Consider the following 144,179-nt stretch of genomic DNA (forward strand, 5'->3'; position numbering starts at 1 on the left):
TTTTTTTTTTTTTTTAGCTCCTCCCCACATACACTTTTCAAATTTATAAATCCCTAATTATTTTTAATTAATCATCATCATCATCATTATTATTATTATTATTATTATTATTATTTTTGAAAATGTAATGAAAAAGAAATCACTATTTTATTTTCTCTCTCTCCCTTCCTACATTCATTATTTCATTCATATGATGTTCCATACCTAACCTACCGACCCGTTAAGCTTTTAATTAATAGTAATACAAAATAATATAATATATAGTAAAAATTAAAAAAAAATATAGAATGATTCTTTTATATTTTTATTGGCAAGTAATTGTGTGGCTTAGCTTCTTCTTTCTTTCCTCCATCTCTCCCCACAAAATTTGACCATACGACAATTTGATTTAGAAAATTATTGTGATAATTATTTTGCAGGAGCAATAACTAAGCAAAGCCCACCTTTTATTATTCTTATATGTGATAACGAATAAACTTCTTAAAGAAAAAAAATTGTCTACTACCAGTGCACCAAAGTCTCTCATTTTGTAAATGTGAAAAATATTATTGTAAAAGATAAAGTTGGTAAAAGTATATATCAAAATTTTAGGTTTTTTTGATGTTATATTTGAAAATAAGAGCTTATTTTTCTAAGCTTAATTAATTCCAAATAATTGAAGAAGAATCCAAAAAGTAAAAATAAATTCAACAAATGGAATAAACATATTGGGAACTTACCAACATAGTCGGGGAACGCCTCAAAGGAGGCGGCACGGCCGGATCCTGTCCGTCCGATGACCGGCACGATTTTTTGATCCTCAATGAAGCCTGGCGAAGAAGACCTTGACTTCCAGCCCCAGTGATAATGTGTTCCGGCAGCGGCCACAACGCCGACCAACGACACGGCGATCATCCGTGCCTGGTTCACGATTCCTCCACCATTTCCGCCGAGATCTGAACTAAAAATAAAAAAGTACTATTAAACATAAACCCACACAGGAGGGACCAAAAAAAGCATTTCAGCTCAGGTTGGAGAGGTAAAGAAGAAAATTACCGGGGAGCTTCATGTCGGAGAGAAATCTCGGGCGACGGCGACTGTTGGAGTGAAAAGGAAGAAGGATTGGGAGAAGAGAAACTGCAGCGAGGAGATGTGGGGGTCTGAGTAGGAAAAACAGCTAATTTTGATATTTTCAAAGAAATGGACCAAACTGTCGCTTTATATTCATCCTTTGATTTTTTTCTCTATTATGATATTTTTGTTTGTTTTATTACAAAATCTTTGAAATTTCGATTCTTCCGTCTTACATCTTGTCAATGAAAAAGTAAGGATAGTTCTCCTAAAGTAAAACTTGAATTAATTATGAAGAGGGGTGTGGTTTAATTTCCTCCCGGTCTTTTATTGTACTAAAAAGATTAATATTTATTTTAAGGTTTAATTATAAGTTTAGTACTCTTCTTTTTTACTTTTAGAATTGTTTAGTAGGTCATTGGATTTCAAAATTGTAAAGAATATGTTATTTGATATACAATATTATAACATTCCTAAAAACAAATAATAAGACACATAACATAAAGATTTGGTAATCCGATTTGGTACAATAATACCAACTACGTCTAAAGAGCAGTATGTCTAGAAAAGATAATTTCACTAATATATAAAGTCAAATGACTATAAAGTTGAATTTATTTGTAAATAAACGGCTATTACGATAACACACAAAAAGTTAAACTTAATATGAGAATGATCACTTAGACTTCCTCTAAATATGAGATCTCCCAACAATTTTTTAAAACTTTCAAATGAAATCTACTCCACTTGATAAACTTAGACTTTTTCTAAGTTTGAAAATCTTTTCCTACGTAACTATAACAATAATAATAATTAGATTGAGATGATCTAGAGGAACATCTCAGGATGCAGTGCAAAATTTGATGAAGTTGATGAATTTGAAACTTTTTATTGATGTCTTATGGCTATCGTACAGCTATGATAGTCTATAGTTTATTATTTGTGAACACGAGTTATTTGTTAGAAGTAAGGGAGCGTTTATTTAGTTAGAATTATGGTTGCCCTTCGTACAAGATAATTACACGTATTTATGTTCTAGATCTTTAACGATGGACAAGAGTTGGATGAACATTAGAAATAAGTTATCGGTTGAGTATAGAGAGGGAGTTTTCAAATTCTTAGATGTTGCGAAGTATCACATCGATGGGTACGGATGGCTAACGTGTCCATGCAAGAGATGTATGAACTCGAATTGCGACTCATTAGGGGTTGTGGAGAAACATTTATTAACAATTGGAATGTGACATCTCCTACACAGAATGAGTGTATCATGGAGAGCTAGTGAACTTGTATAGAAAGATTTGATGAAGGAACTAACAGTGACCCCTTCCATATTGAAGGAACCATTAATAATCCATTTTCTGAAGATAATGAAATGTTAGAAATGTTGCATAATTTACTAGCTCCGATCGAACACGAAGAAGAAACAATGGAGGAAGGTTTGGAGAATGACATGTTGTTCAATAGTGGTGTAGAAGAGGAGACGACAAATATATTTCAGGAGTTATTAAATCAAGCACGTTGTGAGCTATACACTGGTTGTCCAGAATTTTCATCCCTAAACTTTTTAGTTATGTTAATGCATGTCAAGGTTCTCAAGGGGTGGAGTAACAAGTCCTTCGACATGTTATTAGAACTGTTAAAACGTAGGTTTCCAATGTGTAGTACTATTATCCCTAGTTCTTTCTATGAAATGAAACGAAAACTGCGTGACTTGGGTTTGGGATACAAGATCCTTCATGCATGTAAGTATGATTGTATGTTGAATTGGAAGGAGTTTGTAGATTTGGAACATTGTCCAACTTGTGATGAGTCTCGATACAAGGCTAGTCCTAGTAGGGGAAAACAAATTCCGCACATGGTATTGCGCCACTTACCGTTGATATCGAGATTATAGAGATTGTTTGTATCAGAAGAGGGCTCATCTGAAATAAGATGACATAAGGGTAAACGAGTTGAAACGGAGAAAATGTTGAGACATCCCTGTAGAGAGATGGAAGCATTTTTATTCTAAATTTCTTGAGTTTTCTTTAGATTCATAGAACGTTCATTTGGGATTAGCTTCTGATGGATTCAATCCTTTTGGGCATATGAGTACCCCCTACTAGGGATATTCAAAAAACGGTTAAAAACTGAACCCAATTGCAAACCAAACTGCAATTGAATCAAAACCGAACTGAAACTGAATGCATGTGGTTCGGTTCGATTTCATTTAAATTGAAACCGCTTCTTGTGCGGTTTGATTTAGTTTAAGAAATTAAATCGATTCTAAAATCGAACCGAACCACTTTATTTAAAAAATATTATATATACAAATAATTAAATAGTTATATATATATATATATATATATATATATATATATATAACATAACAAAAAGTAGAAGCTTTCATCCCGATGGCACTTAGTGCCATTAAGGCTCGAGATCCAATAACTAAAGGAGGAATAATATTTATGCACTTTGATTTTGATTATAATATTTATACATAAGTGGTTCGGTTTCAATCCAGTTTTATTTATGTATAAGCGGTTCAATTTCGATTCGGTTTGACACAAGTGAGTGATTTTCGGTGCAGTTTCTGATGAGATTTTTTTCATTTTATAGTTAGGTGCGGTTTTAGCTTCAAACCGAATGGAAACAAACCGTGAACATCTTACCGCCTACAGTATGTGGCCTATGGTGTTAATTTCTTATAATTTTCTACCTTGGAAATGCATAAAAGAGTCCAACTTCTTCATGTCATTGCTAATACCCAGTCCAAGATTTCCTGGTAAGAAAATTGATATTTTACCTTCAACCATTGATTGAGCAACTGAAACAATTATAAAGTTTTAGTGTTCGTACGTATGATTCTCTTACCAGTTAGTTTTTTTAGTTGTACGCAACTTTATTGTGGACTATTAATGACTTTCCAGTGTATGGTGACTTATTCGGATGAAGTACGAAAGAGTATCAAGCATGTCCAATTTGTATGGGAGATAAATCGTCATTCGAGATAAGAGGAAAAATAGCTTTCATAGGACACCGACATTATCTTCCAGATAATCATGTTTGGCATAGAAGTAAGTTACATGATGGAAGTGTAGAGCATAGGCCTCGTCTAGTTGTTCTGAATGGGCCCATGATGTCTTCAAACTAGATTCCCTAGAGTTTTCAGTGATGAGTAAACATTCATCACCGAAAGATTAAAAAAAAAAAAAGAGCTCTGAATTGGACGGAGAGAAGTAGGGGTGAGCATGGTGGACCGAAAAACTAAAACGAACGACTGAAACCGAACGAACCGAAGTCGGGCGGTCGGAGTAATAAGGTTGACGGTCGGTTTTCGGTTCTAGGAACTCAAAAACCGAGAGGTCGGTCGGTCGGTTTGAACAATAAGATCGGTCAGACGGTTTTGAACTGACCCATGTAATTTTTTTTTAAAATAATATATATACTATATTATATAATTATAAGTTTAGGTCTAAAAAGAGAAATAAAATAAAATAATGCAATTCTTAATTTTTAAAATAGTCTATCAAAGAAAATTTTGCTCCAACCATAAACGACATAATATTTGTAAAAGAAAATTCAAAGGACAAAGAAAAAAAGAAATTGAATCTATATATTTCACATTTAAAAAAACAAAGAAAGAAAGAAAGAAAGAAAGGGAGGAAAAGAAAAAAAGAAAAGGAGGAAAAGAAAAGAAAGTTAGAAACATAGGAGGAGGAGAGAAGAAGAAGAAGGAAGGAAGGAGAAAAAAAAGAAAAAAAATCGATCGAACCGACCGACGGTTGGAACGATCGGTTTTCTTGGAACCGGCGGCTGAAGCCGATTTTTCAACTTTCGTGCTGACAAGGTGTTGATTCGGGGACGGTTTGGTTGGAAAATCGACCCCGACTGCCCGATGTTCACCCCTAGAGAGAAGTATCTTTTTCGAACTGTCTTATTGGCTAAGTTTACTAATACGTCATATATTGGATGTAATGCATATTGAAAAGAACTTTTGTGACAACTTGGTTGGTACACTATTGAATATTGAAGGGAAAACAAAGGACATTACGAATGCTTGGTTGGATCTTCAAGATTTGAAAATAAGAAAAGGTTTACTCTTCATAGAAGTTGGTAACAGATTGGTGAAGTCTCATGCAAGTTACACGTTGACTAGCAACGAATGAGTTATGTTTTGTAATTTCCTGAAACCAGTTAAGTTTTTTAATGGATTCATTTCTAATATTTTATGATGTGTGAATGACAAAGATGGAAAGATATCAAGTTTTAAGACCCACAACTGTCAGATTTTGCTTCATCGACTTCTATCTATTGATATTCAAGCACACTTAACGAAAAATGTGTACACCGCTATTACTGAGCTTTATAATTTTTTCTGCGACCTGTGCGGGAGGATGATAAGAGTAAGTGATTTGGATCGATTGCAAGTAGATATCATTATCATACTTTACAAATTGGAAAGAATATTTCTACTTGCCTTTTTCAGCGTAATGGTACATCTTGCTATTCACTTACCATATGAAGCAAAAATCATTGGTCCAATTAATTATAGTTAGATGTATTCCATTGAGAGAAGTCTACGCACACTAAAGCAATGCATCCGAAATAAAGTCCATTTTAAGGAGTCTATTACCGAAGCATATGTCATGAATGAATCAAGTACTTTTTGTCTATGTGGAATTTAAGCTCGATTTTCTCGAGATGAACAAAATGATGATAGCATTCTCGAGGACGAGATAGTTGGTGAGTTGAATTGTTTATGCAAAAGGTATGACCATTAGGCACGACAAGTTCACGATCTCTATCACATGAAGAGAAACGCCAGATCCTTTGGAATATCTTGAACAATGTAGATGAAATTGCAGAGTACCGCAAGTACGTACTTTCAACTCTATATACTTCACTAGCGCTTTATGTTTTGTTAAGTTATAGTCATCACAAACTCACAACTATGAACTTTAGAAAATACTTAAGGTTGATACGTTGTCAGGCAAATAGCGTTGTCGACTTATTCAAGAGACATCAACGGGCATTTCCTAATTGGTGCAGAGATCAGGTATGTACGTGGAGTACATAAATCCATTTAAAATTTCTCTAGACTTATTTCAGACTTATATATTCATTAACAAAACAATTTCAGGTCATCAGAACACATGAGAGGGACAACCTTTTGCATGATTTCTTCTCACTTGTAATGGGACCTTCGCATGACGTTCGATCCTACAATGGATGTATCGTGGTTGGGGTATGATTTCACATGAAAGATCATGATTTCTGACACACAACATAAAATAGTGGAGTCATGGTAGTCGATGAAAGCAGTGCGAGTGGGTGCTACAGCAACAATTTTTACTACGTATTAGATGAAGTTCTTTCCGTTCAATATCCGATGGAACACCGTGTTTGACAATTAAAGTGTAGATGGTTTGACACGAACAAGAACAAAAATCATAGAAAACACGTGGAATTGGGATACAAATCAATCAACGCATCTCGTTTTTAGTTTCCTGAATAACCAGTTATTCTTGCAATCTAGGCACATCAAGTCTTTTACATCGACAACAAAAAAATGGTATCAATTGGAAGATTATTTAGGTGGTCCAAAATAAACATATATGGGACGTACCCGAAGTGGATGATGTTGAGGATCAACAATTGAATATACCCAAAATCGTTGTCAGTCATCATGTCGCTGATCACATTGAGGATGACACCCTGTACAGAATCGACGTTGATCTTATAGTGGTGGAAAAATCGATTATGTGTCATGCCATTGACAACTTTATAAATGATGATGATGAACAATTATTCATTCAAAGCGGATCAAGCAATGATGAATAATAATACCTAACGAATCACGTATTCACATATATTTCATTTTTCTTATATATATATTCAGTTTCAAGTACTCCATATGTTTAAATAATTTTGATTTATATGTTCTCAGGTACTATGTCTAACTTCCCCGTCAGTTTGATGGGAGCAATGATCTTTTGTTATTTTAACGTTGAGGAGTTTAATAACGTAGCGGCACATCATCGGTTGGCGACATACCAGGTTAGTCATCATTACATAAACAATTAATTGCATAAGTCTTTTTATTTTATTTATGTTATTATTCTGTTTTCATAGATGTCACTCAACCTACTGCTCACACTCCTAGGAGACGTGAGCACTCGAGGAACTTGGAGTTGGATAGATATGTTGCACAAAACAAGAAGATCCCCATATCTATCGCTCCAGGACAGGATAAGTCAATCTCGCTACACGTCGTTCGCTTCAACAATACCATCGACGTGTTAATGCAGGATACTTTTCCAGTTCACTTTCTTAAGTGGATTGATGTGACATCAGAGTACATCAAGCTCTTCAAGGGTGGTTTACAGGTAATTTTTTAAATCACTCGTATATAAATGTTACCTATACGTATATATATAGACTCAATCCTAATTCGTGTGTGCTTTTCTTTTATAACAATGGTTCGTGTTGGATTTTACTGATCCAACACTTGCTGGAAGGAGTCAAGGGGCAGAACCACCGCCATTTCAAGAAGTTCGTGATCTTGAACAGGCTCGTGCCAACCTACCCCCAAATTGAGGATGCATGTCCAAGTTTGACACTTCTTATATGACTACTACCTTACTCGACAATTTCAAGTGATTTAGAACTTTTAATGTTCTCAAATGGTACTTCATTTTTTTATGTAACATTTTGATTGTTTGCATGTAGTTGCAATCGTCGATGAACAGGGCTGCTAGAGAGAAGCAGCCCTACAACTACAGCAGCGGCACCAAGTCGTTTCTAAAACAACAGCACGAGCTCGCTGAACAACGGGATCATCTGATCAATCATGTGGAGTTATTCAAAGAAACACACGCTCGGGGTAGCTAGTTCATTTCGTCGACGGCTGCGGATGCACATATAAGTTTCTAAATTGTCCTTTGTCTTATTTCACACAACATTTAATTTATACGTTTTACTTAATTGATAAATTTTTTATTGCAAAATCAAATGTTGGAACTCCAGTCCTAGCTTACTCCAGAGGGTTCTCAATCACTCGCTGAGGACGAGATATGTGAGACAGTTTTAGGTAGACGACCAGACTACTCAAAAGGTCTTTGTTAGGGCACCAGATCGAAGTTCTGACACTCTGCTGGCAGTTCTTCATCTACATCCCTCAAGTGAGAGCTGACACACTCCAAGGAGGTTAACGCACTAAAAGCTCGTCTTGAGATGGTAGAAGAAGAAAATAACCGAAAGCAAGAAGAAAGTGCTTGCATGATGGAAGCACAGACTCGACAAATGGAAGAAATGAGAAAAATAATTAAAGAACTCACTCGGGCTTTGAGAGAAGGTTGATTTCATTGAGGTACGTAATTTTCAGCTTTTACGTTCTTTGATTTCTTATTGTTGGTGATATTTATTTAAATTTAATTTCGTGTCATTATAGGTTCGAAAGCATGGGGGACTTTCTGACCGGTGCTTAGATTATGTTTTTAGTTTTCTATTTTTAGTTTTCATTATTTATGTAACTTTTGAATTACGAACGTGTATTTTTTGTATATTTGAATTAATTTTAATATAAATTTTATTTGGTATTTTATTAAATTTACGTTAATTATTTTTAATATTTGAATGAATTTAAATCGAATTCGATTTCGATAGCAAAATTAATTAATTAATTAATTAAAAAATATTATAAAAAGGTTTTCCCAACGCAACTTATGCGTTGTGAATAGTGTGTCTGTGGATGCCACATTGGTGGTTCATGTACGCCGACGTACTCGACGACGTCGGCAGTACATTACTGTTGACGCATTGTTAAGACATTGGTAATAACCTATTTGCGACGTCCTGACCAAATGTCGACGTGTTGACCATGTCGGAGAATCGTGTGTCGGCATTAACTCTTTACTGATGTCATCTCGTTTTTGCGTCGAAAGTGCCTTTAACAACGCATCACTCACGACACCCTTGCTGATGTCCATTTCTGCATCGGTGTAGCCTCTCCCGACACTATTCTAACTTCTGTTGATGCATCTCTACGTCGGTAGACCCCCTACCTTCTTGTAGTGAATCTTCCCCGAACACATGGAGAATATGGGAGGGAGTGGGGATTATTTGTTTTCCCCTTGACATTTCGGGGCTGGGTGAACGAGGACGTGGACGGAGAGTGACATCCCTATCCCTAACTAGAGCTTAAATAAATTGTTGATTTTTTTCATTTTCAACGTACGTTTTATATCTAATAAATCTTCTGAGCTTGATAAATTCTTAAATATTTAAATTTTATAGCAAAGTCATTGAAATTTGAAAATAAAATATATAATTTATTCTATATCTTTTTAAAATTAATATATCTATAAGAAATTAAAAAGTTTCGTCATGAATAAGATACATGTGATCCACCAATAAATAAATATACATAAAGTGAAATTAAAAAAAAAAAGAAGGAAAAAGAAAGAAACTTATATACATCTGTGAATTGGATTTAATTTCCTAATCCCATTTCACACATTTTGCAAAATATCAAGATTTGTGTGATGGAGCATTTGGTGCATTTATTTATTTGGTGTTGGACTCACATTGTTCTTTATTACGTCTTCTTTTTTCCTTTCTCATATAATTGACAAATATAATGACCTAACATAAAAGGGGGGTGACCACTAGTTTGTGTAGTTCTTCGAGAGTTAATGTATATACTTTGTTTGAAATATGTGTTCCTTTCCTATCTTTCATTTTCATCTTTAAACCTTACGTGACATATATATTTCAAATTTGATATAAATGAAATTTAAGTTGGGTAATTGTGTCAATTTAAAGATTTTATTCCTATGTGTATATATTTTGTTTTTGCTTTTGGTGTTAGAGTTGGTAGTAGGTTGAAGAATGAGAATTCCTCAATTTTATGTTTTTTATATAGTTATATATATATATATATATATATATATATATATATATATATATATATATATATATATATAAATTTCGATTTTTGGGAAGTATAATGATCATCCAATAAGAAGGGTTTCAATTTTTTCAAATGAACGATTTGAAGACCTATTGATTCTAACAACTGATTGCAGAGTTGATCATTCAGACCTTTCAATTCATAGATGTGGATCTCGGATCTCATCAGAATATACCTGATCAGGAGGCGAGAATGAAATTCATCGCTTTCATTCTCAGGAGGGAGGAAGAAAAAAGCCAAATGATAAGAAAAGGGCCAATACAAGGTGATTACACAAAGGCAAGGATAAGAAGCCTTAGCACCATGTCGTGAGCTATTGCGCATTGCATTCCATCGTCTCGTATTGCTTTACTAAGTCGTATCACTTAAAATCCACTTAAAATGATTTATGTACTGTTGTAGACACTGTGATGTAGCACTTTGAAAAGTACAATGTATTTGGATTATATGGATTAGCAGAAACAGAACATTATGTCCAACAATCAGATATAGATTTTTAAAATAATTGTTTTGGAAGTTTTTTTATCCTCACAATATAATATCCTGATCATTAAATTAAAGAACTTACTATGGTTCGATCAAATCATACTTTGTTTGCTATTCGTTGCAAGGATTTGTCTTGTGGTTGGTATTTACCTGCATCGGTCTACAAGAAAAGTGGTATATGGGTGGTTCGTAAATTCACAAATACCCACCAATGTGTTGTTGACATTGTCAAGGATGACCATAGGCAAAAAACATCTTGGATGATTGCTAAGTGTTCAAAAAATCCTTTTTTAAATTGAATGACAAGGTTCCATTTCATCCATGCTCGATGTTTTTAGCTATATGAAAATGCATCGCGATGTGAATGTAAGTTACGACAAGACATCGAGAGACCGTGAGATTGCTTTGGATTCTATTAGGAGTGCTCCTGAGTCATCCTATGCTCTTTGGATTCTATTAGGATTACTTCTAAATCATCCTATGTTCTTTTTTTAGCATTCTCATGTGCATTGATTGAGAAAAAAAACACAGGTATCTTATTTTGGCAAATATAATATAATTTATTTGTGATACATTTTAAATTGATAAGACATTTACTTTTAAATTTATACATGTCAGGAAATATACATTAGAAGAAGTTGACGAAGAAGACATGTTTAAGTTTTTGGGGCTCTTACTACTTCTTTAGTGCTTGGAATTATTGTTCACCTATAATATCAATTGATGGTGTGTCTATGAAGAATAAATACTTATTGTAACACCCAAAATAAAAGGTAATTATCTTGGAGTAATTTTAATTATGTCAAAATTATTTTTGGTGTAAATTGAATATTGGTGAGATTTGTTTGTTTTTGTAGAAAATTAGGATTAATTAAATATTTTTTGAAGAATATTTAATTAGTTTGAAGATTTAGATTTTTTTGATGTAGTAAATCTTTGATTTAAGTTGAATGTTATTGATTGATTTATATTAGTGAGATTATGGGTAATTATATATATGTATATGTATATATAATTAATTAAGTTATTGAAGATGTGTAATTATGGGGAGAAAGAAAAAGAGGATAAAAGGGCTGATGTGATGGGAGTAATTAACGATGAGAGATAATAAAGGTTATTTGATTTTTTTTTCTTTTTTGATAAAAAAGAATAATGTTCTAATTAATAGCAAATGAGGAGAGAGAGAGGGTGTGATAAGATTTATTTGGAAAAAATTGAGAAAAAAAGAAAAAGTAAAAGTAAGAATAATATGGGTTTTTCAAAAAATATAACAAAACGACAAAATATTTACATTATATAAAACAATTTCAAAAATAGAAAAATGCCCACAAGCTCACCGTGGAAAATACAAAAAATACTCCGTCAACCACACTATCAACAACGTGTACATAATATATTTGGTATACGATTGTTTAGATTTGGATATTGTTTGGTTCACGATTGTTTAGATTTTGCTCAAAATTTGGTACATGATCGTTTATATTTGGCTAAACGATTCTTTTTTAATTCTTTTGGTACATGAGTTTAGATTTGTCTACATGATGATTTGTTTTTTTTATACGATCTTTTACTTTTACACGATTGTTTACATTTGGTTACACTAATCTAAATGATTTTTTTTAAAATTCTTTATATACAATCTTTTAGATTTTGCTATTTTTTGTAGACGGTCATTTAGATTTGGTTACTCAAATTTTAAATGACGTAAAAAAAATAAGAGGAAAAGAATATTCTTTATACGTGATCTTTTAGATTTTGGTATTTTTTGTACGCGGTCGTTTAGATTTGGTTACCTAAATTTAAACGACGTAAAAAAAGATAAGGAAAAGAAGAAAGACATAGAAAAAAATTGCAGCAGCAAAAAAAAAAAAAGAAGGAAGACATTGAAAGAAATTGCAGCGAACAAGAAAAAGAATGAGGAAAATGATGAAAGAAATTGCAGCAAGGAGGAGAAGAAAAACGAAAGGGCAAATTTGGGATATTTAAAAAATAGCTAACTTCATGGGCTTTGTTACACAGACTGTAAATAGTTTGGTATTTTGTTACATTTATGAAAATTCCCCAAAATAATGATAATAATATTATTTTTATTTTTATTTAATAACCCATCGGCAAACGTGCAAGCCATTCATCATCATCTTCCTCACACACACAAAACCCTAGCTGCCACCACCGTCACAATCACCGCTTCTGCCACGTCAGTTAGCTTCGTCCCTCCCTCCGATAGGTTGTCAATGTGAGAGTCGTCGCATTCTCCATCGTTCCGTCAAGCTTCGTCGCGCGTAAGGACCCCATTCTCCTTCGTCCCACTCCGTCAACCCTACGCCGCACTTCGTCAATCTCTCCTCTATCGTCCGCCGTCAAGCGTCACCTCGATCTGTTCACATCCATCGCATCGGCCAACCCTCTAGTCGAGCCAAGCTCCTTACAAGCAAAGCTTACCATTGGGTACCCGAGCAGCCACCCCTTCACAAGCCATCGTCCTATCCGAGCCACACGCGAAATACTCCAAGTCGCATGCTCGAGCCAATCCTCTCTTGTAAGTCGTCCAGTCGTTTCTTCTTCACCCGAGCCACCTAGCCAACTTCCTTTCTATTAAAGCCGTTTTTGAGTCGCCAAACTTTTTTTTTTGTCCTTTTTTGGTAAGTTTTTATTTGATTTAGGTATGCCCAAAAAATATTAATTTTCGACTATAAATAATTTAATTTTGAATTTAAGTTGGAATTTCCTTTGAGTTGGATTATATTTTTCACGAAGGCTTGGTTGGATCTAATTGGAAGAACTGAGAGCCTTGATCTTTTCCCAATTAAAGTTGAATTGGAATCAACCTCATAAGTTGAATTAAATTAATTTTGGGTCTTTAAGCAACCATTAAAATTATTATTTTAGTTATTGGGTTCCTTTTCTGTTTAGGACTTGATTGTTTGGGAAGCTTGAATGTTGTTGTTAGGAATATTTTAGTTAATCTCGAGGTAAGAGTTTGTATGTGATTTCTCTATTATGCATTGATGTAGCTAAAATACATAATGCACTGATGACATATATTGATGACTGATAGATATGACTGAGTTATGTTGATGATGATGACTAGTTTATGTTAATATTGATGCATGAAATATTAATCTCATGATTAGAAACGTTATAATTAATATTCATGTCATGTTTATGATGTTATGATGTGCTACATGCTATGGGTTGGGTATTCTGTTAACTTCATCTATTAAAGTCGTAACTGAAGGGATGAAAACCCTTTACAGCGGAAAATATACAGAAACTCAATTTTAATTAGAACCTTAAAAATACCAATACATTGGCAAAAAAATATTGGTTAAACATGCTTTAAAAAATTACAGAGAAGAAAACTTACGCTCGTTGACGACTCTGAATCTGCCAATCACCAAATTTTGGGGCACCACCACTTGAAAACCTTCCTATTCTCTGATTGAGATGGTTTGTGGGAACCAAAATTGGAATAAGGGAATGGAGAGAATTTTTTTTTTAGAGAGAATGGATAGACTTCTTTGCAGAACTCTCTCCCGTTCAAAAAATTTTGTTACGCAAAAAATTCCCTCTTCTTCAGTCGGAAGAAGAGGGAAGTTAGAGAGAATAATTGGGAACGTGGAAAAACCACCCACGTTCCTTATTAATTTAATAAATTAATATAATTAAATTAATATAATTAAATTAATTAATTAATTAATTATATTAATTAAATAAATAATTAAATAATTAAATCATATTTAATTAATATTTCATTTAAATCATATTTAAATGAATATCTCTCACATAACCTATAGTTTTAATTTAATTAATTTAATTAAATCAAATTTAATTAAATCAAATTAAACAAAACTATTAATTAATTCTCCAATTAATTAATTTCTAAATTAAATATCTTATATTTAATTTAATCCATAATTTGAATCATATTCAAATATAAATTTCTCTCATAACTTATAGTTTTAATATGTATCATATACACATTAAATTTTAACTTATAGTTTTAATATGAATCTAATTCACATTAAACTAATATTTGAACTTATTCAAATATTTTATTCTCTCATAATTTAATTTTGAATCATATCCAAAATTAAATTTATATAATAAAGTCTAATTAAAATATAAACTTTATATTATAATGTATCAATATACATTATATTAATTCCCAAAGTAAATTTGAACATTTCAAATTACAACCAATATAAATAAATCTCATTACTCTTTATGAGCTAGGAAGGGGACCTAATGGACCTACAGATCAGAAGCTACAACGATATGAGATTAATTGGCTAAACTCATTAACCACATTAATCAATATTCGTTAACTGTGTGTACACTCCACTAAAGACTCACAGCTGAACTCTTCTCACTGTAGATATATTTCTGTGTCCACGGATATAGACCAATACCAGTAAGTTAGTCCTTCACAAGTGTTCGTAACTCCAGCTGGGTCAAATTACCGTTTTACCCCTGGGTTACCTCTAGTCCTTAAATACCAGTGCTCCTCTAATGAACAACCTGTTTATGGTCCAACCACTAAACAGAAACCCCTCTCGTGCCATTGAGAGGGTAGGGCCCTTTGTTCAAGTCTCGGAGACACCATTGAAGGGAACACTTATCTACTTACTCTAAAGGTGGGAAGGAGTGAATTCCATCTTGTGTGATTATGTTCCCAGCTCTCCACTCGGTCTTGTCCCCAAAATGATAAGAATATTGAGTCGGCAATCTGGCCACTCTCACTCGTATAAATCAAAGGACAATCCCTCGCAAACAGGAGTTCATAATACACTCAGGATTAAGACTAAGTTACCTAGGTCATCCTAATGAAATAGCAATCCAACTAGTTAACGGAGTTACATCTAGTGATTACTATTTCGTGGTCCAGTCTTATGCAAACTCATTGCATAGGATACCCTCACTCGCATGTCACATACATGAACGCATTTGATCAATGTGTCTGTATCAAATACAAAGTGAGCCGTATCCATAATGTTAACAGGATAAGGTACCCAACCTTAACCCTATACTATAGACTCTTTAAGCTGATCTTGAACATTAATCCCTGTATGTCTCTACATACTGTTCAAGACTCATCAAACAGCTTAGGATGTTAGTTTATTGGATTTGGGTTATTAAGACAAAACTAATAAAATAATCAATAACACTTATTGAAATTAAATAATAAAATACTTTATTAATGACGGTCAATTGATTATATTTACTATCTACGAGTTTTAGGACATAAAACCCAACAGTAACCACATGAGTGTCCCTCGGGATCACCACCTTTTTATGACTGTGGTTTGACGGAATCACCAGTCTATCATGAGATGTTATGTACATGAGTGGTCCGACGGAATCATTTGCATCCCGATTGTCTTAAGTATTCTTTCGGGTTCACTGAAGACCAGTTTGTCTTATGTGTTCTTTCGAGTTCATCGAATATTAGTTTTGTCCTAGGTGTTTCTTTGGGTTCACCGAAGATTAGAGATGTTCCTACGGGATCATTAGATTGTGTGTGCTTAGGAACACGCCAGTTTATGAGTACTTCTAATTTACAGACACCTAGTAGGCTGGACTAGTAGTAAGCCTCTCACTAAGTATAAGTTTATATTAACTCTTTCTATGTTTAATTTTTCAAGCAAAGGTAGATGTAGGGATAGAGGGAAGCTAGTAAATGACAAGAAGTTACTCCGACTTACCCTAGGGAAACTTTTTGCTTTCGCTTTTACTTTACAATTATGGTTTCAGTACTTTTAATATTTTTTTTATTATTTCTTTTAAAACTAGATAGGGCTCGAGCTATGATTTTATTTTTAGAGATTTGTTTCTACGTACATTTATTTATTTAAAATTTGAATAAGCATTTGAGGTTTTCAATTAAAGTTAGTTTTATTTTCTCATTTTATTAAGAAAGTTTTGATTTCTTTTAATAGTACCAACCCCAGCTTAGTTCAATGAATCGGGATGTTACAAAATACTTGGATACTTTACTTACTACTTGCACGCTTGATGGTAATTCAAATTTTGTCCCTTCCCCTTTTGCTATCATTAATTTAGATAATGATTTGTCATTGCATTGATATTTTCGCAACCTTAAAGCTGCATTTGAAGAACTTAATGATCTTGTTATTGTGTTTGATACTCATAAGAGTATGGCTAACGGGTTTAATTTTGTATAAGAATCTCAGGAACCACGAGTCATGTCCAATTGAGAATTCATTTCATAGTTATGCTAGAGCATATACTGCCTTCTGACTATAAATATCACATGAGACTTTGACAATATTTCTCCATCTATTAGACATTAGTTATAAGATTGATTAATTTATACTACATATAGTATAGATAATATTTCATACATATGATCTATCTAGCTCTTTTTACATACTAATGTATTCTAATCAAATCTGTCGTAATTACGGTTACAAATAACTAAAATTCAATTATAAGTTAAATACCTAAAATACCAAATACTAAGTAGATAACAAAGTGTAAAAATTATACGTGAAAATAAAGTTTATATGTTTTAATTTTCAAAAATTTGGCAACAATTTTTTATTTTTTATTTTGGTATTTTTATTGTATTTTTCTAATAAAGTTTATATGTTTTAATTTTCAAAAATTTGGCAACAATTTTTTATTTTGAAATTTTGGTATTTTTATTGTATTTTTCCAAGTACAAAATCTTAACTAAATTTCAAAAATAAAAACAAATTCTTAAAAACTAAAAATATGTTTGATGATCATATTGTTTTTCATTTTTTAAAATTTATTTCCACCAGTGACAGGTTTAATTTAAAAGACAAAAACAAAAGAATAAACGATTAACAAAAGCAACAAAAGTATGTTAATTTAAATAAGAAGAAGCCGAACCTTGAGGCAAAGATATAAATAACCAATGAACCAAATATTGAAGTTTATTCTAAAGCGGGCACGCATGCTTTATATTTAAATATAAGTACATTTTATGTCATATTTAATAAAAAACAGTATATGCATGTGTGTACCAATGCAATGTGAGTGGAGCATGTGCCCGCTGCTCCTTCCTAGATCCATCCTTCTTTATGTGTATAATCGTAACAAACTCCATACTCTTAACATTTTTCAACAACTTAATTTAACTCACTAAATATATTCAAGATATCATTAGCTTCATTTCTGTAAATAATTATTACATTTATTTAATAAATTTTTATTAGTCCAAATAAATCACGTAAACATTTTACCAAAATTTTTACTACGATTTCTAAATCATTATAAATATTTTTACCATTTAAAATATTTTCCCATAACTATAATTATATTAATGCTTTTAGAATTAATATCAATTAGTTAATTTAATTATTAACTATATTAAAATTTGAAACTCAAAGTACGACAAACAAAATCCCACCTCAACCTAAAAAATTACACGAAAGTAGTAGAAAATTATAATGCATAGAATAGGACTTTGAAGTAAACTCCATGAACAAAGTATGACTTTGCCTTCTTCGCCCTATACATCATTCTCTCGGACACAGTCACCAGAAAAAACTTTAAAATTGAGAGAGGGATGTGAACTTACCGTTAGTCGTTATGCACTAGATAATTGAAGAGCTGGCGAGAATGAAGCCTGGTCCGAGATCGTTCGGATGAAAGACTCTTTTTATGTTCATCCATACAAACGTTCTCGAACCAGTTTCCATTCTCCTCAACAAAGAAATAAAGAAATTCAAGCATGCCAATTGTTCTTCGTGCAGTTATGTGTACATATATATATCGAGAGATTCAAACTTACAAATTTGAAGGTCAATGATTCAGTTGTGCACTCCAACGGGAGTACTTTTTCCACATCTACCAAATCAAGATCTTCAACTTTTAACTAAAAAGACAATCAAAACAAAACGACAGAAATAGTAAGACCGTGTTTGTTGAAATTGCAAGGGAGAGGCTGGGGTAGTTCAACAAGAAGCTTAGTAGGGTGGGCTAACTTAGATAGCCATAACTGTACAGGAAGATTGTTTAGTAATTAAACGTACCTAGTTATGAACCAAACACGTAAACAAACGTTAGATAAATGCTATGAAAACAGCAAGATAGATATAGTAAAAGAAGAAAGCAAAACACAAGACTTTACGCAGAAAACATGTGGAGCAAAGGAAAAAAAACAGAACTTGTTATAATACAGAAGGGCAGACTGGAAATCATTTATTATAAGTTGAAATTTGCGTACTACTATTTACTAAGAAGTATTTATAATTTGTATGCGTACATATGTAAACTCAGGCCTATGAAATTAATCTCTTCATGCCGCTCATTTCTCATGTCAGGGCATAAAGAATGAATGGAGATTTGTCAATCATAAGAATTTGGGAAAGATATCAGTGGCAATTTGGCTGCATGCAATCAAGACAATACACTTTTGGAAGGCTAAACACCCAAAAAGCCAAGGAATGGAATATTTATATAGGAGAAAACGAGCAACAGTTCAAATACAAACATATGGACGAACAGAAAAGCACAGCCCCAGAAATTTGGGTTTGCTTGATCTATAATTGAATTTTTGAAAAAGAACGAGTAATAAAAAATAAAAAACTTATGTAATGTATTAACATTTGCAGGTTTTGTGGTTTGTAAGTTTAGATCCTTACAATTCTAAACGTCAGGGTGGTAAAAGAGATCTAATCCTGATATTCTTAAATCAAACGCATACACAGCATTAAATCCTGGTGGAAAAGGTTACCTTGAAGTCGTAGCAAATTTTGGCACTGTAGAAGGATGATCATGACAGCTGCATCTTTTTCTTTATGGAGCCCCTCTTCTTTTATTAACTACAGAAACTTTAGCTGTAAGGACAGACATTGAGTTCACAATTCAGATTAATGAGAGTTCTCCACTAGTGGAGAAAAGATAAGCCTTCAACCTATTAATAACACATTTTGAGAGAGATTCAGAAATCTTAATGGTTGTCCAAGATCTTAAGCATATTATACGCTACAGAAGCAAGGGTAAAAGGATTCTCTTTTACCTTAGAAAAGGGAGCCGAGCAACTTGTGAGCTGGTTGCGTCGTCAAAGACAGTTGAGAGTCCAGACGATAGACTAAATGCATTTCTTGGCTGTGGGGAAGAAGACCCGTGAGAACACTTCTAATGTTTGTGTCGAGGTGAGATTAATTCAAGTTTGTTTCATGTTTTGCGTTGTTTCATGTTTTGCATTCCCTGTCAAAATCATTATTAGGAAAGAAAAAAAGCAACAAAGAAGGCAAAAATGTTAAGTATACTTACATGTCAACAATAAGTTCCTTCTTAATCTTGAATTACTCGGAAGTTAACAAATCCAACTCATGCACTAAAACGCCCAATATTTATCAAGTACTTGGCATTTTGAGGATCCAACACCTAAATTTAACACATTTTTTGTTCTAGCCCTTTTAGTTATTCTCTCTTAGTTAGCTGATGCAAAAATATTTTCCAGACAGGAATCAGGACTTCTATGCAATGCACCTTGTTTTGATTCGTCAACCATGCATGTCAATAACTGAAGTCAATAGTCCCCTCTTCTAATAGAAAGCAAAAATTAGATTCACGAACAATGGAAGTCATGTAACATAAAGCAATAAATCCACAGGAACAATATCCACGTTTATTCTCAAATTGAAGTCTAGAGAAACAAGAATGGTCAATGTATAATTTACGTACAAGAGGAAGTAACCAAGGAAACAACAGACCGGACCACATCTTAGTAGATCTCCTTCTCTCTGTTTTCCTTTTTTCCTTTCAGGGGGAGGGCCCTTATAAGATAAATATTTTATCTGGAAGTAAGATGCTTCCGCTTAATCAAACGATATAAATTACAGAAATTTACATTTCATAAATTACAGAAACCACCGCAATGAACTCTTGAAAAATGCTAGATATAGTAAGCATGATAAAAGAGACTTGGAAGTTCGTCACAAACTCAAGACTGGACAGAAATATTCATATTCTTTGGACCATTTACATCAGTAGGAATCACCTCGGAAAAGGCTCCTCCTTGCTTCAGCTTGTTTTCTACAAAGCGAAAGACATCGCTCTGGTCCCCAATAACATTCAATGCAATGATATCTTTGTTGCAACTCTTTGTACCACGACCAGTTCCATTGCCACAACTGACTTTTATCTTGTCTCCATACGATGAATTAACAACATTGTTGCAACTCTTACGTCGGCCAAGTTTAGGTGACTTTGCACGAGTTGGTGGGGGCTGGCAGTCAAACAGAGTATTATTAATGATAACATAAGCAGACAATGAATTCATATATTCCCAATAATATGTTCTCTGTTTGTCAAGATACTGCAGGGGGCACATAAATTTGTAACAAGTACCTTTTTCAGCTCAGCCTTGGGAGGAGGCCCGTCATGGTAGAAGCTTGGCATTGGATTTGCTTTGAATAATAAACTCTTTCTTAGTTGTTTGATAGCTGCCTCAGTCTCTTCCTTAAAATTTTGGAAGATTGATGAAGATGTAAAAGAAGAAAAGATAACAACTTCAAAATTATATTCAGAAAGAAAAGAAAATATTTGAAGAAGAAAAAGAAAATGAGGTAGCAACAAACATCCTCCTCCCCCAGAGCAAGAACATATTTTACCTTGGACCTCGTCTCACACTCGGTCTTCTCAGCCACCAGAGCTTGGAGTTTTTCCTCCAATTTCGAATTAAACTAGATAAATGAGAAAAAAAGGTAGTAAGAATGCAGGATAAAGATTAGTATGGAAATCGTTGTGTACAAAGAACGATAGGATAAACTTGGGGATGGTCATACCTCCTTCCTTTTCTCTGCACGCTCTGTGCATCTAAATGAAGGAGCTGATGCAACAGTAGTTCTGATCTTGATAGCCCGAGATGATGCTGCACTGCTACCAATCAATAAGCAAAAATCAATTTTAGAGAAAATAGAGAAGATTATATCTATTAGCAAATAAAATAGAATAAAGATAAGAAAGATACATGGAAACTACCGAGCAGGAATCTTCCTCATCAGCATGCTTCTTGTTAGTAGGTTGCAGTGGTTTCCTCAGCACCCGGGGTGATGCGGGCTGCAGGAAGTAAAAGAAAATTCTTTGAGCCACATATAGGCGTACAACTAAAAAATCAGTATTTCCTGAGGCACAAGGCACTACACGCTAACTTATACAAACCAAAAAAATTATTTAGGATTATAATTAATCAGCATCCCTTCAAGTGAAGGCAGTTGATAAAGTAAGAAGCTCTTTGTCCACGAGGAGTTGAATTAAACACATCCTTGGAACTGAGTTGAACACTAGTAGAATTATGTTCCATTAGAAGGTACCTGATTTGATTTGGTCTTTGCAGTCCGAACATTGTTTTTGGTAGATTTTTCAGTGGTGATAGCATTGGGAGATCGAGTACCATATGAAGCACGCTTTTCTGTTGCTAAGGCAAATGGCTGTGGAACAGTGTGTCTTGTACGAACATTTCCAGCAGAAGATTTCGATGAGTTCACAGTTAAAAGAGATTTTTCATCATTCTTTCCTTCTTGTAGTACCATCTCCTCCAGTCTCTCTTTCTCATTCTTCGAGCTGACCACATTTTGTTGTTGGTCAGGTTTCTCTGAAAGGTGCAGTTCATGAATCTTGATTGATTTTTCATTTGTGCATTCCTTCACTTCATATTCCTTTGCTTCGCTTCCCTCTTCTGAATTGTTGATATCATGATCCCCATTTATTTCCCCAAACGACTCCATGACATCTTGATGACTGAGGCTGTCTTCACAAGATGAAACATTAGAAACTCCTCCAGTGGAATATGTTATCACACGATCTGGCTCTTTGTCCATGCAAACATCTGTACCATCCATCTCCATAATACTGCAATGACGAAATTTGTGATAATGGATTCTATAGGATCACAATTGGAATTAGTACACAAATCTACAATAAAGTTAAACACATCAATGCACATACCTACTGCATATATGAGAAAATCCAAGGCTGTACTTAACGAAAACAATATTTTGAGAGAGAGAAAGAGAATTGGAGCTACACTAATTTGCCAGTTGTATAAAATGAACTATATGATGTTAAATCACCACTCACCCCAAAAATTTAAATGGTTAGGTACTGATCAATTAACAATATCTTAATACTCTCCCTCACTACTCTAATGGGATTGAAAATTTGTAAAAGACCCAACAACTAGAAATCAATATTGAATAGGGTGGAAATGACATTACCCTCCCGCTCTCCCACACCAATACCATCTTATATCACCATTCAACCCGAAAGCATAAACAGATTCAAACCTATGATCGCAAGTCAAAAGATTATTTTCTATAATAACTATAATTATCAAATATCTCATCATGCCATCAAAATATATTTAGCTTCATAAAATGCACAAACAGGTAGTGGGCATTACCTTAATTAACATTTATCTAACCAATACCGTAACAACATATACAACTTCCCAAACGAAAGCAGTCATTATGAATGAACTAAAATATATATATATATATATATATATATATATATATATATATATATATATATATATATATATATATATATATATATATATATATATATAGATAGATAGATTACGATGATCGACAACACAACCTCTCAATCCCCGTATCAACAAATCATTTTCAAAATTCAGCAGCAGATTAAGCAACAAAATGTAGCGACAAGAAATCAAGAGAACATCAACACATTGTGATAGTAAAATAAATGGATCGAGAGAGAGCAACCAGATCTAACTATTACATCAATAGAAAGAACCATTCTACACAATGTAGAAAGAAGAAGAAGAATGGAAACGATACCTGTGGATTGCTTGGGATTGTACTAAAGCATCAGAGTGAAGTCGCGATTCCAAGAACGGTGTCGAAGTGCGTCCTGTTTCTGTTCCTTGTTTATATAAAACCCATTGCCGCGTCGGTGCCGACTCTCGTTTTTTAACGGCGCCATTACCCGTTTTTTTTCCTTTCTTTTAATTATTTTTTTAACTTATTTAGAAAGAAAAAGGATGAAATTTTAAAAACTTATATTTATTTAAATTAAATTGTAGCTTTTTATATAATGTAATATTATTTCCTTTGTTTTAAAATGGACCCCCCTATATTTGAATCTTATGGGAAATATTAAAAGTGAAACTTTCACTTTACTAACAATGTTCAATTTTGAAAATTAACATTTTAAATTGTTTAAGCGCCCGAAGAAGGCACTATTTGCAGAAAAACTCAACTAATTTCTATATTTTAATCTCAGTTTGATTTCGATTATTTTAAAAAATAGCATAATATAGTAAAATATTATTTATTATTTACTATGAATTTAATTCATATAGACTATAATCGATCTCTTTTTATATCATAAAAGATACCGATAATAATCTATTTTTTATCTAATAAATTGTAATATTTTGGTATATAATAAAATCATTTAAAAAAATATTTTGGTTTAATTTCACTACACTTAAATAAATTATATTGAATTTAAATAAATGTTAAAACGAATGGTTTTCTTTTATCCAATAGAAGACATAATTAAATATGAAATATGCAGTGAATTTTCTAAAATGTTTGTTTGATGTCGTTTAAAGCATAGCTTAATTGGTATTGTATGGATCAAAATGTCAAGTTCAAATGGCCAAACCTCCAAACTTGTACTAAAATGTTTTTTTATTGAATGTAAATCAATTAGTTTATGAAAAATGTGAACACCATCCCAAGATACATGTCAAAAATATGAAAGGTAGGTGCTAAACATAATTTAAATTATTAAATTAAGTCTCCATTTGAGAGACAAGAAATTTAAAGTATTAAGAGAATCGAGCTTTCTAGTTCATTGTCTTGGCGTTGGTAGGCTATTCTTTATGTTTACGATAGTTTGTAATCTTTTAATTTATTAGATTCATTATTGAGGAAGAACCTTGCTACTCAATATGGTATAATTCTTAATTGTCAAAACTATGGTTTAATTTTTAATTGTCAATGTCATATTGTCTAGCAATTTAGTATGATGATTATCTTAGATGTAGATGACTTTTACATTCTAAGATGCTTGCTTTTCTCCTCTAAATGATTATTTGGTTATGGCCCTTTGTCCAGGGAACTCAAAATAACTCTCTAGGTTGGTGTATTATGTGGTGGTAGAGATTGGAAAAGAGACGGTTCTGAAGTCTTTTTTGCCATAGTACCTATCGAACTTCGTATCTTAATAAATCAATGGTATCTTGATTGGGTCGATCTTCTTTCATTTGGAGTTATTATTTCTAGATATTTTATGGTATAGTTGGTAGCATGGACAAGTTACAGGTGCAAAACCACATGTGTCATTGGTATATTGTTGTTATATTGTTTCGTGTTCTCTAAAATAGTGATGACGTCTCGTGACTATTTATTCTTTAAATTTTCTAATTAATCCGATGATATTTAGGAAAAAGTCTCTAGTAGGAAGGATCGTCCCCTTTTGAATTTTTAGCATATCACGGATTCTAACCGAAATTTTGGAGAATGACTTGGCGTGTACGATCACCCATCAATCTTTGTTGGAAGCTATTTTTGTGTTGAAGGTGCTGCTTTAATTTGCAGCCATGTCAAGCTATTTTTCAAGTCAGTGGCTTTGATATGCATTCCACCTGCCCTGATGAGTTCTTTGTGGGTTCTGTCATTGGAATATTGTTTAGTGAATTGTTTTTTTAGTTTGTGTGTTTTTTGTTTGCCTTACTTTAAATAAATAAAAGAAACTAGAATCTTCTATTCTCACTTATACCAAATTTTATTAAATTATTAATTACATTGGAGATAGTGATCAATAATTAATTATTGAGATGTATTGTCAACAATGCATATAAACAACTAGTATGTAAGATTACCTACAAATCACATCATTTTAATTATTTATATGTAAGATCCCTTAACCTTTAGTTTGTATACCAACCAATGAAAGAAAATACTAATGAACACAATATTTTTATATTGGTTATGAACAAAACATGTCATTAAATAAGATATAAAAGGTATCCAAAAACAATATTATTCAATTATTACACCTAAAACGCAATAATATAAATGTACTAATACAACATAATTTAAGTAAAAATATTCCCTAAAGAGAAATTTGGTAGTGAATAATATTTATATAAAATTCTAAATGACGAATATAGTATTAGGAATGAATTTCTAAAAATAATTGAAGGATTAGTTGAATTATGAGTGTGATTTAAATGGAAAAATAAAGAGGGATTAGGGTTAAAGTAGATGAGAAAGGGGCATGTGTGTGTAAAAAGAGGTTCATGTCTTAACTAAAAAGTAAAGAAAGAGAAAGATGTTGCATCTAAATAATTGATTAGGCCCCATATTTGATTATTGCTTCTTAACCCTTTTGATAATGCCTCGTCAACCTCCAAATTAATTAATTTTTCCTCAAACCCACTTCCCTACCTTATACCACACATTTATAATTATCTATTTCTCATTGAAGAGGAAAAAAAAAAAAAATAGAAAGGGAAAAACAAACTATTAAAGTTATGTAACTAATGGTTATATATGTGGAATATATTATATGAGTAATCTCATTGCTTTTCTATTCATTTTCTTTAATGTTGGAAATAAGTTCTTTAATTATGAACAAGAAGGTTTACTTCAATTTATCTAAGCTTTATTTTTTGAAGTCTGTCCTTCAAATCAAAGTTTTTATTTAGATATTCCGTAATGATTTGATTTTTGAAAACTATGCATATTTTTTAATGGTATAGTTTGCAATCTTACAATATTTATTAAATGTAGCAAAATTTCAAATTTTATCAATATAAACCGCGATACACTCAAGAGCAGTTTTATTTAGGGGCACGTGCCCCTTACATTATCGGTTTTTGTATTATAATATTAATTTTGAAGTTTCGAATTAAGATATATATCAAATAATGCTCTATTTTAACTAAATTCAAGTTCTTGTGTATTGGTTGTGTCCTACATTACACCCCTCATGTTAAGAGTTTGATTCCAATAACTTTTTAAAAAGAGGAAAAAAAAATAACTAAGATAAAATAGAATTTTCCTTTCCTTTAATTTCATAGATGGAAGATAATTTCTTAAAAAGAGGAAAAAAACCTAACTAAGATAAAACCATATTTCCTCGCCGTCATTGGTTATTTAACAAATATTTAGAAAAAAATGCAACAAAATTAGGGATCTAAATTTCCACTATCTCAACGATATTCTATGAAAAATGTATTATTTTTTGTTTTTATTTTCTTTTGCAAATCTCAACTTCCACTCTCTCGATAATATTTCACAATTGTTATTTTTTGTATTTTTTTTACATTTGTTATCTAACAAATATTTAGAAAAAAAAATGTAACAAAGTCGGTGATTTAAACTTCCCCTCTCTCAACAATATTTCATGAAAAAATTATTATTTTTTGTTTATTTAAAAAAATGCAACAAAGTCGGTGATCTAAACTTTCACTCTCTCAAAGATATTCCATGAAAAAGGTAATTATTTTTTGTTTTTTCTTTTCTTTTTTGATGCAATTTTTAAATTCACATATTTACATTACAAAAAATCATGCGAAAATTACCGATCTTTTTTTATTGCTACAAATGTAGTGAATTCTATTGGAGCATCAATAAAACGTAGATATATTTTTTTTTAACATTTTTTATAGTATTTATTATATAGTGCTTTGTGACTTCTTTATATAAAATTCTTTAACCCGTCACTAAATACATTTATAGTAAAATTATTCTATATTTATAAATACTTTTAACGATTTTATCATTTAAAATAATTTTTTTAATCAATTCTTTTAATTTTCAAATTTTAGTTTGATTTTTTAAAATTTTAATAAAAGTGGTAGATATCACAACAAAAACCTTAGATGTGGAAGAGGGGTTTACAAATTTACTTCTGAAAAAATTTAAAAAAAATTATCAAATGAGACTTTAAAGTTTACTGCAACCTAAAGACAAAAAAATGTTCGAATTTCAAGAAATTGATTATTGAAAGTTCAAATAAAATTAGTCCTACCCACATTAATAAAAACTAAAAAGAATCCATTTGATTTTCTCTTTCTTTGAAAAAGAATTGTTATGCTCCAATATAATAATAACAATGAAAGCAAATCCAGGAGAGAAAGCAAAATAAAAAAAGTTGGGAATGATAATACCTTATTATATAGAAAATAATATAATGTTTAATTAGGTGACAAGTGACAACAATAAAAAAGCATTGACACATATGATTGAAGTATATAATTTGATGCCAACTCTAATGTCTTATCTTGAATGGGATGCCATATTTAGGAATTAGGATCCGATAACTTAAAGGTTAGAGGAAACATATAATAATTAATTGGTAAAATAAAATAACCAATGTTTGTTATGGAAATTAAAGTTCATATAAATTAAAATAAAGATTAGGAGAGAAGGAGGGTGGAGGCGGCGGACGGTGGCTCAACCGCAAGCGGAAGGTTCAAAGGGAAAAGCCAACCACCGCCCTGCACCGGATTAAAGAGAAGTAAAGAGATATATATATATGTTACAATGATTGAAGGGAAATAGTGAGTTGTCAATGATTTGAGAAGAAGCACATAATTAGTGTACAATGGGAAAGGAAGAAAGAAGTAACGGAAACCAAAAACACGTATATGTCAAGTTTCGTGGAAAAGAACATAGTTCAGTTATCACAAAGTATATTATGTTGGTTTCGAGTTTAAATAAAAGAAAAAGTCTTTAAATTTTAAAATCTACGTTTATGAGTTTTGATTAAAAATAAAAATTCAAACAAAAGATGTTTGAACATTGATTCTTGTTTTATTTTATTTTTCCACAAATCGACATAGAATATATATACGAGATATCTTTAAAAAATATATAATTAAAATTAAAAATTTGACATTTGACATTTAAAAATATAGCATGAAAGTAGAATTATTGAACTTACGAGAGTATTCCAAATTGGTTATTTTTATTATTTTTTTGACTAAAATTTTAAACTGTATAATGTAGGTCTTCTAAATTTTTAATTTTATATCCAATAAATATTAAATTATAAATTGTAACAGTAGTTGAAATTCATGAAGTGTTAGAAGATTTAAGATATAATTAGTGAGGAAATTAAACTTTGTGTTACATAAAAGATGATGCTCTGCTAATTTTATAATGTTGAAGTAGTAAATAGAAACAACAAGAATAATTTAATTGAAAATAATTTAATTATTTATCATGGATGTGATTGGATTGGTCTGGTTTGGTTGAAGGAATGAGTTGAAATAGAGTGGCATTAAAGGCAAAGTGGGCCATTGTGGAACCACACTATTTGATGCTAAAAAGACTCAACAAATGAGTTTCATCCTTCCTTTTCTATTTATTTTGATTTTTATATTCTTATTTCAATATTTAATTGTCTTTAACCATAACTCATATATACCTTTAATAAATTTCAAATTTTAAAATCATTTTTATTTAAACACTTTAATCAAAACCGCTTAAAATATATGTAAAAAACTATTTTGAATGGTCGATAAATATTTAAATTTTTTTAAATTAAACACTCAATACACATCATTATTTTACACTATTTTATTTATTTTTATTTTTTAATATTTCTCAATATAATAAATTGAGTTAACTTATTTACAAATATACTACAATTTCACTTTCTATTTGCGATGAAACCCCAAACAAACATTTATCACTTTAGTGATAGATATTACTAGATGTTTATCGAATCTATCACTGATGTAAAGTAAAATTTTACTATATTTATAAATATTTTAAAACAATTATTTGTAAGTTTTATAGATTTTCTAATAAATGTTAAAATTTTAAATTTACTTAAAAGAATATTTTTCAAATATATGGTAAAATAAATTGAAATAGTTAGGAAATACACAAAAAAAAAAATTTAAATTCTGTTCCCATCTACCGTTATTTATTACTAGACTTTTATTGAAAACCGATTAGCTTTGTTTTTAGAAAAAAAGAGAGAGAAGTATTTTCCCCACGGACGTTTCAATTATGATGATTAAGTGCCTACTATGTGGCTTGTACCTGATCATTTGGATTTATCCATTGGTAATAGCTGGGCTTTTCTTTTCTTTTCTTTTCTTTTCATATATATATATATATTGAAGCCTTGTTTATATTATTATTATTATTATTATTATTATTATTGAGAACTTTGAAGGGTTGTTTGAATTGTTTTAAAATATATTTGTTTTTAATAATTTTGCTTATCCCATTAGGGCACCAAACTCCCTAACCTCCCTTTTTTTAGTTTGAATATGAATTGAGTATATAATTTTGATTTTAGAAATAAAATAAGGTTTGTTATGGGTCTAAAGATTGAATTGTGATTCTTAACTTTTGTGGCTTTGGACCAAAGAACAATAATGGTTCCTCCTAGATGAAGGAATTTTGTTTCTTTCCTTTTTAATGATTTTTTTTAAAAATTATTTCTTAAAAGTTGTGATACGGTGAATATGTTTGAAAGTTTGGAGTATCATGAATAATAATAGATTAAAATAGTTATATATTTTAGTGTGGTGAGGAATAATTTTGGGAGTTTTATTTTAAAAGAAAATGATTTATTTATTTATTTTGAAAATATACCAAATAGAGTTATAATAATAGATTACTAAACTATCCTCCAGTAAATATGTGAAATTCAATGTTTGGAGTACATAATTTTTCTTTAGCAAACAACACAATCAAAAAAATATATAATATAACCTTGAAATATTTGTAAATACAATAAATATTGATTAGTAAACTTGTAAAACTTTTTAAGATTACGAGTTTACTCTTCAATACATGTGTTTAGCTATAAGTGATAGCAATTGATAGCATTAATAGAAATTTCAACTATAAACAATATTAAATAATCAAGCACATGATACAAAAATAACAATGATGATAACAACATTGAGAAACGTAATCAAGGTGAACGGAGTAAAAATTCAAACCAAAGTAAAAATCTCCACTAAAATTACAAGGTGTAAATAATATATATATATATATATATATATATATTTATTTATTTATAGTATATATAATCTTGTCAACAAATGACAACTATATAGAAAGATCTCATTTATAAAGTGGATAAAAACTCTAAAAGAAATCTCCACTTATCAGATTGAAGATCATTGTAACAAGAACATATTAGCTCGATCAAACTACATATTTGACCTACAAAATGTTGAAAAACACCACAGTACGAAATAGGCTAATTTGTTTTAAATTATACACTAGTTGACTGCTTTAGGTTTTTAATAAAAAAAAATAATTAATGGTTGGCCTTTACACATCTTTTATGCAGAGAACTTCAATGTATGGAATGAGAATACGTTTAGCGAACGGTTGGCGATGAAACACATAGATCTTGTAACCTGAGTTTGGATGCCTAAGGTATGCAACCCAAAACTGTAAACAAAAACTTATTTAAAAAAAGGCTAAGTCGTGAATCACATTTTCTTTTCAACATTTTACGGCTATCTCTACTTAGAGTGCAAACAATATTCTGATAATGCCTCTTTGCCTTCGGGACAAAACAATCAAAATTCAATCGGAGCTACAATAACATTAATCAGAATATTGTGTTTGATTTTGCATAACATTAATCTAGTAAAGAAAGAATCCAAAGGCTTTTTTTAAGTTAAAAAAAATATAAAGCCATTACATTTAATAAATTTATAATAATTTAAGGAGTCTATGGTATATGAATAAAGTTAGATATCTTATCCTAAAGCACCACTGTTATGGATATGACCCTCCTTGTAATTATTACAAAAGATTTTATCAAAATCATTCCTTCATTCATGTGTGTGAGAGTATCCAATACAAAAAGTTTGTATAAGACTGGACTACCAAAATATTTAATATTTTTGTAAATTTGTCAATGGGAGATATTTATATCTTTGTAAATTTGTCAATTGAAGATATTTATACTTCACATGATATATTGACCTAGAGATATCCATTTAATCTTATGGGAACCGCCCCGAACGAGGAGTAATGTATTTGAACGTGATTCAATTAAATAATAGTTTAATGTGCATATTTAAACTATATAAAATGTGATTGTTAGTGTATTTAAATGTGATTTAAATATTTAATCATTTAATATAAAATAATCTATTTTTTTTCTCCAAAACTCTAGGTTATTTGAGAATTAATGCTTTTGAATTTGATTCAAATGCTTTAATCATTTTAATGATTAATTTAATTGAATTAGGTTTTAACCTAATTTAGTCCGATAAGGACCTAGAGAGACAAACTCTCATTCTCATTCGTAGAAATGCTACACTTATTTGATTTTCCAAGAAAATACACTACACTTCTCCGATTCATTTGCTTCTACGGAGGAATTCAATCCCTTCAATCGATTTTTGAAATATTCATACAAACAACTAAAATATGCCTATACTAGTAATTAAACGAAGGCGTTAACTAAGAGTCCAAATTAAACAATTTTTTAATCTTGTGATTGAAATTTTATGATTTTGAAACATAGAGATACAGTCGGACAACCGTCTTGTTGTTCAAAATTTATGGACTAAAAGTGTAATTTAGCCTTCTAACTATAAAAACACAGTACTTTGATACTAATTCAATCTTTGCCACCTAGCTTCATTTCTTTTTCTTCCTTTTTTCTTAGTGATGTAAGTTGGGCCTAGAAATTAGTGGCTCATTCTTCTCTAGTTCCATTTTCCCTTTGTTTTGGAAGTATTTTGTTTGATAGTGCAATTTTAAGAATAATAAAGTAAGTATATAACGAAGTTTTTAAGAAGTATAAATACAACAAATAGATTTTGTGATAGATTTATATTATTGATAGATCAATATAATTTTTAAATTTCAGTGATAGACTTTTATCATTGATAGACTTTGAAAAATTGTCTATATTTGCAATTTTTAAAATTGTTATTGTATTAGTTAATATTTTGAATTTAATTGCTATATTTACAACTAACCTTAATTTTTCCCTCTTCAGCCTTAGAGTTCAACTCTAAATGTATAAGGATCATTTTTTAACTTTATGATGAAATCACTCTTTTCAAGACCATAACTCAAGTCCTAATTCATTATAACACTTAAAAAAGAAAAAGCTAAAAGTTTAAATCTCTTTAAAAGAGAGCAATTACAATGTCTAAAATATTGAACATACAATTAAATATTTTTTCCAAATGTAGTAAACTTTATGTCAATGTCTCACATTCTATAATCGGTAGATCACATTTTCAACAGTAGTCTAACAATTATAGAGTGAAGTAGCAATAAAATCAATTTTTTTTAGTTAACATTATAGGGTAGGGGATCAAACTCTAAATCTAAAAGAAGAAGGTCTTGCTAATTACCACTCACCAAACTTCACTTTCACGAGTTTGCACTTATATTAAAATGTTGCTGCTTGCTAATTGCTATTAGCCCTAAAAACGTTACTGGAGGGTAATTACGCTTAAAAAAAAGTGGCATAATTACTTAGGGATATGTCTCAAATTAGATTAGTAATTTGACCTAAAATGAAGATAAATTTTTTTTCATGGCTATCCAAATCAGCCATAAGAGAGGAAAATATAAAACGAATCAAATATGGAAAATCCATTAGCGCGGTTCGATGAGCACTTGTCTTAAACTTCCAAATTTCTCAGCACCGGTGAAGAAGGAGGAGTTTGATTTGCATGAATGAACTCAGGTAACCTTCCGAATTCAACCTCCACATTTCTTCATCTTAACCAGATGCTTTACATTTGCTTCCGTTACTACTTAGAGTGAAGCAATTATGGAAATGGGAAGAGTAGGAAACTTGTTTTGATTAATTTGAGTAGTCCTAGCCTTTGCAAGTGGATGATCGACTTTCAGTTTGTACCAATGATTCTGAAAACGTGATTATTAGGGAAATTGGAAGCTTAAGGATTAGTACAGTCTTTATTTGCGGTAGGTTCTGAATCATTTGTGGTCGAGTGTAATAGTCATTAGAAATATATTCGCGAATTAACTGTGTTTCGAAGATTGTGTTCGTTGAGGAGGTAAAGCAGATAAAAGAAACATAGATTTTTGGTGGTGGATGTGAATTGATTTTCCTTATTGGTTGTCTTGAAGCGTAACCAACTATTTTTGTAATTGTTCCCTCTCCTTAGCTGCAACCAACTTGAGAGTTCTTCTTTTGTAATCTGATTTGGGTTTCAGGTGGAATAGTTCATTACATACTCACCCCATTTTGACAGTGTCAATATGCTTTTTCTCATATCTCATAGGAAGAAAAGAAAATGCATGAAGCTAAGGGTTCTAATGTTGGTGACCACCTATTTAAAATATTAATCAATCAGTTTAATTTCATGGGAATCTTGAAGCGTTATTTGATTGTCTCATAGAACTAGCCATAAAACGTTTGAACAAATACAAACAGAGACAGTTATTTAAAATTTAAAAGCAAAAAAGCTAGGTTATGGCTGTTTAATATTTGTAATCCAGTGCAATTTTTTATATCGGATTTTGAAAGTATATCTACAGCTAGGATGCTGCTTGCTTTACATGGCTATGACTCCCTACTTTCTTGGTATCATGAATGAAAGCGAAGAGCTAGATGAAAGTTATGCTTTCAATTGTTTGTCTGTTTTGTTTTGCTTTGAGTTATGTATTATCTAGTTTTTGTTTTTGTTTTTGTTCTTTTGTTTTGGCTTGAGTTATGTATTATCTAGTTTTTCAAGTTGCAAGTTTTTTCCTACAGGTGCCTGCTATTTTGTGAAATGATATTGGCAAGAAAGTTACCTTTTGAAGTTGGGCAACTGGTAGAATCCCGTTGCTTTCTCATTGGTTATCGGGGTGCTTGGTTCCGATGTAAGGTAGAATTGTATTTTCACTTGAAAAGGCTAATTATTGAAGCTGTTTGTGTTGACTCGACGAGCATTATTTACCTTCAAGATCTCTTTTCATCCATATGTTCAAATACTTTTAGCCTTCAAAATTTCCATTTGCTTTGTATAATTCGTAGCAGTCCGTAGTGATATGCATGGATAAATATTTGATTGTTTTCTGGAAGTTTTCAACACTCTATTGTAGGAACAAATACCTTGGGTCTTGAAGATCGAGAAAGTTAAATAATATCTATGCAACTTAACATCATGTACATGGGGTGTTTGTAAAGTAAAACAAGCACTGAAGATTGGGTTGTTGTATGGTTAAAGTTGTATTTAGTTATACATATTGACAAATTTCTGGATTTTGTTTCTGCATAGTCTGTAAGTCTAGGTTGGATTACTTTCCTAAAGGATTAATGCTTGAGAAAAAGAGTGAACATACCTCTAGGCTTTCACCTATGTATATAAAGATGGTTCTGCTTTCAGTAGTTAATTGGTTTATAGTACTTCATTGTTTCTCTTTCTAATTATTTGCCAATCAATGAAGTATAAAGTCCACTCTCCAGTAACTGATGAGGATGAAATAGATAAAAAAGCTGAAACCTACTTTGTAGTTCCATCAGCTCCGGTATTATTATTATCGCTTTGTAATTAAACGACTGAAAATTTTGTGCTTTACCATAATAAAAAACGAGTCTTATTCCTAGAGGCTTCAGAATTTTCATTGAAAATGCTGATTGACGAACCCCTAGGTCATTGGTTCAAAGTGTCTTGGATCACCTACTCTAGACTAGATTAATTCTTGAAATGTGTGTTATGCAAAACCAGTGGGGAGTCTTTATCTCTTCCCCTGCTCTGTAACTTCAGTAGTAGAGTTTGGGAATCTTGAAAATTTGTACGGCCTTAAGTGGTCTAGACCTTGATGCTTAGATGATTGGCTGGTGAGTCCCTCAATAGTTGGGGGCTTAGAGATACAGCAAGGGTGTTATGGTCAAACATGGCTAAAGCTATTTTATAGTTAATTTGGAAGGAAAACAATGACAGAAACCTTACAATCCTTTTGTTTATGTTCAAACTGATGAAGTGGTTTCCCGTTTCTTATCAACAAAAGAAAAAAAAAGTTTTCAGTACTATAGTATCTTTGAGCATGGTTTCTTGTTTTAAATATCAAGCAAGCATAGAAAGGTTAATAGAAGATTTCTGATAGGCCCTAAAACAAGAAACACATGCTGGTGGTCAATTATGCGAAGAAAGGGGATACAAAGCGAGGAATTTTGAGTGCTTAGTCTCTCCTTAGGCATTAGCACCATATAAATTCATTTTGGGTCTGTTTAATAACGATTTTGCCATTGGTATTCTATTTCTTTTGAAAATTATGCCTAATTCCTCATAAATTTTTTTATATGAATTTCACTTCCTTAAAGAAATATTTTCAATTCTTTTTAAATTCAACAAATAAAAACAACTTAACAAGTTTTTAAATGTAGTTTATCTTTATTATTATTATTATTTTATTAAACTTGGCTAGGATTTTGAAAACATTTTTAGAAAGTATATTCTTGGCTGAACAAAGAACCTCATAAGTGGAAGTTATTTGTGAGCTTAACTTTCAAAAACTAAAAACCAAATAATTAGCAAATGAGCCTTTAAAATTTACATCCTTTTTTTCTACCCTTACCCAAGTTTTAGGTCTATATAGCCATATCAAATCCCCTACATCCGCCAATAGTCTTGGCCAGCAACTATCCAATACCCTCCTCAATCCATCTAAAGTTTTCCCTCTTACAGAATGCATCACAACCTGTATATTGTAGTTCTAGATAGATTTCAATCAATACCTTTTTCTGAAGTTTCAGCTTGTGGCCACAAGATATAAATGAAAGACTGGCATTACTTCATTGATGAATAAAATAATCTTGCATGTAAACTATTTTGTTGCTTAAGGAGTCATACGACAAGCACAATTGGGTTGTGACTCAAGGCAGAGTATGTACAGTTGCAATATCTTGTACTGAATGACCAAAAACAAGAAATAAATCAAGTTTTAATTGCTAGCTAAGATATATTTCTGGTATGAATGCACTATCTTTGTTAACTCTTTGCACATTTTCTACCAGATAAAGGACATTGGCTGGAGAATGGGGAGTCTGTCATATGAATTGGAGTTTGTGGACTTTCCTGACGAAGGTATAACTTATCTTCATTATTTGTCCTAGGTCTTCCTTTTTTTGTCCTTTTCTCTCTCTCTTGTCCTAGGTTTCCCTTTCTTACTCAAGGTCTTCTAGATTTTCATCATGGAGCATGACTATTATTTTTCATTGATTTTACTACTAAGATTAAGTGAATGATATCGCGATGAAAAATCCCTTGATTTTGACTACGCTTGCCAGATTTAAGAATACTGTAGTGATTGATTATAAATGCATTACTAGAACTTTCATTTGTAGTATAGGTGTATTTTAATCTCCAAATGGTGAGATCACAAATAGCTGATGGGAACACATAGTTTTGAAAATTGGAAGCCTGAGATATGTTCTTGGTGTATTGAGATTCATTATAAAGCATTTTAGATCTGTTTTAAGACGAGACTGCCTTTTCTTAGACTAACAATTTGAGTTGATTGGGAACTGCTTTGAGAATTCCATATGTATTTTAGTCGTATGATTACACCCTGGTGACCGGTGGGTTTCTATTCAGTACTTGGTAGTTGAAGACTTGTGGAATATTTACCAGCAGTATGTCAAAATTGGTTTTGAACCCACTTTCTTTTGGTTGAGTGTGAAGGCTTTTGTTAATCAATGCATGTGGCAGAAATTTCTATTATAATAAATATTTTAGCCTGTAGTCATGTAATTATTGAATTCCAGTTTTTAGGACATTACAATATTCACTGTTAGACTTATCTCTTATTTCAGAATTAAAATGGACAAAGCCATTTCAAAAACCACCTGCAGCCTTTGGTATCCCATCAACTGGGCCAAAAGGGCAGTTGATGGTGCGTCCTCAGTTTCCACAAGTTTATCGTGAAAAACAATTATCTGATGTTTGTACCAATTCTCAGCTAGAGGTGACTGTTGTTGTGAATGATGTCTGGAAGGTTGGGGATTTAGTTGATTGGTGGAAGGATAATTGTTATTGGTCTGGCAAAATAATTGCCATATTGGGTGATGAGGAGGTCAAGGTAATTTTATTTACCTACTCGCTTAGACTTAGACTCTCTGTTCATTGCTAACTTATTTCTTATTAACTTAACCATGGTTGATATGGTGCAATTTCTAACCAAACACTCAATTTAGTTGTGACTAGAGATGTCTTTTTTCCCAAAATTTTTGCTGCCCAGTTGTTGAAGATACATATGTTACCTACCTTTTCTATGCTTGCTAGTTGGTATAGAATTATATTTACAGTCTGTTATTAAGACCGACTATTTGATTTGTTTTCACTTTCTTACTATCTGGTATGAATTTTTATTAGTGTTTAACCTCATGTGGTACTTTTAAAGGATGACTGAATATTTTTCCGTTTGTGCTATTCTGTTCTATAGGTAGAGCTGCTCCCGCCACCATTTGGTGAAGGATTGGCTTATCGTGCCTCCTCCAAGGATTTGCGGCCATCCTTAGACTGGTCTCCTGAATCTGGTTGGATGGTCCCTAATATGAAGGTGCCATTCTTTCAACCGTTCTATTTAATATTGATCCTGTTGGTAACTTGAGGCTGTTGTGGGTAGGAATTGGGATTTTTATTTTCTTATTTGTTTATTATTATTTCCTTTTAATCTCAAGGGCTTACTTATGAACCATTGGGTTGAAAACTTTATAAAAGAGAGCTTGTTTTGTCTCTGTAATCTGGGGTAGAGGCATGCTAAATCTCTGGTGGGTTAGTTGGAAGATGGACCTATGATCTGAAGACTAATTTTGGCCAGTATGTCAATTATGTTGCATTTTTTATACGATATTAAAAATGCTGCAACATCTTAAAATCCTACTGAACTGGAATCAGGAACCTTTGGGTATGTGAACCTCTAATTCAACTAAACTCTCCAATTTGATTCAATTTTAACCTTAAATATTAGGGTAGATACTTCCTATTTGACACGTAGAAAGCAATAAAATTACATATAAAAACTATTGGTAAAAATATGAACAAAAATCCAATGACCTTAGAGGTTCTTATCAATTTTAATATGTTTACATTTCTCTCTGACATCATTCAGATATGTTAGACCTCTTTTTGGAGTCGTTCTCTCAGTACTAAGGTACTTGTAATTCCTTTGTGGTTTTAGATGAATGGAAGTACTCAATGTGCTCGGGTGATCAACAATGGAAGTGTAGGTAAGAGCCGCATTAACAATATGAATCACTTCTAAGAATGTATGAATTATTATAATATAAAGTTACTGGCGGATTTTTGTAAATGTAAAAATTGCTTCTTACGAGAGTAATAAGCTATTTTGATATACATATACATGTATATGTTGGATTGTATCAGTATGGTTTCTTTGGTGGTGATTTACAGATTTGGGAGCCCAGAACGTGAGTGTGGGATATGAAAGTGAGCCTCCAGCTGGAAAATCAAGTCCGTCATTAGCATTACAGACTAGTCCAATGCAGCCGTCAAGAGGGTTGAAGCGATCGCTCAGCAACAAGGCATCAAATGAGAAACACGAACACACTGAGTCAAACCGTGTAAATTGTACGTTGGAGAATGACTCGAGTTTTCCAGCTGTAAAGCTAGATGCAGCAACTGAAGTTGGAGGAACAAGAAGTGATGTGGTTGGATGTAATGATGGTCAGTTTGTAGAGACAACGGTGCCCGATGTCAGTTTGAATTCGACGAGCCATGGTTCATTAGAAGATGCTATTTTGGACTTGGAAGAGCTGATAAACAGGATTAAATGGATCAAACAAATTTTAGATGGTGGAATGGGTTTGCCAAATGATTCAGAATCTTCATGGGAATTTGTGGAACACCGATCCTCATCTACACCAAAATGAAGGCATATCCCAAAGCCGGTATTTTTTATTTTATTACATCAGCACTCCGTTGATTGAATGGTTTAAAAAGCTTAGGCTTTAACTCGGAATTGCAACATTATCTTTAGTATATGGTGGAATTTTTATTTGTTTATTTTTATTAATATTTAAATTGAACCAAATTTAACTCACCATAAGAATCCATCTTTCAATTTTTTTTTTCTTTTTTACCGGATTTCGAAATCCTGAAATTTTAGTGATAAGTATAATGCGTCTAAAATAGATCAATTCTTTTCTAGGAAAAAAAAAAATTAATAATGGACCATATAGAAAAATGTACTTCAAGATTTACAGATATAATCGGTAATATTTTGTTATGTTTATAAAATAATGTTTGTAAATATTTTATGTGGTTGTCATATAAAATAAATTGGGATATACCATATAAAATAAATTGGGATATTTTCAAAAAAATATATAATATAAACGGAGAAAGTTTATAGATCTACAACGAAAAATTTCAAAAATATCCTGTCAATTACGTCGTCTACAATATAAGTAATATATTTGTTACACAATAGTTTATATCATTTAGATTTGATTTTATTTTTTCGATCGTTTAGATTTGACTTTATTCTTTCAATAGTTTTTAAAATTTTACAAATGGTTTTTTTTTTTCAATTTTGGTATATGATCATTTAGATATGACTAGATAAATTTTTCAAGATTCTTTGGTACACGATCGTTTAGGTTTGGCTAGACGTTTTTTTTTGTACATGATCATTTAAATTTGTCTACACGATCATTTATTTTTTTACATGATCGGGTTACTCCAATGTAAACATTTTTTAAAAATTCTTTATACACGATCCTTTATATTCTTTATATACGATCCTTTAAATTCTTTATACATAATCCTTTAAATTTTTTATACACGATCCTTTAAATTTGACTATTTTTTGTACAAAGTTTTTTTTTCAAGATTATTTTTACACAATCTAAATCTAAACGATTTTTTTTCAAGTCTACACGATCTGAATAACCAAACAACAGTTTGGAGAAAAAAAAGGAAAAGAAGAAAGAGGATGGGAAAAAATCGCAAGGACAAGAAAGACAGAAGGACAAACATGAAATATTTAAAAAATGGCTACCTTCATTAGTTTTGTTAAATATTTTATTGGTTTGTTATATTTATAAAAATTTTCTAAATAAATTTTAGTTAATAATTTTCTCAATTAAAATTTTCATAAGTGATTCCATTTGAGTCCATTAAATTTCTTATTAAAAAATTGATGATACATAACTTTTGCTTGTAAATGAATCTACATATATTGATTAACGTAGCTTACAAAGAAACGTAAGAATTACATTGATAGTGATGGTTTTTCCTAGGTACTTTTGTAGGATTTTAAGAGAAAGAATGATTTTGATTGAAGTGGATTAGTGTTTATCAATTTGTTTGTCATTGATAAGTTACAAAATTTTACTATATTTTATAAATATTTTGATTTATTTTGCTATATTTGAAAAAAAACATTCTTTTGGTGAGTAAGAATAATTAATATTAGAGTAAATTGTAAAAAGTCATTCTATAATGGTAGTTGCAATTATATTCTTAAACTTTCAAAATTAAAAATTAAGCTCTCAAACTTATTTAAATTTTATACTTGAATCCTCAAACTTGTATAATTGAGTAAGTTATACTTATTTGCATCATTTGGAATTTAATTTTCATAATTTGCAAATCTAATTTTTATGATGGTGTAATTGCTACTATTGAAAGACAGGTATAATTACAATAAATATTTTATGGGTGATTTTTGGAATTTGCCCATAATATTATTAATTATTGAGTAATAGATGGGGCGTTTGCAAAAATAGCAAAAAAGAAAAAAAATTTATGATAATAAGACCCATGTCACTTAATTTCTAAATTGCAAAAGTGCAAATTTAAAAGTGGATATAGCTCTTTGATAGTCGTTTGATATATCTTATTACTTGTTTTATATTTATAATATGAAGAAAAAAGAGGTACCATCTCTAAATTTTGTTGTTATATGATGCAATTATCTTAATAGATTTAGTTTTAGTTTAATAAATAATGTTGAAGTTGGAATTGTGTATATATAAAAACCACAATTGACAACATAAATTTTCTACAAATAAAAAAAGAATGACGCGTTTCTCCCTCCATACACTCACACTCCTCCGCTACACCGCTAGCTTTCAATCGATTTCACATCTTCATCCACTTCACGCTGGTTCTGCTCCTTCTCTACTACTAGACTGACACTCTCCTCCGCCGCAACCACTTCTTCTCTCCCCTTCTTTGTGTAGAAAATCATGTGTATTTTGGAAGAAATATTTTCTACTCGGTACAACAACTTTCTATTTATACAAAGGGTTTCCCTACAATATAGGGAAATAATAAATAAAGAATATATGCACAATTTGTTTTACATTTATAGATGGACCAATATGATTGCTGAGATGGATGACTTGTTGGCAACTTGGTTTTTCCAGTTGCACTACAAGAATTTTGGCCTTTAATGTCGGTTTAAAACCGACATTAAAGGCCTTTAATGTCACTTGGCAACCGACATCTTTGTGAGCGTTATTAAAGGTCTTTAATGTCGGTTGGGCTTTAATGTCGGTTTAAAAACGACATTAAAGGCCTCTTTAATATCGGTTTAAAAACGACATTAAAGGCCTTTAATGTCAGTTTTCAACCGACATCTTTGATGGTGTTATTGAAGCCCTTTAATGTCGGTTGGGCTTTAATGTCGGTTTAAAAACGACATTAAAGCCCTCTTTAATGTCGGTTTGTCAGTTTTCAACCGACATCTTTGATAGTGTTATTGAAGCTCTTTAATGTCGGTTGAACTCTGATATGTCGGTTTAAAACCGACATTAAAGCCTAGTTTTTTTATTCATTTTTACAAATTTATTTTTATTTAATTGTTACATTATTGTCCTATAGACCGACATTGGGTCAATGTAGATAAATATGTTTTTCACACGCCAACAAATCAATGAAATTCATATTATGTTAGAAACTATAACATTTGTCTTTTACATTTGAATACACAAAATAAAATATTAATATTATGTTTATATATACATTCTACAATAGTACATGAAAAAAGATTCTAATACAAGAATTAAATAATTAAAAATCCTAAATGCCTTCTCAGTCTTCAATTTTCAACGGTCGCTTGACCATTTCTACACAATCGCTTAGCTTTCAACCCGATATCACTTCAATTATCTACAAACAATATCCAAATAAACCATTTATATGAATAACAAAGCTGTTTGAAGTACTGAAATTGCAGAAAATGATGAAAAGTTCTTAATATTGCCCACCAAATGAATAATCAACATTTTTTTACATAACATTATTATGAAAACCAATATCAATCTATAAAGAAATAAGCAACATCAACACAATAAGCTGAAAAGTAAAGCTTATTGTAGTCCAACGTAAGCATAAGTAGCGCAAAGAAAAAATGTCCCTTACGTCACCAATGGAATTTCATTCCAAGTAAACATAAACATCATTAAAAATTAACTAAAATAATAAATAATAAACAAAACTAGAGAAAGAGAGGAAGAATCACACAACTTACCAATAATCCCACCACCTGCTGTTTCGCCAGCAAGACTACCATTTCCACTACCACTGCCAAGTTCACAAGGGAGATTAGGATCACCATACGCAACACCTCCATTAATGAAGGTGCCATTATAGTATCCATCACCACCTTTCCCACCATGTCCACCACCTGTACCAAGACCATTTGCAAAAATTCATCCTCTACCCACTCCACCGGTGCAGCCTGCACAACCAAGTACAAAACATGGTGAGTTGCAATAATGGAAAATTTTCCTCTTATGAATAACCAAACTTTCATCAAGAAAAGATGGAGGCAATCACATACAATAACGAAAACCCACAAAGGATGCAAGATAAAACTAAGATACCAATTTAAATGGAAAAAAAAGAAGAAGAAGAAAAACGATACATAGCCGAAGCACAACAGAAAACTTTAATTTATCTACAATAGTGTAATGTAATATGTTCAACCTTCAGTTGAGATGAAGCTACGGTATATTAACAATTTTTCATTAAAACTACTTGAACCTGCCAGGTAAGAACAAAATAATTGGAAGAAAAATGCATACCAAGACCAGAAGCACTAATTGCACCAGATAGGTAAAAATAAAAATACTTACTCGGTTTCGCTCAGATAAGTGGAGAGCTCAATTTTTGAAGCAACAATATTGTGTATAACCCAATAAGTAACTAATGGAATTAGACGAAGAGCAGCAGGTAATTCAGGTCCTATAAAGAAATTTATTTTCTTTAATTTTTTCCTTTTTTTTTTCTTTCCTTCTTTCCCTCTTTTCAATCCTAAAATCCCACAGAAACTGAAATTGTAAGTATAGTCAGGTATGTATATCACTCCTAAACTCATCAGCAATGCACTTCCTTTCTATTTTTCTTCCCGTTCTTTTTTTCCTTCATTGTCTGTCACAGTTCAACTAACGGTTTCCATTGGAAAAGGATTTCATCATTTGAATGAAAGAAGATCAAGATCCCACCAAACCTTTTTAGCGAGCATAGTAAATAATTGTGATGAACAACACCGCGGAAGCAAATCCAGCAACAATGACAACCTGCACATAATGAAAACAAGATGATTGTTGTAAGCACTAGATCGGAGTCTCAGTTTCCTGCATTTCAAGTCAGAAATCAAAGTCGAGTCCTTTAGCATACCCATTTAAACATGTATCCATGATCGTCATTCCAAGTGTAAGGAATGTTCATGCCGAATATTGCACTCACCAAAGAATAGATAGACAAACAAACAGTACCAGAACTTAAAAAGAGCTCCAACTGCAGATCAAGAGAGCCAGCAAAATTTAAGAACTTTTAATAAACAAGAATCTTGCGTTTTTTGTTACCTGGATATTAATATAATCTTCTGTGTCATCAATATATTCTCGCAGCTGCAAATTATTTAAAACAACTAAAAATCATAAATTAGAATAAAACATGACCAAATATGCCCTTGGATTAAAGACAATCGTACTTTGTAAGAGGTTATTAGTCCAACATAGTAATATTTTACTGGAAAATTAGGCCAGTAAGATGTTCTTCATATAGTTTATGGATTAAAAATCCAGATAAAGAGGTAGAGTAAGATGATCGTGAGTGAATAATAAATTTGATAAGCAGAAGTTAAGGGTGTGTTTCAATCTGATCCAACAAAAATTTTAAAAAAATATTAATCTAAAACCCCTTCTCAGCGATGACAAAATTTTTGTTTTTAGCATAAATTAATCCTAAGTCATTAAGAAATCTCTTCCTGTCACACACACTATTAATATAGCAAAGTATTACGGAACTCCTTACATTTTGTTCAAGTAGCTCTTTTCATAAATTAGATAAGCAGGGAACAGGTGAACTTACTGTAGTTAATTTGTTCAATGTACCATCAATTTGCATAAAGTAAGCCTGCAACAAAGAAACTTCCATTATAAACCTTCATGAAAATTGAAAAACCAGAAACTATATGTATTATTACCTCCAGCAGCATTTCAAGTTCCTCGATGTCATCCTCGTCCCCACGTACAGTTGCAACACTTGCTCTGCTTGCTCTCGAGATCTTTGAACCAATGGTAGGAGAGGCGAGAAACCAATTGGCAGGACCAGAACCACTTACAGGAGAAGATGAGCTCATCTTTCTTGACAAGTAAAGGTCTGCCATATCATCGTCGTCGTCCAGTAATTGTTCGAGCTCATCTCTTACCTGTATTGAAAGGAAAGATTGGAGCCACAAATCAAAAAGTTATAATTATGCGTATCATAACAATTGCTGAAAGTGATTATAAATATGATTAGACAAAGAAATCCAATGGGGAGGAAAACTTGAATAATTAAGGGAAAAAGAGATTATGAAAGGGTGTCAAGATATTCTCCATTCTAACCAATTCAATTTTATTCAAGTTCATGATAAAATCATAGGAAATGAGACAAATGATATTCTATAATGCAGCAATCTGCTTTTTCCAAATAGATTGGACAAAAGTTTCTACACCGTGTGATATGTGAAAAGTTGCACGTACCTTTTGAACCCTCGCAGTCAACCTGGTCATTGCACTCTTCAACTTACGAACTCTGTCCAAGTTGCGGGAACTAATCTACAGACTCAAAGAAAAACAAAGCAAAAAGGACGAATAAGGCATGAGGTCATACAGCAAAAACAGAACAAATAGATACGTCGTTTTGTAGTGAAAGGATTATGGTAGAAACTAGGAAGGTCACTTGGGCCATATTAGTCAGTTGCTGGTAAAATTGTTGGAATGTGAGATACGTTTTTTAGTGTCCCCTGGAGTCTTATAAATAGGGAGGGTTAGAAGTGTTCAAGGCAGGCATATTTTGAGATCAACATTACATTCCAGTCCCTAATTTCTTAATTTTCAATCTCATCCTCTTACTCCTAATTAAATAATCCTCTCCCTATTTATTAGTGTTCAATAGTAAACAAACAATCAGAAATGCTTTATAGTATTTAACATAGAAAGCAAAGAACATACAGGAGTATGGTGACTCAAATGAAAGATAATTTACAGTGAAATGTGATTAGATGGTATCCACAAATCGCATAGTCATAGGAATATGTAAATATCAGATGATATAGTTACCAGATGGATTCCATAACTTAACAATATGATCTCATGGAATTATCAGAAAGTTTGTGCATTTCAAAAGTTGTAGCCGAGAGGAAAACCAAAACATAGAAGCTGTAAGAGATACCAAAATGAGATGAGAAAATAATTATTCACCTTGGCAGTAAGCTCATCCAAGGCAGGATAAGCAGCAGTCTCCAGTTCAGTTGTCCGTGCAGCAAGAAAACTACATATAGCTTCCGTATATCTGCATTTTCACAAACATGCGAAGGGCCCCGTATATCTGCCATATCAATGATAGCTCAGTTTTTCACATTTAAAAAAAATGATATATACATCTGTTTATTAACGGAAAAAGAAAAATAATTGACAAACATAACTCAGGCTCTGTAATCCACAATAACCAAGTACCAACCAATCAAAAACAAAGAAAATATGAAATTTTTTAGCCTATTGAAGTAGTAATGGGGACCGAAGAAAAGGATTAAAAACATCAAAATGCCCCAAAAAGTCGTTTTTCAGGCAAGCAACCTTAAAATCATCCACACAGTCTCACTAATACCAAAAAAAGTAAAAAGAAAAAGCGAGCCACAAATACCTGAGCAGCCCTATAAGCCAGCATAGTATCCTCAGCAGCAGTTTTTCTCTCATCTCCAACCTTAAACTCCGCCAAATACCTATGGTAATCCCCTTTCATCTTCAAGTAGAAGACCTTAGACTCACTAGCAGAGGCAGATGGAATAAGATTCGAGTCCAAAAGCTGCAAAATACTCGCGTAGACATCGGAAAGCTCAGACTCAACCTTTGATCTATAATCCTTAACAAGAACAACATGCTCTTCATTCTTACGACTCTCTTCCTTTTGCTCGATGGAAGAAACAATCCGCCAAGCAGCTCGAAGTGAGCCAATCACGTTCTTGTAAGCGACAGAGAGAAGATTTCGCTCCTCAACAGAAAGCTCAGAGCCAGGTGTTGAACCAAGAAATGTTGAACCAAGAAGAGAGGGGAGAAAGTGATGAGATTGAGAAAGGAAGAAAGGGAAGAAATGTTGAGAGAAAACCTTCTTTCGTAGGGTTTGGTAGAGAAGAAAGGAGAAAATAGTAAAGTCTAGGGTTTGGTAGAGAAGAAAGGAGAAAAGAGTAAAGTAAGAGAGATAAAAATTCAACTTTTTACAAAATTAAAAAAATAAAAAATAAAATAAAAAAGACCTTTAATGTCGGTTCTAAAAAACATGATGTTTAATGTCGGTTTTAAACCGACATTAAAGATAAAGCTTTAATGTCGGTTTAAAACCGACATTAAACATCCGCCTTTTAAAAACCGACATTAAAGCTTATTTTTCATTTTTTCCACCCGACATTAAAGACCAGATTTCTTCTAGTGTTGGCTGATGTGTACTGACAACATGACATTTCTTCCTAACACCCCCCTTAGACGAGAAGGTAAATCAAGCAACCCGAGTTCGATGCGTAAACATTGAAATTGAGAATGAGTGAGCGATTTCATTAATCAATAAACTAGTTGATCAAAAGATAGAATATAACGAACTTCAAGTGCACCATGAAGGACTTGGTCTCTAACAAAGTGAATATCGATCTCGATATGTTTGGTTATAACATGAAATACAGGATTTGCTGCAAGAGCCCCAACACTTAAATTGTCACACCACATAGAATTTGTGTAGCATAATTGGAGACATTGAGTTCACAAAGTAGTTGTTTCAGCCAAATTATTTGAGTGGTAGCATGTGCAAGAGCTCTATATTCAGATTCAGTACTCGACCGTGCCACAAGAGTTTGTTTCATCGATGACCAAGAAACCAAATTATTTCCTACAAACACACAATAAGTTACAACATATTTTCAGTCATCAATATTTGAAACCTAGTCAGCATTCGAATTAGCATTAATAGACAGATCAATAGTTGGCTGGAATAAGAGACCAAATTGTTTAGTTCCACTGATATACCAGAGGATTCGTTTGACAGTTTGCCAATGATGATCTGTTGGTTTTTGTAGGAATTGGCTAAGGTGACTAACAGTATACGAAATATCTGGTCTTGTGTTAGTTAAGACATATGAATGGATCTTCTAATGGTGTGCCTTCATTGAAAGATAGATGTTTACCAAGCACACTTGGAGACAGAGTTGGTTTTAAATCGTTGAGTTGAAGTTTATACAGTAAGTCATCAACATATTTGGCTTGATTGATGATAACTCTAGATTCAAGATAATGAACTCGAATTCCAAGAAAATATTGCAAGAAAATTTTTTAAAGCAAATTTTCTGTCCAGAGACTTTATCAGAGTGTCAATCATAGTAGGATTGTTTCCGGTGACGATAACGTCATCGACATAGACCAAAAAGAGCTGGTGTTTTGAAAAATCAACAGAAAGGAGTCTGAAGAGCTTTGAGGGTTGGATAATTTGACAGAATTGTGATAGGTTGAAAATGGGCTATTGGGCAAGTCAATTGGCTAGAGAGTTGTGGACAAGAATTGGGCTGTTGGGTAAGGGAAGAGGATGGAATAAATTGCTTGGAGGGCTGTTGGGTTTGTGAATGTGGTGATGGTTGGTAATATATGTATACAAGGGTTTGGACTAGGGGAAGCCGTGGGCTGGGCATTCGAACGGGTTGAAAAAAATTGATTGGAGTAGAAACTCTTCTTCATTAAATTTTAGGGACGACAAGAAGAATAGTAAAATATAAGGTTTACTTTGGATAAATGTCAATTTTACTTTTAAATTGATAAAATAGCAAAATAGTTAATTTTTAAATAATAAATGGGAGGACTATACCTTAAATGTCCCTACCTAATTGGCAAATTCGATTTCTAAATACAATAGTAATAAAAACCACAAATACTCTATAATTAATACAAACTATGCGCATTCTTGAATATTTTAATTTTCCCCCCAAAAAATAAACCATCTTCTAGAAAACATTACATCTTCTGCATGTAACCACTTCACTTTTCCAAGAAAATCCTAGAATCTTTTTGAACCTTCTCTTTTCCTTCGAAATATAAGATCGCTTTCTCCCTTCCTTTTTGAAACGCTTTCCATCGTCACTAAGATATGTGCAGCCATCTCTATTCTCTCATGTTGCGGTGAATTTTAGGATTGCTTTCCACCAGCCCTTTTAAGATCGCTCTCCACTTAAGATCGCTTTTCACGGCATTCGTTCGTTTGTATTAAATCGACCTTCATCATCTGCTTTTTCAGCCGTATATATACCTAAAAACAGTCAAATAAAACAATTTAGAATTACAATGTGTTTCTAGATTGATCGTGTGTTATTTGTTAAAATACAGAGTATTTGTAGTTTTTATACCTGGGTTGTTTCAGATCAATGCATCCGAAAATGCAGACAACATGACACACGAGTCCTCCGACGTTGTGAATTTGGACAAAGTCTACGTTGGATGCAGTTTATAAATTCTTGAAACGATGATGAAACTGGAACACATACATCAAGGACGCGATAGTTGATATCGGGAGGACTTAATCCATCTACCATTGAATACGGTCTTCACTCTTTGTAAAGCCATCAAAAAAATTCAAAGGGAACACGTTTATTGAGTAGTCCAAAAACTGGTAGATTCTATATAAGAGGGATGTATATTAAATTAAATTATTGTTTCATATATTATATGGACTCCATGGGTTCAATAATGAGTATTTGTTTTTTTTTAATGTAGCTATCACGTTTTAGTTTGATATAGCGGTCAGGTATTAAGAAGATGTGGTAGACTAAAGTAAAGGAAGAAGATGTATATGACATAATCTTATGAATCTAATCTTAGGAAGGCAAAATTAATGATTTTTCATAAATAATTTAGAAAATAAAAATGTTAAAATTTAGAGAATTGTTTCCCATCAAATTTTTTAATTTAGTTTCCCTTAATTCCGGTATTTTTATCCTAGATAATTAATATTTGCATTGTATTTGACATGATTTTACGGAGGGTTGAATTTTGAATTTAAACATAGCTAATTTACCAAAGATAATTATTTGCATTACATTTGCCATGATTTTAGGGAAAGATTGGTATCTACGTGCTAAAAAGTTGAATCTTTTAAATTATTTTTCTTTAATTTCTTAATGTTTATCATAATAATTAATTATTGCATTATCTTTGCCATGATTTTAGAGAGGGATTCAATTTTGAACCTATAATTCCAAAAAGAAAAAAATTGAATATTTGAAATTCTTTTTCGTTAATTTCTTAATTTTTATCCTAATAATTAATTATTGCATTATATAATTTTGAATCTATAATTCAAAAAATAAAAAATTGAATATTTGAAGTTATTTTTCGTTAATTTGTTGATTTTTATCGGAATAATTAGGGGATATTGAAATCAATTGAATATGTTTAGGGATCTCTGAAACAATATAATAATTTTTTGATTTAGTTAATAATTATCATAAGTGGGTGTGTTTACAAATACATTGTATTTGTGATATGTGATATTTTGTTTGATTTTTTGATCTCTATAAATACATTGTATTTGTATATGGATAATTGTAATCTGTTGAGGGGTAATTTCATGAAAAAAAAAAAGGAAAATATTTATGGCAGTTAGTTTTGCCATAAATAAGAAAAAAATACAGTTTGCTATTTTTCTATTTTCTATTCTCATATTTGCTGTTTCTACGGATTCCCCTAAATTTTACATGACGGATATGATAATTTTTTTGGATTGGGTAAGACACTTGAACCCTTTGTGTAATGGGATTGGGCCTAAATATATACATTTTTTCTAAGTGAAATTGGAATTTGTTCGTTTGACACGGTCTTAAGCAGGGAAAACATGCAAACTCTTTTAGATTTGAAAGATTTGGTTTGTGAAGAAATAACAATTCAGTTGGGGATTTACCTTTTAAGACTTAGCTTGCATAGGTAATCCATTAATCAAACATAGTAGTTGTGAGAAAAGCATCCCACCAAAAACTAAGGGGTAGGGTGGCTCAAGCCAATAAAGTGAGGTTGGTTTCTATAGTGTGTCGATGCTTTTTTTCAACATGGCCATTTCAGGCAGATGTATAGGGACAATCCCCATTTCATTGCGAATACGACGAATCTTGATGAATTTGCCACCATTATCAGATTGAAAGGCTTTGATTGTTTTAGTGAACTGTGTTTGCAAATAGGTAACAAAATGTTTGAATGCTTCAAGAGCTACACTTTTTTATTTGAGTGGATAAATCCAACTGTACCTGCTAAAATCATTAACAAAAAGAATGTAATATCGATAGCCATTTGATGATGTAAAAGAAACTGGTCCCCATCAGAGTGGATGAGATCAAAACATTGAGCTGCTCTACTTTGAGAAACATTAAATGGTAAATTGTGTGCTTTACCTAATTGACATGACTCACAAAACATAAAATCTTCATTGTCATTAATAGGCAAGTTACAATCCTTAACTATGAAATTCAAAACTTGCGTTGAGGGGTGACCCAAACGCCTATGCCAAACAGTTTTGGATTCATGACCATTAACTCTTCTAGATAAAAAAATGTTGATGTATTCTTATTTATGTGCTCAAACTGTGGTTTCCTGTCGCAACTTTTCTCCAATTCATCATTGATAGCTACATGCTCGAGGTGATAGAGTCCATCTCTAAAAAGCCCTCTCATTAGAGTTCATTTCATATCCTTTACCATGAAATTCAAGATAGATATTATCATCCAAGGATAACTTAGAAACACTAATTAGATGCTTTGTGATATCACGCACACACAAAATATTTATAAATTTTATGCTATTTTTTCTATTAGTAAAATTTAAATTACTAACATAAGAAATTTCTAACTAATTATTACCATTTCCAACAATAGCATGCTAAATACCTGAGTACTTTGAAGGATTTGACAGGTTCGAGTAGTCGGCTGTCATATGGTTTCTTGCCCCACTTTCAACATAACAGTTAGAATCAATAACAGATTTCGACCTAGCAAAAGGGTTTGCATTATAAGAGGTGACAAAGGCAGCGGGGTTTGAGTTGCCTAGAGTATTATTATTGTGCCTTATGCTCTAGTTCCCAATAAACACCTTATTAAATATGTTATAACATACTAGTGTAAGATGCCCATATTTTCCATATACTTGACCCGTTGGTTTATTTCTTCTTCCTCGACCACGACCATGATTTTCACTGTTATTGAAGCTATTACAACCACGTTGACCATTACCATTTGATCAATTACTATTGTGCGAATATGAGTTCCTAGATCGTTGAGCATCATTATTGGGCATGGTTTTAAACCATATTCACAGTGGCGTTTTGAACAATATTACCTGATTTTTTAGAGTTCTGGTGCTCAAGACATTTCTTAAATAGTAGTAATTCAGACTGCATATCTAACAAAGAGATATTGAGTTTTCCTTGAATAATGGCGATTACTAGGTTGTAGACTTCATCCAACCCCAATAAGACCTGAGAGATTAAGGAACAAAGAGGAATAGGGCTCTCGGCTTGGCCAAGGTTATCCACGTTAGTTTTCATAATTCATAAGTAATCTTCCATCTTAGAATTACCTTTTCTGGTAGTATGAAATGTATGTCGAAAAAAGTCTTTCTCTGCCCTTGATTGCATTCCAAATAATAAGTCTTGTATGGTTTCCCATAGGTCCTTTGTAGTGTTGAACACCATCAGTTGAAGAGTCGTCATTGAGTTGTAAATCTAGCCCAAAAGTAGTAGATCATAGGTAATCCATTGATCAAATTTTGGATTGACCGTTTTTGTTATAGTGGAGCTTGACGATGTTCCACCAGTAGCTTCAACAGCACCTTCAATTTCGGATTGTGATTCACCAGTTGGGTTTATGATAAATTTCAGAGGACAAGGATTTTCTTCTACTAAATGACCTTTGAGTTTATAACTCTTTAGAATGGGAAGGGTAGAGTTTTCCACAACAGATAATTTCCACGATCGAGTTTCACAGAGGGTAGTTGGTTTAATTAGTAATTAGAGGAGGGTTATTGAAATTTGTGGATGAGGATCCGATGAGGGAGATGACGTTGGCCATCACCAAGTAGAAAATCGTGGATTTGCAAACTGGGAGAAATATTTTCTATTCATTGATTTGCGGTGGTATAGTAGCTTTCTATTTATACGTATGGTTTTCCTAAAATATGGGAAATAATAAATAAAGAATGTATGCACAATATGTTTTACATTTACAGATGGACCAATATGATTGGTGGAGAGAGAGATATTTCTTTAACAAGAAGAACCTTCTGGAATTACCAGAGATGGATGACTTGTTGGCAACTTGGTTTTTGTGGTTGGTTGATGTGTACTGACAATATGTTATTTCTCCATAGCACTTTAGTCCTTCCTCACCTTCATCGAACTCTTGTTCTCCTTCATTTGGCTCATGTCCCTGTCCTTTCGATGGTTTCCCATCTCCTACTTTGTCTCGTCGGAGAATCTTCCAGGCGAGGTGGATCTTTCAGGAATCTACATGTTCATTTGCACATCTGATCTTGAAAAAGAGCTCGACGATGGAGGTGAACACGTTTAGACATTTTTGTGTTTGCTAAATTATGTTGGAATATAATTAAGAAGTTGATAAATCTTTAACTATAAAAATGAGTCGCCGTGCAATCCCCAACACATAGGAACTACTTTTCAGTCATTTCAGTTGTTGAAGTATTAGTTACGTGTTCTTAGAACTATATAACTTGTCTATCATATTGTGTTGACCAACTAGTGGAGAACCCTGTAGTGTACTATCAAAGTTCAAAGTTGGCTGTAGGTAACCTTCCTACCCAAATACATGCTGGTAGTTTTAATCGAACTCTAGTTTTTGACATGTAGGTTGTATTGTGTCACAAAAATCTATTTTTATTTAGAAAACCTTTTTTGTGTTATCTAAAATGCAACAAGTTGTTGAAATGAGCATATTATATTGTATTATACAATTCAAATGAATATGAATAATATTAGTCTTTTTTGTCTTGATAAGCTTACTTCTTGATAATTCTGCTATATATGTTATTGTCTTATAGTTTCGGGGGCCGGAGTGAAAAAAGCTAAATAAGTTTATTGTTTTCATTCTCATTTGCAATCCAACTATGAATTACAATTTTCTAATTCTCTAAAAAGAACAATAAATTTAATTTTGTTGATTTTATATATCTCTAGAACTTGTGAGATTTGTTGTTGGTTATACTTTGCCTCTTTTATAATTTGCTAGTGGTAATACGTTTAAACACGGTTAGTAATTGAGTCTTCTTGAGAATGTTGAGTGTGGGTGAAGTTTTTCGCAAATATAAAGTTGAAAGAAGAAAAATGGATAAGGATTTATTATTAACTTTGTATTCAATATCATGCACCTAGATAAGTGGAATGCACTAGGACACAAAGATGCGTTGTTTAAAGGTGAAACTTAGACATATTTCTTGAACTTTCTATGTTGTTTTCAAATTGAAACTTTGTTGATTTGATAAGTTTGCTATGTTATTGTCCTATAGTCTTACTGTTAAAATGTTTATGGTTTACATTGAGTTCTATGTATTTATAGGTTGTTTTGTGTGTTTATTATGCTAATCGTGTGTGCTTGTTAATTTGGATAATGTTACAACATTTTCTATAGGTAAAAAATTACAGTGTAAGAAATCTTCAATGTTGGCTTGTAATTAGCATTCATTTTCGATAGTTTTGCAAGTTTTCCAAGAATCTGTAGAGCATAGAATTATGTCAAAATAGTTATGTTGTTGGTTTTTTTTTTTAAGATATGTGTCATGTATTTCTATGTAATGAATTCTTGTAAAACCTTTACTAAATATTGCATTGACAATGTAATTATTTAACTTTGCACTATCAATATATAGATTAATTTAATTAAAATGTATGACTACTTTGTTTTTTAAATTGTATGAGAAATAACAAGATAAACATATCTCATGACAATTCATAATTATTTTTTTTATAGCAAAAAGTGTAGAATTATTTAATTACATGACTGTAAAAACCATGTTGTGATCTAAAAAATAACGACATTGAAATTTTTTCGATATATAAACAATAATAATACAACAAAATTATTACTAAAAGTCAATCCATAACACAACAAAACTATCATCAACAACAAAAACATGACAAAAATAAACTAATTTGGACCTCAACTATGATAATTTAATTGTGTCAAAATCCAATTAATAGTGATAATTGGTAAATACCAGGAGAAATTGATTATCGACGTTAAATCCATGTCGTTTAAACAATATTAATAATATTTTTTTTGATGTCATTAAATGTTCTATCTTTACTTTGGCTTTGAAAACACAAAATATGTGTCATAAAAACCGTTTATGACACATAATTTGTATTGTTAAATTAATCCCAGTTTTCTAGTGGTGTGGCGTCTTTGATGTAAGAACAAAGTACTTTGAAATACATCTGTACTTACGAGGGACACAAGGTAATCAACCAAGAGGATTTTACACAGAAAAGCTCTTTCCATACTATAAAATTTGTCCCAAAGTATGAATTATTTTCATGGAAATCTTTTATCTGTAAATTTGACCAAACTAACCTTTTCATTTTATTCTCAAGAAAAATCGTAATATTAATTTATTTCCTAACCAAACTATTTAAATGGTATTTATGAATTTCCATTTAGAAATTGAATGTTTTTCATGATTACATGCCTTGATTTTAGGAATTTTTGTATGCATTGTTACAGCTTCATGTAATTCATAATATTCTTTATAAACCTTGAATTTTAAATGTGCCATTACAGGAATGAAAGTCTTGAAATATTGAACTTCCATTAGTTATTGCCTTCGAAAGGAAACCATTTTGGAAAAATTAATTAAAAGCTGGTCTTTGCATTTCGTATTGTGAATGTGTGCTACCCACGTGATTGGGTGCTTTTGTATTCATGATTTGCCCATAACGAATTCAGTTGGTTGGGTTGCCCGGGGAATGAAAAGTATATGGACCGGCCCAAGCCCAAAAAGCCCAACTCTGTGGAATTCAGTAATTTTGTTGAAACTGAATCCATCATTTTCTCTAAATTTGTTAAGATTTCTAACTGTAAACTTCGATTATAAATAGCGATGATGCTCAGTGATTCTCACTCACCAAATTTCCGATTTCTTCTACTTTCTTTACTCTACGCCACGCCGTCCTCTACTTCACTCAATGCCGTTTCCTACGACCTCAGACCAATACACCATCCTTACTCAGATCGGTGCTAGTCCCAACAGCGCCGTCTACTTGGCCAAATGCGACTCCCAAGACTCATCCACCTCCTCCACTGTCACCGTCGCCATCAAAATCATCGAAACCCCCCAAATCATATTTGACACCAACTTGTTAAACACTTCACTAACGCTCATTGACCACCCCAATATTGTTCGCCCGCATTGTTGTTTCTTCGCCGACGACAACCGTCTTTGGATCGTAATGCCCTACATGTCAGCCGGACCTTTACAATCCGTTCTCTCCCACAGTTTTCCCAGAGGTATGCCCGATCAATTCACCTCCATTCTTCTGTCCCAAGTTCTTCAAGCTTTGGTTTATCTTCACCGAATGGGGTTTGTTCATAAAGCCATTAAACCAAGTAATATCTTCTTTGATTCACAAGGCACTGTTAAGCTATCTGTTTTCGACCTTATGATCTCTGCCGATAATAAAATTGATCGTGATTCTTCAATTCCTTACTGGGTTCCACCCGATGATGAATATAGTTTCAAATCAGATATTTGGGAAGTTGGTGTTTTAGCTATGGAAGTTACTTGGGGTGGTCCTCCAATTATAGACCCAAGAATTCTTGAATCACAAGTTTTGAATATCTCAAGAAGGTTTCCTTACGAATTGAAAACAGAGACGGGTAGAAGAAATAGTGGTGACAGAAGAATATTTGGAGATGCTGTTAAGGAGTTTGTGAAAACTTGCCTGTTAAAAGATCGATTGGAACGGCCGACAGCGGCGAGTTTGTTGGATCATCCATTTGTGGTGAAAGGGGAAAATGCGAATAATTTCTTGTTCAAGAGTATTCCAAAAGGAGTGATTGAAATTGATAGAAGATTTCAACTAGAAAAGGAAAGAATCATTGGGATTATGAATAATGATGAGGGATTGAAGAATCAAAGTGAGAAGATAACGAAGATTAGTGGATGGGTTTATAATGATTTTTTGTTTGAACTTGAACCTGATGGCGAATCATTAGGGAAAAGAGTTAGGTTTGGTGGTGAAACCATAAGAGAATTTGAAAAAGAAGAAGAAGAAGAAGAAGAAGAAGGAGAGAGCAGCACGAAAGTTGATGATACGCCATCTTTACTTGAAATAATAGAGAAAAATTTGATGAGTGGTGGTGATGGTAGTGGTGAATCAAGCAAGAAGAAGAAGAAGAAGAAGAAGATTGTTGATCAAGAAAGTTTAGTGAAAATGTTGACTTCAGTGTTAGGTAATATTGATGCACAAAGGGAGATGGTTTCGATGCTGATAAATCATGTTGGTTATTTGAGTGAAAAACAGTCGGAAATGAGTAATGAAATCAAAAGATTAGAGACAGAATTGAAAGCTGAGAAAGAACAGTACTTTCAACTAGAGTTAGAATATGAATTTCTAAAGCTCAAAGTTCCTGATTCTGACGATGATCAAAAAGAATATCCTTCTTCTTCTTCTTCTTCTGAACAAATAAACACTATGTAAAGATTTAGCACTGTACTTAGCATATAGTGAGATTGTGTTTTAGTCTATTCCTGTATTAGCATATACACTAAATACAAATAAAAGACATACAATTTACGCAGCACTAAGTCTCATGGCTCTCCTTCTTCTTCGTACATATTTTGATTCAAAATGTTTTTTTTAAGGAATTGATTTAAAGGGGTTAGTCATTTTGTGATTAATTTATCTTTAAAACTGTATTTATCTCGAGGAGGTAGGATGTAACGGTTTCATTGAATAATTTTGTTGGGATGTGAGAGAAGAGGAGTGAAAGAGATGGTAATTAAAAGGTGTTTGGAGCAGTATGATTAAAGACTAGAATTTGGGGAATAGAACCTTAAAAAAGTGAGAGCTCTATTTAGTAATATATAGAGTCAGCTAATTGGCTACAAATCTTAATTATACCTAGAATAATCTAAATTAATGAAGACAGTAATCTTTTGTGTGTTGTTCTTCTCTGATGGATGTTTTCCTTCTTCAGTACATTAACTAATGACATGATCTATCTTCTTCATCTTTTTCCCTTTCTCAATCACGTCTATATGATCTATATATTCTCATATACCAATTTCCATAGCTTCAATTGTTTTTTTTTTTCTGAAAATATTAAACCAATTATATAATTAGTTCATTTTTTTTCCTGAGATCCTATTGACCTAATTATTTTCTACATTTTGGGGTTTATTTGGCTTTTTTTGTTTGTTTGTTTAAATTTATACTTTGTGAGTTTAGTGATCAACATGGTCATCATATATTACTATTAACCTCAGATTAGAAATAATGTTTAGCTCTAAAGCTAAATGTTCGTTCCAATCTGATCCCCTGAATAGCTAAGTATGGTAAATGCATTTTGAGTTTATAAAATCTGTGTGAGTATTACTAATCTTTCTTAAAAGGTAAAGATTAATACCATGATTTTTGTATATATATAAATATTTTTAATGTTTTTAAAAGAAACACTTTCCTAAAAAATGTGTATGTAACAAACAGCAATAGTATTTTATATAAGAGAGCAAACCAAATTAGAGCCATAGTAGTTGAATAACTCAAACCTGTAGATTGGGTGAGCATGCATCTTTACCATTCTTAATGTCATCCCTTAAATGAACTTAGACGATATGAACACGACTCTCATTAGACCCTTTATTGCAAGTGAGATTGTAGTAGCTGTGAACAAAGTGTATGACTCCACTAAAAGCTCCCGATCCAAATGGTCGAATGCACTCTTCTTCGAAATGGATACACGATCGACATAGCAATATTGATGTACTCACATTTATGCATAATACTTTTGTTATACATGAATTAAAATATTTCTAGAAAAAAGTGACAAATTAAGATTAGACACAATTGACAAGAAATGCACAAATATATGTATTATTTTATGACAAATTAAGATTGGACGCAATCGACAAGAAATGCACAAACATATAATACATATGTTATCTCAGAGAGGTATCTATGTAAGTATATTTTTCCTTACGCAATATCCTCTTTCTTAAAAAAAAAAAAGATTAAAGATTAATTAATTAAGTTAAGATGTTGAAAGAAACATTTACAGAAGTTATTTGGCTAAAAACTAGGGTCCAAGTATATTATAGTACCATTTGAATAAAAGCGTAACCCTAGCCTATCACATCTAGATTTTATGAAGAAAGTAATATATATCTAACAAAATTGCATACTCCTCTTACACCTTTTTCTCTCTATATATCTATCCAATGCTTAACATTATATATGCATCCCCTCCTACCTTTGCTCAGTATAAGAATCTCAATACTCATCTCTATCTTTTAAGTAAAATTTTCTCCATCTCTTTCCCAAAAGGAGAGTCGTAATTGTTTTGGCATCACCACGAGCAGCAGCTCACACGGCGGTCAAGAGCTTAGAATTATAACCAAACCCAAAATGAAGCCACAACTTAAAGCTAAAGCCTCAAGCAAACATAGCAACAAAAGAGAAGGAAAGCAAGAAGAAGAAGAAAAAGAAAAAGAGATTATTGTTGAATTTCCATGGGCTTCTTCAAGAGCTTATACATGTGGCTTTTGCAAAAGGCAATTTCAATCTGCACAAGCCCTTGGTGGCCACATGAATGTTCATCGACGGGACCGAGCAAAGCTCAGAAGATCTCTGCCATTGGATTCGGCTACTAATGATGATCATCATCATGATTTTCTCGGATCCTCATCTCAACCCATTAAGTTTCTTAAACTGTATGATTTTTCAAGCTTTCATGGTGAACAAGCTGATGATCAATCAGATGGTGGGTGTAAGATCTGGAAAAAGGTTAACAAGTTTGTGAAGAAGAAGGAGACTGCTTTGCTTGCTACTTCAAATGACATAGATTTGGAACTTAGATTAGGGTTTTAATTTACCTAACATTTTGGCTCTAACTATTTATGAACTTTCTTTATGATCATTATTTCCCAAAATGAGTGTTATAATATATTTTGTTGTTATCGCTATGGTAATTTTGCTTAATGTTTTCCCGTAATAAACATTCTAATTATTAGTTTGTTGGTACAATTTACTAGTAAATATCTATAATACAAGTAAAACTTGTCGAAATAAAAAATATAATTAATAGATTTTGGGATATTTGTAAATTTTTTAAAACTGCTTCTTTACATAGTACTTAATTATCATTCTAAACATGCTACCTATTGTAATATTATCCAAAATAACATTTAAATTTATAGTCCAAATTTCACAAATAAAATTTTAAAAACTACTATTTTTTTTAAATAACTTGAATTTTGAAGTCACCTAAAAAAGTGGACAATAAATTGAAAAAAAATAGGGTCTGCTAAAGCTTATTTTTCAAAATCTAAAAATAAATAACAAAATAAAAGTGATCTAAAGTTCTACAAAATTTTCATAAGAAAACTCAGAAGAAGATGGCTTAAAAGGAATATATATTGTAACTATATTATTTTCTATCGTTATCTTCTGTTGAAATCTATTTACAGTACTCACATGATCTTACTCTTCTACCATAGAAGTAAAACAAATAAAATTAAAAAGAAACTAGAAAACATAAAAGTTTACCCGAAAAACTTTGACCTCGGAAAAAAATTATCACTCACCTAAAAGAAATCCACTATATATATATATATATGTGTGTTACCATCACAAAGAATAATTCTCTTTTCCTTCCATTTCAATTAAAAAAGCATTCCCAAAATTTTATACTGGCTATCAAACCAAAGAATATAAAAAGAATTATTTAACTAGAGTTAGCTTTAACTAGGAAGATTAGAAATGAAAGGAATAAACTCTTTTATATATATATATATATATAGAAAGAGAATTTGTGGGAAGAAGTATTTAGGGTTTGTATTGGACGCCACAATTTGATTTCTATTTGTGTTAATTGTAATGCATGATAAGAGAGACAAGACATTGGCATTTGAAAATGACATGCAATGCATACAATGGCAGCCTCATTACCCTATGTTTTCTTAACCAAAATCTCATGTTTTTGCATGTTCCCAATAATTTTGGGTTTCCATTAAGCATCATTCTTTCCCTTCTTTGCTTTTATGGGTTTGGGTTTTTTATGCTCAAAATTTATAATCAACTTTTCACTCCAAATGACACCAACTACCCTTTCTTTTTCTTTTACCTCTCTCCATGGCCTCTGCTTCATAAATTCAATTTCCTACATTATTGTATTCTTTGGGGAATATTAATTTCTATAACTTTGCTTCTTTTAGTTTGTGTTCGGATTATTCCATATTTATATAACTTGTGTGTTTATTTTGTGAATTGAAGAGGTGTAAAAGTCGTATATAACTTTAGTGTAAGAATCTTAGTTGGTAACAATTTAATTCCAATACCTTTATAATTTGTAACCATTTTTAATTAGCACTTATCCATATTGTTTTCATTAAAACTAAAGTATTATTTTTGCTATACCATAACCTTCTCTTTATAGTCTATGTATAAATAAATTTGATTTCTAACAATTTATCAATTTCTGTGTGTAGCAAATTTAATAAATTTAATTAATTCATAATATTTTTTTACTAAATTATTGTTGTTCACGGACTAAATGGTAATAAATTTGAAAGTGCAATCAACAAGACAAAATAATTTAAGAAGTCAATTCTATTTTCGGCCAAGTAGGTGAGTAAAATTATTTTTTTAGCATATATTAAGGGTGTTTAGATTAATTTTTTAAGTATTTAATTTTTAAATTAAAAGCTATTTTAGAGAAAATTGAATTTTCTTTACGATCATTCAAAATAAAATTTTGAAACATTCTTGCAAAGTTTATTTTAAATCATTGTTATTAAAAAAGTTTAAATAAAAAATATTATTTAAAAAAAAATAATTAGAATGATCCAAGACATTATTGACAACTATTGTAGCGTAGTTTATATGCTATTAATGTAGCTTAAATTTGCAATACTTATAATGTCATTATCTCAAGGGTTGAAAAGTCAGCTGCAAAAGTGTATACACACACACACACACATTCAGCAAAATGACAAAATATTTTCCATTTGAGAAAGTTGTTTATTGAAGCTGTTGGCCCTTTGCTGAGATGGTGAATTTGTCATTTACCACGCTTTTACATTTGTTTAAATTGGTTCTACAAGAAATTATATGAAATTAGATTCTTTTTCTTCTTAGAAGACTTTTGAATTTTGATTTCAAAATCATATTATTTTAGAAAGTAATAGAAAAAATAGAACACAGAGAAAACGCATACCAACTGCATTCTTACTTAAAATAAATATACGTGGACTCAATACGTGGTTTAACCTAAATTGTGTATCCCTGTAATTTAAGCTCTAGATTTACTGCGATATATATACTACGTTGTGTTCAAGAATTTTGCCATATAACATCTAGAAATCATGATACCAAAAAAGAGAGTAGTGTACTACCATTTTAAATTGAACCCTTCTTTTAATCAACCTTTTTGAATGTTTGTACGAACTCCTAAAGTTACTATTAGTTTCAATAGTATCATGAGTCACCATCTCCAAATTTTGAATCAATGAGATACCTTTGTGGACCGTAAAAAATCTACATAGTACCTCCAAAGCCATTTGGTTCAAAAGATCGTCTTTATTTGAAATACTATATAAATTTCTCAATATTAAGCCTGTCCACTTTATTTTTAGGCATTGTGGTATGGTCTCAATAAAATAGGTGAGAGCCTCCAACTCTATCCATTCCCCTCTTAAAAAGGAAAGAAAAAAACCTCATTAAGTTTCCATCTCATATTTTGATCTACTTTTTAAAGTTGTCATTCGAAACGTGTATTTTATCTCATATGTGACTCTAATTGACTTGTTCTCTACTCTAGGTTAAGTCCCAAGGCTCATCCTTTCCCATATAGTGTACTAGCTAGCCAAGGTCATCATAATGCAATGTTACATCTCTCTACATCTTCTTGGTTCCAAAAATAATTCATAAATCAAAATAATTAAATTTTAATATTTTAAGATTTTCCTAACTTTACATATTATTTTAAATTTATTTTTAATTTTTGGTACATTTGAATTTGAATCAAGTAAAAATTTTAAATATTTTTTATTAAAACGTTCATTTAGCTTCACTTTAATATTTTAATTTACAACTATAACATTTACATCATATTATAATTGAGTTGCCTTCATTTAAAACGAATAACAATTATATTATAGTTGAAATAATATTGAAAATAAAATTTAGCGATTTTCAAATAGAAATAATATTTTTTTTACCTTTTGCATTAGTTTTTTCGTCACAAACTATTTTATATTCAGTAATGTAAGATTTTATAATTTTTTAATATTTTAATTCTACATATATATATATATATATTTTCTAATTTTATCAAACATATTTTTGTTTCTGAGTTTTAAAAAATGAAAAAAAGAACAAGTAACAGAAAGGATATCAAACAATTAAGTTTGAAATTTCAAATTATATAAAAATTGTGATTTTAGTCTAAAAACAATAATTTGACAAACAAAAGGGATTGGCTCCATTTGTCAGAAGAGAATATAAGAAATGAAGAAGTGTCTGTTGTTGTTGGAGGTTTTTGCATGGACAATGAAGAATGGGATCACATTTCCTTTATATTTTAGAAACACATTGACTTTGTCAACAATTAAATTACAACCACCACACAGCAATACCATTCATATATATATATATATATATATATATATATATATATATATATATTAAAAAAAAGTGCACCTCTTATTATACTAAATCCTAACAAAACAAGAACAAAAAGGTATACATATGCTTAACTACTGCACATTGACCTTAGTATTATTTGAGATGTAATTTAAAAAAACAACTCCGATGTTTGGATCGTGTGCATTTTGGACCAATTTGTAATATAAGATTCCTTTTGTTTTTATCGTTTTCAATCCAGCTCTCTTTTTCTTACTGCTTTTACATTTTATAATTTCATTTTTGTTCGGTCTTTAGTTATTCGCTCTTTTCAATGCTCCTTTCACCGGTAATCCTAATTACATTTAAGATCTTTAAAACAGCGATCATTGTTAGGTTTGAAATAGCTTATTATTATTATTATTATTATTATTATTATCAAAATCAATTTATATTTAAATACCTATCAAATAATTTATGGTTCGGTAAGGTTAGTATAACTTATTGAATAATTTTAGATAATAAAAGTAGTTTTCTAAAATTTAGGAAAAATTTCCATTTATACCAACTTTGAGTTTTGTATCAATTTAAACTCTAAACTAATAAATGAATCAATTTAAACTTTGAACTTTGAAATTTCTATCAATTTAGACCTTAAACTTTTATCAAGTATATCAATTTAGATCCTAAACTTATATGAATTTATCAATTTAAATCATCTATTATTCTTTACTAGATATACTTACAAAAGTTGATAGTTTAAATTGATACATGTATGAAAATTCAGAGTTTAGGTTGATACATTTATGAAAGTTTAATATTTAAATTGATATACAACCCTTAGTGTTTAAGATTTAAATTGATACAATTATTAGTTTAACGATACAACCAAAAATTTAGAGATACATATTGATATTTGCTTTAAAACGAAATAAATGAAGCATATTTACAATTTTTATAAAATTTCTTTTGAAGTGACTAATGAGAGTTCGGACTTCCATAAATAATAATAACATGAATTCATATTTTTAAAATGTTTTCTCATCAATAATTTTTGATAATTTAGAATTATTCAACAATAATATATGCTAAACACATCTGAAATTGAAAAATTATTGTGGATAGTATAACATTTTCATTTTTATAATTTTTTTTTCTGGAAGACATTTGTATTTATTTATTTTTGTTTATAATATGGTGGGTAAGAGATAAGAAATGGAAAGAATGAAAGATTTGGTATTGAAAGAAAAAAAAAAAAGAGGAAAGATTGAGAAATCAATTATCCAATTGACACAGCCGAAAGCAACTTGAGCAGTTGAATTCACATCACAAACACACACATGTCGTTTCCATACACACTTCATTCTAAAGCCGGCTTTCACTAAACTTCTATTAACTAACTGCCAAAAAAAAATAATATTCTTCTTTTTCTTCATTTAATTTTTTCCTTTAATCTACTACCAACTATTATTATTATTCTTATTTTCTTTTATATATATGTAACACGAGTGATCAAATCTCTGACTTTGAAGTTAACGTAAGATAACAAAAAATGTTTTAATGATCTCCAACCTTTAAAAATGAAAAGTCATGTTAATACTATCGAACCAAGTTCACTTTTCGTCATAGTTTATATCACTTGAGTTGTGCATATTTAAGTTATTTATTCCTTGTATTAAATAAGAGAAATTCTAAAACATTGTTAATATAGGACAATGTTTAATCTTTTTAATATTTTAGGTCAAAGGTCCAAAATTCTCACATTTGTTATTAATTAATTATTTGTAGTCATCTTAAACAATCGTTAAACCCTTTTATAAAATTGAACATAGAATTAGGGTGAAAATTTTGAAGTCTAAACTAATTAATTGGAAATGTTGAAAATTCTATAGAGCATATCAACAATATCTATAAAAAGCCTATGTATTGGTTGATATTTCTATAAAATCGAAAAGACGAACATTTGAATGTATTTTAAGATGCATTTTTTTTTTCAATATCGTATTTTAGTTACACTAAAGAAGAAATAATATGTTTACAAAGAAGTAAGAAAAGTTTGTCAAGTCACAACATATGATGTGATAATTATTGCATAAAATGTAGGTGTTACCTAAACCAGTAAATCAAATGACATTTATATAAATATAAACAAGGATTTTTTTCAAACATAAGAAAAAGAAAACAAACTATTTACACTCCACATAAAAAAAAAAAAAACTACTAAAAACCAAAATTTATTATTCTAGATTTTTTTTTATGAAATCGTAAATAGTTGATAATTTTTTCTATTTTGACAAATTTTCAATAAACAATTTAAAAAATTAAATTTACAAGCTATATATAAGCATTTAATCATTTAAAACAAGTTTAAATTTCTAATAGTAACTAAATTCTATGGATATTTGATTCTATTCCTCTTAACTTTTCTATGATATATTCTAGAATAAACTCATACATATAAAAATGTAAAAAATATCTCATGAAAAATTTAAAATCATAAATTAGATACCAACGTTGAGAAGATAGAATATGATATATTTAATATAATGTTTTGCATAACACAATTTCTTGGCAACTTCCTTTCCCATTTCTTTTCCCCTCCATCATCTCCATAAAAACCCTAGTTTTGTTCAATTCTCAAATATCCATTTCCAATGACCCATCTCTTTCTCTCTTCAAATAACAAAACTCTTTTTAGTTAACCACCCTCACACTTAATTTCTTGATGGATTATTCAGATCAAAAACTAGGAAGCAGCAACTGCTCAGAGAGTTCAAGTGATGATCAATTAGAACAATCAGAAGCAATAACAAAGGAAGATGATCATGATCACCATCATAATTATTCAGATAATTTCAATAATATTATTATTAAACGTTCATATGAGTGTATTTTTTGCAAACGTGGATTCACCAACGCTCAAGCTCTTGGAGGCCATATGAATATTCATAGAAAAGATAGACAAAATAAACCTCCAAAAACAACCTCTTTTTCTTCTTCTTCCTCTTCTTCTTCTTCACTTCAAAGCAATAATCAAATAATCGGTCCATCCACTTTCAACAGTATCCCCTATTTTGGGCCTCTTTTGAGTAAGTCTCAAGTGGATTATCAAGCATCAACTTCCAACCTACATGGAGATCACTTTAATATGAACCTTTGGGGGTCAGATTTGAGCTTACAAATTGGATCGACCAACGGGAGGAGGCGACTTTGGAATAATGGTGATGGTGTTGATTTGGAGCTTCGACTTGGTCATCATCATCTGTGATACCGACTCAAGCTCAACTACTTATTAAGCGTATGTTTTCTTGACGGCCTAACAATATATATCAAAGGTTTGAACCTCTATGCTTATATGAACGTTATTGAATAATTGAACCCTAAAATATGTCTTTCGAGTATCGATTTTCTCTTTAATCTTTATATGGATTCAAAGCTGACTTTTTTGGTTTAGGGTAATTTGGGTTTCTTCATTAAGAGCTCTTCAATTGAGCAAAAGGTTATGATGATATAGATTATCTTTCATTGCTTTGGATGTGTTCTTTGTATTTCGTAGTTTTTTTGGACAGTTAACTAATACAGAATTAATATTTAATTTTTAGTCATTCTTTAATTTGTAATATTAATGCATCAAAATTTTGTTAATTCTAACAAATCCATAAGTAAAATTTTTCTTTTTTCGCTTCCATTGTCTTTTTGTTGTTTTTTCTTTTCTTACCAAACAGATCCATAATTTATTATTGCTTTTGATCAAGAAATTGTGATATAGGGAAAAAAAGAGATTTCATTTACTCACACTTCTTCAATAGGAAGATGGATTAATTTCTACAGCTTGGAGGTTGATAATTTGTTTTTTCTTTTTCTTTATTAGAATGGAAAATGGTATGAAATTAGATTATGTATGGTTGATTTATGCTCATAGTTACATAACCTCCAACCTCAAAAGAGATGAGTGCATGTCGTAAATTGCTATTAAGCTATGTTCACAACTCATAATTAGATTAGGTATCATTCCACTCGTAAAAAGGTAGATCGTAAAAGATGATGTATGTAACATTTAATTTATTTTTAGAAAATATGTATAGCTGGTATGTGTGCATAACTCCAATGACATGCTTGGAGTAATTTTGTAAGAGCATCAAAATCCTCACTTTTCTCATGTCAAAAGTGTCTCATTTTAGTAATTCAAGATCAATTATAGTTGCATGAAAATCACATTTATGAGTATAAACTAAAACCATTTTGAGTTAATTAATAAAGATGTGTTTTATCGTGATTTTGAATATAACACATGTAGTTAATTATAATTATTTCAAAATTACTTTTAAATATGGATTAAAACGAATAGATTCAATCGCTTCTTGTACTAATCGTTTTTATTTTATAAATGAAGCGGGAGTGAAGTATCCTTTTTCAAAAAAAAAAAGAAAAAAAACGAATAGATTCAAACAACTTAGTCATTCAAATATTATATATACATACACATATATATATGACAGTGTCTCACAGTGAATTGCAAGCTACAAAATCAACCTGAGAACTAAAATGCTTTTTCCCAAAGTGATTATCATTTTAGCCTTTAAACCTTAATTTGTTTCAAATAGTGTTTAAAATAGGATCGATGAACTTTCAAGTTTTTGTACACACTAACTCATTCATTAAAAAAAAAAAAAGAAAAAGTCTCTAATAAGTATTTAAACTCTTGATTTTGTATTAAATAGATCTTTGAATTCTCAATTTTGTTTTTAATAAATACTTTACCTAATCGATATTAACAAAAACATATCATAAATCTATAAAACATGAAAGTGAAAATTTAAGATTTAATTAGACATAAACTTAATTTTATATAAAAAAATGTTATAATACGGTGAATACCTAATAGACCCGAAGCTAAAATTCCATAGACTAACAAACAATTTTACCATTCTCCATTTCCAGGTACCCACTTCAAGTTCAACCCACAAAACTCAAAAACACTTCAATCTGCAAGGCCCAAAAACACAGCTCAAACGACAAATCTCAAACTAAATAAAATCCAAAAAAAAAAAAAACAAAGAACCACAAAACAAAAAAATCGCATTTCATCTATCAACGGATTTAGATTCAACAAACTCAAACCCATGCAAATGAAACAAGAAAATGGTCATAACAAAATGTGGGTTGACCCCAAAATCACTAAAAAACAAAAATCCAACGAAACAACCAAAACCCATGAAAGCATTCTCCAAATTGTGCTAAAAAAATGAACAATCAGAATGGAAACTAATACTCATAAAAATACAAATCGAACCGCCTGTGAAGAAATTCACCTGAGGAAGAGAAATCAATGAAAATACACAAAAAGTTGTTGAAAAATGAAAAAGAAATGAGAAGATGTGATGCTATATCGTGGGCTTATAAGATATAGACACAATCTCAGTTCTTTCATGCATTTTCATGAATAGTCATCGAGGGAATGAGTGAAATCGAAGCCTTTTTAATTACATTAAAAAAGCCGGCACTTTTCCTTTTTTGGTTGATTGAATTTTAAAATTAAAGGTATCACTGTCGAGTTAGAATGGAGATTGCTCACCGTTTGCTTTGGTCTACGATGATTCAACACAACCCACAGCATAGCATAGCCCACGACGTCACAGGCAGCATCACCGTCGATGGTGGGAGCTAAGGCACACGTTGATAGTGCAGATGATCGTAGGGGAAGAAGAAAAGAAATGAAACATGATAACCAAAAAAGACTTATGTCATGTAGCAACAATCAATATAGCTAAAAAGTAAATGATGTACTCTTCAAGAAGTTTACGTGAGGGAGGAGACAACCGACATTCGAACCGAAATGGTAGCAGCAGCGTTCGAACCGAAACGGAAGGGATTTTGCGTGAGGGAGGCGACGAAAAGGGAGGAGACGGTCGGCGGCGCTGAGGGAGGAGATGGGAACAGGAGGGATTTTGAAGAAGGAAATGGGAGTGTGCATGAGGTTTTGCGTGAGGGAGGGATTTTGCCTTTTCTTTATTTTTTTTATTTTAATAAAAAAATATTTAATTAATTTCTATAATGCCCTTACATATTATGACAGCAAATAACTGTCATGTATTTGGGGCATTCCGAAATTACCGTCTTTTTCCGCAAAAAACTCGCTTTTTAACATTTGATGACAGTTATTTGTTCCATCCTTTCAATATGGAATGGAACCAACTGTCATAATAGAGGTTTTTTCTTGTAGTGATTTATTTTACCAAATAGCCTAACACTATTAAGAATCTCCCATAATTTATTTTACACTTAGCACATGCAATAACATTGGGACCTAAAGACAATTTTCACAATTAAACATATTTATTCAATCAAAATGTAAATAAATGTGATGTGACACAATAACGGTGACTAATTAATTAAAGCTTACTACTACCGAAAGTGTTATGATTAAAATTAATGGCTTAAATAAATTGTGGTAAAGTGAATGTAAAATTGAAAACACTCAACGGACATATTTGTACTTTTATTGTATGTGAATTCATTAACCATTTTTTAAATACAAATGAAGGTAGAAATTTGAACCATGATCCTTTGCTTTTGATTGGTAGTTGAGGTAAGCTGTGTGTAATTATTAACTCAATCAAACACCCAGTGGAGACCATGTACTTCTTGGAACAAAAAACAAAAAAAAAACAAAAAAAAAAAAAAACTTCAAACGAGAACAAGATTGAATAAACACTAAAAGAGAGCGAGAATTGGTTAAAGTCTCAGTTGGGATCACCACCTGCAAGATCAATTAGATCGTCAATGAACAACTTGATGTTATGGTGAGAAGAACCACCTTCTTCAACAGCTCTATTGGCCTTTTTACCAAGCTCTTTACATCTCTCTCTAATCTCTTCACTTTCCTTTGTTCCACTCATCACCCTTTCAATAGCTTTCATCACATCCTCTTTTTTCACAGCCACTTCAGTCTCCTCTTCCTCTCCCCATTGCAAAGATGCTTGCACACCCACACTCACCCCGTTTTTCAACATCTTCACGATCAGCACCTCGTTATTGAATTGGTCTGAAAATAGTGGCCATGTAATCATAGGAACCCCCGCCGATATTCCTTCAAGCGTTGAGTTCCAACCGCAATGCGTCAAGAAGCTTCCGATTGCAGTGTGGGATAGTATCATAACTTGTGGCGCCCAACCACGAATCACCAGCCCTCTCCCCTTTGTTTTCTCTTTGAAATTGTACGCCTCCATCCATTTCTGCAACTCCTTTGTTTCATTCCCTTTCCGGATCACCCAAATAAATGGCCTCTTCGACGCCTCTAGACCCAGTCCAAGCTCTATGAGTTGTCTCGTCGTTAGATTACATATACTTCCCAATGAGACGTACACCACAGAACTCGGTTGCTGCCAATCCATCCATTTCAAGCATTCGTGTTGGTCGATAGCAGATTTGTTGCCTCTTTCAGCTTTATCGAGTTTGTCGTGGTTGCATAGTGAAACAGGGCCAATGCACCACACTTTTTCAGGAAGGTCTCTCGATTTTCTATACTCAGCTAAGTTTTTTGGCTCCAATTCCTCGAAGTTGTTAATAATAATGCTGTAGGACTTGAGATCAGCCTCCTCCATCTCGCGATTAAATGCTGCAAAGTACTGATCGGTGTGTTTAGGTAACATAGACCTGCGAAACTGGAAATCATAACCAGGCAAATCAGGGATAGTTACGAGAGCGTGATCAGGCAGTGAACGAAGAAGGGGTTCCTTATTTACTAAAGTAGGCTGACACAGGAGAGAGAAACAACAAAGGCTGTAAAAAACAACCCTGGGTATGTGAAATTTATGAGCAAGTTTAATGGTCCAAGGGAGGCAGGGATCGGAGACAATGCATGTGGGACGGGGAGTGAGTTTTTTGAACAATTCTGCAGATGGGTCAAGAAGGAGAAAAGTGGCTCTCAAGAATTTGGAGGCAAGATCCAAGGAAGGAAGTAAGTCTAGATTTTCACAGCCTTCCGGCAGGCCGCCTTGTGAGCAGGGAAATGGAAGTTGGACGACATTGATTTGTAAACCAGAATTGATGGCACGAGAAAGAACAGAGTGGTTGCGAGCAGCGTTGTGAGGGGTGGTGACAATGGTGATTATGAGTCCACGGCGAGCAAGGAGCTTCGCAAGATCAATCATGGGTGGCATATGGCCTTGAGCCATGAAAGGGAACAAAAGAAGGTGAGGGGAAGCCATTGAAACTAGAAATTGAGGATGAGCGAAGAGGAACAACAACTCATCAGGCTTTATAGGAAAAAGAAAAATTGTACATATGAATCACATGCATCATACATATGAATTTTGCAATACAAAAGTACATTGTTTAAGAAAATTGTGAATCGTGCTCATTTTATTTTTTTAAAATATTATTAAAAGATTCCATTCTTGGAATTATTTATTATTATTTTAGATCAAACCAAAAAAAGAAAAGAAAAAACTCAACAAACCTATACATTTTCCAACAAAGTAGGAGAAAAGGAGGAAGAAAAGACAATCTTAAACAAAATAGAAATATATGTTCGAGATACGAATCAACCTTGGTGGAGGAGATATATTAAATATCACTTTTAATATGATTTCGGTTTGCATAGCGACGTAGAATTTTTAATTATGCATGAAAAACAGGTTGTATTTTTTGTATTATTGGAATCCACTATTGTGTATTGTTTATATATAAATATACAAAACACATCTTATTAGGGTTTTGTAATGTTTAATATGATTTCATTGTGCACCTTTTTTTAATCGTCTTTATATTACTTTTTCTTTAGTAAAACACTTTTTGTTTTTCCCAAACCTTGTCCTGTTACGTTTAAAAAAATGAAAACACATTAACAAATTTTATTTTAAAATAAAATTTGTTGTACATAATACAATTATTTCTAAAAAATTACAAAATAAAATTTCACATCCTATGTTTATTAATATCATTAAAAGAAGTTTATAAGTACGGATCAAAATTATTATTAATATTTTTTTTATTCATTTTGCTATATATTTAAAAATATTTATTTTACTTCAAGTGTTATCAAGTTTATTCTAAAAAAATCGTCTAACACTTTTCATTTTAAATTTTATTTTTAAACAAACTTTATTAAGAAATTTGAAGTAAAAGTATTATTTTTCTTAACCAATAAAACTCATTAACTATTACTAAACATTTAAACAAATTATTTTCGGGTATACAAAAATTTTTAGGATAATTTTGAGAAATATAGGTTTTTTCTAAACTATTAACAAAAATAAAGTAGGTTGAGAAGAGATGTCAAATACAAGATAGTTGGGCAAACTATTGTCAAAAATAGGGTAAATTTGGTTTTTCGAAGGAAGTCGGTACACGACTTTCATGCTAGTCGTGTACCTAGTACACGACTTCCTTTGAATATGTCAGCATTTGACCGTCCCATGTGGAATGAGTGTATGGAAGTCGTGTACCACAATACACGACTTCATCACCCTCCACGAGATCATTGCCTTTCCATTGTCTACGTCATATGTGTCTACGATATGTGCTACACATGTCGCCGAAAGCTTCTAAATCGTGTTCCACGGAGAAAGCATGTACGTCGTCAACAAAATCATATTGAAAGATTGCAAATAATACAAACAAAATTAATGTTCTATTCTTATTAAATGTATAAAATAAAGCAGATTAAATTCTTACCATGCAATGATAGAAAGCACCCTCCAGGGTGATGAAGCTTCTGATAATCGACTTGTACTCGGAAAAATAGTTCTTTGATACCGTCGGTTGGAGTATGCTGGGTGCTTCAACCTGAAAATTATATCACAAATTTCACATTTCGATATGTCCGCATGAATCCGACGCTAATCTTGATCAAGCTTTCCCCTTAAATATATTTGGTGCAGCCTCGGATTTGTGAAACTAATCGCTAGTGGCATTTGCAGCATATATTGAATTGTCGCAACACGCGAATTTGGTTTATGCATCTCAACCAAATGAAAACAAATCATGGGACCACGTAAGTCCACACTGCTTGACCACTACGACATCGAACAGGAAGCTATGCCATAATGTTGGGTGTGTACGGTGGCCAATTAATCTGTTGAAAAAACACACGTCAGTAGGCAACAAAAAAAAAAGAACTATATAACATTCGTATAATATTTTACTACCCGAGACTGCATCAACCGAGCAAATATCAATCGATAGGTAAGAAACATATTTGTTGACTGTTCAGATGAAGGTAAAACACCGCTCCATCTAATTTGTGAAACAAACCATTAATAAATTATAGATAGTGAAAATTCTATTAAATATAACATGTACATGAAATAGTACCTGAAACTCAAAGGTCGATCATCTAAATCCTGCAGCGTTCTCTGTGGCGCTACAATAGAAAATTTTTCGTATGCCCATACTTGTAGTAGCATTCATGCGCCAGAGATCTTTAGGGACTATGCACGACTCGCTCGACAGAGTTCCCTATACAACCATGTGCGGGTTGCAACGCTCCACGCATACGTACCATCCTGGTCAAAATCGAATATAAATGGGAGAAACATACAATGGACCAGGGTGTTTGATTTGTCGACAAACAGAAAGTCGCCAATCATCTACAAGAAGAATGAAGTGGAAGAAGAATGAAAATGGAGAAGAGATAGAGAAAATGTAGAAGAAGATTTTGTTGGGAAATAAAATGGAAGTAGATAAGAGGAGACTGAAATGTAGAAGAAAGATTTTCATCGACAGTAAGGGAGGAGAAGAGAAATTCGAAGGTTGAAGGAAAAATGAGGGATGCACGAATAAGGCAGAATAAAGGAAAACTAAGGTTTTTATAGAGGGGAAGTTGTGTACTCGGTACATGACTATCCTGCATGACGTACAAGTGTGTAGATTACACCTGAACGAAGTCATGTACCCGATACACGACTTCGCCGCTATGGGACAAAATTGGTAGTCAACGTTACTGTTAATTGTCATCTGGTACGTGTCAGATGGTAGTCTACCATCTGTACTGAAGTCGTGTACTCGGTACATAACTCCAGTCACAAGTCATGGACCTGGTCTACGACTCCAGTCAGATGTCGTGGACTAGGTACACAATTTCAGTCAGATGTCATGGATCAGGTACACGACTTTGATTCGAAGACGTAGATCTAGTCCATGATTTAGCGAAGTCATGTACCTAGTACATGACTTTGCTACTCAATTTATTATATATATATATATATATATATTTGAACTACCCTATTTTTTTACGATATTTTTAGAAATTATATTATTTAAAAAAAAGATCAAAACTTTACCATTGTTATTATAAAATGACTCGGCATCACCGAAAATAATGAAAGCCTCGGGAATACTTCCTTCAACGTGAAATTACTCCACCATCATTTATTAATTTGGTTGATGATGTACATTTATGTAAATATTTTTCCAATTAATATTTCCTCTTGTTCTTTATATTCCAAACCGTAAATCGATACTTTTCCATTATGATCTCAATTATGTGTCAAATAGACTAGCTAGTAATAAACTAAACATACATCACATATATATCATAGTTTTTTGTTTTTCGCATTTACAAGTATACTTAATAATATAAATATATATCCTAAGCCTTGTTATTTATCAAATATATCTCATTTATTTTTTAGAAAATTCAAATACATATAGTAGTGCATATATCAAATATATCTTCAAAACTTATGGTCAATTATTACTTTCATTCACGAGCCTAACAATTTAAATTCCATACTTTTTTAAGAAAATTTTCTTTTGTAATTTTTTGAAAGATAAAAAAACACTATTTTTGAGAATGTATGACCATTAGAAACTTTAATGCTTCTTTTGGTAATATTATTATTTTTATTGTTATTTTCTTTTTCATTTTTTGTAGATTTTTTATTCAATTTTGTTATAAATGATTATTTCGTGGTCAAAAAATAATAATAATAATAATGAAAATAACAACTTGTAACAGTATATCCACGAAAGTTTTCTCAGAAATATAACGAAACGGCAAAATATTTACACTGTATAGAATAATTCTAAAAACAGAAAATATAAAAAATGTCCCATTAACAACGTGCATAATATATTTGGTAAAACGCGTAATATATTTGGTACATGATTGCTCATATTTGGCTATTATTTGGTACATAATCGTTTAGATTTTGATAGACAAATGTAACCGATTTATATTTTAAATTGTATGTACACAATTGTTTAGATTTGATCATTTAGATTTAGGTAACCAAATCTAAACGATTTATTTTTTAAATTCTCTGCATGATGTACCCGATCCGTTTAGATTGGTTAAACATTTTTTTGTGAGATTTTTTGGTGATCGTTTAGATTTGTCTACATGATCGTTTATTTTTTTTTTTATACATGATCGTTTAAATTTGGCTATCACAGTCTAAACGATTTTTTTAAAGATTTTTTTGTCATTTAGATTTGACTACTTTTAGTACACGATCATTTAGATTTGACTATTAAAAAAACTGACTAATTTTATGGATTTTGTTACACAGACCATAAATAGTTTAATATTTTATTACATTTATAAAAATTAACCACGTTTATATTACTCAAGGTCTGAAATGTTAAATATAAAAATAGGGAATATGGAGGTTTACGTTCAATCATTGGTGGTGTGTGTTGCTTTTATTAATATTAGTATTGAATCACATGCATCATAGCATATGAATTTTGTAACGAAATAAAATTTAAAAATTAGAAGATTATATTCTCTGAATTATTATAAAAATTATAATTATAATAGTGATAATAATTATTATTATGATTATAGATTAAGAAAGAACAAATCAAGGAATCTACCCATCCACCACCTCATCATGTAAGAAATATGAGTGGGAGAAAAAAATAAAATAATTTCAAGGTACAAACTTAGCGAAGGCAATATTAATATTTAAACTTAGATTATACTTTTAAAATGATTCCAGTTTGCAAGAGATCTTAGAGCAAGATTTTAAAGTGATTAAAAAAAATTATTTAAAACCCAAGATTTTTCAAATAGAAACATTTTTAAAAATACACAATATTAAAATAATTTACAAAATAGAGTAATATTCGCCAGTCTTTTCAAAAATATAAAAAAGCTATGACTACAATTTATTTTTCAATTCTATCGTTTAATTTTATTCCACTATCATTTAATTTGGTTACACGATCGTTTAGATTTGATCGTTTAGATTTGGATTTGGTTGTTGTTTGATACACGATTGTTTAGATATGACTACAATTTATTTTTTAATTTTGTTACACGATCGTTTAATTTGGTTAAGTTTAAATTTGGTTATACGATAGATTTAATCGTTAAGATTTGGAGACCCAAATTTAAACGATTTTTTTTTTCAAAACTTGGTAGGTTTAGATTTCACTAGACGATTTTTTAAAATTCTCTTACTGCACAATCATATAGATTTTTCTACACAATCGTTTAGGTTTGATTAAACGATTTTTTTAAATTCTTTTTTACACGATCGTTTATTTTTTTTATACGATCATTTAGATTTGGCTAAATGATTTTTTTTTAATTCTTTTGATACACGATCGTTTAGATTTGTCTACCAATGATTTATTTGTTTTACATGATTGTTTATATTTGGCTACTCTAATATGAATGATTTTTTTTAAGATTTTTTATACACGATTTTTTAGATTTGTTATTTTTTTTGTATACGGTCGTTTAGATTTGGTTATCCAAATTCAAACGACGTAAAAAAAGAAGAAAGATAATGAAAAGAAATCCCAGCGGAAAAAAAAAAGAAAGAAGAAAGACGATGAAAAGATTAAACGACTTAAAAAAGAATCAGAAAAGAAGAAAGACGAAAAAATGTTAAACGATGTAAAAGAGAATCAAAAAAGAAGGAAAGACATTGAAAGAAATCCAAAATCAGAAAAAAAAGAAAGACGATGGAAAGAAATCACAGCGAAAAAAAAAGAAGAAAGAAGATGAAAAGAAATCATAGCGAAAAAAAAAGACGATGAAAAGATTTAACGACGTAAAAAAGAATTGAAAAATAAGAAAGATTATGAAAAGATATCGCAAAAAAAAAAAAAAAAGAGAGAAAAGAAGGAATATGATGAAAGAAATCGCTGGAGGAAGAAGATGAAAGAAATCGCAAGAGGAAGAAGATGAAAGAAATCGCAAGAGGAAGAAGACGATTTTATCGCGAAGAAGAAAAAAAAGATGAAAGGACAAACCTGAAATATTTAAAAAAGGACTAAGTTTATAGACTTTGTTACAAGTATGTAAGTTTTCCTAATATTCATCTAATTTTAATATATTATGTAAATAATTTTATTTTGGGATATTCTTAGCAATTAATTGTCCTTTTAAGTAGGTCTAAAAAACACAAGTTCCTTTTTCTTTTTAATAAACATAAGTTCTTTTATATTTTTAATAACCTGAACACCAAACAAGTGCTACAACTACCTAACACATCCTGCAGCAGCACGTTACTTTATCAATAATAATAAAATATTGAAAACGTGGAATTGCATCTCTTAAAATATTACATAATTCATATCATAGTTTGTCTATAAACTAATTTAACTTAAATTGATGATGGATAAATTCGAGATTAATTTCAAATTTATATGTTTCTCAAATTAAAATTAAAGATATGAAAATAGTATAATGGAGGGTTGAATAGATTGATCGTTGGAGGAAGACTGGAATCTAAGTAGAAACTTTGCTCAAACATCACTCAACAAGAATGACCTACCACAATATTTAAAAGCTGTCAAATTTAAAATTGATGATAGTTTTTTACGATTATTATATTGCTTATAAAGGTATAATTATTTATGACAGATTGAAAAATTTATCATAATAAGTATGGTTATGAAGAAAAATAAATGTCAAATATTCAGTAGTATTGACAAATAATGAATATGATTATTTTATATCTTATGACAGTTATTTATCTTTGCATATTGATGACTGTTATAAAATGTTACGAATTTATATAATTTGACATCTTTTGCCTTTCAAGAAAAGGCCTAGCATGACTATCATTGAATTTCAATAATATCTTTACCTTGACAGTTTTTTTTAAAAATGAAATGTCATATACTCTTGTATTACCACATTTTTTTACAAAAAGAGAATATATTAATCGGAGGTCATTTCTTGCAACATTGCCATTATATAGACCATTTCAATTACAAAAGTACTTCTAATTACTTACTCATATGGAAACAAACAATCAATACTTTAATATCTATATGTTATCATACACTTTCTAATATTTGTATAAAAAGATTGACTAATAACCATCTTTAATGAAAAGTTTACAAGAATCTACATGTGGTAAAGATGGATTCTAACGTTCAAATAAAACCTAAAAACCTCCTTTAATATGAAGACTTAAGTCCCATATACATGTTTGTGCATAGGTGCGGTATCAAAAGTGTTGGCCACTTTATGTTGCGAATTCACCAACAATTGAAGCCCAAGAACAAAAAAGGGCGCAAACGGTTGAAGTGTGTACCATTTCGAACACAAATTAATATCAACAACATCACCACCACCTATCATTATAAAGAACAAGTTATTAACTACGCTAAAACACTGGAAAAATTTAAAGATTCAAAGAACAACAAACAGAAAGATACATAGGCAATGATAGTAGAATATAGAAACAACAAAAGTTTCCTTTCCACAACATATTTTACTAGCCCTTCCAAGCCGTCATTGTGCGGTGGAGAGAATAGCCACCGTCACATGGTGGAGCAAGAAGGTATCAACCGTGTTCGTGGTGGAGTGTTAGCCGTTCGTGAGAAAATGAAAAGGTAAACTGAAAGGGTTTGTAAAATGAAAGGGTAAAGATAATTTTTGGGGGAAATTTTATTTTAATAAAATAGATTAATTTGTTTAATGTTCTTACATTTTATGATAACAAATAACCGTCACAGAAAAATGGAATCCGAAAACGCGAATTTTGACATTTATGACATTTTTTTCTTCTCTCCTTTCAATTTGGGTTGTAGGGAGGTATCATAGGTAGGTCATTTTTCTTGTAGCACGTGACTTAGAAAACTATATATTTATAAAAATTTAAATAGAAATAGTTTATCTGATGTGAATTAAATATAAAAAAAATATACCAAATATTCTTTTCTCCTTGCAATGAAATCGTCTTCTTCCTCTTGCGATTTCTTTCCATAATCTTTCTCCTGCGATTTCTTTCATCGTCTTTCTTCTTTTCTTCTCTTTTTTTTTCCTGCGATTTATTTCCATAATCTTTCTTATTTTTCAATTCTTTTTTTACGTCGTTAAATCTTTTCATCCTCTTTCTTCTTTTCTTTCTTTTTTTTTTCGCTGGGATTTCTTTCTATTGTCTTTCTTCTTTTCTGATTTTGCGAATTTTTTCAATGTCTTTTCTTCTTTTTTGTTTCTTTTTTACATCGTTTAATATTTTCTTCGTCTTTTTTCTTTTTTGATTCTTTTTACGTCGTTTAACCTTTCTATCGTCTTTTTTTTTTCGCTGTGATTTCTTTCCATTATCTTTCTTCTTTTCCTCTTCTTTCTTTACTTCGTTTGAATTTGAATAAACGACTGTGTACAAAAAGATAACAAATCTAAAAAAATAGTGTATAACAAATCTTGAAAAAAATCATTCAGATTGAAGTAGCCAAATGTAAACGATCGTGTAAAAGAAATAAATCATCAGTAGACAAATCTAAACGATCGTGTACCAAAAGAATTAAAAAAATTATTTAGTCAAATCTAAACGATCGTATAAAAAAATAAATGATCGTGTAGTAAAAGAATTAAAAAAATTATTTAGTTAAATCTAAACGATCGTATAAAAAAATAAATGATCGTGTAGTAAAAGAATTTTAAAAAATCGTTTAGCCAAATTTAAACGATCATGTAGCCAAATCTAAATGATTGTGTAGATAAATCCAGACGATCGTATAAAAAAGTAAACGATCATGTAGCAAAAGAATTTTAAAAAATTGTTTAGCTAGATCTAAACAATCGTGTACCAAGATTTGAAAAAAAAAATCGGGACCCAAATCTAAACGATTAAATCTAAACGATCGTGTAACCAAATTTAAACATAACCAAATTAAACGATCGTGTAACCAAATTAAACGATAAAATGGAAAAAATAAATTGTAGCCATATCTAAACGATCGTATACCAAACAATAGCCAAATCAAAAGCTATAACGATCAAATCTAAACTATCGTTTAACCAAATTTAAACATAACCAAATTAAATGATCGTGTAATAAAATTAAACGATAGAATTAAAAAATAAAATGTATCATATCTAAACGATTGTGTACCAAACAAAGCCAAATCTAAATGATCGCAAATATCTAAACGATCGCAAATATATTACGTACACGTTGTTGACAGCGTAGTTGACGAGACATTTTGGGTATTTTACACGGTGAGTCTTTGAGTTTTTTCTATTTTTGAAATTGTTCTATACAGTGTAAATACTTTACTGTTTTTTTATATTTTTGAAAAGATCTTTTTATTTAATATATTAATTATAATATTTTTGTTTTTTCATTATATACTTAAATAAAGTATATATTTTCCTATGTGTATTGCATGTGTTATAAAACATATATTCATAAACATTATTGGTTTGTGATTTATTTTACCTAACAAAGATAATCAAAGAATCGTATAAAGATTCATCCAAATTGAATGTATCATAGACATTAAAACTTCCCTATTGTTTTGGGTTTTTAATTACTTTACATCTCTGTAGATATTAGATTTTATTATTATTTTTTAATGAGGTCTTTTCAAAAATATAAAAAAGTGGCAAAATATTTACACCATATAGAACAATTCCAAAAATGGAAAAAGCCCAGAGGCCCACCGTGTAAAATATAAAAACACTAAAAGAAAACATTCTTTCCCGACGCACCACGAAGGCGTCGGCAAGTATTCGTTGGGAAAAGGGTAAATTAATTTAAAAAATGAACTATTCCCGACGCCATGCACAGTGCGTGGGGAGCGGCGTCGGGAATAGGGGATTAAGGGGTTTTTTCCGACGCAGCCTTAAGCGTCGGGAAAACCGTTTAATGAGCGTCGAGAATTCCCCTTTTTCCGACGCTTTTTGGGGGATTTCCCGACGCCACGGGACTGCGTCGGAAAGTTCCCTTTTTAATCGTTTCAGTTCTGTATTTTACAGAACTGAAATCGAGAGGGGAAAAGAGAGGAGAAGTCGAGAACCGTCGCCGTTTCCGTCGCCCTTCCGCTGCTGTTCTGTCGCCGTCCCTCGCTGCCGTCTGCCACTTTAGGTAAGAGAAAAATTAAAATTTATTTAGTTTAAATTTATGTTTTAGGGTTTTTTTAGGAAAATTATTTTAGGATTTTCTTTTGGAATAGATTTTTGTTTGTTAAATGTATTTTTGTATAGAATGTGTGTAATTTGTGGTTGAATTAAAATTTGAATGGTTTAGGGTTCAGGGTTATTTAGAAAATTGAATTGAGGGGGAAGTTTATAGTTAAATGAAAATTGAATGGGGGTTGAATTGGGGGAGGGGGTTTATTGTTAAATTGAAAATTGAATTGGGAGGGAGGTTTATATTTGAATTGAAAATTGAAATTGGAGGGGGGAGGGGGGGAGATTTATAGTTAAATTGAAAATTGAATTGCGGGGGAGGGAGGGTTAATAGTTAAATTAAATTGGGGGGGGGGGGAGTTAATAGTTAAATTGAATTGAGGGGGGGGGGGGATTTATAGTTTATGTTTTGAATGTAATATGTGTGTTAAGATTTGCTTTGGCTATCCTGCAGTTATGGTAGCCTGTTTGTGTTGAATATTTTTTATTGTTGATTTGAGATGGCTATCCTGCAGTTATGGTATACACATGTTTGAGCTGGGACATTCGTGTCGCAGACCACCGAGGATGTGCATGTAAGTTATGCCCTTATTAATTATCCACTTTCGTTATATATTTTTGTGCGTTACCTAACATAGTTTTTCAATTTGTTGCATAATCAAATGCTGGAACTCCAATCCCAGCCTACCCCAGGGGGTAGTCAGCCACTCTTTGAGGATGAGATATGCGATCAGGTGTTGGGTAGACGACCTGGCTACTCAAAAGACCTTGGTTGGGGACCCAAGCCGAAGGCCCGCAGAACGGCAAGTGCAAGCAGTTCATCGACATCTTGTTCGCAGTCCACAGATAAAGAGATTGAATTACAAGCTAAACTTCATGAAGCTTTGGAACGGATTGAAGTACAAGAACGAAATCACCAAGCATTAGCTTCACAAGTGGAAAGTATGAAAAAGATGATAGAAGAACTGACTCGTGCACAACAGGGACCACCACATGATCCCTAGCTCTGCGGTACGTATATGTCTCTATTATTCTTAATTTTTTGCAATATATGATTATGTACCAAACTTAGTTATTTTTATACCATTTTTAGGACCGAAGGTGTAGAATAACGCGCATACGCACCTCGTTGGGAGACTTTTTCTTAATGTTTATGTTTTTTCTATTTTGAGAACTATATTTTGTTGTAGTGAACTTATTCGTATTATTCATTTTAATTTTATTTTTTAAATTTGTGTTTGTATATTTCTTAATTTATTTTAATTTATATTTAATTTGTTTTAATTTAATCCAAAACGTCGAGAAAATTTTTTGAGCAATCCGAACATTATTGTGAATGTTTGAGCAAAATATTATAAGAAAAAAAAGTAGAAATAAAATATTTAAAATATATATATATATATATATATATAAAGGAATTCCCGACGTAAAGAAACGTCGGGAAAAAACGTCTGAAAAGAAGTTTTCCCGACGTCGAAATGCGCGTCGGCATAGGCTGCATCGGGAATGAGGTATTCCCGATGCAGCCTATGCCGAAGCATACTTCGGCGTTGGGAGAGGCTTTCCCGACGCCGTACCAACACGGCGTTGGGAAAGCCTCTCCCGACGCCTTTCTCTAGACGTTTTTTGGTGTCGGGAGTACCCCCGTCTTTTGTAGTGAAAAATGCTCCGTCAACTACGCTGTCAACAACGTGCGCGTAATATATTTGCGATTGTTTAGATTTAGCTATTGTTTGATACACGATCGTTTAGATATGACTATAATTTATTTTTCATTTATATCGTTTAATTTTGTTACACGATCGTTTAATTTGGTTAAGTTTAAATTTGGTTACACGATCGTTTAGATTTAGATTTGACTTTTTCTTGGTACACGATTGTTTAGATATGGCTACAATTTATTTTTCCAAATCTATCAGTTTAATTTTGTTACAAGGTTGTTTAATTTGGTTACGTTTAAATTTGGTTACACAATCGTTTAGATTTGATTGTTTGGATTTGGGGACCTAAATCTAAATGATTTTTTTTTCAAACCTTGGTACACGATCGTTTTGATTTGGCTAAACGATTTTTTTTAAATTCTTTTGCTACACAATTGTTTATTTTTTTATACGATCGTTTAGATTTGTCTACACAATCGCTTAGATTTGGCTAAAAGATTTTTTAAAATTATTTTGCTACACGATCGTTTATTTTTTTTATACGGTCGTTCAGATTTGTCTACATGATCGTTTAGATTTGTCTACACGATCGTTTAGATTTGGCTAAATGATTTTTTTAATTTTTTTGGTACACAATCGTTTAGATTTGTCTACCGATGATTTATTTTTTTAAAACGATCGCTTACATTTGGCTACTCCAATCTAAATGATGTTTTTCAAGATTTTTTATACACGATTTTTTAGATTTGTTATTTTTTTGTACATGGTTGTTTAGATTTGGTTATACAAATTCAAACTACGTAAAAAAAGAAGAGGAAAAAAAACGATGGAAATAAATTACAGCAAAAAAAGAAAAAGAAAAAGAAGAAAGACGATGGAAAGAAATTGTAGCGAAAAAAAATAAGAGGAAAAGAAGAAAGACGATGGAAAGATTTAACGACGTAAAAAAAGAATTGAAAAATAAGAAAGATTATGGAAAAAATTCGTAGAAATGAGAGAAAAAGAAGAAAGAATATGAAAGAAATGGTAGGAGGAAGAAGATGAAAGAAATCGCAGAGGAAGAAGACGGTTTCAAGAGAAAAATATGGAAGGGTAAATCTGGAATATTTAAAAAATGGTTAACTTTATCCTTTCAAAAAATTATTTAAGTATTCCCAAATCTTAACTATTTTTTTTTTTATCTCTTATAAAGATTATGGATATCGATTAATCTCGCAAAAATTGTAGCGAGGAAGCCTAAAAATTGATAATGCATCTTCCTAGATTATTTGCTCTTTCTACAGTTCAAAATGGGTCGGTTAAAGATGCTTGGAATTCTACCACCTCGAATTGGGATTTTCAACCTAGAAGGCCATTACGTAGATTGAAAATTGAAACAATGGGAGTCTATTAAATGTGAGCTTACTCCCATATGAAGGCAGAGGTCAAGAACTTCCATTTTGGAAACTGAATTTGAATGGCTATTTTTCCATAGCTTCAGTTAAGAAAGCTATTTACAGCATTGATCAAGGAAGTTCAACGCATATAAATGCTGATTTTTTTAAACAGTTGTGGAGATATAAAATTCCGAAGAAATATAGATTCTTGATTTGGTCTCTTATTCGCAGGTGCATTAACACTGATAATGTTTCACAAAGAAAAATCTCTGCCCTTAATCAAAATCCAAATTGGTGCGTGTTGTGTTGTAAAAGCATTGAAGACATTATTGATCATCTTTTCATTAGATGTTCTGCTGCTAAAATTCTTTGGGCTAAGCTTGGAAATTTCCTTCAACGGAATAATCATCATCTTTGTATTTCTTCCCTTTGCAATGAGCTCTACACCATAAATCAAAAGAACAAAAAAGGCATCATCAAATTCATCTCTATTTCGCCTATGCTTTGGTCCATTTGGTTGGAAAGAAATAACCATATTTTCAAAGGAAAAGAAATCTACAATCGCCCTTAATTAGGAAGATGTTTGTTAACATTCACTTTCAGGTCTTTGCTACTAAATCACTGTTCTTCTCTAGTTATGGTGCTAGTATCATTGTCTTAAATCTCAATGCTGTCTAGTTTTGTTTTGATCAGGGCTTGACTCTAGCTTTTTGATCTTTTATATTAATGTCTCCTTTGTTTCTCATGTACTTTTCTCTCCATATTAATAAAGTGGGGATAATGAGGGTGCTAAGGGAGTGTCCACCTAGTGGAGATGTTCGAATGCACCTACTGGCCTAACTTATATTTAAAAAAAAAATACTTCATTTTATTATTTGTTCAGCATTGTTTATCAAACGAGAAGATGAATGATTCATATATGAGTTGTGAGATCATTATGAACCCAAATTTGTTTACAAAAGTTGTAAAAGCATAATCAATGCATTTGAATCAAATGAACCACAAAACTCACTTTGTTTTTTTTTTCCCTCCAAACCTCAACTCTCTCACGGTCACATTTGTAGCTCCCACGCCCTTTATTTTTATTTTTCAATTGAAACCTTGAAGAAAATCTTAAGAACGTTGAGTAGAATTAAAAATAAAATATAACTCATATATATTGATTGATGTTAACATCCATGACAAGATGTATAAAACTAAGAAAAAAATAAAATTAAGAACAACCCATATAGAAAATAAACTCTACCGAGTTGCAGATAGATATTTCCACAATTAATCAACTTAATTAATATGATGTATCTAGAATCATTTCGTTAACAAAATCTTAACAACAAGGACTCAAGTAAATTATTTAGAAGACTTCAAGGACTAAAACAAACGTTTATAGATAAAAGTTTAAAAACCAAAATAGGATTTAAACCTTATAAGTGTTTATTACTATTTTCTACTCAGACTAAAGTAGTCTACACCCCATACTTAGACTATTATAACAACTCAAACCATAATAATTTTTACCCTAAACATAGACTATTACATAACCTACGAACCATAATAAGATTTTTTTTTTTTTTTTTTAAGAATGACCCTTTCACGAGCTCCTTTATGATTTTATAATGTATCATTTTAGGGATACATAAGTTATGTCTATTGCAATCCATATATGATAGTCATCATGTTTATAACATTGCTATTTTTCTCGACTCTAACATAATATCACATGAAAGCACAACAAAGTGTAAGAAAGATAAGAATCACAATAAACAAGCAATCTCATTAAGGGTTAATAGATTACAATCTAAAGTAACTCATAAGAGTTTAAGCATAAGTTAGATATGTTCAGGTACACATGTTGATTCAATGTATCTTTTTCGAAAACAAAAGTTTAAGCATTACTGCTGTGTAGAACATTTGTATTTTAAATTTGAATTAATACTTTCAAGATTAAAGACAGAATAAAACTAAGCATAAAAGTAGAGAGAAACCCATTCAAAATTTTGAGTTGTGTATATATAGTGAAAATATGGCGACAGTGAGATATTCATAACAAATTCAATGCATAATTAACTAAATATGATAATTTAATTAGCACTAAAACTTTTAAAATGAAAGAAAAAGTTCAAATAGTACGTTTATTTTATATTATCAGATGGAACATTCAAATTATTTATTATAAAAATTCTCTTCAATTTAAAGATTAAGAGGTTGAACATGAACTCTATATAATTTTTCATCTCTAACACTATTCAATCAATGTACATTTTGTTATTGGGTTGGGCTCCCCATTTAAAGATTGAGAAAATTCGGCCCAATTTGAAAAAGAATCTCCAATAACTCTCTTATTCAATCCAAGAAGTCATTATCAATTCAATATTATTTAAGATATATACTAAATAAAATGAAATTTTTGGACATATCATCAATGGAGTTTTTCGCCACATGCCCGAGACGAGAGACGACACGGAGTGGCCGATGTCCTCAAAATGGGTTAATTTTAAAATAAAACAAAAAAAAAGAAAGTCGCTACCAATCTTTTTTTCAATGTGATTGGACATAGAAATAAATTAGATAATTTTTAAATACAATCATTAGAACAATAGTTTGTGAAAATTTTAGAATTGAGTTTAGGAATCATTTTTGTATAAGAAAGGTTTAGCAATCCAAAAAACCTGTTTAGAAAACGGTGACCAAATATCAAATATTGAATTGAAAATATTTTTTATTTCTTTTAAAAATAATATCTAATTTTATCCCACGTTATTCCAATATTTGAAGTAATACTGTCATAAAATAGGCCGAGGGCATTCCATCGATTAGGCTATAATGAAGAAAATTTTTCTATCTCAAGAAAGTAAGAAATTAGTACAATTTCTCAAAATCCGTCATAGGAATAATAGTCTTCTAATACGAGATTTTGTAAGCATTAATTAAAATCATTTTTTCTTGTGATCAAATCTCGTACTCCTAAAGATGTGATATGTCACCTCAGAATTCTAAAAAATCAAATTCCAAATTTTATAGATTTCATCCTAAGATTTTGTTTAAGGAAAACGATAAAAGTTATCATAAAAGATTGATTAGGAAACCCTATGAAATCATACGTAAAGAAGTGTATGAAAAAAGTAAACTCAAGAGGACAAAGCATAAGAGTCAGAAAGAAGAAAGTTGCGGGAAAGGTGGTCTGAGTTTCGTAAGCAGGACCTATCTCACTGAAATCGGCCCAATACACGATAATTGCTTTCCCATTTGTTGAAAGAACTCCATCTAAAATAGATCCCCAATTTCTAGTGAGATTTCTGGCCCATGGTGGAAATAGTAGTTCAATGATTAGCGGAGATAGAATCGAAGGATCGATGACTAAACTTGAGAAGCATCGCCCTCCTTGAGTATCTCGGTTAGCAAGAACTTTCCCCATTTTACTTGGAGAAGTCGGGTCATGTTCGCTCGATGATTGGACCCTCATTCTTTCTCTAAGGGCATGAATTGGCAGATTTCTTGATCGAAAGAAGTCAAATCAAGAAGCAAAAGAGTGAGAAAGAATCCACCAAAGAAAAAGAGTGGAAAGTTAGGCCGTCAAACATAAGAAAATTATAACTTTAAAGAAAAAAATTCTAAATGATTTTAGAAAAAGAGTTTTGTGAAAGATTTTAAGACTTAGAAAATTTTAAATTAGAATTTTAAAACATTGAAAATTTTAATTAAAAAGATTTATAAAATAGAAATAAAAAAAGGCTTAGTAGAAAAATTAGATAAATAAAACCAAGAGTAAAGAAGTATCAAATTAAGCAAACATAAAATAAACATAAAATAACATACTAAGATTATAATAAAAACATATTGGAAAGCTCAGTCTCAAACTCCGAAAGAATCGATTTCCTCATCAATCCTAGAAAATTGGACTGCCAAATTTTTCTAGATTCCATAGGTTAAAAATTATAAAAATAATATGCTCGATAAAAAAGACTTTGAAAGTTTTGAAATGATACATTAGTTTGTTTTAATAATTACAAAATATATAAAATTTTCAAATGTTTAAAAAAATTAACAAAAAATGTTAAATTGAACATCAATGTAACAATTAATGCAAAATATTATATAAACAATCATTAATGAGTATTGAAAAACACACATTTATATTTTAAAGAAAAAATATTGAAGATCGATCTCGAACTCCCAAAGAATCAACTCCCAATCTCATTCTTCTAAAGAATCGGACTCCTAAATTTTCTAAATTTCGTCGTCATTTTTCTAAAGAAAAATAATTTAAAATGTTAATAAATTTAAACACTATTAACGATAATATATTAAATTGACTACAAAAGAAGCAAAAAATAAAAGTATGTATTAAATAACAAATAAAAGATGGGAAAATTTTCATAAATATAACAAACAACCAACATATTCACGGCTCGTGTAACAAACTAAAAAAGTCCATAAAGATTGTCATTTTTTAAATATTCCGGGTTTGCGATTTTCATCGTCTTTCTTCTCTTCATGTTCTGTGATTTTTTTTTTCTTTCCATTATCTTTCTTCTCTTCCTTTTCTTTTTTCGAAACTATTATTTGGTTCAAGATCGTGTACTAATATAAAAGATCTATTTTTTTTTCAAACTGTTGTTTGGTAATTGTTGAACATTGTGTACTAAATATAAAAAATCTTTAAAAAACGTCATTTAGATTTTTGGTAGCCAAACCTAAACGATCGTGTATAAAAAATAGCCAAATCTAAATGATCGTGTACAAGAAATAAACAATCGTATAGTCAAATCTAAACGATCGTGTACCAAAAGAATCTTGAATAGAAACATTTAGCCAAATCTAAACGATCATGTACAAAGAATCTTGAAAAAACATTGCTTAGATTTGGTTACCCAAATCTAAACAATCAAATCTAAACGATCGTGTACAAACAATCTTAAAATAATATTTAGATTTGGCTACTAAAATCTAAACGATGGTGTATCAAACAATAGCCAATGCTAAACGATCGTGTGCCAAATATATTGTGCGCATTGTTGATGGCATTGTTAATGGGGTATTTTTTGTATTTTTCATTGTGGGCCTGTGGGCTTTTTTCATTTTTGAAATTTTTGAAAAGACCCCTAAAATATGAGCAAAACTAAAGAAATAATAATCAATGCTATGAAAATAAGAAAAAAAAGAATTAAATAAGAATGCTAATTATATACAAAAAAACAAATAAAGATAAATAGGTTAATTTTCATAAATATAACAAAACACTAAAATATTTATAGCCCCTATAACAAAATCAAGAAGCTCATTAAGTCGGTAGAAATTTTTCATAAATTTCAGATTTGCCTTTAATATTGCGCACAATTTGCCACTTTTTTTTTCTTCTTCTTTGCAATTTATTCATTTTCTCTTCCATATTTCTTTAGCTCTTTTTTCTTCTATTGTTATTTTTGTTCCATATTTCTCCAGTTCCTCCGTTCGTCTTCTTTTAGGTAAAGAAAATACAAATTTCTTTCAAGATTTTCTTTTTTCTATTTTTATTTCGTCTTCCTTGTCTTTCTTTCTTTCTTCATCTTCGCTTTCTTTTTTACAGCTTCTCTTTTAGAATATCAAGATCATTTAAATATCACTTTAGATTTGAAGCATTTTTTCATCGATAAAAATAACTACATGATTGTGTATCATTTCTTAACTACACGATTGCGTATTATGATCGTTTAGAAGAAGAATTACACATATGCGTGTGGCTGATTAATCGAATGTTGACTAGGACATTTTTTATATTTCTCATTGTGGGGCTGTGGGTTTTTTTTGTTTTCAAAATTGTTATATTCAGTGTTAATATTTTGCATGCCAATTTGTTATATTAAAAAAAAACCCAAATAAATATGTAACGACCCAACTCTTTATACTAAGCTGAGGTCATTACTAAAAAGAAACAATAACAATAGACACTTTCTTTAAACGAGGGAAGATTAATTTTTTATTAAAAACGGAATGCTGAAACACTGATACATAAACGCGGAAGCAAAACTGAGTCCCCATATGGCATGTCACGGATCATTCTTTGTCGCTCGCCAGCTTTCCTCTACCTTTACCTTCGCTTGAAATATTAAACATAGAAAGAGTGAGTATAAACATATACTCAGTAAGGGACCTACTACTAGTCCCGCTAGGTGTCTGTTAACTTCCCATTAGAGTCCTGAAAAGTGGTACCCAAGAACTGGCACGTTCCCGAACACGTGCAACATATGATCCCAGAGGAACATAACTGGTCTTCGGTGATCCCAAAGGAACACCTAGGACAAACTGGTATGTAGTGTACCTAGAGGAAACACTAAGACAATCGGGCTGCGAGCAATCCGATCGAATCACTCGAATCATGTCTATATCAATGCCAGACTGGCGGTTCCGTCGGACTACACAGTCCTAAAAAGGTGGTGATCCCGAAGGACACCCATGCAGGTACGACTCTAATAGACAAAGTTAACAAAACACCCTATCCATAGCATGTAGCATAACATAACATCATAACATGGCATGAGTATTAATCTTAACGTCCTTAATCATGTGATTAATATATCATGCATAAACATAAACATCAACAGTCATCAACAACATACTACCAGTCATTAACATAACATCAGTCATCATCATCAATCAATATAATGAATTATGCATTTTAGCTACCATCAATGCATAATCGTAAATACATGCAGTCTCTTAACTTCAGTTCGAATGTCTAGTAGGAGAATCTCTTACCTTGAGATTTTAGCCAAACAAAGGTACTCCCTAGCTGAGAGTAAAAAAATCTCCAATTAACTTGATCCTAATCATAAGAGAAAAACTCAGTATCTTAATTAATGAAATTGGGTTGAAACCAATTCAACCCTGATTGGGAAAAATCCAAGATTTAAATCTTAAAAAAAAATTAGCCAATTGAACCTCTAAAGAAACCCCAAATAGATTCAAAATTAAATTAACAAAATATTAATTTAATTCCAGTGGCTTACCAAGGTTATTCAGATGGAGGTTGAAAAATCCTCTTATCCTTGATGGAAAAATTCATCACTTTAAATTCTTAAGCTTCCGAAAAGATCAATCTTAACCACAACTGGTGAGGCGTCGACAGCAGAGGGTTATCTTAAAGAAGAAGATGAAGAACCTTTTTCTTTTTCCTTTACTTTCTAACTTAAAGCATTCCAATGTTATTTATAGACCCAAATAATAACAATAATATTTATTATTATTATTTTCTTTTCCTTTTAGGATATATATGTATATAATACCAAAAATATACATATATCTTTATTCCCATTATCTTTCCTAAATAAATGCCTTAAATGCACAAAATCTTAAGCATTTATAACAATTAATAAAAATAATAATAATACTTCTTTATTATTATTATTTTTCTTTCACCAAAATCTACAATAAACATATATATTTATTTAAACCATCATAAATCAAATAATTCTCATTAAATGAATTCAAAATAACGTCCAATAAATTAAATCTAATTAAAAAAAATTAAGATAATTAACTTCAAAATTATCTTAATTTTTTGGGGCGTTACAATATCAAAGGTTGTCATCTCTCTATTGATAAGGTTGTAGAGGAGACAACATGCAAGTATTGTGCGACATTGGACTTCTACAGGGTAGTATGAATTTTCCCGTAGTATCGCCCATCGACCCTTCAAGATACCGAATGCTCTTTCGATTACATTACGAGCAGAAGAATGCTTCATATTGAAGAACTCTTTCGAATTTGAAGGTGCATTTTCAGCGCCAGGCCATTCTTGCAAGTGGTAGCGTTTGCCTCTGTATGGTGTGAGGAAACCCTCTACATTTGGGTACCCGACATCAACTAGGTAGTAATAGCCTGTCATCATATTGGAGGATTAAAATGTCGCAGCTATTAATTGGAAAATTGCATTTATAGGTACAATGTCGTTGGTAGTTACCCTTGGGCACCTTCAGGCCATTAGGTCTTGAAATAGCATCACTGAGGATGTGTGAGTCCGCAGCTGATCCTTCCCAACCGGCAAGTACGTAAATGAAATCTCCTTTCGTGTCACACACGCCAAGTACATTTGTGGCGACCTCCCCATTGCGTGTTCTGTACCTAGCCCGGTCACTTTCTGGAAAGTTGACTTTTATGTAAGTCCCATCTAATGCACCTAGGCAATTCTGCAACGCATATATGATGATTATTGACAAGATCAAACGTCGTTTGGGTGGAAGCACGAAGTTCCAGATAAATGTGTACCTCAAACCACCTCCATCTTTGATCTGTGCAATCGTTAGCCACTGGTTGTGGTTTTTTCAAAAGCTTGTCATGAAGTCAAATAATGGCCAACAAAACCATGTGAAAATGACGGAAAATTGTCTCACCCGACCGCATGAACTCCCATTGAATGACACGGTTTTTCACGTCGTGCGCAAGAATGTGGAGGAACATTGCTACCATCTCCTCAACATCGATGACTTCGGTCGACGTTAGTCCACCAATGGTCCTTAGTAGGTGGCAGAGAATGGCGAAACATCTTCGATCTATTCTCGTACTCTGGCGACACACTAGGTCTGAGGCATGAATCATGCAAAAATAGGCTAACTGTCTAATCCTATGTCTACTGTCATGAGGGTGTGTGTTATTCTCTTCGTGTCGTTATTTAACAGGTTTGACATAAGTAGTAACTGACGTTGGGATGTTATAAACGCATTTAGAAGCGATGCAAATTCGTGTTCGTCCATTAGAAATACTAGATTTATGACCTGTTCAAAAAGAATCCTATGAACACGTTACATTCAAATGGGGGTACTTTGTAAAATGTTTATAAATGGAATTTGTGTTTAAAGTAAATGGGGGAGTTTGCAAAATATGTTTTTAAATATTATTTGTTTGTAAATTAATTGGGGGAGTTTGTGTCATTATGTTTATAAATGGGGGAGTTTGTAAAATATGCAAAAATAGCTTTATAAATGGAATTTCTTTGTAAGGTAATTAGAGGAGTTTGTAAAATATGTTTTGAAAATTTATTTAATTTCAAATTAATTGGAATAGTTTGTAAAATTATGTTTATAAATATACATTTTTTTGTACATTAATTATGGAAGTTTATAAAATATGTTTAGAAATACAAATATTTTATAAATTAATTGAGAGGTTTATAAAATTGGTTTATAAATGGAATTTGTTTCTAAAATATTTGGAGGAGTTTGTAAAATATATTTCCATTAATTTGTTCTAAAGTAATTGAAGGAGTTTCTAAAGTAATTTTTTGTAAAGTAAAATGTTTATAAATTAACTAGGGAGCTAGTAATTTTCTAACCCACTACATATTACATAAAATAAAGTTAGTTCAAAAAATTAATTTGAATTTTATTAGCATTTAACATTACTTAATACCACCCAAATTATTTGTAAAAAATAAAATAATATATTTTAACATTGGTCCTCAGTAGGTTACTTAATACGACCCAAACTATCATTTACTTAATACCACCCAAGTTACATACATCAATGTCTCAATAATATTGTTGAAATAATAATGTCAATTTTCTTATCTATAGCTCACTGTGTTATTATTATTCATCTACATATACAATCAACTTTTCTTAAATAATAATGTTAATTAAGTTTGATGTAATTTTAAATTTGTTACGTTATTACATTTTTAGTCGTAATAGGTACATGTGATAGTAGTTAATTTCAAAACAGTAGCTAAGTAATGAATATGCTATTCATACATACAGGCAGTGGCAAATATAGTATGGAAAGAAATGAAAAGAATACTATCACTTAACATACTAAGAAAAGTACGATTTATAACCTATAATGCGAAGCGTTTGATACAAGAAACATAAATGAATAATAAAGAAAGAAAAGAATTCATTACAAAAATAATTAAGTACACGACATATACATCAACTTCATAAATGAATGAGGTTTAAAGTCGTTGTACCTCGTTTACGAATGCTTTAAGTACGACAACCTGAAGATTTACACAAGAAATTACATTGTCATTACATATGCGTGGCCGTAAAGATTATGTATAGTAAAAAATAAACGAAAAAACGCATATGAAACATACCTTAAAAAGAAACGAAAGCTTACAAATCCATGGAACCGTACCAAAAAATAAATGTGTTAGTACATAATGTATGGGAAAGGAAGTTGCCTCATAGTTAATAAATTCCCTCAAAGACGTTCAAGAGAACGCATTTGCGGTAGAACTTAGTGCAGTGGGCTCGATAACATCAAATGTAAAACACAATCAACCAACGAGAGACATAAAATAGAGATCAATATGTTCAGAAAACCATTGGGAGTGTGAGAACACAGTGCACAACAACAAAAAGAGGCCATAGGGAGAAATCAAACTACAACAACCAGATTTGTTTTGTAAAAAACAAATAAGTAGGGAAAATTTGAAGAACATAGCAAAAGTGGCAATTGTAAACAAACAAACAAGTGTGGTTTTAAAAGTTAGATTAAAAATGATTCAATTGTAAAGTAGTGAAAACAGTGGCTAAAGTGGCAAAAGTAATGGAAAGCAATTAGAGCAAACAAATGTTATGAACATACCAAAGGGGACTGGAAGTATAACAAAAGGGGAAGACAATGAGGCATGTAATGTTGTGAGAACATCCAAATATATACTAAAGGGAGTATGTTAATAAATAGGTCAACAACCATTAATTTAGTCCAACAAGAATCCCATAAAATAGGGGATTTGAGAAATGCAGTCAAACCCTAAAAACAGTAGCCAGACATTTTTTTCAATACAAGTCCACAGTAGGCATGATATTGTTCACAGAAAAATTGAAATTGAATGGAACAATTGAAATTTAACAAGTTGTAAAAGAAATCCAGAGTTCCAACATAAATGATCACAGAGGAAGCAAAAAGAAAATTCAATCACATATGGATGTCAAGAACAGAGAGTCATGATCATTAAACAAGTTCAGAAACGAATATGAAGAACAAAGAGGGATGTTCCACAATCGATCACATTTGAACATCAAAAACACAATTGATCACGAAGATCAACAACAAAGATATCCACAATTGATCACATATGAACATCAACAACAAAGACGGATGATGGTTAAAGAAGTTGACAAACGAAGATTTAAAAAAAATGAACAAAATCATTAATATATAATTGAACTCATCGCTGGCAATATGAAGAACAAAGGAATGCATAATCGATTGAAAATAAGAAGAAACATGAAAAAATTAAATCAGAACCACCACCACAATTCTCGTCATAGGTAAGTCATACCTTTGGTGCACACCGATAACCCCTGCCATGCTCCAATGCCCTTACTCGAGTTCCTTTCCTCGATTTAGTGTAGAATCAATGACAATATACCCGTTCGTTTAAAAAAAAGTGCAGTAAACTGGTTATACGACCGACAAGAGTGGGGAGCGGCAAGGGTGGTTCGATGGACGAAATGGTATGAAAAAATGGAGAGAAGATGAGAAGCGTTTTGGAGATCATGCACGTTCGTGGCAACCGATCAACGAAACGGAAAATGGAGAGGATGAGAATCGTTTCGGTGGTCACGGACGTTCGTCGCAACAGATCAACGAAACGCAAAATAGAGAGGGTGAGAGGCGTTTCGGAGAGATTAGGGCAAAATAATGGAACACGAACAGATCGTTTCGGGGAGAGGATGAAAGGATGAAAGGCGTTTCGGAGGTCACGAACAGATCGGTGAAAGAGTATAAATACGAACAAAATGTAAATCAACTTGAAGAGGAAGGAAGAAGAGATAGGTAAAATGGAGATAATCGAAGATAATGCGAGGAAAAGGAAACGAAAAACATAGAGAAATCGAAGAAAATCGGTCGAAAAAGAGTAGGGTTAAAAGAGGCAGTCGGCGGCTGAAGTGTAAGACAATATAGGGGATATGGGGATTAGGATTTTCCTAATCCCCTTTTGGCATAATACTTGGGCCAAACAAGGCTTGACCCAAATTTCTTTTCCTTTTCCCCCCATACCCGAGGCCCAAACACACTCTTAATGTCTATGTGCTTAGTTCTACTTTGATACTGTTGGTTTTTGGACAAGTGAATATTGCTTTGATTATCACAATAAATCTTTACAGATTTTTGTGATATGCCAAAGTCCTTCAGGAGCCCTTTTAGACAAATAGCTTCCTTAATAGCTTTTGAGAAAGCTATATATTCAGATTCAGTAAATGATAGGACCACCACAGGTTGTAGTGAAGCTTTCCAGCTTAAAAGGTTGCTTCCAATTAGGAAACAATATCCTGTCAGGGACCTTCTTTTGTCCAAGTCCCCTGCGTAGTCAGAGTCTACAAAACCATAAAGCTCAAACAATTCTTTAGGACATATTTTATTCATCAATTGAGCATTCATAGATCCCTTTAGGTACCTAAGGACCAATTTGACTGCTTTCCAATTCCTTTTGCCTGGGTTAGCCATATACCTGTTTATCAAACTAGATGAATAAGATAGATCGAGCCTAGTGGAAATCATTAGGTGCATTATATTACCTACCACTTATGAGTAGAGAACGTTTACCATGTACTTAACATGGTTGGGATCTTCTAGATTTGGACAGTTTGCAGCCAACAGTTTAAAGTGTTGTGCTAGAGGAATTACTACTTGCTTTGCATCTAACATATTGAATGTTTTGAGTACCTTATAGCAGTAGTTACTTTGGTCTATTGTCAGAGTCCTCTTTTTGTTCTTTCTCTAGTGATGTCAACGCCTAGAATTCTCTTAGATTCTCCAAGTTCTTTCATGTCAAATTCTTCCTTCAAGGCTATCTTTACTCTTTCAATATCATATTTAGATGTTCCTACAAGTAACATATCATCTACATACAAGAGTAAAGGTGATTGTTTTAGACCATGAATAGATTTTTTAAGATAACATACCTAGTCTACTTTACCTTTTCCAATGTATCCTTGTGGTTGGTTCATATATATGTCTTCTGTCAAATCACCATGTAAGAATGTTGTTTTAACATCAAGTTGTTCAAGTTCTAAATCTTCTTGAACATCTAATGAAAGAAGAATTCTTATGGAGGTTTGTTTAAACACCGGTGAGAATATTTCATTGTAGTCAATTCCCTCCCTTTGTGTAAAACCTTTGATGACAAGCCTAGCTTTATATCTAAGAGGTTGAAAATCGGGAACTTCTTCCTTTAGATTATAAATCCATTTGCAATATATGGTTTTACAATCTCTAGATAGTTTTACCAAAGTCCATGTATCATTAATAGTGAGAGATTCCATTTCATCATTCATGACATTTAACCAATGTCTAACATTAGGACAGCTTACAGCCTCATCAAATGTTTTTGGTTCATCATCATTTAGATGATTCATATCATTTAGGGCAAAGCTAATTATAAAATCTGCCTCACTGTATCTAGGAGGAACAATAGTTCTTCTTTGTCTATCTTTAGCCAAAGAATAGTGTGATAAATCTTCGTCTTATGGAGAACCTTCTTCTAGAGTAAGTGGTAGGGAGCTACTTGATTCTATTTCTTCCTCAATGGTACTAGGAAGTTCATCTGATTCATGGTTTGGTGGGTGCTCCACCTTAATCTTATTGGGTTTATAATTTGAATCAAATGTTTCATTATATTTATCAAACATAAACATAATATCTTCCTTAAAAACCACATCTCTACTAGTTATACATCTTTTTCTATAGGATGCCACATTCTACAACCTTTAACACCTTCTGTAAAACCTAGGACCATACATTTTATAGCTCTAGGTTTTAATTTCCCTTGAGGTTGATGGACAAACCCTATACAACAAAAAATTCTAAGGTTTTGTAAATTTGGAGGGTGTTTAGACAATTTTTCTTCAAGTATTAGGAAGTTTGTGGAGTGAGGAGGGAACCTATTAAATAGTATAGGAAACAGTTTCTGCCCAAAATTTTTCTGGAATTAAACCATTTGACATTTAACTCTTTCCATTATTGTTCTATTTAAACTTTCAGCAACACCATTTTGTTGGGAGGGTATATCTAACAGTCCTAAGTCTCCTTATTCCATGTTCTTTACAAAAATTATTAAAATTCTCCCTACAAAATTTTAAACCATTATCAATTCTTAGGCATTTAATTTGTTAGAAGTTTGTTTTTCTACCATGATTTTTCATTCTTTAAACTTTCCTAGAGTTTGGTCTTTAGATTTTAAGAAATAAACTCAACTCTTTCTAAAATAATCATCAGTAAAGGTTAGAAAATACCTTGAATTATTTAAATATGGTGTTTGTGAGGGTCTCCGTAGGTCGAAATGGATGTAGTCTAGGATGTCTTTGGTGTTGTGATTAGCCTTTTGAAAACTTTGCTTTATGGACTTACTAACTACGCAATGCTCACAAAAGGAGAGCTTTCTTGCCACTCCTTTAGGAATGATGCCCTGTTCTGATAAAATTTTCAATCCCCTTCCACTTCAGTAAGCTTATCATTAGAAACAATTAGTGCATCATGGTTCATGGGCGCTTCTTAGATAAGGAAGAGTCCATTGATTTTTGTACCAAAAAGAAAAATCTTGAAGTCTTTTAATATTTCAAACCTTCCTGCAGAACCTTTGTATTCACAACCTATGGAGTCTAGCATACCAAGGAAAATTAAATTTCTTTTCAATGATGGAACATGTCTCATATTCTTAAGAAATGTTGTTGTCCCATCTTTGAATTTAAGAGTAACAGATCCAATGCCCACAATCTTGCAAGCATTGTCATTTCCCATGTATACAAGGCCTCCATCCACAAACTTTATATGTTGTAAACCATCCCTTTAATGGTGTCATATGGAATGAACACCTTGAATCAAGAACCCAATCATGAGTTTCTTTAATTATTACCTTCTAATTTTATTGAACTTTTTGTGATGGTTAAGGCATCTAAATACCTATACGGAGTTTGATCTACAACTAATGTTTCTATCTTTGGTTCTTCTTGCTGCTTTTCTTTTTGCTTTTTCTTTAAAAAGAAACAGTCTTGTCTAAGGTGTCCCCTTTTGTGGCAAAATGTGCATTCAAGTTTTGATTTATTCTTCTAATTATTGATTTCGTTTTAGTTGTTTCTACTTTTACCTTTTGAGAACAGACCTTCACCATTTGATTGATCTCTCCTTTGTGAATTTAAATCTAGTTCTCTAGTTCTTATTGCTGAAATGACACCACCTGTGGTGATTTTTTGCCTTCCATATCTGAGAGCCATTTTGACTTCTTTATATGCTTCTGGAAGTGAGTTGAGTAAAATGAATGATTCATTTTCATCACCAATCTTGTCTTCCAATTCTTTGAAATCTGAAGACAGCTTCTTGAATTCTCCAAGATTCTCTATCAATGATTTGTTGTCATCCATCTTAAAGGTAAAGAACCTCTCCCTCACGTATGCACGGTTAGGTAAATCTTTGGACTGATAGAGTTCATCCAATTTCTTCCACATTCCATAAGCTGTTTCTTCACCAATGACTTCCCTAAAGACATTGTCACTTAGGTTTAGAACTATGGCACCATAGGCTGCATTTTCATAGTTTATTTGTCTTTTTGAGTAATGTTTTAGGTAGCTTTTCTGGATCCATGAGAGCTTTCAATGACTTTTGTTGGCCGACTATGGCTTTGATCTTTGCTTTCCATAAGGTAAAATTTTCCTTACCATCAAACTTCTCAATATCATATCTTGTTACTGCTATCTTGAGTTTCTTGAAATAAAAAATCTGAATATTGGAGCTTTCTTGAGTCTCTTCTGCAGACTTTGATACCAATTTGTAGATGTTGTCAATTGTATGGTCAAGAGGATGTCACACGTTGCATGTGAAAGGTAAAGTAACTTTCCTCTTTCTTTGCTTTTATCCTTTTCTTTTTGTTTTTGTCCCAGAATGTTGTTTACAGAAAGACAAAAATAAAAACTTCAAGCGTCACTTCTTTTCCTTTCTGATGTGCTTGATTTATTTTATGGAGTTTTTGCTACTGCTTTATTTGTTAAGGATGGTGAGATGATGAAGATGAAAAGATGAATTAGGAGAAGCTATACAAGAAGATTTTTAAAGTGGCTCGGTTTAATAAAAACCTACATCCACTGTGCTTTGGGAGCAAAAAATTATTATTCACTACTCTTCTTTCTAATTGATACAAGGTATATATAACTTCTACTCTTAAACTCTAATTTAAAGAAGTAGTTAAAAGAATTTATTCTAACAAATTTTATCTAGATTTCTTTTACAAAAATGAACTAATTAGATGGAGTTTCCACACGTCTTCTACTCAAGTTCCTCTTGATCCTTTTACAAGACTTCTAATTTGGTTTTAGTCTCAGAACATTTGTCCCAACACAATTATACATTGAATTATAGAGTTGTTGGCATTTATTGAAATTAAAATTCACTGCATAAAATTTGAGAACTTTAGATAATGTAATCATTGATCAAATGAAAACCAAAGTTTTCATATCAATGCTACACGTTGAGTTGCTATCTTGCTAACTTTAGTGATAAATTTAATTTAAAGTTTTCTTGAGTTTGAAAACAATTAAGCTAAAAGCAAATTATATCGACCTCATTTGGTAACAATTTGGTTTTTTAGTTTTTTTTTTTTAAACAATTCACACTATTTCTACCTTTAATTTGTTCATTTGTTATCTACTTTCTAGTGAAGATGATCTTAGGATTCCTATAAGACAAAGACTACCACTTTGAAGAACTTGAGCTCGTCTAGAGTTTGTGAGACTCCCTCTCGCAATGTTGTATCTTTTCATGAACAAAATCTTATTTGTTCAAATGACTTTGACTCCTCCTATACTTAGAGAATATTTCTTATCAATGAATCGTGATGCAGAGTAGTAAGGAGAATGGAGAATGACTCCAAAACATGTAGCATTTCCTTCTTCTAACACAAGTCAAAACAACTATATCAAATAATAAAAATGTTGCTCTTAAGACAAGCTGAACGACGAAGCTTAATCAAAGAACTAAATGTCCTTTAAGTATGTAAAATGGAAGCATAATGAGCAACACTAACTTTTATAACACAATTGCACACTGAATAAAGAAAGATGTCGACATGATCAACAAAAAAGACAACAATTATTGATAAGGAAAGTATCTTACAAAGTCAACATTTTTATAGACATCTTTTTTTTTAAAAAAATAAACAATAAAAATGCAATGACATTTTCAGTATCTTAAGCCATAAAACAAATATTACCAATCTTATAAAGGCTAGCAATGAAAACATTTTAATTTTAGAGTTATTTTTGCAAAGAGATATTAACAACTCTAGTTCACATACTAATTGAGTCATTTTTTAGAAAAAAAAAATCAAGTTCATTTTTTAATATTTTGGATAGTTTAGATGTATTTTTTAAAAAAAAAAAAAAAAAACTTACTGATTTTATCCAAAACTGTTTCAAGTATTATAAGGTTTGAGGGTACTCACTAAGCATATAGCACCAGTGGTCTAGTGGTAGAATAGTACCCTGCCACGGTACAGACCCGGGTTCGATTCCCGGCTGGTGCAAATTACTTTCAATTTTATTTTTATTTTTTGTTTTGTCTCTTGTATTAAATAATAATAATAATAATAATAATAATAAAAATAATAAAAAACAAAGAAGCGTGTTTGACGGAGAGATTAAGAAACGACAAAGTAGGAGGGAAACCATTTACAAGACACGTGTCGGTTGCATTGTCGGCAATTTTAAGTTGATTTTTCCACCTCCGATGTGCTTCTTCTTTCTCTATTTCTTTACTGCGCCAAATTCTAATTAATTGTTCAATTATATACCAATTTTGTCTAATTACTATCATCATTTTACACATTTCAACTTCTCCTTCTTCTTCTTCTTCTTTTTTTTTTTTTTTTTGGGTTGATGTAAACATTCAGACTTTTAATTTTACTTAATTTCCTTTCTTTTACAATATTAGTATATTAGTTATATCTATATGTTTCTTTTTTTCATGATATTGATATATACTTAAATATACCCCTTTCACTAAAGTAATACATTTAGTGTAGAGAATTTTACATGCTTTTTATTACTATTAGAAATTATTTCAATTAATAAATTATCAAAAGAGATAACATATGATTAATTAAAGTAAAATTATATATATAATCCTTGAATTGTATGGCATTTCTAGGAATTTCCATTTATAGTTTTCAAAATATTTAATGTGATAGGATAGATAATCAACATACAATTTTTAGATAGTTGGAAAAAAAATGTATAAAAAAGTAATAATAACTAAAAGAACTGATTTTAACTCAACTCTCAGCTTAAATAACAATTTGTATTATAAAAGTATATATATAGATAGAGAGAGAGAGAGAGAATTAGATGGTTAATTCAAATAAACAATATACCTAATTATAGATTAGAATGGTATTTTGGGAATAGTTTGTAGGGTTATTAATGATTAAAGAGAAATTTTGATATACATTGCACTTGGAACATCAAACCACATTCTAGGGTTTACTTTTAATTAACCCAATCTTCCACAGTTTTTCCTTTTATCTTCTTCCTCAAGTTGGCGTTGTTAGTTCCATATGGTGTCCCATCAAAGGACAAAAGCTCCTTTCTAGTTCCCCCACTTGAATGAATGAATTCATTCAAAGAGTTAAAAAATTGTGAGTGGTGCTTTCAATAACAAAAATGGGCAATGGGAGGGATTTGGTGGATTCTTTTTCTTTCCCAACTTAGTCAATCATTCAAAGTGAAAATTAATGGCTTTTTCATACACAAAATAGGGAAAAAGGAAGAAGATCAGGAAGAAGAAGAAGAAGAAGAATCCAAATTCAACTAGTACTTCAACTGTGGGTTTATGTAGATTGATTAAACAAACGAATAATATAATTCATATAATGGCTTCTCCATCAATCTTATTGAGGGCCCTTTTTTTCCATTTATGTCTTCAAACAAGAATAATAATCATGAAATTAGAATTTTACTTGTGTTTAAGTATATGTAGACTGAAACTATAAAAGATACCCTAGAACTTGGCTTATTATTAATATTAACTTCGGTTAAGGTCTTAAAAACTCTGTTGGAATAAGGTTTTGTTCGGGATATGATGTGGTGATTCAAAAAGAAAAATTTTCTCTATATTATAACTATCATACCATTTTTTGTTTAAATTAAATGTGATGTTTTAAATTATTTTTCTTCCAATGCTTGTTAAAGGCGATTGTTAAATGTTAAGGCTAATATTGTAACTTTTATAGTAATAGAAAAAGGATCTATAAACCACAAAGTTTTTATATGTGCTAAATATCATTCAAAGTCTCTTATTTTCTTTCCGATTAAGTATTTTGTAGGTTGAAAATTGAATAATTAACCTTTAAAATGATAATTGATATATTATCTTTGATATGAAATAAAAAAAATACCTCAAATCTTCTATCTTTAGGAAAAATAAAATCAATCATTATTCAATTAAATTTTTTTTTTTCTGAGTTAAGTTTGTTATATGATATATATAATTAAATTTTCCTTCGTACTCATTAAGATTTAAGCTTTTGTGTCAATCAATTATTTACAAAAATAAATATTTTAACTTAGGAGTCTAAAATACTAACTTTTTTTTTTTGTGTAGTTAGTAACATAAAACCATTAATATTATGAACTTCTCCCTTAATTTTATAATCAATTTTATGGATTAGTTAGAGAGTTTTGGAAATCTCAAATATTTTTTCTTTTATGGGGATGGAAGTCAATTTATCTATCAATTTTCCCCTTAAAAGTATATAAGACCTTTTTTTTTCTCTTGCTTATGTCGTTTTTCCTCTTTTGTATCAGAAATTAAGGGTCTTTGTCCATTTTGTTGTCACAAGACACCTCAAATATGTGGCTCCACTCTACAACATGACTCTCAACTTGAGCTTCTATTTGTCTATAATTTTGATTATGAAGGGGCACAAGAAACTCTTTCTTTTTTGAGTAAGACAAATCCCCATAAGTACTTGTCATTGAGGGTATTTTAGATATTTAACCTATGAATCCATTGCATTTGAGATATAACGTTACTTTCTTTCTCAACCCAATTAACTTTTCATCTCAACTTAGAAGAGAGTTATTGGGTGTTAGATCACCTATTATTATCTCACAATATGATCTTAACTCATTATATAGATTATAGTAAGACTTTATGGAAAGTTATTGTCTTTTTCGGTTCATAAATTTTTGATGAATATGTGTGTTTGGTCTTTAAAGTTTTAAAAATCTACATTTTTAGTCTCATGTTCTTGAGAACATTATGTATAAAATTAGAAGAAAAATAGTTTTAAAAAGGATGTGGTTTTTAAAATTTTAAAATATCATATAATTATCTAAAATTAAGTTATTTGAGCACCTTTTTAACCTACTTTTAAAAACTTGGAGAGTGTATTTTGAAAACTCGAGAATCAAATATGTCTATTCTTATAAAGTTAGGGATTAAAAAATAAGAAGATACATTTTTAAACTCAAAAAACAAACATACGTATTCTTCTAAATTAACTTAAGGGTTAAAAAGGTAACTTTCCCTAAATTTAATTATATCAATATTTATACACTTTTCCTTATTACTTGTGAAGGTGATATACATCAAATGACCTAAAGAATGCATAATGTGGTATGGAAACAGAAGGTGTTTAAATGATTAATACATCTTTTGAGATCACATTCACAAGCCAATAGTTTTTTTTTTTTTTTATTTCAATTATTAATGATGATGATCTTTTGTAGTCTAGTTTATGAAGGCACTTCAAAACAAACTTGAAGAAAAGATGTGAAATTGTTTCAATAGTAATTAATATAATTATGGAGGGCTGCAACTAACTAGGATAAGAAGAGACACTCCCTTTTAATTTAATCACTGTCATTTCTTTGTAACACATTGATTAATTAATTACGATTTGTTTGCATGTAATCATGTATGATGGAAAAGCCTTAATTATGATTTGTTTGCATGTATGATGGAAAAGCCTAACTAGTAGTATTTATGTAATTAAAATAGAATGAATAGTCATTTTGGAGTTGATTCCTTTTAACTTCTAAATATACGTAGGTGTGATCATAAAAGATAAAATATGATAAACTTTTATTATATGTCTATTATCGATAAGATTTAAAATTTTATTATATTTTATAAATACGGATTTAATTTGACATTTTAAACCTTTTTTAATTTTTTTAATGTAAAAAATTGAGAATGGTTTAGTTATTTATTTATTTTCTTGGTACAAAAAACATAGTGATTCTCTCTCCCAATATCCTTGATTGCTGGTGGAATATGATTGTATATTAATCTTGTCAATCGAAATTTGTTGGCATGGATAGGTGTATTATTTCTCTTTTTTGGCTTGCCCTTTGTTGTGTTTGGTTATCTTCCTTGGACGGTAAATGATAAATTATTAAAAATATTTATAAAATATAGTAAAATTTTAAATTTTATCGATGATAGATATTGGAAAACTTCTATCATTATTTATGAATATTACTAATAGACATTTATAAAAGTTTATCAAATCTATCTGTGATAGAATTGAAGTTTTGTTATATTTTCTTTAAATATTTTGGTTCATTTTTTATATTAAAAATGTCATATTCTGGTTTTTAAAATGTCAAATAAGGTTGCTCATCGTATCGCTTGTGCAACAGTTGAGTTTGATAATTTTGTTTGTGGTTTTTTATTTTTTTCTGTTCTTAGTGCTTTTCCTCAATTATTTATCCAACATTGGATGTTATTTTTGCTCCATTACTTGTTGAGTAATGAATTGTTTCATTAGAAAAAAAATTGAAGAATCACTTAGAAAAGTTTAGGAGAGTGAAAAGATAAAATATATATGTTAATGTGATGATATATTTGGAGAGAATGATAAAAAGAAATAGTTGAGAGACCCAAAAAGGTGGAAATGAGTGAGTGAATGGGGGAATAAACCTATTTTAAGTTTTGCTTCTCTCTCCTTCATTAAAACTCTTTCTAAAAGGAGCAAATTACACCAAAACCTAATATAATGGTTTTAACTGGAAAACATACATTTAAAAATAATCACTTCTTGTGGTTTTTTAAATAATAGAAAAAATGCTTTAACTATTTCAATGTTCAAAATTTTCCTATGTTTGTTTATGATCTACATTTTATCAAAGCTTTCATCAGCTATAGAGACTAATATAAATCTATTATTATAGATGCCGAAAATAATCTATTAAAGATAGAAACCTAATAGAAGTTTATTAACGATAGAAATTGATATATATTTATTATTGATAAAGATGGATATAAGTTTATCGATATTTATTTATTTTTGCACTTTAGTAAAAAGTTTGCCATTTTTTTATTTATGAAAATTTCTTTTGTTTCCTTCATATTTTCAGTTTTTTCAAACACTAAAATAATATAAGATTCAAAATTTGTTTGAACGTATAATAAATAGCAAGAATAATTGTAGTAAAAATCATTTCAACAGTAAAATTTAATTAAACTTATAGATAAACATATTTTATGTCATAGATCATGTAGTATTATTAATTTACATTATTTTTTTTATTTGAAAAATTTTCAAAAAAGAGCAAAATATGCAAAATATTAATTTACAATTCACAAAAATTTAAAAAATAAAAAAAATTACGGATAACATATTTTTATCTTTTGGATAGTTTTTTCCTTCTCCTATAAAGTGTAAATAGTTCGTCTTTTTATTATTTTACAGAAAAAAAAACTCATTATAATCTATAATAGGTTATTTTATACATGTTTTAATTTTAAAATTATAATGAATTTTTAGCTTAAATCAAAGTAGTCAATTTGATCCAATGAAAACATGTCCCGTCATTGGAATTTGTCAAATTTATATCTTCAGTTTTAATTTGAGACTATTTAATTTTTTTTTTATTAATTTGAAAAATGATGTAACAATCTACGATGGGTCTAAAATTTCTTTTATTTGGACTCTAAATACACCATGATTTTATGTAAAAGTTAGGTCATAAACATAACCAAAGAAGTTGGTTGTTCTTATTTTATATATTCATAATAATAATACTTCTTGTCTAATCGATTTGAGACTTAGCTTTTTGGTTCCACTACCACATTCTTTCCCAATCTAATTCTCCTATCCAACTCATCGTTAATAATGCTGAGTCCTGTCAATGTTTCATAATATAATATAAGAAAAGTAATAATATATCTGTACTTTAACATAGCAATGTTAAAAAAACGTGGACATCATCTCTCAATTTTACAAAAATACAATAGAAAAATTGCTATTCTTCGACAGTATCAAGTATCATAATTAAATTGTTATGTCACTGAATTTTACTGTCTTAAATATTTTAATATGAATGACATAAGTCGCAGTTGTTTCAGAAGGTTAATACAATACTCATCTCAAACATGCACTTGCTAGAGATGAGTTAGAACCAAAAGTGAGGATTGATACTAAAAATTATAATGAAAGTTGACTGTGGCAGAAAACGATAAATTTTGTGTGCAGAATTGAAAAGAAACTCTATTATTGTTAAAGAAGGAAAAAGGTAGAGTTACTTTATAAAAATGAATTCCTTAATTTGAAATTAATACAGACCACTTTCAAATCCAAAGTCTGAAGTAGATAGACAATAGTAGTGGTTGGGCATGTGGGAGGAGAGACTAATTAACTACCACTCTATTGACTTTTTGCAAGTTCCGTAAATAGGTCTTATGTATAAAGTAAACTCACAAATATCAATATAAATTTGTTATCGGTGGATAATTTGATAAAATATATATATATATATATATACAACCCTTTCTTAAAAAAAATAGTAAATAAAAAATCTTTTAATTTTCTCAACAAGTCAAAGTATTCATTATTTTTATATTCTCATTAGTTGGTTTTTTTTTTTTCATATTGTTACATGGATTTTTTTTAGTAATATCAATTTACTTTAGTATGTTAACGTGGAACTCTTGCAAAATATTAATGATATAAATTTAATAATATGAATGTAACAAAATAGAGAGATAATAGAACTACATTTTGTAAAATTTAAAAAAAAAAAAAAGGAAAAGGAAAAGGAAAAAAGACCATGAAGATTCATGAAGAGAAATTTCAAACATAATGTGTAGTAGGAGTAGTAAGTGAAAGTAAAGAAGAGATGGTCTCTCATGAGCCCAAGCATAGCCATCAAGTCCATGACTATTATTTGGTGCAATCAAGTCGTAAATTGAAGTTTCCATGCGAGGATACGGCGGTGGAGGGGGCGGCTCCTCCACTTCTCCGGCACTCGTGGCGGCCGGAGAAGCCTCTCTTTCTTCACAATTATGATGGTCTTGTAAAGGAAGTCTCTCATAAGTTGCATTAGCAAAAGTAGCAGCTACCAACATGACAGGCCCACCCGCCAATAGTGGACCCACGACCGTCCCTCCAATCACCTGCCCCTGACCGCCAGCCAAGTATACGGTCAGCCCGGTTGAACCGGGTGGTGCTCGACCGGGAAGAAAAGACCCACTCACAGACAGAATCTCGAACCGGCCACGAAGCTGGATCACTGCGGCGGAAGCCGCGGATTGCCGGAGAGTTACGTCCACGACCGTACCGCTGCCACTGAGAACACAAACTCCACGTTGCCGGCGGCAGCAGAATTGGTTTATACTTTCCGCGACGTCGGCTCCTCCGACGATTTCTATCAAGTGCGTGCTAAGCGCGTGAGGGCTGTCGCGCGTCACGATGATTGGAGATTTTGGTTTGTTTTTTGATCCCGGTGGCCGCCCTCTCGATCGGCGGCTTCCGACCTCCACACCGCCACCCTTTGGCTCATCTTCTTCGTCATCTTTATCTCTTCCACTGCCGTCGACGGTGGTTGATATCGGGGTGGTGGTCGGAAACCCCACCGGACTGACCCACCACGGATTGGAATTAGCCAGATTAGCGAAAATTGAGAAAGAAAAAGAAAAGGGAGCCAATTGTAGAAATAAATGGAGGATTAATTTTTCAGATTATAGTGGACATAAAATTCAAAATTTAAAACAGTGAGAAAAACTGAAAACAATTTCACAAAAAATGAGGGAGAGAGAGAGAGAGAAAATAATTAATAATGAAAAAAGTATTAATTGGGAAAGAAAAAATGACGTTATTTATACACAAAATTTTGTACGGCAACCGAGAGTTTGATTTCCAAGTGTGACGGTTTAAACAAATTTTGACTGCAATTTTATGTTCAACAATTATTTGGGTGAGAGTGAGACAATCCACAAGGTTGTTTGTTTCATATCATCTAATTAATTATTACTATTAATTTTAATTATATAAATATATTATTTAGAGTTAATAAATTTCAATTGATACCATTTTTTCAATTAAACTTTGTTTCTTTATTTAATTAAATTAAGTTTAATCAACGTTTAACTTAAAGTGATTGATTTTTTTAAAAAAGAAATAAGTGATAAAATAATAATTAATCAATGAAACAATACAAATACTAAATTCAATTCAAACACTTTACCTTATTTAATTTTTGTTGACATATATAAAATGGTACATCAAACACATATTTAATTATCTTACGTATTTAAACGCATACATAAATTATTTTATATATTTAAAATTCAAACTACATTTAAATCTTCAATATTTAATATATAGTGCGAAAGTACATTTGTGATCAAGCTGGCCTACTAACCACAGGAAAACACATCAAGAGACAAATTAAGAATTTTTCATATAGCCTGCTTTGAGTTTGTTACAATTGTTGTAAAATTTTTATAAATGATCTGATTTTGGTAATTCATGTGAAAACAGTTTGTATAATTTTTATAAATGATCTGATTTTGGTAATGAATCTATTTTATATAAAGAGTTTGTATAAGTCACACCACAAAATGAATAGCCTCTTACCGTTACTAGAAAAGACTCATAGGATGGCTTGACCTGAATCTTGTTTGGTAGTGAATTTCTGCCTATGATGTAAGTCTTTTGATCACATGGGTGAAAATGGAGATTCATCTGATTGGGGAGCTAGAAATGCAGCTACCCAAGAAGGCATTCAACTTCTTCTCTTTAATGAGAGTAGGTAGAGAAATTGTTCCCTTAAGTGCTAATTTTAGGGCTTGAACAATGTGGTGTCACATTCACTCTTGGTTCGAGAGAGGTTCGATTATAGTAGGACTATAACTTATTGTTCATTAGAGGGATCAACCGTACTTAAGGAGTTTTATGTAACTATAGGGAAAAACGGTAATTTTTGCCTAGCTGTACTTATGAACAATTTGTGAAAGGCCAATGCACCGTCAATTGTTATATCAATGGACACTGAAAAATATCTATAGTGAAGAGTGTAGTTGTCGATTTTTGTGAAATGATCGACAACTAATTAGCAAATTAATTTAACTAAAGAGTTTAATTAATTAATAAAGTATCATTAGAGCTTCAATCTATAGGTTCATAAGTTCTCTAATCATCACTAATTTGTTAGTTCTTTGATTGAAAGTTTTGGTTAATTCAAGAAACTTAAATGGCTCAATTGATGGAAAGCTTAAATTCTTGCTTATGTGTAATCTGAGTTGATCACGTTGTATATCATTGTTGGACTTCAAAACAGGTACAATGGTTATATGGGTATTTCAAGTTATACAGTTTTCCAATTTTTTTAAAAAGCATTGACATTCAAAACGTGTCAAGAATTAATTATTCTTATTCTTGACACTGGAATACTTGATAGGTAATAAGTATCAAAACTAAATATTCTTGACAAATAATACATGTGTCAAGAATAAACAAATTCATGACATGTAAAAAATGTCAAATGATCTCATATATTTGACGTTTATAATGTGTCAAGTACATTTCATCTTGACGCTTAAAAACTGTCAAGAAAAATCCTCTTATTCTTGATACTGGATTACTCAACGCATTTAAAAGCGTCAAGTAAACAAATACTTGACAGGTAAAAAGCATCAAGTAAGGCTATTTTTGTAGTAGTACCTTGTTAGTTCAATAAGGATTAAAGAGAACCAAACTAATATTTTGACTAATTTGTATGGTTGAAGTTAATTAAGGAATTTAATTATATAAGATCACTACAACAAAATTGGGCTTTAAGATCGGTTTAAAACCGACATTATAAAGATACGATGTCAGTTGGCAACTAACATGTATGAACATATTATTAAAGCCCTTTAATGTCAGTTGTGCTTTAATGTCGATTTAAAACCGACAATAAAGATGACAACACGGTATGATATCGGTTCTTAACTGACATCTATGAACGTGTTATTAAAGCTTTTTAATGATGATTTTGCTTTGATGTCAGTTTTAACTAACATTAAGATGCCCAGCAATGTCATTTGAAAACTAACATTGTAGACCATTTCAATGTTTTTTACGTCGGTTTGTCACAATTTTTATTCAATAATTCCCACATTGTCCAATGCATTTTTAATGATGACCAAATACTTAAAAATTGACATCAAATGTATTAGGATGTGCAAATAAAAAATATACCCTTTCTTTTTCAAGAAACAAAATTATCTCTTTTTTTTTTTCAAAAAATAATAATATCTCTTCTATTGTATACAACACAACTTTCAACAAACACAAAAACTATTTCATTCACAACAAAGAAAGTGACAAATCGATTAACTAACCTATTAGCAAATTACATTTATCAATATACACACAAAGCTTTCAAAATCTAATGAACGAGGAAGTTATTGTCTATTATGAAGGATCATAGAGTTGTGTCCCAAAAATATTTGCAAGGAAGATATGCTTACTTAAGTACATAAAATAGATAATTAAAAATAAATGAATCATATCAAAAAGAAATTAAACAAAGTATAATAAAATTTACACATAAACTAACCCAACACAAAAACAACAGAGGGGAATAAAAAAATAATTAAAATTAGATAGTATTGATGATGGCATCCAAAAATAGAGATGGAATATCTTCCACGCTGCAATAGAACAAAAATCAAATTGAGAAGATGAAAGAGGAGGAAACACGAGAGAGATGAGAAATTTTCATTTGCAGAAATAAAGTTACTCACTGGGTAGACACCATGGATCTTTTTCAAAAGGTTGTCATTGAAGATGAACGTAAAAATGGATGTTATGGATTCTAGAGATAAAAGATTGTTGTCATGGAGCACTACAAGAAATTAGGGAGTTCCTGACGCACAAAAAGACATCGAAAGAGAAAACGTCAAGACATATGCCTATTTCTAACGTTGTTTTGCATATATCGGAACACGACGAAAATATTATTTTAATATTACCTTGTCTCGATGTTCACACGGACGTTGAGAAAGAAGAAGCACTTCCTGACGTCTGGGTCTACTACGTCGGAAATAATTCAAAATTAAAATAAATGTTCGACTTTTTCTCGATGCATCATGCATGGCGTCAAAACTGGGTAACATAGCTCTTGACGAACCATGCAAGACATCGAAAAAAAGTTGGACGTTAATTGTGTCAAAGCAGGATTTCCAATGGACCATGCAAGACGTCAGGAATGATGATAACTTGTCCCGACGTCATTAATGATACATTGGTAATGGTTCAACCTATTTTCGACAATTCACTAATGGCATCGGGCACTTTGTGAAATTCTCGACATCTTCGTGGTGCACCGGGAGTGCCCATTTAAATTTTGTTTTAGTTTTGTAAAAGACAGAACTGAAACGAAGGAGAAAAGAATAAGAAGGAGAAGACGAAAACGAATCGCCCGTGCCCACTGTGCCTTGCCCTTACCATTGTATGCCTCGTAGCTGTCGTTCCCTCGTTGTTGCGCCACCGTTCATCCAATTCTGTAAGTTTAAAACTCTTTTTTGTTATTTTTTTAAGTTAGTTTAGGATAGAAATTAGTTTAGGTTAGTTAATTTATAGTTTTGTTTTGTGAAGTTAGTTTAAGATTGAATATTGAATTAGTTTTTGAACGTGAGTTGAAAATTTGGGGGAGGTTATTTAAGAAATTAGGTTGGAGAATTTAAATTTTGGTTTCAAATTTTGAAAATTTGAAGGTGAAGAATTAATTGAATGGAGTGGAATAGTTAAGAATTAGAGGGGGGTTGATTGAATTTTTGATTTGAGGTGGGTTTAATTGGAATTTTTGAAGGGGGGTTCAATTGGAATTTCAAAAGGGAGATTGATATTGAACTTTTCAAGGGGGTGGGGTAGGTTTAATTGAATATTTGAAGGGGATGAGTTGAAAATTTAAGGGAGGGGAGGGGTGATGATGAAATTTTGAGGGGGGCAAAGGTTATTACTATTTTAAAAATGATGTAATTTATGTTAAGATTTGTTTTGGTTATCCCGTAGTTACGCTAGCTTTTAGTTCAATTTTAGTTATTTATTTCTTAGTAGTTTTGAATAATTTTGTTGTTGATTTGGGATGACTATCCTACAGCTATGGTAGCCTTTTTTGTTCAGATTTTGTTTGTATTTCTAAGGGTTTGAAGAGGTAGTAGTAGGGTAGCTTGTAAGGTAGTGTCGTTAGAGGTGGGTAGGATGCGAAGATTGAAGTTGTTTATGGTTAATTAGGTTGTAGTGGCTATCTTGCAATTATGATAATCTCTGTAGTTTGAAATTAGTTTTAGTGAAAACTTTGGGAGATTGTATATTCAGGGGAGTAAGTTTAGGATGTGAGAGGAGAGAAATATGCTTCTAATCAAACCTACTTATATTTTAGGGACTTAAACGATGGACAAGAGTTGGATGGAACTTAGGAATAAGTTTATCCTTGAGTATAGAGAGGGAGTGGTCTAATTTTTAGAAGTTGCCAAGTTTCACGTTGATGCCTATGGAGGAATAAAGTGTCCATGCAAGAGATGTATGAACTCAATAGATGGTGTGAAACGACATATACTGACTATTGAAATATCCCCCTATTACATAGAATGAGTGTATCATGAAGAGTCGGTTAGTTTTAGAGCTACATAAAACTTTGATGAAGGAACTAGTAATAACCCTTTTGATGTAGGAATTAGTAGTAGGCAATTTGATGAAGAAGATGATATCTTTGGTATACTGAATGATTTACAAGCCTCGATTGAATAGGAAGGTCGTTTGGAGGATGAAATGACAAGAATATTGGGGTAAATATAGATCAAAATACAACAAACATATTTCAGGACTTATTGAATGAAGCGCATAATAAGATGTACCATGGTTGTTTTGAATTTTCCTCCTTGAATTTTTTGGTCAAGTTGATGCATGTGAAGGTTCTAAACGATTGGAGTAACAAGTCCTTTGACATGTTGTTAGAACTCTTAAGAGAAGCGTTTCCAATATGGAGTAGTATTAGCCCTAGTTATTTTATGAAGCCAAATGAAAATTTAGTGACTTGGGCTTAGGATACGAGACTCTTTACCATGCAAATACGACTATGTACTATATTGGAAAGAGTTTGCCGATTTGCGACATTGTCCTACATGTGGCGAGACTCGGTACAAGGTTAATCATAACAGAAGAAAAAAATTTCGCATAAGGTATTGCGCCACTTTCCCTTGATATCGAGATTACAACGCTTGTTTGTTTCGCAAGAAGGGTCCGCTGACATGAGATGGCATAAGGATAAACGTGTTGAAACAGATGGTATGTTGAGACATTCAGCTGATGCTGAGCGATGGAAGCACTTTGATTGTGCGTTTTCTAATTTTTCTTATAATCCACGAAATGTGTGTTTGGGGTTGTTTCAAAAGGGTTTAACCCATTTGGTTATATGAGTACCTTGTACAATATGTGGCATGTTGTGTTACTTCCTTACAATTTTCCACCATGGAAATACATGAAAGAGAAAAAAAATTTCATGTCATTGCTCACACCCTGTTCTAGATCTCCTGGTAAGAAAATTGATGTGTATCTTCAACTATTAATTGAGGAACTGAAAGAGTTATGGATTTTTGGAGTGTGTACATATGACTCTCTTATAGGTCAATTCTTTCAGCTATATGCAGCCTTGTTATGGACGATTAATGATTTCATGGCGTATGGTGACCTATCAGGGTGGAGTACAAAGAGGTATCAGGCATGTCTCATATACATGGGTTATAGATCATCATTTAGGATACGAAGTAGAATATCCTTCATGGGACATAGACGTTATCTTCTAGAGAACCACGTGTGACATAGAAGTAGGCTACACGATGGAAAGGTAGAGCGTAGAGCTCCTTCAATTGTGATGAATGAGCATGAAATTTTAGAACTGCTAGATCAGTTGGAGTTTTCAGTTATGAGTAAACATCATTCATTAAAAGATAAAAAAAGAAAGAGAGCTTTTAATTGGACAAAGAGAAGTATGTTTTTTTTTCAAACTTCCTTATTGGTCGAGGCTTCTATTACGTCACAAACTTGATGTAATGCATATTAAGAAGAATGTTTGTGACAACTTGGTTGGTATCTTGTTGAATATTGAAGGAAAAATAAAGAATACCACGAATTCTCGATTAGACCAACAAGATCTACAGATAAGAAACACTACAAGAGACGAGGTACTCTCGATGCTAAAAAACATCGGCGAAAATGAAAATACGTCGGGAAAGAATATCCCGACGTACATCACGACGTCAAAAAGAACGTCGGGAGAGGCTTTCCCAATGTCGTGTTGGTACGGCGTCGGAAAAGCTTCTCCCGACGCCAATATACGCGTCGACAAAGGTGGCATCGGGAATACCTCTTTCCCGACGCACCTTATGTCGACACACCTTGCGGCGTCGGGAATGCCTCTTTTTTCCAACGGAATGCATACGTCAGCCATATGGTGCAATCATTACGCCAAGGATGGTTATTTCCGACGCATGGATGGCATCAGATATACAAAGGTTGAAAATAGTTATTTCTGACACATAGCTAATGTCAGGGATGCCTTGTTGTCGATGCATTGAAAATGTCGGTCACGAGGTTGTGGAAAGAAGTATATTCCCGATGTTGTTTTGGTGACACATCGAGAATCTATCTCCCAACGTATTTCTTTTCGACGGTCTTCCTAATGTCTCTTTCTACGTCGAAAATTCAATTTTTGACGTTATTTACAGTTATGCTGACGTTTTTGTGCGTCGGAAGTGACCCCACTTCTGTAGTGGAGGAGAGAAAAATTAAAAAAAAAAATGGATTTAGGGATTAGGTTTTCTATAACTTTTTCATCCTCTTCTTCATTTTTCTTTTCACAAGAAAAGAAAGAGTGGGGGATGGGCGAAAAGAGCCACTACAAGAAAATCATTCTATCTCGATGCTTCTTTAGCACGTCGGGAGAAAACGCGTCAAGAGATAGGGTCTCTTTTGACCCCGTAACATGAGCGTCGAAAGATCATCTATCCTCCGATGCCAAGTGTAAAGCATCAGGATATAGAATAATACTTCTGACGCCATTAGTAATACCTAGGGAATGCCCACACAACTGGTCCCGATGTGTACATGCAAGTCATCGGTAGAAAGAAATCATTTAAATAATGATTTTGTATATCCCGACGCCATGCATGTACACGTCAAGTATTATGTGGGCATTTCCAACGTATTACTAATGACATTGAGAATATTGGGAAACTTTCGATGCTTATCGTGGTGTGTCGGGAGTTCTCCTTTAAAAACCCTCTTCCAGATCTGTCATTTACAGATTTGGAAGAGAAAGGGAGTATGAGAAAGACGAAGAGATTTTCACCGTGCGCCATTCATCCTTAAGGAAGCCCGCTGCCTGTTGCCCGTTGCTTGTCGCCCATGCCACCATGTCCCCCGCTGCCACTCGTCACTCGCTGCTTGTTCCCTCGGTCCTCCCCTGTCGCAATTGCCTTCTTCCAATAAGAAAATGGTTTTTTTTCTTTATTTTGGTTTGACTTAACAAATAATATTAGATTTGTTTTTTGTAAGATTTAGGCTTGATGATATATGTGTTTGATGACATGTTTGATGAAAATTTGTTTGATGAACTTTTTAATGAATTGATGAATTTTTTAAGAGAGGGAACCTAAAATCACATTATTGTTGCCCTAAATCACATTGTTGTTGTGGAATGTTGTTAACCTTTCTGTGAGTTTAGAAATGAATTTGGCAACTACACTTGGAAACTGCATTCTATTTCAAATTTTGGCATGTTTGAAGATATTCAAAATGAATTTAAAAACTACAATATGTATTTATTGCAAAACTATATTGCAAAATATACCACATAATGGTAATTGTTCCATGTTATTAATTTCAACAATTTTGCTTACATTACAAGAAAAGAGGATCTCCTGATGCACAAAAACATCGAGAGTTATACGAAAAAATGACGAAAAAGGATCTCTCGATGCATAAATGACCGTCAAAACCAGGGTCGTAAAAATTTTGTTGGTAGAGGATCTCTTGATGCACATCATGCGGCGTCAACAATTTTACATTCTCGATGTTGTCCATACACCGTCAGGAGATGCTCTATTTTTTAAAAAGATATCTTTCATTTAATAATGGAAGGTATATATTTTGTAAGAACACAATCCAAGCTAGAGAATTCAAACAAATCTTAAAACATCTAAGCATTTCATCAAACAAAGTCTTCAAAACAAAGTGTTTTAGGGAAATTTCAAAGAATAAAGAGTTTTAGGGAAAAAATTTTAAAAAATGTAAATAAGTTCAAAAAAACAAAAAGATAGGGTAGGCGACGGCAGCGGACAGGGGTGGTATGACAAGGCAGGTGACGACGTCAAGTGAAAAAAAATTGGCGACAGTAGCAAGTAGAATAACACACAGAGAGGCCCTTGACAATAAAAAAACACAAAAACAATCACAAATTTTATAGTACTTTTAATTCCTAGAGTAGAATAAAGAAAAAAAAAAGAACAATGGCTTACCGACAGCGAGAGGCGGTAAACGAAAGTGAAGACCAGATGACGGACGAAGGTGAAAACTGGATGGCAAAGACAAAATGGTGGACGGCAATAGGATTCTGAAATCTCTTCCTCTCTCTTGTTTTCCGGCTGAGGTATCTCCTCTATCTCGTTTTCGACTAGTTTCATATCTGTTTACAGGTTTGAAAAATGGGTTTTAAAGGAAAACTCCCAATGTCAATCGGGGTGAGTCGAAAGTCTCCACGCCAACCCCGACGCTATCATGCATAGCGTCAGAAGAAGTTAAATATATTAAAAAACATAAACTTCTTCCGATGCCATGCATAACAACATCGGGAGAAGTTCGTAATTTTTTTAATTAAAATACTTTATATCGACGTCGCCTTATGTCGCATCGGAATTGTCAACCTTTTTTGGCAGAGCTTCTACGGCGTTGAAAGAAGTTTTTTCTTCCGATGTCACTTGTCTCGGCATCCGTGTTGTGCGTCGGGAAATACGTATTTTCTTGTAGTGTTAGGATTTTGCTCTATGTTGCAAAATAGGGCATATTATGGTATTTGTTCCATGTTATTAATTTCAATAATTTTAATCGTACTATTGGGTATTGAGAAGTTTCGTAGTTTAATTAATTGAATTGATTTTATTTTTAAGATAATTGAATCGATTGGATTCCATGTTTGATTCCAAGTTAACTAAGTGTATTTTAAGAGTGACACTAAAGTTGTAGCATCTTGAGAAAGAGAGGGAGTGTCCAATTTAATTCCAAGTTACAAAGTCTCTTCCCATAAACTATCTTTTAAGTCTTTAATGATGAACAAGGCTTGATCAAACTTAGAAATAAATTGCCGGTTGAGTATAGAGAGGGAGTCCCTATTTTTAATTAGATGTTGCAAAGTTTCATGTGTTAATGATCACGAAAGAACAAGGTGTCCACACAAGAAATGTATGAACTCAATTTAGGAGTCATTGGAAGGTGTGGAGCCACATCTATTAACAGTTATAATATCCCCTCCTATATAGACTAGGTGTATCATGGAAAGTCAGTAAACTTGCATAGAGGTATAGAAAGAGTTGATGAAGGAACTAGCACTGTTTTCAAGAAAATGAAATATTGGATATGCTTAATGACTTACAAGTTCCGATTGAACATGAAGAAGCAACGAAAGAAGGTTTGGAGAATGAAATTCCATTTATGTTGAAATTTATCTCCTAAAAATTTCGTAGTTTGTAGCTAAAATTATATTGTATTCAATAAAGGGGTTATTGAGGACTTATTAGTAAAAATATAATACTATAATCTTAAATCCAATAAACTAAGGTCTCAAGGCTATAGTGTAGACTTGAATTTATATAGAAACATAAACGTGGATCAAATTTGAGTATGTAGCCTTAACGGTCTATAATGTATGAATAAGGCTAAGGGCCTTATTTCGGGAATACTATGGATGTGGTCCGTTCTTTAGTTAGGTTAGTACAAACGATTTGATTTTGAATCGTTTATGTAGAGACATGAGAGTGGTGGCATCCTATGTAAAGAGTTTACATAAGACTAGAACCATGAAATAATCATTTTTAAGTTATAACAAAAACTGACTATTTCGATTATGATGACCTAGGTAACTCAATCTTAATTTTGAGCTAAGTATGAACTTCAGTTCAAACAGAATTATCCTTAGATTTTTATGAGTGAGGACATCTCGACAGCACTGGTCTAATAAGCCTCCCATTTCAAGGGTAAGATCGGGTGAATGGTTAGGGATATAGGGTGCAAGACGAAATTCACTCCTACCCACTTTTAGAGTTAGTAAATAGGTTGTTCCTTTAAGAACTGAATTCAAGTATTGAACAAGAGGTCCCATCCTCTCATTGGTCCGAAAGGAATTCGGTTTATAGGTTGGACCTATAACCAATTGTTCAATAGTGGATCAATAGGACTTAAGGAACAATATGTAGTCATTGGGATAAAACGGTATTTTGACCAAGTTGAGGTTACGAACAACCTATGAAAGATTAACTTACTAATCATGATTATATCAAATGGACAAAAATATCTCTATAATGAAGAGAGTGTAACTACGGGACTTTAGTGGAATGACCCGTTAGTTAACGAATGTTGATTGGCCCGATTTAAAAGGGTTTAGCAAGTTAATCTAGGATCGTTGGCACCCATGATCTATAGGTCTATTAGGTTCCCCTGCTAGCTCATATGGAATTAAATAAAAATGCTAAAAATAAATATATGAATAATAAAAATGTATTTGTTGCAAAACTATATTGCAAAATAGGCCACATAATGGTAATTGTTCAATATTATTAATTTCAACAATTTTGCTTACACTACAAGAAAAGGTGGATCTCCCGACGCACAAAAACGTCGGGTGTTATACGAAAAAGCGTCGGAAAAAGATCTCCAGATGCATGAATGACTGTTGGGACCGGAGTCGCGAAAAATTTATCGGGAGAGAATTTCTCGACGCATAACATGTGGTGTCGGCAATTGTACATTCCCGACATTGTCCATACAACATCAGGAGATCCTCTATTTTTTTTTAAAGATACATTCCATTTAATAATAGAAGGTATATATTCTATAAAAACACAATCCAAGCTAGAGAATTCAAACAAATCTCAAAACATTCAAAGCATTTCATCAAACAAAATCTTCAAAACAAAGTAATTTTAGGGAAATTTCAAAGAACAAAGAGTTTTAGAGAAAATTTTTAAAAATACCTAAATAAGTTCAAAGAACAAAGAGATAGGGCAGGCGGCGATGGCCGACAAGAGTGGTATGGCAGGGCAGACGATGATGACGACAAGTTAAAAAAGAATGACAACAACAACAAGTAGAATAACACATTGAAAGCTCATTATCATACTCAAACAGAACTCAAGTGGGTAACTAAGATGCATAAATATAGAGGAAATTATGAAAGAAATTTTTTTTATTTAATCCTTTTTCGTAATCATGTTAGTTGTTGTATGATTAAAGAAAAATAAAATAAGAGATGGTCCATGCAACAAAGAGAGACAAGCAAGAAGATCCTAATGCCAAAATAATTGTTTTGACAGTTTACTATTAGTATAATAGCATAGAATAGAAAAAAGTGACTTCAATGAATGACATTGGCCATATCCTCATTGCTTCATCAACCCTATAAATCTAATTCAAACAAACAATACAACGGTGTCAAAACTCTGTTCCTTTAGTAAAAGATCGTAAATCTTTACTGCCTTTCCAAGACCACTAAATCTAGTGCCCTGTTGTACTTTCTTGTATTTTTGAAAGCTAGGCCCAGATATGTAGGCCCAATTCAGTTACCCAGTTTAGCCCATTTTTTATGGGCCCAAACTGAGATGTAGCCCAATATATGAAGTTTCCCACCATGTCATTTAATAGGTCCTATCCTATTAGGATTAATAATGGAAAGTTATTTTAAAGATAAAACATCTCCCAAAATATTTCTAAATATAACAAAATATCTTAATCTATCTATGACATACTACTTTCCTAAATTAACTACTATCTATGTAAATAGAGATAATTAAGGTCTCATTTGGTAATTATTTGATTCTTACTTTTTTAATTTGATATATTTTCTCACAAGAATTTAGTGGATGGAGATAGTTTTAAATCTAGTAATTAGATTCAAAATATTAACACATACAATAATATTTTTAAAATTTTGTAAATCTATCAAAATCTATCGGTGATAGAATTCTATTTTTAATAAACTTGAATGGATTTTGTTATTAAAACTCTTTTGACCTTAAGAATCTATTTGAAAATATTTGTCTAATACTTAATAGATCATAAAAATCTATCAACAATAAAAGTTTATCACCGGTAAATTTTTTATATTATTTTTTTTAAAACCTTGTTATATTCTTAATTATTATTCCTAAAATTGTTACTCATTAATGGTCACACTCTCATGGAGATTAAGAGGTCTATTTTAATTGATTTAAGAAAAGATATTTAAAAATTAAAAAAAAAAAAAAAAAAAAAAAAAAAAAAAAAAACTCTTTGTATTAAAACTCTTTTGATAAAAATCGGTTTAAAATACATCTCAAAAAATATTTTGAATGATTACCAAACAATTTAATTTTTTAAACTAAACACTTAATAAAGTATTCCAAACACTATATAAATCTTTACAAATAAAAACATAAATAAGTTTTTGACCAAAAAAACAAAAGAGATCTCCTAACTAGATCTAGATGAAATGGAATAGATTTTTTTTTCTTTTTGTTATAGTGTTTTATTGAAGACAAATTTGAAATGTGACAACATATTTGATGAATTAAAGTTGCACATGGCAACACATTATGAGCACCCAACTACATGGGCAAATGATATTTATTAAGGCCACAATGAATGCAACTTCATAACCTAACCATCCCATTATGGCTGCACAGATCTGTGAAGCCACCACATTCATTACCTCCAACTTTAAGGAAACTTTGGACCATTTTTTTATTTCCTTACTCTTCATTCACAAAACATCCTTCTCTGCTAAAAAAACTATGAAATCTGATTGAATATATAAACATGCGGAATGCAAATAGATTTATTACCTCTAACATGAACTTTTCAAGAACTAACAAGATATTTCAGTAGCTAATAAAGTGTAACATTGTCCTGTAAGAAGTATATTTCATTTCATCCATTTGATTTGGCATGATGTTGACATGGTTGTGATTTAAATACATCAAGCTACTGTTTTATATTTAAATTACAACCACCAGAAAACGAAAAACAAATCGTGGGATGGGGCAGAGTTGGGGAGAAATAGCTACTAACTGTATGATGTATAAGCAAGAATGCTCGAGTTGGGGATCAGGAGTTTTGAGCACCAAATTCCCTTTTTCCATCTTCATTTGAAAGATGCAGCCTCATAGCTTAATGGAGAAAAACAGTAATTTTCCACCTGAAAAGAATAACGCTGTAGCTTTTCAATAGATACTCAAGTTTCTACAAGTTCATGACCAAAACAAAAAAAAAGTCCCAAGAACAATAATCAATGTAACAGACTTGGAAATGCAACATATAGACAGTTTATAGACTGGAATAACAGAAAGATGAACTGATGTTTTTACTTCATTGCTTATGACTATGAAATGCAATGGCTATGTGTTTGAATTTGGAAGTGATAAATAAGACATCAGATGTATCAAGGCATGTCCATGGAACAGGCCGGTGGGTGGCGATAGCTTCCTCATCCCTACCCCCACCCCTCATTTTCTCAATCTTGAAGATATTGGGGTGGGGATTCCCTACGGAGATCAGGTTCTCCATGGAGAAAATGAGCATGCATGTATATATCAACGACCAGCCATAAGTTGCTAATATATAATCTGGACAGCTTTAAACAACATGGACGACCGGATGTATGTCAAGAAGAAAGATGAAAACCGCAATGTTTTCAAACTAACGTACTTAATCCAACAAAGTATATAGAGATTCCAGAGGTAGAATATGTTTCATTTCGTTAAGGATGCAATTGAGTAATTTGGATTGAACATTCTTACCTCTCAACAGCAAACAGTGACGAATTGAAGTCCCTATCAATCATGTCTTTCAGTGTGGTAAAGCTGCTCAGTATTCACAATTCTATTGAACTATCATTCCTCTAAATGCACTTTGTGTAATAAAAGAAAAAAAGAAAGAAAATGTCTACGCCTGTAGGCTGTACCATCGTCTTCAAGTAAGATACGAATCTTTACATTGCAACTGCCACTCCATACAATCTTCAAAGTCGAAACTACTTGCACAATCCAGCAATGCATTTTGCTGATGCTCGTATCGGCAAATATAATTCAACCCAACAAGAAGCTCACATATGGCTTCCTCTGTCTTCTTTCGATCAGCAAAATACAAAGTTTGGATCAGCAATACGTTTGTCCGAGTCACAATCTGATGTTGTTCAAAATTACGCTCACTTTGCCATCTAATCATGTTGTGTGCCAATGGAGCGAGCCAGCTCAAGATCCCATCGAGAGTCTCTTTCCAATCATGGGCAAGAGGAGCATCATATATTGCCAGGTTCTTAACATAAGACTTCAAATGTGTTTTCAGGGATGATCTTAAACTTGTTGGTAGCATCTGATACAAATCGTCTCGAGCTTCTTCGCCAACTAGATGAGGATAACGAAGTAACTTTTCTATGACAATGATGATATTTGCATAATGTAAAGCAAGTGCAGAGCCTCCAATGGTTGAAACTGGTGCATAGACAGATAACCTACTCTTGAAGCCGACGTTTCCACCACAGTTAGACATCACACTTTTTGCTTGTCTTTGATCCACCCCAAATGGAACAGAGAACTGCACCTGACTGAACGAACTGAATTGGCTGGAGCCACTGTTCCTAATGCTACGACCAGAGATTTGGCAGCTTCGATCATCACGGTCAACATAACTGTCCTCATCCTCATCATCCAACTTAGAAACTGAACTACTTAAACTAAGGCAATCCATGAGAAGCCTCCCGGGATTTGTTCCACAAGGGAAATTGAAGTCGTCAGGTGTAAACAAGGGAACCTCTCCTCTGCTTGAGCTAATTTGGGACTTGAAACTCGACCCTCGTCTTGGTCCAAGGCCTCTCTCGACAGACACACGTTTCGATTGCATCGACTCTGCACCAATCTGAACATGATGATTCACATCATTACTTAAGCCATTCTCATTCACATCCTTTTTCAGAAAAGGGTCCCCAAATACTAAATGAATCCTCGCATAAACTGTACAAACAGTTCTCGCCAGTAGTTCAACAACCTTATCATACGTTTGGTTCCAAAGAGAAATATCCTTGAGATGCCCCACATCTTGTTTCTGCCATATAAGTTTCTGTTCATAAGCCTTTCTGCTCTCTTCATGCTGATTGTTCTGAAACTTCTTTGCAGCTTGTTCCAATTCATTCAAAACCTCCATTTCAGTGTACAAATTTGCCGTAGCATTCACATACCTCTCCATTTTTCTCATCATCCCCTCCATATCCTTCACTAAAAACCCCAATTCCTTCACATTTATAACTCCATTAATGATATCCAAATACACATGTTGAAACCCCTGAAGCGCAGGTTGAGAACACTTCTTTCCAAGCCTAGAAACCACATTAGCCACTCTATTTAAATCCTCAATCTTCTCAGCAACCACAAGCTCAAGAAGATGAACCTCATCAGAGGAGACAAGGTTTTTAACTCCATCGGAGCTCAAGATCTCGTTCTTGAGCTTCGAAATGGCAGAATGAGACAAGGATTTATGAAGGTAAATCGTTTTCGACATTACATTAGCAACTTCAAAAGAGAGAATACCGATTTTTTGCTTATTATTGCCACCGGTTTCTGGTTTTCTAGAGTTCTTGTTCTTGGAAGGTTCAAGGAGGGCGTGTTTGAGATTAGCACTAACCTGGTTCCCCATTTTCACAATCCAAGGTTCCGCAACCATTGCTCCTCTTCAATTCGAACAAAAACAGATCTGGGAATCAATGAAAAACCCAGAAGAAATTCACCCTCTGAGAGTAATCTTCGAAAGGCCAAGGAAATTAAGCTCAACCCAAGTGAACTGCAGATCTGAAGAAGAAGAAATTAGAGAAATTAGAGCAACCCCATTACATTTGTTGAAGATTGGGCGTAATCAAACAGTTGGGAAGTGGAAAATAATTCATGGGGTTGCATTTAGTGAAGAGTATGAGATGATTACTGAGAGAGAATTCTGAGTTCGAAAAACGGCGCCGAGCACTTCATTGAGAAACCAAAAAACTCAGAAGAGAGGGAGAGAGATTGGAGGGAAAAAGACGCTCTCTGTGACTAATTTTGAAGGTCAAAAATGGTGGAACAGTGATGTATTTGTTGTAAATTCTACCGATTCGGTACATACTTTTGACTTATTTTTTGAAATTTTTTTTCCCAATTCGCAGATTGGAAAAGGGAAAAAAGAATAATTTTTTCAAATTGGAATATCAATTTGACGATAAACTAAACATTATCTTATTCTTATTTCATCAATTTCTCAAAGTTTATTGAAAATTTCAATTTGGTTGTTAGTTTTATGAGAAGGGGTCAACTTAAAAAAATCAAACCATAATAATTTGGATGATTGTTTGTGTAAAGATGTTAACTTTTCTCTTTTTTGAACAGTGTGTCTTTATGACTTAGATTAATGAGCAATTAACAATGGGAAAGTGATTGATTTGGTTCAACTATTCCAGAGATTTCAAGCCTTTATACTCTTTTTTGATACAAAATTCTTTATAAAGTTCTAATTCATCAAACCCACCTTGACTTTAAAAAAAAAATGATAGAACTAAGTTCTTAAACTTTTAAGTTCTGTGTTTATTTTATATGAATTTTAAAAAATGTTCGACAATTCTATAGGCTCTTAAACTTATCGATAAGTTTTTAAGAAGACGTTTGGTCTACTGAGTTGAGTCCACAAAAGTGAGAAAAAATACGTTAAAGTTAGTAAGTTGTATCGAGCTCTGGAGGTGTAGTATATGATAACTGAGTTTATTTAATATACGTGAAAGGTATAAAAACAATAAGACTGTGTAGTTAATCAATAAATATGTTACACTTCTTACTGGGATTCGTAGATCAAGCAACCTTTTATTCGATGGATATCTAAACAATTATTTTTCAAATTTTATTGTAAAAAATTTATAGAAATAAATAATTGAAAGTTTGGCATAAAATATAATTAAATAAAAATTAAATGACTTATTAAATAATTTTATAAATTGGTAGACTACATACATAAGTCATTTTTAAAAAGGATTGTAAATGATAAAACTGTTAAAATATTTAAAAAAATATTACAAAATTTTAAAATCTATCTATGAGAGTAGATAATATCATCGATATAATTTGAAATTTTGCTATATTTTATAAATATTTTTGCTCGTTTTACTTTTACTGCAATTGAATATAATTGAAAATGTTTGTTATATTTGTTTAAATATTTATATGTATAATAAAGGGAGACAGAGATTGGTATAATTTGTATGATTTTTTTTAGAAGGTGTATGGTTGGTGAGAATTTAATTGTAACAAATTTACACATAAATACATATTGATTACATAGCCAAACTTTTCAATTTTTGGTCTGACATATCCAAAGAAGCAGGAAATTTGACAATGATAATGCCCAACTCAACAAACACACAAAAGTCAATAAAACTATATTGGAATACTTTTCTTTCAAGATATATAATTTTGTTCACTATTCACATTTTGACTAATTTAACTGCACAATTGCTCTTTCTTTTATATACTAAGAAGTAACCTTGATGGAGTTTGAATTCCATTTGGTTTCAATTTTACTGATCTAACATTATTAGGTTATCCAAAGTAAGGAAGGATCCATTGAAGAGTAAAAAGAAAAACATGTACGTCGAAGGAAATGGTTTTGTTATCCATTGTAATGATGAACGATTGATTTAACTAAATGAAACAGATATACTCTATATCTTTATCAATTTTCGGTTCTTCTTTTTAAAGAGCTTTGATATGGATAATACACATTCCAAGTTCGACGCGAGTCTAATTCTAATTATTTTGTTTCGAAGCAAATCACGGGTCTGTTCATCCTATTTAGATTCATGACTAAAAATCACTAGAGATTCTCTTTCAAGTAGTCTCTAAGATGTGGAGTAAAGTTGGAAGCCAACAAGACTCTACCATTGGATTCACCTCAACTTGATACTAACTCATTTTTTAATGTCCAAATGCCAAAGTCATTGAATGCATGGTAAGTTGTTAATCCAAAAATCAAACTATAGAATATACTTTATTTACTAAGTTATGGGTGGGCATTTTATTAGAAGTTTCTATTGTATTAGTTTACCATTGTTTAGTTCATCTTGAAGCATATATTTGAGGGTGAATGTAGGACAAACAATTTCAAAGTATGGAGTCTCTTTCATTAGATAGAGAAGATCGCCAAGATTTCTTGATCCACTATCAACTTATTCTTTCCAAATTCAATGAAAACATTCTTAACATATTATAACTTGAAAAAAGCTTGAACCTTCATGTTTTTTAGCACAGGATTCTTTGAGTCTCACATGTCTATCATTTTATGACCGAAGTCATCTTGAAAGTGAATCATATTCCATGAATATAATATTTGTCTAGTATATGATGTATGAAGTATACGACAAAGACAAATTGTTAGAATATTTCTATCATTCGATTGTGTCATATATTTTTAAGTTGGACATCTAATTGTTTCTCTTTTAATTATCTAGAGGATGCCTTACCTATTACATCAAAATAGGTGGTCAATCAAACTCATTTCTTGATTCAACAGAAGCTCAGAATAGAAGGGATGATCGTTTGGTTCATTAGTTTTAGTTCAATTTGAAGCATATCGAATTGAACCAAAAAATTTGATTTTAAATACGTACAAAATCGAATCGAACCAAAATCCTTCAGATTGGCTTGGTTTGATTTTTGGTTTTATCGTATATATTTAGTTCGGTTTGATTTTTGGTTTTATATAAATTATATATACTATGAACACTTCAATCGATTTTAATTAATTCTGAACCAACACTTAAAAAAGTTTGATATATTTTCTACTCAATTTGGTTGCTTTTTGTGTTCACCCACAACTCAAAGCGTTAAAAGATTAATAACTTTTAGAAGTTGGATTTTAGAATATTTTGATAATAAACTTATTTAATAAGATTTGAAACATTATTTAGCATCAACCTAAGTATTACATTTTTTCTATAGTTCCAATCACTTTCCACTTTTTTTTAAATATATATATATATATATATATATATTTACCTAGAGGACCTTCATACAGATATTAGCTTTGAAGGGCTTTTTTTGGGTTTGGGAAGGTGGGAATGATTTAAGTACACCTGCTCCCCCCTCCCATTATAATGTCACTCTGCCCTCCTAAGCATGCCAATCTATCATGACTTCCTACTTTCTCTCTTTTAATAAAAAATACTCCTGAAAAATGAAACCATTCATCAATTAACTTAGAACCCAAAAAGGAGAGAGATTATATATATATATATATATATATATATATATATATATATATATATGAAAGGAAAATGCTTAAATCTAATATGTCTTTTCCAATCTTCTTCTCTGTCGGATTATTTGAAAAAGATATAGTAGTTTTGGAAAGAAAAAAGAAAAGAAAAAAGAATAGGTAAGAAGGGTTGTTTTATAAATCCCATTCTCTATCTCACAAAGACCATGAGAAGAAGAAGAAGAAGAAGAAGAAGAAGAAGAAGAAGAAGAAGAAGAAGAAGAAGAAGAAGAAGAAGAGATAGAAATTTGGTGAAAAGTGGAGAAGTTGAGTGGAATTAGGTATGAGTTTCTTTCTTTTGAATGGAAGGGAAAAAGAAAAGAAAAGTAAAAAATGGAGATGGGGTTAGAAGTACAACAAAACCCACATGACCATTCATTTTAGGTAGCAAAATGGCAACCAAATACTGACAAAAAGAAAGTGGGTCAAACCTTTTGTTTTGTGATCATCATCAATCAATGTTGCTACTACAATAGCATAAATCATGGGGTTTATTGTTTTCTTTTTGCCTTTCTTCTTTTTAACTTCAAACTTTATATATATTATATATATACATACATCACTTTTTCAAATTTATTTAAGAAAATGTTTATCTATATTCTCTAAACTCCGATAAATAATTAAATCTTTTTCGCCACTACCTCGCTCTCCTATATCATACTATTTACTATTTTTCGATTACATAAATACACAAACTCCTAAGATGGTTTTATTGAACATCTTATTCAATTAATGGATTTTAATTATTACTTCATAATTAATTTTTTTATTCTTTTTAATTACTTCAAAATGTCAAAATGAGTTTTAACTTGGTCGTAATTAATATGACCTTTCGTTCTCAATCTTCACCTTTATAACTAATGTACTAAAAAATTTGATTCAAAATAGCTCAATTGACATATTACTTGTACTATCAACCTTCAAATTAAAGGTTTGATTCTTTTACTCCAAGCTTTTCTCGAATGATCCTAGTTCAAGTTGTATAATAATTTCAAATATAAAATTTTTTTGTTATATTCGTAAATATTTTAATTAATTTTGTTATATTTAAAAATAATTTTGGAACTAACATAAAATATATCTCTCATGTTTTACATGGAAAACTAAACATGTTATTTTGTCATATACATAAGACCAAAGCAATATTCATAAGGAATTTTTTTTTTTTCTCTTTTATCTATGGTTATTGTTCATTAATCACCTGCGTTAACCTTATTGCAAACAGAGAATTAAAGACAAATCAACAAACATAATCTTTATTCTTTTTTAAAAAAATCATCTACTAAATTATACTATTAAATTTTATATAATCGAAAAAACATGACATATTAAAATAAGTAAATATAGATTTGACGAACTCATAACGTTACCAACGCAACAAAAATCAAAATGTTCTCCCTTTGTTTTTTCTTTTGGATATAGGAGGGTTCATTCTCCATCTTCAAAATTAGATATATTAGAAGAAGAAAAATCTCACATTTGTCTGGTGGTTCTCGTGAAATAGTCAAGTTAAAAAGAAAAAAGAAGACCAAATTTACAATCTTCGAAGTCGAAGTTACCAGGCGGAGTTATTAGTATTCATTGGTTTGGTTAGTCTCTCCCACAAACCCTAATTTTGAATGGGTGGGTTGTTATTGTTCCATAGTGAAAGTGGGTTTGGAAGCATGCAATTCAATGCAAAAAGAAAAAAGAGTTTGGAAGCACAAAAGCATCATTATTGAAATCGATGTCTCCTTTAGAGAAAGGGGAAAGAGACCAAACCCAACTTACTTTTTCTTTAAGGGAATAACACTCACTTTTTTCCATCCTTGAGCTTTTCAATTCTTTTTTTGTCCCTCCTTTTTTATAATCCACTGTGATTGTTGGTTAAAAAATGATAGCATTAAGTCAAAATGAAAATTGGAATACCTTATTCTCTTCGTCATATATAACGCACTTTCTAAAGTTCTATAGTCGTATTAGAAAAAAATCCATACGTGTTTGTTTTACCACAGACTCTAATGCTTAAGCTGGAAAGTATATATGTATAGCAATTAATTAAAGATTTTAAATATTGAAATGAACTTATTTTCATTAAGACTATCTTAATGTGTTTATGTGTAATTGACCTAAGAACCATATACTTAGGGTTTCTAAGCTAACTTGACTTAATTGGCCTTTTTCTAGTGTTGCTTTGCTAATTTAGATTTATCTCTTTTGACTTATTTGACTAAAGTGTATTAGAGACATGACTCGTTTTGCCTTTTTCTAATGTTGGTCTCAGCCTACTGAAGCTGAGTACATTATTTTTACTATATTTTGGACACATAGGTTATCTTTGAGATTAGGCATGTCTCATTTGATAATTGGTAATACTCACCCTAGGTCAAGGCCAAAGCACGCTGGCTTGAGCTGAGGTCTAAGTCAACCTTTTTTTTCTTAACCAATCTTGGTCCTAGGTTGCTACGTACTTTTGACCTGAATCATACTATCTCCAAAAAATTTATTGTTTATATTCTCGATTCCAAAATGACCTTAATATTAATGGTTTGATATTTTGTAATAACAATGTGTATTCCAATGCCTATAAAAAGAAATGTGTACTCCAATAACAATTATTGGATAGAGATCTGAAATATCAAGTGGAATTGTATGAAATATCAGTAAATAAAATTTTGTCCTTATATATATTTGAAGCTTATATTACAAAACTTGCTATTTGCCTTTTAAATTTTGTCCTTTACACACAATTTTAGTTGAATCCTTATCCATTTGTTGCTATAATAATCAAAACAATAATGATTAAATGAAAAATAAAATTCTCAATTATACACATGTGACTTTGTGATTTGCCATTTGGTCTAATCAATTGAATTTTCAATTTACAAATTTCATATTTCAAATATAAAAGCATTAATCTTTTCCAAAAAGAAAAAAAAGAGAAACAAATTTAATCTAATTAAAAACATTAACAAGTTCAACTTTAACACGACAAGAAATCAAAAAATTTAATTGCTTCAAAGATGAATGATTCGTCTAAAGTTTGTTCAATTGCACAAACAAATTCATGTCTTAATCATACAATAATATTCATTCATTTTTGTCCCTAACCTAATTTACTCTATAGGGTTTAGATATTATATCTATACATTGTTTTTTAACACAAAAAGACACATACTCATAAAGATCCTAAATTAAATGTATGATCTTTTGTTCCAAGTGGTATCTTTCATCATTGGATTTACAGTCTATCTTAGTCTATAAGCTTTTAAAGTATATGTTTATGTTTCTAATCCTTTCTTACTAAAATTAAATGTAAGGTTTAGTTCATGAACGTTTTAGAATTATATATTTTTTTGGTATATGGAAGTCGGAATTTTGAATCACAAACATTTTTTAGAGAGAGTTTTCGGTAAAGACTATCTAAGATTATAATATACAAATCTTACTATCGTAAATACTGTTTGCAAATCCTCAATTAACTACAATAAACAATTATAAAAATCCTTCATTTTGCTACCGAATTTAATTACTATTTGTTACAATAACGTTCATCATTTTTTATTCTTTGCTACAATCTTTACCATTTTCTTATCAAACTTAAAACAGTTTGCAAATCAAACGCATATTGTAATAAATAACTCAAACTAAAACAATCTACACCCACGCACAAGTTGTTATAACTCAACTATAATAACATGAGACTATAATAATTCACTTTCCTTGCTCCAAACACTCTAGTTGTTAACACATTTTATATGTTAATTGAGCTATACTCGATTTAATATATATAATAGGTTCTGAACTTGTAAAATGTACAAGCCATTAATTTTCAATTTTATGCTTGACGGGTGAATAAACCTTTCAAATACAGTCCATGGAGCTAACCTTTCGATTTTGTGCGGTAATCTTTAGATGTGTTCTAAGATGCACCCATTTTTATACCTTTCAATCTGGCTTTGGTGTCCAATAATTTTACCTTCAATTTTACCTTCTCCAAAATGTATTTCTCTCCATTTTCAAAATTGTTGAAGAAAGTTCAATACATCCACAAAGTTTTGTTCGTTGATCTTCTGGATGTGATGTTACTTCTAGAAGAAATGTAATCTATTCTATTTTGGGACACAATTACTTTCAAAGACGAGCAATAGGGTGAGTAAAGTTGTTTTAAAGAGACAACGTAAACTTATTGAGCTTAGATTTTTAATATATGTGTTATACCTGTTTTTTACTGCTTTGATGCGGTTGTGATATTGATAACAATTTCTAGTGCTAAACCTTTCAATTTTGTGTGGTAATATTTGAATGCATTACAAGGTGCAACTAGTTTTATACATAATCTTTCTCATTATTACTCATATAATAAAATGAAATAAAATATTTTTTAAAAAAAATAAGAAAATTTTGTCAGGTGAGAAATAATGATTGGACGATTTAGTGAGATACACAAATACGAGTATTATCCTAAAATATACCTAATATTTTCTTTTTGTAGCTAATCAAGGTCATATCTACTTTTTAAAGTCTAATGGCTATATAACTAACATATGTGGTTGTTTAGAAAAAGAAATTATAGACTAAAATATATTCATAAATTATTTCTTAAAATGTAAGTGATAAGAACTAAATTAATACAAAATTTAAACAAAACGTTACCTTATAAAACACAATTATCATTTCAAAATGTAGATTCTTTGATAGTATACAAAAAGAACTCAAAATCTATGGTGGGGTTTGGTTAAACTAATTCATCATAATTAAAGGTTTTAGGTTCAACTACTAAAATGGGATATAAACAAAAAGTAATATTTATATCAATCTTTTGTCATTATTTTTACGCAAACAACAAAACCGAATTAATGACATATATAAAACCATTCACATTACACATCATTTTATTACATGAAATTTCTAAAATTTTACAAAGAAACATAATGTTAGATTCATAATTAGTTGATAGAATTGATTGCATATTGTACAATATTCAAGTGATGTGATTGGTGTAGATAGGAAGGTTATACCTTTTCTTCTTTTCTTTTCTTTCTTTAAGTTTTTTATTTAGAGGTTTGATTCTTCATCAAATAATTTCATCAAATAATTCCCAAATATTAGTTATCTCTTATTCATTGAATTAACTAACATGTGATTTGGTAGGATTGTGAGGTTCTTCATACTGAAATTGTTGAGTTTACAAAGCTTCTACATGATCATTTGGTAAAAGTAGTGAGGGAAAAATAAACCTAAATTCAACTTAAAGGATAAAAATTACAACACTTAGTTTCTTTATAACAAGCAAATGCTTATTTAAAATATTGATGGGATGTACTTATATATGCTTATTGATATGTTTTTTCTAGTATTTATTATTGAACTTGAAAGATGAGAGATAGAGAGGCAAAAATGAAAATAGTGGATATGTTGAGTGGCTTTTAGATTTTGAAGAAAACAATAAGGTTGTGTTTGTAGTGAGCATATGTTTGGAGAATATGTGACCAAGAATTTGCTCCCCACTACTTTCTTATTTGGGGGAATAATGTATATATATATATATATATATATATATATAACACAACTTTAGTTTACAAGTGGTGGCATTGGGTGATGGCAGCCTTGTGATTTTGTGTTTGTACCTTTCCTATTGGTATCAATCACTTTTCTTTTTTCTTCAAATCCAAATAATCCCCTTCTTTATCACAATAATACTCTTACAAATTTTGTATCAATTTATTCGGTTCATCTCCACCTATATAACTTTATCATGCATTTCAATTTTAATTTGAGTTTAATTATCTTTTGTCGTCTCTTTCATTTTTATAACTAATTAGTAGATATTAGTTTTAGAAACTAAATAAAATTATGATTCAAAAACTAAGAGTTCAAGGTTTGATAACTAAATTAACTTAATATTTTAAGTGTACAATAGAAGTTTATGTTCTTTAAATTAAAATAACTAGGAATAGTTGCAAATTTATCAATGAGATTCAAATTAATTAACTATATAGCAACATTTTAAAAAAAAAAGATTATAAATATAGCAAAATCTATTAAAGTCTACCAATGATGAACTATGTTACAAATATTTGTCTATCACTAATAAACCATAAGGGAATGTTCGAGACGAAAAGTGACTTATAATAGTACGAGAATTAAGATAGTTTGGGTATTAAAATAATCTGGGGATTATAATAGTTTGCGTTTGGGTGTAGATTATTATCTCAACTTTTGTCGACGTAGCTTTTTTTCTAGTGGTTATTATACTGGAATTTCTGCTTTAGCTTAGCCTTCTACTCTTAGTTAATATATATTTGGAGCTTATCGAGAGAGGAGGTGTAAGGAAGAGGAGAAAGAAGAATGAAAACAATTATTATCATAATACTAAGCTTATTGAGGCTTTCTTTGTGGAAGTTATGGGCCAAACTAAATCCTCGGCCCAATTGGCCCATGTTAAGAGACCTATTTCATATATATATATATATATACACACACATATAAAAGGATATATATGCATTAAAAAATGATATATGACTATATTGTTCTACAGTTTTAAATATGATTAAATATATCTATCAATTAGGCTTCGAAGGATTATTGAGAGAATAATTATAGTTTATTAATTAATTTATGGTTGGAATGCTTTTTTGAAATTGTTCTTGTATTATAGCCCACCCATTTTGTTTTGTTTTGTTTTGTTTATCTCTATTTTGAATATTGACCATTCAAACCATATCAACATCTTATATCTAAATTCAACAAACATATCTTACTAACATGTGTTTACATATTTTTCTTTTTCAATTATATACAATTAAAATCAGTAGGGAAAAAGAAACGAATATTCTATATGCTTAAAGAAAGAGAGAGAGAGAGAGAGAGAGATTGCAGACTCTAAATAGAAAATAAGAAAAATAAGAAAAATGATTTCATTAATATTTGCAAACTTATTAGGTACCATATTCTCAAAGGGATTCCCCCACCTTGTAGTAATGACCATATATACATACATACACGCATATATATTTATATTGTGTAACGAGAAAAAGAGATTTGAATGCGTGTATGGGTACGGATGAAGAAATTATGTCTTAATTAATTAGTTTGATTATACCTCAATTGTGATATGTGCTTTGCTACATCACATAATATATGGATCGGTGTACGTATCCAAAGAGATACATCTCAAGTGCATATATACTCTCAACTCTCAAGCGTGTAGCCACTCCAATCTATCTAACAAGATATCACATCCTCCTACATATATAGTCAAATGTCTAACAAAAAAGTCATTCTAAACTTGACAAAAAGGTTGTTCTAATATTCGATAAGAATCGATTGAAGAACAAAAGTAGATTGTTTCCCATTTTCTATAAAATAGCATAAACATATCTCATGCACAAGCACAGACTATTATCTTTAATTAGTTTCGCAGCACTTCAAATTAGGTATTTGATTAGGTCACTTTTATTAACCAAGAGATAGAAATAAATTTATTTTCATGGTTTGTGTTTGCCAAAACTAAGAATGGAAACGAAACGTAGAATCACCTTAAATTTAGGAATCTTAAAATAGTGATCAATCTCATTCTCATTCTTTAGTATAGAAAAGTGACAAATATTTAAGAGATTTAAATTGGGCTTTTTAGTTGAGGACAAAATTATAATTATGCCTCAATCACAATTTTGAAATTAAGCTTATCTTCTTCCTTTACGTTATTAAAATAGAAAAGAAGAAGATTGGAAAAATGAGGGCAGCCGCAAAACACAGTACTGAGAAAGAAAAGAGAGAAATTTTTCTTACCACATAAGGTAAACCAAACGGAGAGAGATTGATGGCGATCGGTGGCAAAGTCCTTGTTCGATGTTCTTGGTGTGTTTCGATGGCGTTTTTCGGTGATTAGAGAGAGCATAGCAGCGTGGTTTTCGACGGCGTTTCTCTGGGCATTTGGGTCACGGTTTTTCGGCGAGCTTCAACGGCGTTGAGGTTCCAACAAGTTTGGGTACAATTTAGGACAAATTCCGATGGATGTGGTAGTTTTTCGTGGGTGTTTGGCACGTGGGTCTTTGGTTAAAGGAGGCGGTTTTTTGTGGTTTTTGGTCTCGGTATCAGAGGCAACATCTGACACGTGGTTCTCTAAGTTTCTTAGTGTTTGGTCGACACTAAAGTTGGATTTGATGGTAATATTACAGATTGCATATTACTTTGTTGATATCTGTAATTTGCATCTTCATTGATATTGCTCATAATAAAATCCCTCCAAGCTGGTTCTCAAAGTGGATGTAGACCGAATTTGTTGAACCATTATATATCTTTGTGTCATTTACTCTTTTATCGCTTACTTTGTGGTTATCTAGCTATTGCATTCTGGTTTGTTTGTCATTTTATTCTCTGATTTAGTGCAGAAATTCGTAACAAATGGTATCATAGCTCCATTCGATCCAAAGAAGATTTGGGTTTTGTGTAGTAGTTCGCAGTTGGCATATCATTGGTTAAATCATTTTTTGTAAAGATGGCTTCAACGTGGTTTGAGGTGGCTAAGTTTAATGGGAATGGTGACTTTGCGCTTTAGAAGGAAAAAAAATAGAGCTATTTTGGTTCAACATAAAGTAGCTAAAATCTTAGATGAAGAGAGGCTCCCTGAAAATATTACAGAAAGTGAAAAAAGGGATATGGATGGCCTATTCAACGATTCTTCTGTATTTGTCAGATGAAGTGCTTAGGCTAGTGGATAAAGCTACTACTACGGGGGAGTTGTGGAAGAAGCTAAAAAGTCTTTACTTGACAAAGTCCTTGCCAAATAAATTATATGTAAAGGAGAAATTCTTTGGATATAAGATGGACCAAAGTAAAGGCTTAAAAGAGAACCTAGATGAATTCAGAAGATTATAGTAGATCTCAATAACATCTGTGAGAAGATGTCGAATGATAATCAAGTAGTGATTCTTTTAAATTCATTACCAGAAACATATCGAGAGGTTAATACAGTTATTAAATATGATCGGGGTTCATTAACCATGAGTATAGTGTTGGATACCTTAAAGACAAGAAATCTCGAAATTAAGAAAGAAAGCAATGATGGGGAGTTACTTATGGCCAGAGAAAGAAGTGACAAAAAGAGCTGGAAAGGCAAAGAGAAGAGTTCCATGATGAATTCAAAGGTGGAAGCTAGAAAGTGTTTTCTTTGTCATAAAGGACACTTTAAGAAAAATTACCCTTTGAATAAGAGCAAGGAAGCATCAAATAGCAAACATGTAGCTGAGACTAGTGAAGCGAATGTTACTTAAGGGTATGATTCTGTAGAGGTCCTGATGGTGTCTCACAAGGATATACAGGATGCTTGGATCATGGATTCAGGGTGCACATTTCACATGAATCCTAATCGGGATTTTTTTATTAACTTTTAGAAAAGTGATGGGGGAAAAGTCTTATTGGGTGATAATGTACCTATGATATAAAGGGAATTGTTCAGTTCAAATTGCAACACATGACGAGATTATCAGAATGTTTACTAATGTGAGGTATGTTCCGGAACTCAAACGTAATTTAATATCTTTTAGTGAATTAGATAAATTGGGTTATACCATAAAATTTGAGAAGGGAGTTATGAAAGTTACCAAGGGTTCTTCGGTTAAATTGAGGGAAACATTGAGGAATGGTCTATATGTGTTGGAAGGTACTGCAGTTTCAGGTAGTGCTGCTGTGACAATAGAGCAACAGAAACAGCAGACAATTGATCATGTTGTAACAGAGGTCAGTATTGATTCTGAAGTACTCGTCAGGCAAAGGTTCAAATGTATCTAGTGATCAGTTAGCACTAGTTTCACAAATAGAGGCTACAGAGCAGTCTGAATTTGATGGTGTACAGTCTCAGTAGGAGAGGACTTTGATTGATGAGGGAGTTTATAGTGACAGTATTGCATCTGATTTAAAAAACAACGGAATGATGCTATGGAAGCATAGTCATTTATTTTGCAAAAGAATCAGACATGGTCATTGGTTCCAAAGCCTCCTATTCAGAAACTCATTCAAATAAAGTGGTTCAAGTCAGGAGGTGACAGTAAGCCTAGGTATAAGGCTAGGTTGATAGCCAAGGTTTTACCAGCTCATAGGTATAAATACTGGTCAGATGAGCTGAAGGTTAATTATGGATGATAGGGTGATTGGGAGAATCAATTCGGTGACTTCAATAGTTTGTCATGAGGGAGATTTGTAGAAAAGTGACAAATATTTCAGAGATTTAAATTGGGTTTTTTAGTTAAGGGTAAAACTGTAATTATGTCTCAATGGCAATTTTGAAATTAAGCTTATCTTCTTCCTTTAGATTATTGAAATAGAAAAGAAGAAGATTGGAAAAATGAGGGTAGCCGCAAAACATAGTACAGAGAAAGAAAAGAGAGAATTTTTTCTTACCCACACAAGGTGAACCCGATGGAAAGAGATTAACGGCGACGACGAAGTCCTTGTTCGACGTTCTCGGTGCGTTTTGGCAGAGAGCATAGCAACGTGGTTTTTCGATAGCGTTTCTCGGGGCATTTAGGTCACGGTTTTCTGACGAGCTTCGACGGCGTTGGGGTTCCGACAGGTTTGGGTACCATTTAGGACAGATTCCGACGGGTGTGGTAGTTTGTCGTGGGTGTTTGACACGTGGGTCTCTGGTCAAAGGAGGTGGTTTCCGATGCTTTTGGGTCTCGGTATCAGAGGCAACATCCGCCATGTGGTTCTCTTAGTTTCTTGGTGTTTGGTCGACGATAAAGTTGGACTTGGTGGTAATATTACAGATTGCATATTACTTTGTTGATATCTGTAATTTGTATCTTCATTGATATTGCTCGTAATAAAATCCCTCCAAGTTGGTTCTCAAAGTGGATGTAGACCGAATTGGTCGAACCACTATATATCTTTGTATCGTTTATTCTTTTATTGCTTACTTTGTAGTTATCTGGCTATTGCGTTTTGATTGCTTTGTTGTTGTGTTCTCTGATTTAGTACAGGAATTCGTAACATTTATTTTATATCAACGGATACCTTTTTTGTTATACATATATTTATCTCTCCTTGAACGACCTTTTTCAAACTTTTTTTTCATTTATGTGTATTTCTCTCTCTTCCATCATTTTCAATCCTAACAACTCTCTATTTTCTTTTTCCGCATTGGGAATATATGATGAAAAAAAAAAAGAAAGTTTGACAGTGGTTTTTGCCATGAGCATCTTCATGACGTTGTTGACATAAAAAACTTTGTGGACACCCAAGCAAACACCGCAAACTTTCCTTTTTATTTGATAGTATGGATTCCATCTTAAGATCAATTAACAATAAGAGAAGTAATCTATCTATTTCGTGAGAAGTATGAAATTATTTTATTTTTGCAACATGAGATTCTTAACGCCCCCTTAGTTACTCTACAAGAACTAATGTCGAAGAACTGAAAACTTTGAGCACAGTTATTGATTTGTTTCTCCAGCCTTCAGTACATAAGTTACTTATAAATAGAAGAAACACGTTAGAAATTTGGTGACAGAAAAATCGGAGAATGCCAAGAAATTTCACTTTGTACAATAAAAAATTTATGTGAGTCTACTGTGCGCTGTGTTTTACTGAAAACCCAGTGAATGAAAAATTGTTGATGCTGCCTTCTTGAGAGTTGGATGTAGGTGAAATCATGGAACCACTATAAATTCTCTGAGTATTTCTTCTTCTTCCCTTGATCTTCATACATGTCTTGTTGCGTTATTGTTTTTCTACTTGAAGAAATCTTCTCTACTGTTTTATTTGCAAGTTTTACATCCAGATTTACTAATTACTATTCTTTCTTTGCAAGTTTAAGAGCAGAGTAAATTAGTAAGTTTTCAACTCCAAATTTTGGCCATATTTATAAATTAACTCTATCCCTTTGCTATATAATTTCTTTTAATTAGATATTAAAATATTTTCAAATAAGTGAAAATTAATGGGAAAAAAACTGAAATTTTTTAGTTAAACAGAAATGTAAAATGGCATTCACTTTATCATTTATTTTCATTTCTACATTTTAACAACATAAAAATGAATAACATTATCATCCTACAATTACTTATTGAATTTATAAATATGACAAAATGATAAATATTAACGATATAATAATTTACAAATATAATAAAATTAATTATATTTGATATATTTAACTATTATTTTTATACTGGTGTAGCATAGGATACTATTTTAACATGTTCTGTCACAATCATAATTTAAATTGATGTGATGTCTAGGTTAGGACATTAAAAAATTATTTACAAAGAAGAGTCCATTTTTATATGTTATAACTAATAACATTCAATCATCCCTCAATCATTCTTCCTTCTACCATCTCTCTTCCACTCACTTCCCACAGAGTAAAAAAAATGTAATTACAATTCTCTTTTTTTCTATGTTAAAAAATACCATTATGTTAACTATAATTATTTATTCATATAAGAGATTAATCCAAAGTTTTTTACCGATAAAACTAATGTCAATACTATTAAGTTAAAAGTTAATTTGGTCAACTTTTTTATTAAACTTTAATCATTAGTCAGCATAATAATAAATCAAGTTGGCTGAGTAAACTATTCAAACTAATTAACACTTAAAAAGATGTTAAATGAACAAATTTTAGTAAAAAATAAATTATTGAAAATTTTTAAAATATAAAAACTAAAACAAATTTGAAGAAGTACATTTTCAAAATTGACCCCTTCATTTATGGTTTTCACCTTATATTGAAACAAACTTTAAAAAATTGCATTGTTTTTTTAATTTAAATTTAAATTTTAACTTGATTTTTTAAAAAATATTACAATAAGTAAAGAGATTAAATAAAGAAAATGCAAGGACCCACATAAATATTTACATTAAATATTCTAATACCTCTAATATCCTTTTTTTTTTTTTTTTCTTTTTGGTAACAATATAAAATTTAAAATTAAGAACACACAATTAAATCAATATTTTTATTAGACATAAAATTAAAATTTTATTCTATTCAAAGTAATCCACCAGGTAAAGAGCCTTGTTAGTTAACCTAAATATTAGGTACAACAACACAACTTCAGCAAATTAATTCATTTAAATATTTCGTCAAATTTATTTCAATCATTCTAACTTGGAAGAAGTTTAAGAATATTAAAAAAGTTAATTGGTATAGAATTTCTAAATGAATGGAGTAAAATGATAAATTTGGAGCGGTGCAAAAGGAGTAAATTGATAGACTAAAAAAGTTTTTGGTGGAAAATTAGTTAGAAAAGTAATAGAGTGGAAAATAAAATGCGTTGGTAGTACGACTCTTAAATTATTGATTGATAAATGAGAGTTTCAATGTAACGTTAAGGAGTGTAATGACTAATGAGTGGTGTGACCAATTAATAATAAAAATACTAATAAAACACAATGTACAAAAATATTCAACTGTGGTTAACCATAAGTTGCAGTCAATAAGCTCCTCAAAAACAGACCGTTAGATCTACGGACTACAAATTCTTATCATTACAGATCTAATTCAACATATTTTATTTCTTTTTAATTCAAAAAAAAAAAAAAAAAAATCTAAACGGGTACGAATCTGGGAGCCCTAGGACCGGAATCGTAATGAAATGGAGCCGCCGGATGCTGCCATTTCTTGAATACCGGCGCCTTCTCCGCCTCTGGGTCTTTATGATGTTGATGTTGATGATGATGATGATGATGATGATGATGATGATGATGATGATGGGAAGAAGAAGAAGAAGAAGAAGAAGAAGTAGCGGAGGAAGCTTCTCTGGAATCGGGCGTCCAATTCTGGATATCTTTGGGAGAGGAAGGAGAGACGAGGGGGGACAAGAGAGGGATGGCGACCTTCCAATCGGAGCGATTGATTTGGAGGGAGGCCGGAGCGCGGCGTTGAAGACGGCTTGGTTGCTGGGGATGGCGGGTAGTGGTGGGGGAGGTTCGTCGGTGGGAGTCGGCCATAAGATAAAGAAGAGAAAGGGGAAAAGTAGGAATTTGGGGGAAGGGGGGAAGAAGATAAGAAGGATGAGGAAGAGAAAAAGGGGTTATTATAGGGGAGACAAAAGAAGGGCATGTGGGTAGCACGATTTTTAGTGCTCTAGTTGGGACCTCCAATAACTGGCTCCTCGTTGTCCTCGCACGTGCCATATCACACCACTTTTTTCCTACCACAATCCACAAATTTATCTCATCAAA

At 31.5% G+C, this 144,179-nt stretch overlaps 9 protein-coding genes, 3 long non-coding RNA genes, 1 other non-coding gene and 1 pseudogene across 19 annotated transcripts in view; 4 read left to right on the forward strand and 10 right to left on the reverse strand.

Moving 5' to 3' along the window:
- LOC103502859 (calmodulin calcium-dependent NAD kinase-like) overlaps positions 1 to 1,347 on the reverse strand; it is a 7,894-nt gene extending 6,547 nt beyond the window's left edge. For 2 of the 3 annotated variants that reach the window (XM_008466973.3, XM_051085269.1), the window contains exons 1-2: positions 1,036 to 1,347; positions 720 to 935 (exon numbers count right to left, since the gene is read on the reverse strand). In XM_008466973.3, coding sequence (XP_008465195.2) covers positions 720 to 935; positions 1,036 to 1,048 — 229 coding nt within the window. In that variant the 5' untranslated portion in view covers positions 1,049 to 1,347. Of the gene's footprint in view, positions 1 to 719; positions 941 to 1,035 lie in introns of all 3 variants that reach the window. The other variant, XM_008466975.3, reaches the window with a different exon arrangement.
- A 16,621-nt stretch (positions 1,348 to 17,968) lies between these two features.
- Positions 17,969 to 23,453, reverse strand: LOC103502860 (protein WVD2-like 3). 5 transcript variants are annotated; one of them, XM_051084559.1, is made up of 10 exons: positions 22,714 to 22,859; positions 21,811 to 22,348; positions 21,468 to 21,556; positions 21,283 to 21,376; positions 21,109 to 21,180; positions 20,846 to 20,956; positions 20,496 to 20,723; positions 19,509 to 19,699; positions 19,224 to 19,326; positions 17,969 to 18,519 (listed from the first exon to the last, which is right to left on the reverse strand). In XM_051084559.1, exons 1-8 carry the CDS (start codon positions 22,842 to 22,844, stop codon positions 19,667 to 19,669), a joined length of 1,296 nt encoding a protein of 431 aa, XP_050940516.1. In that variant the 5' UTR covers positions 22,845 to 22,859; the 3' UTR covers positions 17,969 to 18,519; positions 19,224 to 19,326; positions 19,509 to 19,666. The 5 variants fall into 5 exon arrangements, with proteins under 5 accessions (XP_050940516.1, XP_008465198.2, XP_050940517.1 ...); XM_008466976.2 differs by lacking the exons at positions 17,969 to 18,519; positions 19,224 to 19,326; positions 19,509 to 19,699; positions 22,714 to 22,859 and adding an exon at positions 23,305 to 23,453 and having other exon boundaries at positions 20,102 to 20,723; positions 21,283 to 21,373; XM_051084560.1 differs by lacking the exons at positions 17,969 to 18,519; positions 19,224 to 19,326; positions 19,509 to 19,699; positions 22,714 to 22,859 and adding an exon at positions 23,305 to 23,453 and having other exon boundaries at positions 20,102 to 20,723.
- Positions 18,096 to 18,194, reverse strand: MIR166I (microRNA MIR166i). The gene is given in 1 exon segment (NR_120709.1): positions 18,096 to 18,194. It is a non-coding gene; the product is annotated as a microRNA MIR166i (primary transcript).
- Positions 23,454 to 33,021: 9,568 nt separating the features above from the next.
- Positions 33,022 to 39,513, forward strand: LOC103502861 (uncharacterized). Its single transcript, XM_008466977.3, has 7 exons — positions 33,022 to 33,184; positions 34,220 to 34,334; positions 36,467 to 36,536; positions 37,265 to 37,530; positions 37,894 to 38,010; positions 38,632 to 38,680; positions 38,865 to 39,513. Exons 1-7 carry the CDS (start codon positions 33,171 to 33,173, stop codon positions 39,341 to 39,343), a joined length of 1,110 nt encoding a protein of 369 aa, XP_008465199.2. The 5' UTR covers positions 33,022 to 33,170; the 3' UTR covers positions 39,344 to 39,513.
- A 2,901-nt stretch (positions 39,514 to 42,414) lies between these two features.
- LOC127149520 (uncharacterized) lies at positions 42,415 to 43,013 on the reverse strand. The gene is made up of 2 exons (XR_007821212.1): positions 42,952 to 43,013; positions 42,415 to 42,590 (listed from the first exon to the last, which is right to left on the reverse strand). It is a non-coding gene; the product is annotated as an uncharacterized LOC127149520 (long non-coding RNA).
- A 690-nt stretch (positions 43,014 to 43,703) lies between these two features.
- Positions 43,704 to 47,823, reverse strand: LOC103504285 (magnesium transporter MRS2-I-like; annotated as a pseudogene).
- Positions 47,824 to 48,887: 1,064 nt separating this feature from the next.
- LOC127149291 (uncharacterized) lies at positions 48,888 to 53,139 on the reverse strand. Its single transcript, XR_007820721.1, has 4 exons — positions 51,877 to 53,139; positions 50,901 to 51,240; positions 49,351 to 49,553; positions 48,888 to 49,253 (listed from the first exon to the last, which is right to left on the reverse strand). It is a non-coding gene; the product is annotated as an uncharacterized LOC127149291 (long non-coding RNA).
- A 3,041-nt stretch (positions 53,140 to 56,180) lies between these two features.
- On the forward strand, positions 56,181 to 57,695 carry LOC103502862 (serine/threonine-protein kinase BLUS1-like). The gene has a single exon (XM_008466978.3). It carries the CDS (start codon positions 56,181 to 56,183, stop codon positions 57,693 to 57,695), a length of 1,515 nt encoding a protein of 504 aa, XP_008465200.2.
- Positions 57,696 to 59,621: 1,926 nt separating this feature from the next.
- On the forward strand, positions 59,622 to 60,083 carry LOC103502868 (transcriptional regulator SUPERMAN). The gene has a single exon (XM_008466983.2). The coding sequence runs from the start codon at positions 59,622 to 59,624 to the stop codon at positions 60,081 to 60,083; it is 462 nt and encodes a 153-aa protein (XP_008465205.2).
- Positions 60,084 to 70,579: 10,496 nt separating this feature from the next.
- On the reverse strand, positions 70,580 to 97,630 carry LOC103502864 (UDP-glycosyltransferase 73C12-like). The gene is made up of 6 exons (XM_051084610.1): positions 97,184 to 97,630; positions 93,876 to 93,948; positions 93,568 to 93,756; positions 92,829 to 93,055; positions 73,515 to 73,625; positions 70,580 to 72,094 (listed from the first exon to the last, which is right to left on the reverse strand). The coding sequence occupies exons 1-6, from the start codon at positions 97,628 to 97,630 to the stop codon at positions 70,580 to 70,582; spliced, it is 2,562 nt and encodes an 853-aa protein (XP_050940567.1).
- A 3,303-nt stretch (positions 97,631 to 100,933) lies between these two features.
- Positions 100,934 to 101,771, forward strand: LOC103499402 (uncharacterized). The gene is made up of 2 exons (XR_539807.3): positions 100,934 to 101,001; positions 101,168 to 101,771. It is a non-coding gene; the product is annotated as an uncharacterized LOC103499402 (long non-coding RNA).
- A 7,332-nt stretch (positions 101,772 to 109,103) lies between these two features.
- On the reverse strand, positions 109,104 to 110,134 carry LOC103499492 (AT-hook motif nuclear-localized protein 20-like; the record flags this gene model as incomplete). The annotated part of the gene is made up of 1 exon (XM_008462509.2): positions 109,104 to 110,134. A coding segment is annotated over one exon (966 nt), but the record flags the coding sequence as incomplete, so codon positions are not given.
- Positions 110,135 to 123,591: 13,457 nt separating this feature from the next.
- LOC103499494 (protein PSK SIMULATOR 3) lies at positions 123,592 to 126,967 on the reverse strand. Its single transcript, XM_008462510.3, has 3 exons — positions 126,660 to 126,967; positions 124,487 to 126,529; positions 123,592 to 123,885 (listed from the first exon to the last, which is right to left on the reverse strand). Exon 2 carries the CDS (start codon positions 126,402 to 126,404, stop codon positions 124,659 to 124,661), a length of 1,746 nt encoding a protein of 581 aa, XP_008460732.2. The 5' UTR covers positions 126,405 to 126,529; positions 126,660 to 126,967; the 3' UTR covers positions 123,592 to 123,885; positions 124,487 to 124,658.
- A 16,385-nt stretch (positions 126,968 to 143,352) lies between these two features.
- The window catches only part of LOC103499403 (uncharacterized protein At4g14450, chloroplastic-like), an 859-nt gene continuing 32 nt past the window's right edge, over positions 143,353 to 144,179 (reverse strand). Inside the window, exon 1 of the mRNA XM_008462403.3 lies at positions 143,353 to 144,179. This exon is cut by the window's right edge and continues 32 nt beyond it. Coding sequence (XP_008460625.3) covers positions 143,544 to 144,131 — 588 coding nt within the window. The 5' untranslated portion in view covers positions 144,132 to 144,179 and the 3' untranslated portion in view covers positions 143,353 to 143,543.

The sequence above is a fragment of the Cucumis melo genome, chromosome 5, assembly GCF_025177605.1.
Source record: "Cucumis melo cultivar AY chromosome 5, USDA_Cmelo_AY_1.0, whole genome shotgun sequence".
Taxonomy (NCBI): domain Eukaryota; kingdom Viridiplantae; phylum Streptophyta; class Magnoliopsida; order Cucurbitales; family Cucurbitaceae; genus Cucumis; species Cucumis melo.

Excerpts from the sequence above, each read along its gene's own strand:
- LOC103502860 (XM_051084557.1), bottom strand. The coding sequence starts at position 22,844 with ATGATGAGATATTTGATAATTATAGTTATTATAGAAAATAATCTTTTG. Across the intron at positions 20,957-21,108 it reads AGTGTGAGACGAGGTCCAAG|GAAGAGACTGAGGCAGCTAT; the intron begins GTAAAATATGTT and ends CAAAATTTTAAG. Across the intron at positions 20,724-20,845 it reads CCAAGGCTGAGCTGAAAAAG|CCCCCACCAACTCGTGCAAA; the intron begins GTACTTGTTACA and ends TTTGACTGCCAG.
- LOC103502861 (XM_008466977.3), top strand. Across the intron at positions 36,537-37,264 it reads TGTGGACTTTCCTGACGAAG|AATTAAAATGGACAAAGCCA; the intron begins GTATAACTTATC and ends CTCTTATTTCAG. Across the intron at positions 38,681-38,864 it reads GATCAACAATGGAAGTGTAG|ATTTGGGAGCCCAGAACGTG; the intron begins GTAAGAGCCGCA and ends GGTGATTTACAG.
- LOC103502862 (XM_008466978.3), top strand. The coding sequence starts at position 56,181 with ATGCCGTTTCCTACGACCTCAGACCAATACACCATCCTTACTCAGATC.
- LOC103502868 (XM_008466983.2), top strand. The coding sequence starts at position 59,622 with ATGAAGCCACAACTTAAAGCTAAAGCCTCAAGCAAACATAGCAACAAA.
- LOC103502864 (XM_051084610.1), bottom strand. The coding sequence starts at position 97,630 with ATGGCTAACCCAGGCAAAAGGAATTGGAAAGCAGTCAAATTGGTCCTT. Across the intron at positions 93,757-93,875 it reads TGCGTTTATAACATCCCAAC|ACCTAGTGTGTCGCCAGAGT; the intron begins GTCAGTTACTAC and ends TTCATGCCTCAG. Across the intron at positions 73,626-92,828 it reads GGGAAAATTCATACTACCCT|GTTGAAGCACCCAGCATACT; the intron begins GTAGAAGTCCAA and ends TATAATTTTCAG.
- LOC103499494 (XM_008462510.3), bottom strand. The coding sequence starts at position 126,404 with ATGGTTGCGGAACCTTGGATTGTGAAAATGGGGAACCAGGTTAGTGCT.